The sequence below is a fragment of the Mobula birostris genome, chromosome 20, assembly GCF_030028105.1.
Source record: "Mobula birostris isolate sMobBir1 chromosome 20, sMobBir1.hap1, whole genome shotgun sequence".
Lineage (NCBI taxonomy): Eukaryota > Metazoa > Chordata > Chondrichthyes > Myliobatiformes > Myliobatidae > Mobula > Mobula birostris.
The window spans coordinates 60921923-61060818 of NC_092389.1; the positions used below are offsets into that span (position 1 = coordinate 60921923).

General features: G+C 47.3%; 1 protein-coding gene and 1 pseudogene across 1 annotated transcript; both read right to left on the reverse strand.

The window, feature by feature from the left end:
• Positions 1-2735: 2735 nt before the first annotated feature.
• Positions 2736-79198, reverse strand: LOC140185021 (uncharacterized; annotated as a pseudogene).
• A 47953-nt stretch (positions 79199-127151) lies between these two features.
• Positions 127152-131411, reverse strand: LOC140185022 (probable G-protein coupled receptor 139). The gene is made up of 2 exons (XM_072238248.1): positions 131336-131411; positions 127152-128053 (listed from the first exon to the last, which is right to left on the reverse strand). Exons 1-2 carry the CDS (start codon positions 131409-131411, stop codon positions 127152-127154), a joined length of 978 nt encoding a protein of 325 aa, XP_072094349.1.
• Between the last annotated feature and the right edge of the window lie 7485 nt (positions 131412-138896).

Consider the following 138896-nt stretch of genomic DNA (forward strand, 5'->3'; position numbering starts at 1 on the left):
AAAATCCCGTGTTAATTCCTGGAGAATGTGTTCAGTAATGGCAGTGTCTATCCTCTGTCTCTCCCATCCCCCCCCCCTCTCTTTCTCCCCAGTGAATTTAGTAGCGATTGTGCTCCTGTCCCGGGGAAACTGCGGCCTCTCTACCTGCACCACTCGCTACCTGGTGGCCATGGCAGCGGCGGATCTACTCACCATTGTCACCGAGGTCATTTTGTCTCGAATCAATTGGTATTACTTTCCGTGGAATTTCCTGGACATCACCCCTGTGTGCAGTGTTATCAATTCACTGACGCACGCAGCCACAGACTGTTCTGTCTGGTTCACTGTCACTTTCACCTTTGATCGTTTTGTCGCCATTTGCTGCCAGAAGCTGAAAGCAAAATATTGCACCTGGAAAACTGCGGCTGTGGTTCTGACAACAACCGGCGTACTGTCTTGTCTGAAAAACATTCCACGATATTTCACGTTTGAACACAGCGTGATCATTGACAATGTACCGTGGTTTTGCAGAATCAAGGAAAATTATTTCACTGACCCCGGGTGGGTGGGACATGACTGGCTCGATACGGTTTTAACTCCGCTCCTCCCTTTCGCTGGGATCCTGCTGCTCAACGCTCTGACAGTCAGGCACATTTTAGTGGCCAGTCGGGTCCGTAAGGGGCTGAAGGGTCAGAGCAAGGGGGAGAACCGCAGTGACCCGGAGATGGAGAGCAGGAGGAGGTCTGTGGTTTTACTCTTCACCCTCTCCGGCAGCTTCATTGTCCTGTGGATGGCATACGTTGTAAATGTCATATACTATCAGGTGGCAGAAAGAGGATCTGATTTCAATGATTCTGAATGGATCTTTCACTGCGTCGGAGTTTGGCTGAGTATTTTCAGCTGCTGCACGAATACATTTATTTACACGGTGACTCAGTCGAAATTCAGGGAGCGGCTGATAGGCGCGGTGAAATATCGGGTCACGTCGGTGCTTCAGTTCATGAATAAAGCCGCGTCCTGAGCACAAGCCAGTGCGGCCACAACAGCAGAGATCACGCACTGTTCCCCAGGCGCTACGTAGGCCAACCTACAGTGGTCTACACATCCGTACCCCCTCACCTAACTCTTCAGACTCAGACGCTACTGGTGACACTTCGTGTCTGCTTGCCGAGTCCTCCCCCACCCCCACCCCCGCAACCCGGAGCCCTCTGTCCCGTGTCCAGGCCCCGCTTTCTCTCCTTCAATGTCCTGCTGTAACCCAGGCTGCCCACAACTCACCCACCCCCTCCACCTCACCTGACTCAGGGGGGAAGGGGCCGGGGCTTTCTTCCTCAATCAATGGGGAGTTAGCGAAAGGTAGCATGTACCTCACATCCAGATAATCATCCTCCGATTCAGCTTCCCTCTCATGGGCGCGGCCCGGCCCAGCCTATCCCGCTGTGGGCCCTGCAGTTGCCCTGCGTTTTCGCAGAGTCCTCTTACTAGGTGTAGGCTCCAAGTCGGGCTCTGGGTCAACCTGCACCTCTTGTCCCAGGGGCAGCAGGTGGTTCCGATGAAGAATCTTGACAGGCCCCTTCTCGTTTCACCTGGAAAATCGGTAGGTTTGGCATCTGACTCTCCACCACATAAGGTGTGGCCGCCCAGCAGTTAGCTAACTTGTACTTTCCAGGTAGCCCCAAATTCCTTATGAGGACTCGGTCTCCCGGCAGGAGTTGGGAGAACCTCACTTTCTGATCATACCTCCTCTTATTTCCTCGATTCTGCTTGGCGGCTGCAGCCCCAGCCAATTCATAAGCGCTTTTGAGCTCAGTCCTCATATCACACAAATACTTCAGATAAGGGTTCGGTGGTAAGTCACCTTCATCAGTCCCAAAACAAGGGTCAATGGGCAACCTCGCCTCGCGCTCAAACATCAGATAACATGGCGAGTACCCAGTAGCTTCATTTCGTGTACAGTTGTAACAGTGAACCAGATGCACAATATATTGACTCCACCTGCTCTTCTTGCTGATCTCCATGGTCCCGAGTACGTCCAGCAAGGTCCTATTAAACCCCTCAGGCTGGGGATCGCCCTGCGCGTGATAGAGCGTGGTCCTCGACTTCTCAACTCCAAGCATGCCCAGTGACTCATAGATGAGTCTGCTCTCGAAGTCCCGTCCCTGGTCACTATGTATCCGCCTGGGGAGGCCATAATGAACGAAATACTTCTCCCACAACACTTTTGCCACCGTAGTCGCCCTCTGGTCCTAGGTAGGAAAAGCCTGAGCATATCTGGTGTAGTGGTCAGTGATGACTAAGACATTCGCCGTGTTGCTGGCATCGGGTTCTATGGACAGGAAATCTATACACACCAGGTCCAGGGGCCATGCGCTCTGTAAGTGGGACAAAGGAGCTGCCCGCGTAGGCAGTGTCTTCCGGCGTATGCAGCGAATGCACGACTTGCAGTATTCTTCAACCTCCGACTTCATTCGGGGCCAGTAAAACCGGTCGCTGAGCAATCCATAGGTCTTCTTCACCCCCAGATATTCAGAATCATCATGAAGTGACTGCAACGCAATCCTCCGATACCTCTCAAGTAGAACCAGCTGGCAACGCCGGGTCGGACCTGTCATGACGTGACCCGGGATAAGATCTGGCTCTTCAACTCCAATCGAGGCCACTCTTTCAGTAATGGAGGCACCGAAGCGTGTTTTCTCTTCTCTGTCTGAGCCATGTCTCAATTTTCTACCGCGGACCAAATAGTGCCACTGCCCGGGTCATCCCGCTGAGCAGCCGCCACTTCCCCAGAACTCAATTCCGGCAGCAGTGAGGTCACAGTGAACCTGGGGAATGACGTCATCGGAAGCCGCCCATTGATCCGCTGCTCGATCCGGCCGCTCCTTTTCCTCTGCCTTCACGGTGATGGCAAACTGACACAGGGCCGTCACCCCAGGGGCAGGAACGCTCTCCCCCTCCTCGTCCCTGTCCAGTCCCTCATGTACCTGTCACCCCAGGGGCAGGAACGCTCTCCCCCTCCTCGTCCCTGTCTAGTCCCTCATGTACCTGTCACCCTAGGGGCAGGAACGCTCTCCCCCTCCTCGTCTCTGTCCAGCCCCTCATGTACCCGTCACCCCAGGGGCAGGAACGCTCTCCCCCTCCTCGTCCCTGTCCAGTCCCTCAAGTACCCGTCACCCCAGGGGCAGGAACGCTCTCCCCCTCCTCGTCCCTGTCCAGTCCCTCATGTACCTGTCGGGACAAAGCATCCGCATCAATGTTCCGGCTCCCCGGCCGGTGCTTCAGGCTGAAATCACAGGCAGACAACGCTGCCAACCACCGATGGCCTGTCACATCCAGTTTCCCCGAGGTCAGGATATAAGTTCGGGGGTTGTTGTCCGTCCTCACCTCAAACTTGGCCTCGTACAGTCAGTCACTCAGCTTATCCACCACCGCCCATTTCAACGGCAGGAATTCCGACTTGTGCGTGGGATCGTTTCACTCGTACAGCAACAAACTCCGGCTGACAAACACCACAGGCCTCAACCCGGTGCCCTGATCCTGATACAGGACGCTCCCTAAACCCTCTCGGATGGCATCTGTGTGCAGTACTTACGGCAATCGGGGGTCCGCAAAAGCCAGCACCGGCGCCTGGGTCAGCAGCTCCTTCAGCGACTGAGAAGCTTCCTCACATTTTACATCCCACCTCTGCCCAAACGGCTCCGACGGGTTTAGATATTCTCCACCCTCCTGTCCTTTCCCCGCTCCCTTTCTTCCCCAGGGGAGGGTAACCACATAGAAGCTGATTCAAGGAGTGATTCACTTTGGCGTAACCCGTCAGGAATCTCCGATAATAACCACAGACCCCAGGAACGAGCGCAGGGCGCTGACAGTCTGGGGCCTTGGCCAAGTGGTCACCGCTTCTATCTTAACATGGTCTGTCCCTACTCCATCGGTGAGATTATGTGTCTGACTTAGATAACAGACGTTTTACAGAACTGGCACTTGTCCAGGGAAAGTTTTAACCCTTCATCTTTCAGGCGGCCGAGCAGCTTCAGCAGGTTCGCTTCGTGTTCTTCCAAGGTGGATCCAAATACTATGAAGTCATCCAAATACACCAACACCTCAAGCAAGTTCATATCCCCCACCGTCTTCTCCATGACCCGCTGGAAGTTTGCAGGGGCTCCCGATATGCCCTGGGGCGCCTTTCAAACTGTTAGCATCCCAGGGGACATATAAATGCCGTTTTCTATTTGTCGGCCTCACTCATGGGGATCTGGTAATATCCACACTTCAAATCCAGCACACCAAACCACTTTGCACCACTCAGACAGGCCAGCGCGTCTTCGAGCCTTGGAACCGTATACTGGTCAGGGAAGGTGCGCCTGTTCAGAGTCCTATCGTCCACACACATGCGTACCTTCCCGTTCTTCTTCCAGGCTACGACTATTGGGGACGCATAGGGGCTTTGGGACTCAGTGATGATCCCAGCTTCCTTCAACTTACACAAATGCTGCTATACGTCTTCCACGTCTGCTAGTCGCCGCGATCTCTCTCTGAACGGGGTGTCCTCGGTCACCCGGATACTGTGACGCGTGCTCTTGGAACAACCCACATCAAACTCAACAATGGAAAATACGCCTTCCAATTTCAACATCTTCTCTACCAGCCTCCTTTTCCAACCCGGCGGCACCGGGGAGTCCCCGAAGTTGAATGACTCAGCGGTCAACTTTCCCCGCTTTTCCAATAGTTTCTCCCCGGAGTGCCTCACGGGGGCGCTAAACATTACCGTCACCGGGAACAAATGCGCCAGGGGCATCCCCCGCTTGAAGGTGACCTCCCTCTTCGTAGTGTTCCTGACCATCACTGCCATCCTGCTCGCCTGTACAAGCGAGGGCTTCTGCAATTCGGGCCTCACCAGCACCCCAGCCAGAAACCCCGACACCCCCTTGTGGTTCTCCAGAGCGTCCACTAAGAGGGTTTCTCCCTCAGGCATTCCGGGAAATATGGTGGGTCTCCATCACTCTCGCTACCTCCCCGGGCCATACCACCATTGGTTTCGACTGGGTGAACCACACGGTCCCTCGTTTAAATTTGGTATCCAGCCCAATGCTGCCACGCACTTCCTCAAGATCACCTTGATACACTGGGAGCACGGACAGGGTCCCCAAAAATCTCTCACCCGCCTTCTCCTTACAGGCCCCCGTGAGCCTCCTCACCAGAGGGATGTTGGTCCCCACCAGAATTGAAACGCAGCTCTTCTTAACAGGGAAACCAGCACCTCTATATCAAGACCCTCAGACACTCCCACATCGGCCTCCGAGAACTCCAGTTTCACTGACAAATAACCGTCGTATGGATAATCACCAGCACTGATCCCCGAAATCTCCAGTGCACTGAATGGTGTCAAGGCTAAATGCTTCAGATACCGGTTGTAAAACGAATGGTACAGTAACGTGACCTGCGACCCCGTGTCGAATATGGCTTTAGCGTAAATACTCTCTATCCGCAGCGACACACTGGAGTGTGGTCCCACTAAGCCTTCAGGAATAGGGTCTTTTACTTTCGGGAGTACCTTGGTACATTGCTGGGAACGTGTTCCCCCAGAGACACCAGGCCGTTCCCTCACTGGGTCCCCTCTAGGTTTCCCCAACGACTCTCCCTGCTGAGGTACCCGGGGGCTCACTCTCCTTCTGGCGTGAGACCTGCTGCCAGCAGCCCTCCGCACTGTTCATCCCCTTGGGGAATCTGTAGCCCCCCCCCCCGCCCACAACAGCCCCAACATATGGGGGGGGGGGGTCACACCGACTGATAACAACCGACGTATCTCCGTTCTCAACTCTGCCACAATCTCTTCTACCGCTCCCCGGGGTAGGCTATCTGTGGTCACTTCACCGCAGGAGACACTACTGAGGACTGTACCCTGCTGACTGAGTCCTCCCGTGCTTCCGCCGCGTTCTCCTCTTCCCGTACCTCTCTGATCAGCTTAACAAAAGATGGAGGGGATGCGTCGTACGAGACTGTCAGAGACCCCACGCAATCGGGTCATGGCTATCTGGTCCATTCTTAACCGATCCACCTCAGCCGCCTGAATGACCCCTCTGTGCCGCAAGCAGTTTAGCTGCCTCTCTAGTCGTAAAATAAAAGCAGAAACCTTCTCCCCCTGCTCCTGACGCATGCTTTGAAACCCCACCAGGAGCTCCACTGGGCTTCCAGTCGGATCAAAATCATTGCCCAGTGCTTGTTGATAACTGACAGCTGTCGCTACGGGGTAATGCAACCTGACAGCTCTCTCGTCAACGGCCCGCCCATTCAAACTTTCAACCAATCGCTGTCGCTTTTCATCATCCGAGCACTGCCACTCATCGAACAACTGAGAGGTCCGTTCCGCCCACGTCTCATACTCCTCCTCCCCTTTAGGTGTGGGTGTTATTCCAGAGAATAGGTGGAGCCTGCCATAGCTGCGACTTGGAATCTGATTTTTCCATTTATTCGCCAGAGAAGTAAGGGCGGCTACTACCTCAGAATTCTCACTCTCCACCGGGGTACGTGGACTAATTAGATCTTCCAACTCCGACCACTCTTTCCCCTCACTCCACAGAAATGATAGAAACCCGTCTTTGAAATCTCCGCCTCCAGCTCCCTCAGCGCTGGTCTGCATGAGAACAAGAGCAGCATCCGCCATTTTATCAAGTCTCCGCTCACAATCACAACTTCAACAGAACCTAACAGTGGAATTAACAATTCATCCGGAGTACAAATATCTGCCCCACTGGTTCATTTCTCAGGGTAATTACACAGCATCCAACAGAATCAATCCCGAACGTAGCCCCCACAATTGTAATTCTCGCTTTGCCTAGCGGCTTAATCTAGGGGGTGATAACCCCCTTCCCGGCCAAACTGAAGAACTGTCGTTTGGATGGATGCTGCCCGATGTGTACCCTGTTACAAATTAGTGCCCAGAAATAAGAAACAGAACACACTTTGCGATTAAATGATTAAGCTTCATAACTCTTACTTTGACTGTATGGTTAGTAGAGAAACAAAATTGAATAAAGGGTGCGATCTTATTAAACAGTCTGTGCGCAAAAGTGGAGCTCACTGATAGGCTGATCGGTCCCCATCGGCCTCCTCCGATCGTCACTGCCCTTCGGACCCGCGCTCCGAGTCCACCCTCTCCGGCAGTCTAGCAAATCTCTCCATTCGCGTCTTCTCTCTCCATCTCTCTCTCTGACAAAATCAACGCTCCTAGATTCACGAAACAGAGCAACAAAATCCTGATTGGCTGACATGCATCCCACAGTCGTGTTATCTCCAGCCATAACACGAACATTGCTGCTGCAGAGAAACTGTTACTTCAGCAGTGAACATTACAAAGAAGCCATTACATTAGCAGTGAAACCTCACAGCGTGTTACACATAACAGAAGCATCTGGCTTCACTTGGGCTGTATTCCCTGGAGTTCAGGAGAATGGGGGCTGGGGTCGTGAGGGGAATCTCATTTAAACATTCTGCATGTTAAAAGCTCTGAACAGATTAAATATGCGAAAGTTATTTCCCATGGTAGGTGAATCTAGGACAAGAGAGCACAACTTCAGGATCGAAGGTCATCCATTTAGAAAAGAGATGAGGAGAACTTACTTTAGTCAGAGGGTGGTAAATTTGTGGAATTTGTTGCCACATGCAATTGCGGAGGGCAAGTCATTGGGTGCACTTAAGACAGAGAGAGATGGGTTCTTGATTAGCCAGGGGATCAAAGGGTTTGGGGAGAAGACAGGGGAGTGGGGATGACTGGAGAATTGGATCAGCCCATGACTGAATGGCGGAGCAGCCTCGAAAGGCCGAATAGCCGACCTCTGCTCCTATATCTTATAGTCTTAATTGAGTTGACTGAGTGAATCCTTTCCCACATTCAGAACAGGAGAGTGGCATCCCCCAGTGTGAATTCGCTGATGTATTTTAAACTCAGACAACCGAGTGAATTCCTTCCCACAATCGGAGCAGGTGAACAGTTTCTTCCCAGTGTGAATTCGGTAGTGGCTCACAAGTTTGGATGACTGAATGAATCCCTTCCCACATTCAGAGCAGCTGAAAGGTTTCTCCCCAGTGTGAACTCGCTGATGCACCTTCAGTCGAGATGACCAAGTGAATCCCTTCCCACATTCAGAGCAGGTGAATGGCCATTCCCCAGTGTGAAGTCGCTGATGTTCCTTCAGTTGAGCGGAATGGGTGAATCTCTTCCCACATTCTGAGCAGATGAATGGTTTCTCCCCAGTGTGATCTAACTGGTGTGTCAGTAGTCGAGAACGCCGAGTGAATCCTTTCCCACAGTCTGAGCAGGTGAATGGCCTCTCCAGAGTGTGAACAAACTGATGATCTTTCAGCTGAGCTGCATCGGTGAATCTCTTCCCACATTCTGAGCAGAGGAATGGTTTCACCCCAGAGTGGATTTGCTGGTGTCTCAAGAGCTGAGATGACCGAGCAAATACCTTTCCACATTCAGAGCAAGTGAACGGCTTCTCCCCAGTGTGAACTCGCTGATGCTCCTTCAGTACAGATGACCGAGCAAATACCTTTCCACATTTAGAGCAGGTGAATGGCCTCTCCCCAGTGTGAACTCGCTGGTGTGTCAGTAGGTCAGATGACTGAAGGAAACTCTTCCCACAGTCTGAACAAGTGAATGGTCTCTCCCCAGTGTGAACTAGCTGATGTTGTAGCAGGTGATTTGACTGAATGAATCTTTTCCCACAGTCTGAGCAGGTGAATGGCTTCTCCCCAGTGTGAACTCGCTGGTGGGTCTGTAGGTTGGACGATTGAGCGAATCCCTTCCCACAGTCTGAGCAGGTGAATGGCTTCTCCCCGGTGTGAACTCGCTGGTGTCTCTGTAGTTTGGAGGAGTGAGTGAATCCCTTCCCACAGTCTGAGCAGGTGAACGGCATCTTTTCAGTGTGAACTCGCTGGTGTTCATTCAGTTGATATGATTGAGTGAACCCTTCCCCACATTCAGAGCAGGTGAATGGCTTCTCCCCAGTGTGAACTCGCTGGTGTCACTGTGTTGTGGTTGAGTGTGTGAATGCCTTCCCACCGTCCGAGCAGGTCAATGTCCTCTCACTGGTAAATTTTCTGATATACCTTTAGCATCAATAACAGAATGGCTTCCCACTTGCAGAACAGGTGTAGCATCTCACTATGGTGTGAATTTGCTGATGTATCTTCATTACTGGATGACTGAGTGGTTCCCCTCCCTCACACAGAGCGGGTGAATGGCTTCTCCCCACTGTGAACTCACTGGCGTGTCTGCGGGTAGCCTGTGAGTGAATCTCTTCCCACACTGAGAGAAGGAGAATGATATCTCACTACGATCAATTCTCTGGGAATTCAGAAAGTCAGACGTTTGAATGCCTTGTACAATCAGTGCAGTTGAGAACTGATCTCCAGTGAACAAATGCTGGTGTGTTCTCAGTTCCCGGTTCCAGTGAATTTCACAGAGTAAAAAGAGAAAACTTCATTTCAGAGACAGAATACATTTACCAGCTGGGATGAGATACTTCTTCACCTCCAAGGATCGACAACAGATGTGTTGGCGTTGCAAAGAAAATATTTGGTCACTGCTTAAATATCCAGACAGAGACAGAAAAACTGATGTTTTGTTGTGTTGAAGATTCCTGTACACAAGTGCTCTGCAATTTCAAACCTGTAAAAATATTTGCAAAAGACATCAATGGCTGAAGAACAATATTTCAGGAGAGGTTTTCGTCTGTGGTGAGAACATCAGAACAAAAGAAATAGGAGCAGGAGTTGGCCATCTGGCCCTTAGAGCCTGATCTGCCATTGAATAAGATCATGGCTGATCTGGCCATGGACTCATCTCCACCAACTGCCTTCTCCCCATAACCCTTAATTCCCGAACTATGCAAAAATCTATCCAATCTTGTCTTAAATATATTTACTGAGGAAGCCTCCACTCCGTCATTGGGCAGAGAAATCCACAGATCCACCACCCTCTGGAAAAAGCAGTTCCTCCTCATCTCCATCCCAATTTACCCGAATTTTGAGGCAATGTCTCATCTACCAGTGGAAACAAATTTTTTTGCCTTTATCTTCTCTATTCCTTCCATAATTTTACATGTTTCTGTATGATTTCCTCTGAATGTGAGCTCTGGCGTCACATTTTACCAATTTCAACACAAGTTGGGGGTACTCAACTTGAGATATACCCCAGGATACTGTGGGAAGTGAGGGAGGAAATTGCTGAGCCTCTGGAGATGATCTTTGCATATCAATAGGGAGAGAAAAAGTACCAGAGGGTTCGAAGACATTTTTCCTTTTTCAAAAAAGGGAGTAGAGATCAGCCAGAAAATTACAGACCAGTGGTTCTTACTGCAGTGGAGGGCAAGTTGTTGGAGAAGCTCCTGAGAGGCAGGATTTATGAGCATTTGTAGAAGCATAATCTGCTGTGGGATAGTCAGCATGGCTCTGTCTAGGGCAGATCGTGCCTTATGAACCTGATTGAATTCTTTGAGGATGTAACAAAACACACTGATGAATGTAGAGCATTGGATATAGTGTACATGGCTTTCAGTAAGACTTTTGATAAGATTCCTCATGTGAGGCTCATTCAGAAAGTAATGAGGCAAGGATCCTTGTTTTGTTTTGTGTAGACCTTGCTTTGTGGATCCAGAATTGGCTTGCCCACAAAGCCAACGGTGGCTGTAGATGGCTTGTATACTGCATGGAGGACGGTGACCAGTGGTGTTCTGCAGGGATGTGTTCTGAGACTCCTTCTCTTTGTGATGTTTTAAATGATCTTGATGAGGAAGGAGAAGGGTGCTGATGACACAAAAGTTGAGGGTGTTGTGAAGAGTCTGGACAGTTCTCCAGAGGTTACAGCAGGATGCAGATAGGATGCAGAACTGGCAGATAGAGTTCAATCCAGATTAGTGTGCTGTGGTTTATTTCGGTACATCAAATTTGAAGACAGAACACAATATTATGTTGGGACTATTGGCAATGTGGAGGATCAGCGAGATCTTGTGGTCCATGTCAATTTTACACTCAAAGCTGCAGTGCTGATTGACAATGTTGTTAAGAAGGCCTCCATCAACCATGGAACTGAGTTCAAGATCGGTGAGGTAATGTTACAGCTATATAAGACCTTCTTTAAACTCACTTAGAGTCTTGAGTTCAGTTACCTCATTACAGGAAGGATGTGGATACCATAGAAAGACTGCAGAGGAGATTTACAAGGATGTTGCATGGAATGGAGAACATGCCTTATGAGAATAGGTTGAGTGAACTTTGGAGCGACGGAGGATGAGAGGTGACCTGACAGATGTGTATAAGATGATGAAAAGCATTGATCGTGTGGATAGCCAGAGACTTTTTTCCTAGGGCTGAATTGGTGTAGTTTTAAGGTGTTGGAAGTAGGGTTAAAGGGGATGTCAGAGGTAGGTTTTTCACACAGAGAGTAGTAGGTGCATGGAATGCACTGCCAGCGATGATGGTAGAGGCAGACACCATAAGAGTCTTTTGAGAGACTGTTAGATATGTACATGGAGCTCAGAAAAACACAGTGCGATGCGGTTGGGAAATCCGAGGCAGTTTCTAGAATAGGTTTCTAGAATCTATATTCTAGATTTCTGTTTCTATATGCACTCATCTTCTAATAAGGCACATCAGACATTCTGACTGACCAGCAAATTCTGACTGTATTCCTGCCTGTGTGAGAATGTGCTATTTCTGACTTCAATCAACCGATGACTTGGCTCAATTTGTCTCTGTCCTTTGGTATTATTTCAAGTTCTGGTCGTGTTCCACAACACTACAAAGAGCACTTGTTTCTACATGCATGATCCTGGAGATTTACTAATTACTTGGATTGCCTCCCACCAGCTGATTGACAGTGAGAAACCCATCGATGGCAATGCCAATGAATATAAAGTGGAGGGCAGTGGTTATTCTCATTAGAGTGCAGCACTTTTGTGATGTGAAAGCCACAAGTCACTTGTCATCGAGGCAAAGGTGCTTTATATCGTTATTTACCCAGAGAGAAGTAAATCTGACAGAAGGTTTTATTTCCATACAGCACTAATTGACATTTTCACTGACTGGAAGCTAAATTCTTCAACCGAGATTAACTGGGAACTATATTTTTGTTCCGAGTTCATAATTCTCGGATTTACACAGCTGGAGCTCGGCAGTGTTTGGCAGGTACATCCGCTCGCCCTTCCTTTGACTGTACGGGACAACGCCGGTACGATCGCACATGGCTGCCACTTTACCCAGAAGCCCTCACGAGGAGAAACCTCCCTGTCCGCCATCGAAATACAGGAATGCGCATGTGCGGCAAAACTGGCCCCGCGGCCTATGAGTCGAAAGCTTTCTTGGGCCCGGGTACGGATCGTGGGGCTGAGTGAGAGGGAAGGGACTAGGACTATCGTGGGTTGCAGCACCAGTGTGGCTGGAAATCACAGTAATTGTCCTTCGGTCGCGTTTCAGACACCGGTGATTACTTTTTACCGCCCGGAGCTCGCTCTTACCTGCCACCGATTGCTGCGAGCCTCTCGTCTACACAGCGCATGCGCGATATCCAGCATTGGTCCCGACGTCCACGCATGCGCATTGGTTTAAACGGGAGACAATCTGCAGATGCGGAAATCCAAAGCAACTCACACAAAATGCTGAAGGAACTCGAGGGGGCGGCAGCAACTATGGAGAGAAGTGAACAGTCGGCGTTTCAGACCGAGACCTTTCAAATCTCTTACTATCTCTTCTTTTAGTTAGTCCTGACGAAGGGTCTCGGCCGATCCGTCGACTGCACCTCTTCCTATAGATGCTGCCTGGCCGGCTGCGTTCGCCAGCAACTTTTATGTGTGTTGCCCGTCTTCAGGACTGGAAAGGAAGGGAGGGAGTCAGAATGTGGGGGGAGATGAGGTGGTAGGTGAAACCGGGAGAGGAGAAGGAGTAAAGTCAAGAGCTGTGAAGTTGATTGGTGAAAGAGATAAAGGGCTGGAGAATAATAATAATAATAAATACTTTATTGATCCCGAGTGGGAAATTCTTTCGTTACAGCAGCAGTATTTAAAATCACACTTAGCAGCGTGCAGACTTTACTAAATATAAAGTAGAGAATGATAGTATACACAATAATACTCTACCAATATGCAATAATAATGTATGAAACAATATTGCAGTCTATTGGACTATGATCTGTCACAGAAAGATGTATTGAATTGACTTTATTCCACCATCATCCAGGTTGGAGTGAGCTCGCTGCAATAGGTAGATGACGGTGAAACACCCAGTTTCAGTTCGGCTACCTAAGTCTGGGGAAGACCACCTCTGGCCCCGCCAAACGTGTGAGATTGAGGTGTGAGCTCACCCAAGACCCCCTGTTTGGGTGGAGGCTGCGTGATTTGTTTCCCTGATACAAGTCAATACCATGAAATAACAGACTGGACACCATACACAATTGAACGATTGAGCTTTACAATTCTCAATTTGACAATAGGGTTGGGACAGAAAAAAAGAGAAAGGGCCCAAGTCTAATGTGCACAAGTTGGAGATCACAGTTTCCCCTTCGCTGCTCCTCCTTCGATCACTCCGGGCTCTGTCGGACAGTATCCCATTCAGGGACGGGGCAGGTATAATCTCTCCTTCAGTCGCTCCACGTCGCCACAGAATCCTCTTACTTGGTGCCGGCTCCAGGGCGGGCTCTGGGTCAACCTGCACCTCTTGTCCCAGAGGCAGAAGGTGGTTCCGATGTGGAATCTTGACAGGCCCGTTCCCGTCCTCTGGTTTCACCCTGAAAACTGGTCCGTTTAGCATCTGACTCTCCACTACATCGGGCGTAGCCACCCAGTGTTCAGCCAACTTATGCTTCCCAGGCAGCCCCAAATCCCTTGTGAGGACTCTGTCTCCCGGCAGGAGTTGGGAGAACCTTACGTTTTGATCATAGCTCCTCTTACTTCCTTGATTCTGCCAGTTCATAAGACTTTTAACAGCTCCCTTCTCATATCAGACACATACTTCAGATAAGTCTTCGATGGTCGGTCTTTCTCCTCAGTCCCAAAATAAAGGTCGCTGGGCGACATTGCCTCGCGCCCAAACATGAGATAATTTGGCGAGTACCCGGTAGCTTCTTGTCATCTGCAGTTGTAGCAGTGGAACAGATCTCCAATACGTTGACTCCAATTGTTCTTCTTGCTGATTTCCAAGTTTCCGAGCACGTCTGGTGAGGTCCTGTGAAACATCTCCGGCTGGGGATCACCCAGCGGGTGACAAGGCGTAGTCCACGACTCCTCGACCCCAAGCGGGCTCAGTACATCATGTATTCATGTATGACCCTACTCTCGAAATCCTGTCCCTGACCACTATGTACCCGCCTGGGGAGGTCATAATAAATTAAATATTTCTCCCATAAAACTTTGGCCACCGTGGACGCCCTCTGATCGTTGGTAGGGAAAGCCTGCGCATGTCTGGTGTAGTGATCCGTGATGACTGAGACATTCATCGTGTTTCTGGTATCGGGTTCTATTGACAGGAAATCCATACACACCAGGTCAAGAGGCCTCGCACATTTCTCTGACATTAAATGTACCTTTGAATTAAAATTGGGGGCCGTTTGGACAATCCTGCTTTTTCATGCGGCTGGAGCGGTAGTACTCGGTGACGCGGTCTCCCAGTCTACGTCAGGTCTCACCAGTATACAAGAAGTCACAGCACAGTCATAGTCATAGTCATACTCATACTTTATTGATCCCGGGGGATACGATGAAATAGATACGATAGATAACCCCAACCGACTCACAGTTGAAGTGTCGCCTCACCTGGAAGGACTGTTTGGAGACCTGAATGGCCGTGATGGAGGAGGTGAAGCAGCAGATGTAGCACCTGTTCCACTTGCAAGGATAAGTACCAGAATGGAGATCAGTCGGGAGGGGAGAATGGACAAGGGAGTCACGTGGGGAGCAATCTCTGCGGAAAGTAAAACGTGTTGAGGGGGAGGGAAAGATGTGCTTGGTGCTGGGTTCCTGCCGGAGATGGCGGATGTTGCAGCGAATTATGTGCTGGACACAGACGATGGTCGGGTGGTCGGTGAGGACAAGAGGAATACTCTCTCTATATTCCTGGTGGGGTTGTAGGAGGATGGGGTGAGGGCAGATGTGTGCAAAATGGGAGAGATGCGGTTGAGGGCAGCGTTGACGGTGGAGGAAGGGAAGCCCCTCTCTTTGAGGAAGGAGGACATCGCCTTCGTTCTGTAATGAAAAGCAGCATCCTGAGAGCGGATGCGGCAGAGACAGGGGAATTGAGAGAAAGGGACGGCATTTTTATAAGTAACAACTTGTAAAAGAGATAGAGTCCAGTTCAGTAGGTTTGTAATAGACATCAATGCATAAACTGTCACCAGAGCTAGAGACAGTGAAATCGAAAAGGGGAAGGGAGTAATGGGCAAGGTGAATTTGAGGGCAGGGTGAAATAATTTACAGGCAACATTGAGGAAGTCAACTTGCTTCGTTTTGGTGCAGGAGGCAACACCAGTGCAGTCAGAATCAGGTTTATGATCACCGGCATGTGAATTGACATTTGTTAACTTAACAGAAGTAGTTCAATACAATACACAATCTAGCAGAGTAGTAGTAGTAATAATAATAATAATAATAATAATAATAATGACAGTAACAATTATATGAAATAAACAGTAAGTAAATTACATATATTGAATAGATTAAAAACACGTACAAAAACCAAAATAATGTATATTTTTAAAAAATCCAGGGTAGTATCCAAAGATTCAATGTCCATTCAGGAATTGGTTTGGATCAGAGGGGAAGAAGGTGTTCCTGAATCGCTGTTCTCCCCAATGCTGTACTCCTCCACCACCGCAACGTCTTCTCCCAGAATGTATACAGGACTCGTTGCTGTCCTCTTCCTCCTAAAATCAATCACCTTTTCCCTGGTTTTGGCCACATTCAGGGGCAGGTGATTCCTCCCTCACTATTCCACAAACCTGTCCACCAGTCCTCTGTGCTCCGACTCCTGCCCATCTCTGATACAGCAAATACCACAGAGTCATCAGGGAATTTCTGCAAGTGGCCAGACTCAGAATTGTACTGAAAGTCTGAGGTGTTCAGCGTGAACAGAAACGGGGACAGGACAGTCCCTTGTGGGGCTCCAGTGTCACTCATCTCCACCTCAGGCAGAGAACCACCTAGCGGTACAAACTGGGGTATATCAGTCAGGAAACCAGTAATCCAGGAGATAGTGAATTTGTCTACGCCCATCCTTCGCAGCGTCTTGCGCAGATGACGTGGCTGGATTGAATTGAAAGCACTGGAGAATTTTTTTTTTTTAAATGTGATTCCCAGAATGCCACCACCATCATCCCGGTGGGAGTGAGCTCGCTGCAATAGGTAGATAACGGTGAAATACCCAGTTTCTGTTCGGCTACCTAAGTCTGGGGAAGACCATCTCTGGCCCCACAAACGTGTGAGATTGAGGTGTGAGCTCACCCAAGACCCCCTGTTTGGGTCGATCCTGCGTGATTTGTCAAGTCAAGTCAGTTCACTTTTTATTCTCATTTCAACCATAACTGCTGGAACAGGGCATAGTAAAAATGAGACCACATTTTCCAGGACCATGGTGCTACATGAAACAATACAAAAATTACACAGATCTACGTAAGAAGAAACACAAAAACTACACCAGGCTACAGACCTCTCAAGGACTGCATTAAGTGCACAAAACAGTGCAGGCACTACAGTAAATAATAATAAATAATAAACAGGACAGTGGGTACAGTAGAGGGCGGTAGGCTGGCGTCAGTCCAGGCTCTGGGTATTGAGGAGTCTGATGGCTTGGGGGAAGAAACAGTTACATAGTCTGGTCGTGAGAGCCCGAACACTTCGGTGCCTTTTTCCAGATGGCAGGAGGGAGAAGAGTTTGTATGAGGGGTGCGTGGGGTCCTTCATAATGCTGTTTGCTTTACGGATGCAGCGTGTGGTGTAAATGTCTCTAATGGTGGGAAGAGATCTTCTCAACTGACATCTCTATCCGTTGCAGGGTCTTCCGACCAGAGATGGTGCAATTTCTGAACCAGGCAGTGATGCAGCTGCCCACGATGCTCTCAATACAACCTCTACAAAATGTGGCGAGGATGGATTTTTCTCAGCCTTCGCAGAGAGTAGAGACGGGGGTATTAGGAGTGTGGGTTTATCAGTTAGGTTCCAGAAGGGATGGGGTTTGTGATTGTACTGGCGAGGGTGCATGAGGGATTGTTTGTGATTGTACAGCAGAGAGTACATAGGGATATTGGAATGTAATTGCATAGGACAAAGTACAGAGGCGATTGGGGTGTTGTTGCATGGTAAACAGTGTAGAGCGCATTGAGTGCGTGATTATGTTGCAGAAGGTGCCGAGGGGAATTTGGTTGTCGTTGTATGGGTTAGGGTCCAGAGGATACTGGGGTTGTGATTGATAAGTTTGTGGTCTGAGGTAGAAGGAGTAAATTTTAGGAAACCAAGCACATTTGTGTTTAACATAGTCCCCTCCTATATGTACTCACATAGTCCTGCTGTCGTGCAGCACACGGGTCTCTTCTTTGCACGAGTGGTCCGCAGCAGGGCTGATGGACAGGTTCGTGGCCTAAGGTGCAGCTCTCCTTACATGCACCTGCAGTTCAACTCTATGAGTAAAAATGCAGAAAATTTGAAGTTAATAACGTCTTCTTCTACCATAGGCCACCATCTTATCAATCACCCCTTGTTTTGGAGAGAATGCAGAGAGGATTGCGGGTGTGACTACATTGGAGAGAGGGCAGAGGTGATTAGGAGAGTAATTTAATTGAAGAGCATGCTCAGGTTATTGGGATGTGATAATATTGGAGAGGGTATGGAAGAGATAGGGTGTTGTTGTAATGGAGTGGATGCAGAGGTGTTTGGGATGTGATTGTATTGCACAAAGCGCAAAAGGGGATTGAGCGTGAGATTACGTTGGAGAGGACGCCGAGGGGATTGTGGGTGTGATTGCACTGCAGACGATAAAGAGGGCATTAATGAAGTGGTTCTATGGGAGAGGGTAGAATGGATGGGGATGTGATTGTACTGGAGAAGTTGGAGAAAGAATTGGAATGTGATTGTCCAGGACAAAGTGCAGAGGGTATCGTATCGGGAGTGTCAGTATTGTAGAGAGGTTGTTGAGGGGATTTTGGATGTGATTATATTGGAGGGTGCCGAAGGTATTAAGGTGTGTCTGTATTTCAAAGAATGCAAAGGTGATTGTCTGTGATTGTATTTGAAATAGTGCAGAGGGGATTGTCTGTGATTGTATTTGAGACAGTTCAGAAGGGATTGGCAGTGATTGTATTTGAGAGAGTGCAGAGGGGATTGTCTGTGATTGTATTTGAGACAGTTCAGAAGGGATTGGCAGTGATTGTATTTGAGAGAGTGCAGAGGGGATTGTCTGTGATTGTATTTCAGAGATTTCAGAGGGGACCGGTTGTGATTGCATTTGAGAGGGTGCAGAGGGGATTGAGTGTGATTGTATTTGAGAGAGTTCAGAGGGGATGTGGGATATGATTGTACTGGAGATAGTGCAGGGACGTTTGAGGATGAGTTTGCATTGAAAAGGTTGCAGAGGCGAACTGAGTGGATTAGTAATAGAGACGATGAGAGGGATTTGTGGATCTGGTTGTTCTGGCTATGGTACAGGGTTGATAAACTAGAGCGTGGGGTTATCCACATACTTGCGAAATATAAAGGCGAGGACTATGTTATAATCTGAGAGTTAATTCCAATATTGCCGTTGCAGAGTATCAATATCCTTCTGAGGTGTTTTGTCTCTGTTGTACCGAAAAGCTTAATATAAATCCTCCGGGAAGGGGGAGAGGATGGCAGCGCCACAGCAGCGCGCGCGGCCACTTCGGTGATGATGCCTGTTATCTGACAAGTAGGGGACGGTGCACAATTCTGATTTGATGGAGACAGACGTGAGCGTACGGAGGAACATCTGGAAAACTTCTGAAATGCCCGCTTCGCTGCCGCTGCTACTGTGTGGTAACCGGAATCTCCGGAGCTGAAGGCCCCGAAATCCTCGGCTTTGCGTGTTTCAGCAGCCGGGGTGAGGTCGAAGGCGTCGGCAGAGGATGGCGCTCGGGAGGCTGTATCGGAGAGTCTGGTCGGAAGCTCGGAGTTTTCGGACGGATGGACTCAGTGTCGGCTGTGGTCGGCTGCTTCCAAAGTATCGGCGTTGACGGTGCCTGGAGGTTTATGGCAGGGAGTTTCTCCCTTTTGCCTCCTGCTATCGGGGACGAGGGAGTCGATCGTCTCGGGACTTTGAGACTTTTTTTTTACTGTGCCCGTGGACTTTTTTCATCAAATTATGGTATTGCTTTGCACTGCTGTAACTATATGTTATAATTATGTGGTTCTGTCAGTGTTAGTCTTGGTCTGTCCTGTTTTCTGTGAGATCACTCCAGAGAAACATTGTATCATTTCTTAATGCATGTATGCATTTCTAAATGACAATAAAAGAGGACTGAGTGTTCTCATAATCTAAAAAAAAAATCGTATCGGGTATACTCATTTACAAAGCACATTTCATGGTCGGTGTTGAACAGATCAGGCGGATGAACCGACCTGGAATAGCTGTGAGGACTGGGATGTTACCGCCGTGACAGAAACACGACTGAGCGAAGGGCAGGACCGAGAGATGACTATTCAGCGATATAGGTACTACAGTTGTGTCACTAGGATAGAGGTTCAGCCGAGCGAGTGAGGTGTAATATCAGCATTTAGAAATGACATTTTGGCGATAACGTCCTGTGAGGCCATATGGGCAGAACGTAGAAGCAGGGCACTCAAAGGTACTCTACTATATGCTCCAATAGTCAGCGAGAATGACTACTGGGAGACCATGCGGTGAATCGCTCCATGGAACTATATGAAATACTCCAGTTGTCCCCGTGAACGAAATGTTACCGTCCAGTTTATCGCAACTTCTCCGAATCTTAATCGTTTCGATTTGGGTGACTCTCATTCTACAAAAGTTGCAAGCAGTAAAGTCCCTGCCAGGCCAGACCTTTTGTGTTACCCAGGCCACTTGTCTTGGCAACATCCTGTCAAAACTCTTTCCAGTTTAAACACGTGTCTCTCTCCTTCACACAAACAACCACAAACACAGACATACAAATACACACACGCACACTTCCGCGCCCCCCCCCCCACCGCCACGCACACACACATACAGCACAAACTCCCAGCTTGTCCATATCTTGGCTGCTCCTAATTTCACAGAGCTGCCAGCCACTGGAACAACCCGCGTGGGAAAAGCACCTGGGAGATTCTGCGGTGAATGAGAGTAGCTGGAGGCAGAAATGGCTTGTGCTCAGGACGCGACTTTATTAATTAAATAAAGCACATAAGTGACCGGATATTTCACTGCGCTAATCACCTGCTCCCTGAATTTCGACTGAGTCACCGCGTAAATAAACGTGTTTGTGCAGCAGCTGAAATTCCTCAGCAAATACCCGACGAGGTGAAAGATCCATTCAGAATCAGTAAAATCGAATCCTCTTCCTGGGAGCTGATAATATATGACATTTACAACGTACGTCACCCACAGGAGGATGAAGTTGCCGGAGAGGGTGAAGAGTAAAACCACAGACCTCCTCCTGCTCTCCATCTCCGGGTCACTGCGGTTCTCCCCCTTGCTCTGACCCTTCAGCCCCTTACGGACCCGACTGGCCACTAAAATGTGCCTGACTGTCAGAGCGTTCAACAGCAGAATTATGCCGAAAGGGAGGAATGGAGTTAAAACCGTATCTAGCCGATCGTATCCCACCCACCCTGGGTCAGTGAAGACACGGTCCCTGTATGCACAGAACCACGGTACATTGTCGATGATCTCTCTGGATTCTAACGTGAAGTACCGTGGCACGTTTTTCAGACAGAACACTACGCCGGTTGTTGTCAGAACCACAGCCGCTGTTTTCCCGGTGCAATATTTTGTTTTCAGCTTCTGGCAGCAAATGGCGACAAACCGATCAAAGGTGAAAGTGACGGTGAACCAGACAGAACAGTCTGCGGCTGTGAACCTCAGGACTTCGATAACCGTGCAGACAGGGGTAATATTCAGAAAACTCCACGTTAAGTAATACAGTTTGATTTGAAGACAAATGACCTCGGTGACAATGGTCAGGAGATCGGCCGCTGCCATCGCCACCAAGTAGCGAGTGGTGCAGGTAGAGAGGCCGCACTTTCCCCGGGACAGGATCACAATCGCCGCTGAATTCACTGAAGAGAGAGAGAGAGAGAGACAGACAGACAGATAGACAGAGAGAGAGAGAGAGAGAGAGAGAGAGAGAGAGAGAGAGAGAGAGAGAGAGAGAGAGAGAGAGACAGAGAGAGAGAGAGAGAGAAGACATACGGCATTAGTGAACACGTTCTCCGGGAATTAACACAGGTTCGGGTTTCAGATAAATGTCGGTAGTGCTAGAGTCGCTGAACGGCTTCCGCTCTAAAATCACTGGTCACGCTGTAGTCTTCTTCAGTGTTAGGAATAGACGAGGTGTGCCGAATCATCGGAGATTAAAACCGAGCTACATGAGTACCAACAATTGTTTCTAACCCAATTCCAGTCGCTGATGGGGCCGGTTTCATTGATTTAACAGTGACTGGCCAGGCCTCTGGAAAGTCAGCATCTGAGTTGGCCGAGAAGGGATACAGAGGGGAGCAAAGCTCACAAAATGCTGTCGGACCTCAGCGGGTTAGGCAGCATTCATAAACTTAAACACACTCAGCCTTTCGAGCCGAAACCCTTCTTCAGGGTGAAGTGGTGACTCAGTTTACGACGAGTCTCATAGTGAATGTTGAGACATCTTAGTAACAAAAGGTATATTTAATGGATTAACTCTACAGCTCAGTACAATCGATGACACAGTTCAATCCATTGACCCTATTTCAGTTGATCGGACACAATTATTGACTCTGAGACCCTACAGGGAGACGTTAGTACAGAAGCAGGTGCAGGTTCACACCGATCAACAACTCAGAACTAGTGACACAATGTGAAACTCTCCCAGTAACACGCTCCCGGAGAGCTACCTATCCCTAGCACTGGTACAAATTTGGACAAGATGCTATTAAAATCCTCCCCATCAGGCCTTCCCAGAGCACCGCCTGTCCCAAACACTGATACAACTCTGGGCAAAGTCCCACTGAATTCCACCCCCCCACCCCCACCCCAGGCACACCGTCCCAAAGAGCTACCCTTTCCCGGTACAGGTAAACTCTGGAAAAGGGCAGATTAAAGGTCACGTGTTCACTCTGATCAATAACTCAGAAACAGTCAAACACACGATGTAAAACTCTCCCAGTCACACATTGCCGGAGGGTTGCACGCCGCAGCACTGGTACCACTCCATGCAACGCGTCGTTTCAGGCAAGAACAACGTCGGAGTCGATCCCTTGAGTTACGGTCTTATGGTGTGAGAGCTGAGGTATAAATATAGCTTCATTTAACATTAATGTGAAAAATAAAGATGTTCAATTGACGGGATCGTTATCACTGAAGTATATTGGTCCAATGAGCATCAAGTTGGAAGCTGGTAAAATAATCTCACACATGTTCACCCAAGTTAACACACAGAATACAAAACATAAATTCTCTGGTCACTCACCGAGAACTCCAACGACGGCAATGAACACGTACAATGATCGTTGCACACTCAGGTACCTATCAAACATTGGAGACATTTTCTCTGTCTAGTTATTTGTCCCCTGTACTATAGGCGATCTCTCGGAATAAAATGTTGAGGCAGCACATGTCTGGGGTTTTTAATACCATTTAACGACTCCACAGGGACTGATTTCAACACAGTTAAGAATAAAGATTTTTAAATTATTTACAAACCGATTACAGTATGTCAAACAGGTCCCAGTGTGACAGCTTATGACTAATTTAGCGAATTATTTGTGAAACTACGGACAATGAACATTGTGATGTGACTGATGGCTGTAAATTATGAGTAGCATTCATCCAGCATAGAGGACATTGCTTCAATCACCATTTGACCCAGCTCTCCACTTCATCTTCTGTCGGTACAGCTTTCATCCATCGGTTTATGCGATCATCTGAGTGTTAAACGGTGCTCCAATCTTATGCTGCACCAATTGTGATCGCAGCTCATCTCACTACAACCTTATCTCTCACGTCTGATTACCAGCAACTATCATCAGCTTGTTCGTGTAAGACGTACCAAACTTGTCACTGGGTCAAAAATATGTCAACGTCCATTGAGATACACATATGGTCTCAGAAAATAAAATTCGCTGCCCTCTGTTTGTCTGTCAGCCACATAGAACAGGGAAAGGTAAAGCGCAGGAACAGACCCTCCAGCCCACAGTGTCCGAGCCAACCATGACACCACATTCAATGGAACCGACACAAGATGCGTCGTCCTGCACTCCTTGCAGTCCATGTGTCAACCCTCACAACGGTAATTAGAGTTCTCAGATTTCAGAAGATCTTAGACCATTTGTGATAGTTAACTTGTCCTACAAAGCTCTCTGTACCTTCAGAAGTGTCACATAAATTATATGTGCGTCCAATGCAAATATGTACTTCAAATAAACCAGTAGTCGAACACAACTGATTGAAGTAAAATATGTCGTTGTAGTTTAGGGGACCCTACTGAGAGGGTCTTCAACAAAATGCCTGTTTGTGGTTGTAATAAGACCATAAGCTCAGAAGACCATCCCATAAAGCAGCAAAATTGGGACGCTTAGGCATATAAAATATCCTCTCCACATTCACTCTATCGAAGCCATCTACTATTCGATAAATTTCAATGAGGTACGCCTCATTCCTCTGAATTCCAGTGAATACAGGCCCAGAGCCAACATATGTTTATACTTTATAATTTATGTTTCTGATGTGACCAGCCATTCAATCCTGGTCTCATTTTCCTGAACCCACTTTCAATCTTCTCCAGTTTCACTATCTCCTCCCAAAGATAAAGGCCCAAACTGCTCACAATACTCCAAGTGAGGCTGCACACGTGCTTTATACATTTTCAGTATTTCACCCTTTCGTTTTATACTCTAGTCCTCCTGAAATGAATGCCAATATTGCATTTGCCTTCTCACCACAGACTCGACATTTAAATGAGTTATTATGCAATCCTGCACAAGGACTCTCAAGTCCCCTTGTTCCTCGTTTTTTGTTTTTTGTTTGTCTTCTCTCCATTCATAAACTAGACAACACTTTAATGTCCTCCATCGAAGTGCAAGACCGTTCACATTCCGGCACGGAGGTCCATCTGCCATTTATTTGCCAATTCAATGAACCTGTGTCCTTGGGTAGCCTCTACATTTCCGCAAAACTACCTGCCCCTCCACTTATCTTCATATCGTCGGCAAGCATTGCAACAAAACCATGAATTCCATCATTCAAGTTATGGACAAATAAAATAAAAATGATCGGTCGCAACACAGACCCTTGTGGAACTCCACTACTCACCGGAAGTCAACCAAAAAAGGCTCCCCTCATTCGCACTCTTTACCTCCTACAAATCAGTCACTGCTTTATCCATGCAAAGATATTTCCTGTAATACCACGAGTTCCTGGCTTTATGCGTGGCACCTTGAAAAAGGCATGCTATAATCTAAGAGCACTACCGCTTCTCCATTGTCTACCCTGCTTGCTATTTCTTCATGTGTGTGTGTGTGTGTGTGTGTGTGTGTGTAAGTCTTTATATGTAAGTGTGTGTGCGTCTGTGTGTGTGTGTCTTTGTGTGTGTGTGTAAGTCTTTATATGTATGTGTGTGCGTGCGTGTGTGTGTGTGTGTGTGTGTGTGTGTGTGTGTGCGCGCGCGCGCCCGTCTTTTTCTGTATGATTAGACATATGACAACACTCCTTGTAAAATATTAACATTTTGAATCATATTTAGAGTTTAGGCCACTCTTAATTCCTTATGGAAGATGACTGGAGTAATGCTTACTCTAACACCTGATCCTTCTATTTATGGCCAAAATCGTTGTTAAAATCTCCGCTCTCAGGAAGTACCACAACAGGAATTACAAACAAATGGTACTTACTAAGATAAGGGTAATGGGAAAAAATGTGGTGTTTAGTGCGGTAGTGCTGGCTGAAGAATAGGTGATATTTGGCGGGGGGAGGGGGAATATGATGGGTGTGGCTTTGTTTTTAAGCAGTTCCCGGCATGTTCCAACAATGGAACGGGAATTGCAGGTGTCCCAGGGAACTGCCAGACGGGTTAAAGATAAAACACATACCAGGAATTTTGCAGGTCATAACACCCCCCATCAGAAAGTTTGTTCTGCGGCAACCTAAAGCTACCCCAATAATGCATGCAATATGTTGAATAAAAAACATAGAACGCCAGGTACACCTTCGTCCTCGGAAGAGCTTCTGCAAGCACATTGTTCCTTCCACAAATGTGGCAAGAAGGTGGATCATAACCCTGCAGGAATAAACTCCACCGCATTAACCGCTGATTCGTATTCCTGTTTCTGCAGAGAGAGACCAGAGGTTAATGAGTGCATACGCAATGAGTGGAGAATTGGAAGAAATATAGACATCAAATGATTCAGGGCAAGAATAAGGGCTAACGCCTCCCTCTCTTTTGCGTAGTAGTGTTTCATACAGACCTCAAGTTTCTTATAGAAATAGCACACAGGATGCTCCACCCCTATTAAATCAACTGAGAGGAGCACAAACATCCCTAGCATAAGCAACAAAGGACCGGCTGAAATCAGGAGTTGCTACAGAGGGAGCAAAACTCAACAATGCCTTCTCTATGATGCTGGCAACGACTTCCACCTCAGCCCCGATAAAGCAAATTTGACATGATGTGCAACTTTACCCAGGTAGGTAACTGTAGTCTGCTCAAATTCACACTTGGAGAGCATCAGTATTAATTCCGCACCGTTCACCAACTGAACACCTCTTCCAGCTGGGATTCATTCCAAAAGCCATGACTTTGTTCTGGCAAAAATCACCAGGATTCGGAAAAGCAGAAATCTCATGGCCGCTGTGTTAATGGCACTTGGGTTGCCTAGTCAATACAATCGTCTAGACGAGGACTATGACAGGAGTCAAGCTTAGTTTTTGCATTTACCTTACTTCCTTTCATGGGAGATGGCGCTTAATAGGGTTCACCCAGTGGCGCTTAATGTGGTTTACCCTGTGCAGATGTTACCCACAGCAATATTATGCTGAAGCACATTAGTACAGGATGGAATATCAGGGAAGAGGGCCGAATTCTGATCATTCCCTTTAAGACGCCAGAGCGCTTTTGAGGGTTCAGTTAAGAGAGCTGAGTGACCAAATCAGCCGGTATTTTGGAATTTCGTAATATACCACGAATAATCAGTTCAGAAATGGAAGGAACATTTCTCTCATCACCAGCAGATGGAGACCTCAACACTGGGCTGAGAGGCGGCAGATGGAGCTCCACCGTGCGGCACAGAGCGTTTATAACCAATTTTAAAGTATCAAAAGGTTAATATGACAATGACGGGTCTTACAGTTAAGATTTGGAGTCTTTACTAAGTTGCATTACTGCACCACACGGTACCAATAATGGAGGCAGGACAAGCATTTGGCCTCCTGGAGAAAACACTCTGTGGTTAGCATTCCGATCACACCTAGTATATTATCTTTACCTGATCTGCCTTCAAACTTTCCCTTGCCAGTTTATATGCCCCACTATACTTAAAGCGACACTTGGACAGATAATCTAAAAGGTTAGCAGGAGAAGGTTCGTCACCCAGATATTTCTCTCCCATTCGTTTCAAAGACCCTCTCACAGCGTGACCACACACGAGCTCAAATGGACTGAATCCGAGGGATTCCTGAGCCACAACCCTTTAACTTAGAGTTCCTTTCCCTTAACCTCGCTAATCAAATCGGGTTCACTGCAATAAACTCAACCCAGAATATCAGATCGCCCAGTGAGCTTAACCACGAGCTGCTCGAAAAATATATCTAATCGGCACTCGAAACATAGAAACACAGAAAACCTACAGCACATACAGGCCCTTCGGCCCACAAAGTTGTGCCGAACATGTCCTTACATTAGAAATTACCTAGGGTTACCCATAGCCCTTCATTTTTCTCAGCTCCGTGTACCTGTCCAGGATTTTCTTAAAAGGCCCAATCGTATCAGCCTCCATCACTGTCCCCGCAGCCCATTTCACGCACTAACCACTCTCTGCGTAAAAAGAAAATTCTCCTGACATCTCCTCTGTACCTATTTCTGAGCACCTAAAACTATGCCCTGTTGTGCTAGCCATTTCAGCCCTTGGGGAAAAAAAAGCCTCTGTCTATGCACACGCTCAATGCCTCTCATCATCTTAAACACATCTATCAGGTCACCTCTCATCCTCTTCGCTCCAAGGCTATGACTATGAAAAGGCCAAGTTCAGTCAATCTATTCTCATAAGGCATGCTCCCCAATAGTGAGGTGACCAGAACTGAAAGCAGAACTCCAAGTGGGGTCTGACCAGGGTCCGATATAGTTACAAAAGTACTTCATGGCTCCTCAAACCAATGCCAGGATTGATCAAGGCGAATACAGTGTGTGCTTTCTTAACCACAGAGACAACCTGCGCAGCAGCTTTGAGTGTCCTATGGACTCGGACCCAAATATCTCTCTGATCCTCCACACTGCCAAGAGTTTTACCATTAATCCTATATTCTGCCATCATATGTGACCTTCCAAAATGAACCACCTCACATTTATCTGTGTTGAACTCCATCTGCCACCCCTCAGCCTAGTTTTGCATCCTATCAATGTCCCGTTGTAAACTCTGACAGCCCTCCACACAATCTACAACACCCCCAACCTTAGTGTCATTAGTAAATTTACTAACCCATTCCTCGATTTCTTCATCCAGGTCATTTATAAAAATCACGAAGAGCAGGGATCCCAGAACAGACCCCTGAGACACCCCACTGTTGACCGACCTCCATGCGAATCTGATCCATCGACAAGCAGTCTTTGCCGTCTGTGGGCAAGCCAGTTCTGGATTCACAAGGGAATGTCCCCTTGGATCCCATACCCCCTTATTTTCTCAATAAGCCCTGCATGAGGTACCTTGTTAAATGCCCAGCTGAAATCCGTATTGGCTACATCTACTGCTCTACTTTCAATAAGGCATTTTTTTAAGAAGGCGGAAGCCCTTTTGTCAAGTTTGAAATGATCTTGGTTTAGTCCACATCTGTTTTTGCGCGGCGATTTGGAGGTGCGCTAGGCCTTTCGGAATGTGGCAGTGCGTTGTCGAATATGGGGTGCGTATCGTTGGGTGCACACATATTTGGGGGTGTCGGTGGATTTGCAGTAGTGTCAAATTTCAAAGTTTTTCATTTATAGATACTTTGATAATACATGCACTCTCAGGGAACTTTATTCTTACTAATTTTCTAAAGTGGAGGCAGCTACTTGGTGAATTGTTTGGAATAATTCTTGGTCTGGGATAATGTGATGTGCATGAGAGGGTGAGTGGTTTTGGGGTGTGCACGGACTGAGGGATGTGCACAGAGCTTGTGGTATGTACGCGAATTTGGGTTTTTACACCGACGTATACAGAGACTTGAGGGCTTCTGCCAATTTGGAGGTGTGTCAGATCTCAAGGTTGTTTTCATTTATTGATTCTCCTAGTAAACAATGACATCAAGTCGTTAGAAAGCGAGCAGAAGATATTGAATCCTTACGGGTTGAGTTAAGAATCTACAAGTGTCAGAGGACCAGGACGGATAGTAACAGAGGCACGCAAAAGTTTTGGCAACTCTGGTCAAAATTTCTGTAACTGTGAATATCTAAGTGAGTAAAGGATGACCTGATTTCCAACAGCATAAAGTTAAAATGACATGTTTATTTAATATTTTCAGCAAGATTACTTATTATATTTCGATCATTCACATTTTCAAAATAACAAAAAAAAAAAGGAAATTGGACCCGAAGCAAAAGTTTGGACATCCCGCGTGGTCAGTACTTAGTAACACCCCCTTTGGCAAATATCACAGCTTGTAAACGTTTTTTGTAAGTCAGCTAATAGTCTTTCAATTCTTGTTTGGGAGATTTTCGTCCCTTCTTCCTTGCAAAAGACTTCGAATTCTATGATTTTTAGGTGTATTTGGGATTATTATCCTGTTGTAGAATCCATCCCCTTTTCATCTTCAGCTGTTTTACAGACGGTGTGATATTTGCCTCCAGAATTTTCTGGTATTTAATTGAATGTATTATTCCCTCTACCAGTGAAGTATTCCCCATGCCACTGGCTGCAGCACAAGCCCAAAGCATGATCAATCCATCCGCGTGTTTAACAGTTGGAGAGGTGTTCTTTTCGTGAAATTTGTGCACCCTATTTATCCAAACATACCTTTGCTCATTGCGGCCAAAAAGTTCTATTTTAACTTCATCAGTCCACAGGAGTTGTTTCCAAAATGCATTAGGCTTGTTTAGATGTTTATTTGCAAGCTTCTGACGCTGAATTTTGTGATGAGGACGCAGAAGAGGTTTTCTTCTGATGACTCTTCCATGAAGGTCATAATTATGCAGGTGTCGTTGTACAGCAGAACAGTGCACCACCACTCCAGAGTCTGCTAAATCTTCCTGAAGGTCTTTTGCAGTCAAACGGAGGTTTTGATCTGCCATTCCAGCAATTCTACGAGCAGTTCTCTCGGAAAGTTTTCTTGGTCTTCGATTCCTCAACTTGGTCTCCACCGCCCCTGTTAACTCCCATTTCTTAATTACATTACGAACTGAGGAACGGCTACCTGAAAACGCTTTGCTATCTTCTTTTAGCTTTCTCCTGCTTTGTGGGCATCAATTATTTTAATTTTCAGACTGCCGGGCAGCTGCTTAGAGGAACCCATGGCTGCTGATAGTTGGGACAAGGTTTGAGGAGTCAGGGTATTTGTAAAGCTTTGAAATTTGTATAACTTGGCTTTTCCTAACGATTATTGTGAACAACCGTAGCCCTAACAAGGCAATTAAGGTCTGAGACCTTGTTGAACGTTATCTGAGAGCTCAAATCTCTTGGGGTGCCCAAACCTTTGCATGCCACCTGTCTGATGTAATCAATTGGTAAATAATTTAAACACTTCTATTTTTAAATCTGTTGAAATCTGTCCCTGTGGAGTTGCTAAATGGTATTAAAACCCCAGGCATGTGTGCCTCGACATTTTATTCATAGAGATCGCCTGTACCACAGGAGGACAGATCACTGGACAGAGAGAGTATCTGCTATGTTGTGTTACATAGCTCAAAGAGATCTTGTGACTTTCTTGTGAGAATGATGTAATGGTCTTTTGGAGGTCACCTGATGTAATTTTCCCGCCGATGTGAGGTCACGTGATGACATGTTCACCACGGGTATAAAAGAGAAGACCTCAGATGACGCAGTTAGTTATTATTTTTTTTTAGTTTTCCAGTTAGAACGTCAATGAGATACTCGGCTCAGCTGTGTATTTGCAGTACGACGCAGTGTTTCAGGTCGTCATCTTCCCCCAAGAACACAAATAAATAGGGGAGATAGACAGCAGTTTAGTTTTTTGAGTTTATAAAATATCTTTTTCATGGTTAGTTACTTAGAGATTGGGAGGTTAAACTACATTTGTTACGTGGAACCTGTGCTTGTACATGCTAACCGTTATTAATGTAATCCCGCAAACACGAGGAATTCTGCAGATGCTGGAAATTCAAGCAACACCCAACAAAGTTGCTGGTGAACGCAGCAGGCCAGGCAGCATCTCTAGGAAGAGGTACAGTGGACGTTTCGGGGTGAGACCCTTCATCAGGACTAACTGAAGGAAGAGTTAGTAAGAAATTTGAAAGGGGGAGGGGGAGGGAGAGATCAAAAATGATAAGAGAAGACAGGGGTGGGAGGGATGGAACCAAGAGCAGGACAGGTGATTGGCAAAAGGGATATGAGAGGATCATGGGACAGGAGGCCCAGGGAGAAGGAAAAGGCACGGGGGGGGGGACCCAGAGGATGGGTAAATGGTATAGTCAGAGGGACACAGGGAGAAAAGGGAGAGAGAGAGAAAGAATGTGTGTATATAAATAAATAACGGCTGGGGTACGAGGAGGAGGTGGGGCATTAGTGGAAGTTAGAGAAGTCAATGTTCATGCCATCAGGTTGGAGGCTATCCAGACGGAATATGAGGTGTTGTTCCTCCAACCTGAGTGTGCCTTCATATTTACAGGAGAGGAGGCCGTGGATAGACATATCAGAATGGGAATGGATGTGGAATTAAAATGTGTGGCCACTGGGAGATCCTTAATTAAAATGTGTGACCACTGCGCACAGACATACATGTAGTCACACATCGAGATACACACACTGACATGCAGACAGACACAGATATACACATCAAACAGAGAGAAAGGGCACTGTGCTGCACACTAACACACAGAAACCCGAAAGAAACAACAGCAGGATCAGATACGCAACAACAGATACAAGCATACACAACAAACAGAGTCACACAATAGCAGGCACACATACTCATGCAAAGGCAGACCTAGGCACTGACAGTTATAGTCGCAATCATTATCGGACTCCCACAGGTAGACACAGACGCACACACATGTACACAGACTCTGCAAACAACACAAGAACACACATACACACACACACACACACACACACACACATACACACACACACACACACACACACACACACACACACACACACACACACATATACGCACACGTCTCACATACTTTCACACACAGACATGGACATGCAATCACACAGTCTCAGACTCTGTGGTCATATTCAGACACACACATTGTCACGCACATATTCACAAACACCACTGACAAAAGCATAAACACACGGATAGTCACAGCAACACAAGAACACACACACACACACACACACCCGCGCACAGACGGCCAAACATAAACACGGACGCAGGCACACATAGAGAAACTCAAAAGCACACACACATACAGACGCAAACAAATAGTGACACACACACACCCAAAGACGTATACAGTTTCACATACAACTGGCCACTCACACTGACAAACAAAGACCGACAAAGGCTAGTACACAGACAGCCTACGAAACAGAAATACAGACTGATACTGCCAGACACAGACAGACGAATATACAGACCAATAGAAAAACAAACTGAAACTTGTAAAAACTCACACGAATAAACACCAGACGCGCTGCGCGCCACACACACACACACAAACACACACACACACACACACACACACGCACACACAGACACACACACATATACGCACACATACAGTCAAAGGCATAAACACATAGACACACACCCACGGATGTACACACATCGATAACTGAACTTTCTTCTCCGCCTCTCCAGCTCTCTGTCGTGTTTTATGTCCCTACGGTGTGTTATTATCAATCCACACCCCCAGCTAAGACTGCTGAGTTTGCAAGCCACGGAGTGCAGCTCGGGGTGGGTCCTGGTGAGGTTACAGGGTGTTATGATTCATCCATACTCACCCCCAGCTTTTCTGAGATTGCAAGCCAGGGTGTGCAGCTCGGGATGGGTCCTGGTGAGGTTACAGGGTGTTATGATTCATCCATACTCACCCCCAGCTTTGCTGAGATTGCAAGCCACGGAGTGCAGCTCGGGGTGGGTCCTGGTGAGGCTGATGGTGATAGCGTTTATTCAGTAGAGGAGGTCATGGACTGACGTGCCGGAATGAGAATGGGAAGTAGAATTGAAATGTGTGTGTTGATTTGATTTCCAGCATCTGCAGTTTCTTTTCGTGCTTGCGGTTGCATTCAGATGAGGTGCGATCGGAATTGGTGCAGAATGGTGGAGCGAAGGTGTTTCTCTCAGTCGATCGGCTTTACCGATTCCTCAACTGATGGAGAAAAGTCGCAGCGAGACAAGCAATAGGTGATAATCTGTGTCTGATGGTATTTGAAACAATGTTCCCTTTGCTGGATGAACGCTACTCGCAATTTACAGCCCTGAGTACATCACATTATCCATTGTTTGCCGTTTCACAAATAATTCACTGAATTAGTAATTATCTGTCACTGTGGGGTTGCACGTCTGACGTAATCGGTTTGGGAATAATTTGAAAATCTTTATTTATAAATCTGCTGAAGTCTGTCCCTGTGGAGTCGCTAAACGGTATTAAAACCCCAGGCTTTTGCTGCTTTAGCATTTCATTCCGACAGATCGCCTGCAGAACAGGGTGTCGAATTACTGGGCACAGAAAATGTCTTCAATGTGGCATAGTTATAGGAGTGTGCAAACAATATTGTACGTGTTCATTGCTGTCTTTGGAGTTCCTGGTCAGTGAGTGGATTTCATGTTTGGTATTTATGTGTGTTTACCGGTGTGAACTCCTTATGATCATTTGACAAGCTTCCAACTTGATGACCAAATCCGCCACAGATATCGATCTTGTCAATTTGAAATGCTGATTTTGCATATTTAATGACAAACGAATCAAATAGTCTGTCTCTCCGCCGCAACTGTTCGACTCGGACGTCTTTTTTCCTGTATTTAAAGACACCTTTTCCACAGTAGTCCCAGTGCAGCTCTCTGACTGGTTGGGCTTTGATGGGAATTCGTCCAGATTTATACCCGGCTGGAGAAAGGCACTTCCATCCGAAGATGGGACTGGGAGGGATTTACATTGTGAAGTTCACTATTTCTGAGAAATTGATCAGATTGACCATCTGATCCTGTGTTTTACGTTTCCCTTTGGAGATTATGTCAATCGGATTCCACTGCCCGTTGTTCAATAATTGGGTTTAATCACCTCAGTCAGTGTCCACAGACACCCTGAACTGTTTTCTCCAAGTGCACTGCGCTGTAGAATTGATGTAAATTAATTAATTAATTAGTTCAGTAATGGAGCTATCAGCTTCTGTTTACTAAATTGAGCCGGCTTTCCCTTTGAGATCCATCGTAAATTGGGGCATCATTTCATCCTGAAGAAGCGTCTTGGCCGAAACGGTCAGTGTTTGTTCAATTGCATAGATGTTTCTTGGGCTGCAGAGTTCCCCCAGTAATTTGTGTGTGTTGTTTCCCTCCGGATGCCCCAGGCCCACCTGATGCCGTGTTTCTCGTGGTCTGCTCATTCACGGCTAAATCAGTGTAACCGGTTCCATCAGCGATGGAATCAGAATTCGCACCGATCACTGTCGTTCATGCAGCTCGGTTTTAGCACCGACGGTTAGTCACACAACGTCTTGTTGGCACAGTGAGGAAAACATTTCAAATATATTGTGATCCGTGTCAGATGTTAGATTTGCAGCCGTTTACACATTCTGGCACTTCTGTTCTTTAGCCGAAACCCGGTCCTGTGTTAATTCCCGTAAAGTCTGCTCAGTAATGCCCAGTGCCTGTTCTCTCGTCTCGCTCTCTGTCTCTGTTGGTCTGTCTGTCTGACTCTCTCCCTCTCCCCCCCCCCCTCTCTCTCTCTCTCTAGTGAACTTACTGGCGATTGTGATCCTGTCCCGCCGGAAGTGCGGCCTCTCTACCTGTACCACTCGCTACCTGGTGGCCATGGCAGCGGCCGATCTACTGACTATTATCTTCGAGATCATTTTGTTTCGAATTAAGAAATATTACTTCATGTCCAGTTTTCTAAACATTACCCCCATGTGCAGCGTTATCAATGTACTCAGGTACGCAGCCACGGACTGTTCTGTCTGGTTCACCGTCACTTTCACCTTTGATCGGTTTGTCGCCATTTGCTGCCAGAAGCTGAAAACAAAATATTGCACCGGGAAAACTGCGGCTGTGGTTCTAACAACAACCGGCGTACTGTACTGTCTGAAAAACATTCCCCGCTACTTCCTTTGGCAACCCACAGTGATCATCGACAATGTGTCGTGGTTCTGTAAACTCAGGGACAAAGTTATCACTGACCCCGGGTGGGTAGCACAGGCTTGGGTGGAGAGTGTTTTAACTCCTTTGCTCCCTTTTGTTGCGATCCTGCTGCTCAACGCTCTGACAGTCAGGCACATTTTAGTGGCCAGTCGGGTCCGTAAGGGGCTGAAGGGTCAGAGCAAGGGGGAGAACCGCAGTGACCCGGAGATGGAGAGCAGGAGGAGATCTGTGGTTTTACTTTTCACTCTATCGGGCAGCTTCGTCTTACTGTGGATGACACTGATCGTAAATTTCATATATTATCAGGTCAAAGCAATGGGTTTCAATTTCAATGATTCTGAATGGATATTTCACGATTTCGGCGTTTTGCTGAGGAATTTTAGCTTGTGCACGAACACAGTTATTTACGCAGTGACTCAGTCGAAATTCAGGGAGCAGGTGATCAGCGCGGTGAAATACCCGATCATTTCTGTGCTACAGTTGATTAATAAAGACGCGCCCTGAGCGCAACCCAGATATAGCTTCAATGTATCCCGTCCGGGCTCCAGATCTTCTCATTCACCGTCTCGTCTCCAAGCTATTATTCCGTGGCGGTCGTCTTATTGACCGGGAGCAGCAGTGCTGTGGACCGCGAGAAAATGGAGGGTGATAGGAAAGTGCTTGCAATAGAGAGACGTCTGGGATTGGCTGAGTGGAGCGCTGGAGTGCTTCGTGGGGGCTGGGTAAAGAGAGATTGAGAGATCGTGAAAGATTGTTGCGTGTGTGTGTGTGTGTGTGTGTGTGACAGAGAGAGAGAGAGAATGAATGTGTGTGTGTGTGTGTGAGAGAGAGAGTGTGAGTCTGTGTGTGTGAGTGTGTGCGTGTGAGTGTTTGAGTGTGTGTGTGTGTGTGTGTGTGTGTGTATGCGCGCGCGCGCGCGCGCGTTTCGGTGCGTTTGAGAGAGTGCTGAGAAGGTTTACGAAGATGCTGCCAGGACAAGGTGATCTGTGTTATAGGGAGAAGTTGGCCAGGTATCAAACTCAGCATGCTTGTCACTAAACCCAATCTCATCTTTAACATAGAAACATAGAATTATAGAAAATAGATGCAAGAGTAGGCCATTCGGCCCTTCGCGCCTACACCGCCATTCAGTACGATCATGGCTGATCATCCAACTCAGAACCCTGTACTTGTCTTCTCTCCATACCCCCTGATCCCTTTAGCTACAAGGGCTATGTCTAACTCCCTCTTAAATATAGCCAATGAACTGGCCTCAACTGTTTCCTGTGGCAGAGAATTCCACAGATTCACCACTCTCTGTGTGAAGAAGTTTTTCCTCGTCTCGGTCCTAAGAGGCTTCCCCTTTATCCTCAAACTGTGACCCCTCGTTCTGGACTTCCCCAACATCGGGAACAATCTTCCTGCATCTAGCCTGTCCAATCCCTTTAGAATTTTATACGTTTCAATAAGATCCCCCCTCAGTCTTCTAAATTGCAGAGAGTATAAGCCTAGCCGATCCAATCTTTCATCATATGAAAGTCCTGCCGTCCCAGGAATCAATCTGATGAACCTTCTTTGTACTCCCTCTATGGCAAGAATGTCTTTCCTCAGATTAGGGGACAAAACCTGCACACAATACTTCAGGTGTGGTCTCACTAAGGCCTTGTACAACAGCAGTTGCACCTCCCTGCTCCTGTACCCGAATCCTCTTGCTATGAATGCCAGAATGCTATGAATGAACTCCTTCACAAACCTGCCCCTATACATAACCTGACTTCTAATACCGCAAACCCCAGTCACCAAACCTAAATCTGTCCTCCCACTGTCATAGTCCGGTCCGTGAAGTCCGCGTTCTGGTTCACGGTCCGCTCCGTGGACGCCAGACTCCGGGTCTTCCGGCTGTCCCTTGTTTCAGTTGGGCTTAATCATTGGCACCCGATGCTTGTCTTGGAGATGGGAATATAAGTGGTCCTGGGATTGAGCCTCCAACATGTGTCTGGAACGTCGCCTGCAACCTGCGTCTGGAGCGTCGCCTGCAACCTGCGTCTGGAGCGTCGCCTGCAACCTGCGTCTGGAGCGTCGCCTGCAACCTGCGTCTGGAGCGTCGCCTGCAACCTGCGTCTGGAGCGTCGCCTGCAACATGCGTCTGGAGCGTCGCCTGCAACATGTGTCTGGAGCGTCACCTGCAACCTGTGTCTGGAGCGTCGCCTGCAACCTGCGTCTGGAGCGTCGCCGGCAACCTGTGTCTGGAGCGTCACCTGCAACCTGTGTCTGGAGCGTCGCCTGCAACATGCGTCTGGAGCGCCGCCTGCAACCTGCGTCTGGAGCGTCGCCTGCAACCTTGTCAAGTTCAACCACCGGAGCGAGACCAGAGCCTTGCTGCGTCAAGATAAGGAACTGTCTATCGTTGAGTTGGAACCGTCTCTGTGTCCACCTCTTCGCTAAGTAGGTCAACCCGTTCGCTGCTACCTTAGTGTTGGGAACCGTCTCTGTGTCCACGCCTTCGCTAGGTAGATCTGGCCGTTTGCCGCTACCCAGTGCTAGGAACCGTCTCGTTGGGTTCAAAATTCTGTGTATGAGTCCCGGCCCCACGTCCTGTTCCCAAAGAGGGGTCCCGGCTTTGTGTTCCATGTTCTTGTCTCTCAAGACCAAGGCTTCCTCTTCCCGCGCTCTAGGCCGTGTTCCTATCCTCACCAAGACTAAGTCAAGGCTTCCGGCTTTGTGTTCCGAGGTTCCTGTCTCCCAAGACCACGTCATGTCTTTGCCCAGTTCCTGAGTCCGAGTCCAAATCAAGACCCAGGTTCTGGGTCCTTGTCCAGTCTCTGGCTTGGGTTCAGAACCCAATCCTTGTCATGTCATCACCTTGAGGAAACCAAGCCTCGAGGAATCAAAACCATGAAGAATCCACGCCACGAAGAACCCAAGCCTCAAGGAACCAAAGCCATGTCCAGTCCTATAGCCACGACATGTCCTCGCCTAGTTCCGGGGTCCAAGCGCGAGTCAAGACCCAGGCTCTGGGTCCCTGTCGAGTTTCTGGCTTGTAGTCGAAACCCAGGCTCCTACTTACCAGTTCTTTGTCCTGGTAACGCTTGGCTAGCCAATGTCTTAGCCCAGGTCTGTGTTCTTGTCCCAGCTTCTAGTCTGCATCCAGCTCCTCGTCCCTAACTCTAGTCTCTAGTCCTGTTCTATTCCTAGTACTTCAGTGTCTGTGTCCTGCATTTAGATCCGCACTCAGCGCCTCCTATTTTGACAGAACGAACCAGCCATGCATGGACCCAGCAACGCAGACACTGTCCTCTGACTCTCGTCATCCTGGGTTCCCTCCTGACTGAATACCATCCACTCAACCGGGTAGTCCTTAGTCCTGGAGAGCCGGGTTTGGTCGCCCGGAGGCTCCCATGGGGGTGGGGGGTGGTACTTTCTTGGTCTGGTACGTGATGTCCGAGTTCCTGTTCACGGTCCGGTCCATAGCTGCGGACTCCGGGTCTTCCGCTGTCCCTTGTTGAAGTTGGGCTTATTCGTAGGCACCTAATGCTCGTTTGGGGGCTGAGAATATAAGTGGCCCTGGGTTCGAGTGTGGGTGCTGGTTCGTCTCGTCAGTATCCCGTCCTCGCTTCCGTGGGGTAAGTCAGGCCGGCTTTGCCTTTACCCTGAGGCTGGACTGTTCCCTCCCCTTCCCCATCCTTCTGACGCCTCGCCTGCTACATTCGCCTGGAGCCTCGCCTGCTACCTTCGCCTGGAGCCTCGCTTGCTACCTTCTCCTGGGCCTCGCTTGCTGCATTCGCCTGAAGCCTCGCCTGCTACCTTCGCCTGAAGCCTCGCCTGCTACCTTCGCCTGAAGCCTCGCCTGCTACCTTCGCATGAAGCCTCGCCTGCTACCTTCGCCTGGGGTCTCGCCTGCTACCTTCGCATGAAGCCTCGCCTGCTACCTTCGCCTGGGGTCTCGCCTGCGACCTTCGCCTGAAGCCTCGCCTGCTACCTTCGCCTGGGGTCTCGCCTGCTACCTTCGCCTGGGGTCTCGCCTGCTCCCTTCGCCAGCAAACTTGTCAAGTTCAACTACCGGAGCGAGACCGGAGCCTTGCTGTGGAAGATAAGGAAATGTCTATCGTTGAGTTGGAACTGTCTCTGTGTCCACGCCTTCGCTAGGTAGATCCGGCCGTTTACCGCTACCGAGTTGGCAACTGTCTCTGTGTCCACATCTTCGCTAGGTAGGTCCGGACATTTGCTGCTACCTAGTGTTTCGAACTGTTTCGTCGTGTTCAGCTTTCTGTGTATGAGTCCCGACCTTACGTCCTGTTCCCATGGAGGGGTCCCGCCTTTGTGTTATGCGTTCCTGTCTGCCAAGACCAAGGCTCTCGGCTCTGCGTTCCTGTCTCTCCCTCGACCAAGTCAAGGGTTCATGGTCTCGTCTTTTCCATGTGTCTCGCCCAGCCCTGTGATGGGGTTCCCTCGTTCTGTGCTAAGGTTCCCTCGTCCTGTCCAGGAGTCTCTCGTCCTGCCCACGTCACGCCCAAGAACCTCGTACTGTCCAAACCACGTCCAAGAACGTCGTCCTGTCGAAGCCAGGTCCAAGAACCTCGCCCTGTCCAAGTGAAGGCTTTGCGTTCTCGTCCTGTCCATGTGCGTCATCCTGTGCAGTAGTTCCACGCCCTGTTCTGTAGCCACGTCATGTCCTTGGCATGATCCCAGTCCCGAGTCCTAGTCTAGACCCGGGATCCGGTTCTGAGTCAGGACCCAGGTTCCAAATCCCAACCAAGACCCAGTTTCTGGATTCTTGTCCGGGCTCTGGTTCCGACGTTCCGTGTCACTGGTCCAGGCTCCTTGTTTCTAGTTCCTTGTCCGGTTTCCGCGTTTCTTGTCCATGTCCTATCCCAGGCCCTGCATCCTACTCTCGTTCAGGGACTGTGTCAATGTCCAGCGTCCTTTCTTTCCCACTTCCCTTGCTTGCTTAACACTCCGAGTCCTTTTCCTAGTACTTCTGTGTCTGTGTCTCGCATTTGGGTCCGCTCCCAGCGCCTCCCTTATGTTAGAACAGTCCAGTCCAATATGGACCCAGCAATACAGACACGGTCATTTTACTCTTGCTATCCTGGGTTCCCTCCTGTTGAATGCCCCCCGACCCACCCTCCCGTGTTGTCTTTTGCCCTGGAGAGCCTGTTCGGTACCCAGGAGGCTCCTATATAGTGGGGATACGCCATGGTCCGGTCCCTGAAGTCCACATTCCTGTTCACGGTCCGGTCCATCGACCCTGATTCCAGGTTTTCCGGTTTTCCCTTGTCCTGCTGTTGGCCTTATTGAGGAACAGGATTTCTCATTTTCGGTTGGCTACGTAATAAGCTCCTGGGTTCAGCTTCAGTGGCTGATCTGCTCCCTTCCCTTCCCTTCCTCTTCCTTCTGAAGCCTTGCCTGCAACCTCTTCCTGAATGCCAGCCTGCAACCTTCTGCCTGAAGCCCAGCTTGCAACCTCTGCCTGAAGCCTTGCCTGCACCCTCTGCCTGAAGACTTGTCCCTGAAGAATTGGCTGCAACCTCGCCTGCGTCCTTGCCTGTATCGCTGTCAAGTTCTAGCGCCAAAACAAGACCGCAACTTTGCCGTGACTAGATAAGGAACTGTCTTTCGTTGTTTCGAACCGTCTCTGTATCCACGCCTCAACTGGTAGTTCCGGCCGTTTCCCGCTACCTAGTGTTGGGAATTGACACTGTGGCCACACCTTCGCTAGGTAGGTCCGGCCGTTTGCCGCGACCTTGTGTTGGCACCCGTCTCCGTGTCCACGCGTTCGCGACGTAGGTACAGCCTCTTTCGGCTACCTAGTGTTTGGATCTGTCTCGTCGTGTTCAGATTTCTGTGTATGAGTCCCGGCCCTACGTCCTTTTCCCATGGAACCGTCTCGGCTTTGTTTTCTGCGTTCCTGTCTGCCAAGTCCAAGGCTCTCTATCCTGCGTTTCTGTCTGCCAAGACCAAGGCTCTGTATTCTGCGTTTCTGTCTGCCAAGACCAAGGCTCTGTATTCTGCGTTTCTGTCTGCCAAGACCAAGGCTCTGTATTCTGCGTTTCTGTCTGCCAAGACCAAGGCTCTATGCTCTGCGTTCCTCTTCTCCCTTGACCAAGGCTCTGCGTTCCTGTTCTCCCTCGACCAACTCAGGGGTTCATGTTCTCGTCTTGTCCCTGTGCCTTGTCCAGCCCAGGAGTAGCTCGCCCAGTCCGGTGCTGGGGTTCCCTCGTCCTGTCTAGGTGTCTCTCGTCCTTTCCGAGCCACGTCCAAGAACCTTGTCATGTCCGAGCCACGTCAGAGAGATTCGTTCTGTCCATGTCAAGGCTTTGCGTTTTCGGCCTGTCCATGTGCCTCGTCCTGTGCAGGAGTTCCACCTCCTGTTCTGTAGACACGTCCGTTCCTTGCCAAGATCCTCGTCCCGAGTCCTTGCCTTGACCTGGCTTTCGGTTCCGCGTCAAGACCCAGGTTCTGGGTCCTTGTCCGGCCTCTGGTTCTGGAGTTCCGTGTCACTAGTCTAGGCTCCTTGTTCCTAGTTCCTTGTTCGGGTTCAGTGTTTTTTGTCCATGTCCTAGCGCAGGCCCCTGCATCCTAGTCTCGTCCAGGGCCTGCGTCAATGTCAGCGTCCTTTCTTCCCCACTTCCCTTGCTTTCTTTACACTCCGAGTCCTGATCCTAGTACTTCAGTGTCTGTGTCTGGCATTTCGGTCCGCTCCCACCGCCACCCTTATGACAATCCCATCCCAACCCCCGAATCCTAATCTGCACTGTAACTTCCTACATTACCGCCCCTTATCCTAATATGAAAACTAACTTTCAAACATCCCATTCCATAAATCCTAAACTGAATTCTAAATCCCTTCATCACTGCCCCTAACCTTAATCTGACGATCAACACCTCACATTTCTGAACCTAAACCCTAATCTAATCTGACCTCCAGCACCACTCTTCCCTTTCCATAAACGCTAACCAGACAGCTAGCCCACCACAACCATGTACCCTATCGCCAATCTGACCGTTACCTCCCACATCCCTGATCTTAAGCATAATATGACGTCCATCCCAGCCACATTCCCGTCCCGAAACGGAAATGAGACCTGAAACACTTCACATGCCTGACCATAAATCATAATCTGAAATCTAAATCCACAGATCCCTGTACCTTAAGTCTCCCTAAGAGACATAGATAGTTTAAGGGAATGGGCAAAGAAGTGGCAAATGAAACACAATGTTGGAAAGTGTATGGCCATACACTTCGGTGGAAGAAATAAACGGGCAGACTATTATTTAGATGGGGAGGGAATTGAAAATGAGGAGATACAATGGGACTTTGAGTCCTTGTGCAGGATACCCTAAAGGTTAACCTCGAGGTTGAGTGGGTGCTAAATAAGGCAAATGGAACGTTGGCATTCATTTCTGCAGGCACAGAATATAAGAACAGGGCTGCGATGTTGATGCTCTACAAGGCATTCCTCAGACCACACTTAGAGTATTGTGTGCAGTTTCGGCTCCTTATATTAGAAATGTTATACTGACATTGGAGAGGGTTTGGAGAGGATTCCCGAGAATGATTCCAGGAATGAACGGTTTACCGTATGAGGAACGTCTGGCAGCTCTTGGCCTGTATTCGCTGGAGTTCAGGAGAATGAGGAGGTATCTCATAGAAACATTACAAATTTTAAAAGGCCTGAACAGATTAGATATAACAAAGTTTTTTCCCCCCATAGTAAGGGAGTCCAGAACATGAAGGCACGACTTCAGGGTTGTGGGACGTCCATTTAGAATAGCAATGCGGAGAAATTGCTTTAGCCGGGGGGTGGAAATTGTTGCCTCGAGCGGCAGGACATTGGGTGCATTTAAGGCAGAGATAGATAGGTTTTTATTAGCCAGGGCATCAAAGGGCATGGGAAGAAGGCAGGGGTGTGGGGATGACTGGAAGAATTGCATCATCCATAATTTAATGGGGGAGCCGACTCGATGGGACAAATGCCCTACTTCTGTTCCTATATCTTATGGTCTTACGGTCTCTAAATCCTAATCTGAACTAACTCTCATGCATGGGCCAGAGGAAAGTGGCAGGATTGCGTGATACTGAATCTCGGGTGAAGAGATCAAGAAGGACAAGAGCGATGATTTTCTCACTACCCGCATTATCACAACCAAGCCAAACAGTGACATGTTCTTCATTTTCCTGGTCCACGAAACGCCCGTGAAAATGCTCGTGAGAAGGCAAGAAGGCGAGAGGGATCCTATTAGTTAAGCTGGAGCCAGAGAAAACAAATCACCACTAAACTCTAATTGACAGGGTGCAGTGACACTGAAGCTCCAGTAAACCCTGTCAATTTAAAAAAGGCGATCCCACACACCCAGATGGAAAATGAAGATTACTGTAAATTTAAAATAGGGAAAATTACATCTCACTTTGAGATGAAGTATTACTAGGCTTCTAAGCATTTTTCTATCTAATTCGTTAAATAAAATCAGATTAATAAGTCTGAAACACGTTAAACTAGAGATGACATGGTTTTCATTATCTTTATCCATGGGACTATCACAAGCCTGGCCTGATCAACCCTGCTGGGTCGCCCTGGTGCAGATGTCTACTGATTAAGGACCTGAATTACCCTAAGACTCCACTTTACATTACTGATGACGCGTTCGAATACACACCAGGTTAATTAAGACAAATGTTGTTAGACCAGTTTAATGAAAGGAGTGGGCCAGATTTTTTTTTTTCACAACCCTATCTGCCAGAGCCCCTCATTCCGCCCGAAACTAAACTCCGCAACCCTGTCTCCCCCAGCCTCAGATGTGCATCCCCAACCTTACCATTAACGCTAATACTAACGTCCAAGTGCACACAATCCAAATATCCCGGACGGCAGCCCAACTAAAGTTGGCCACAGCCCCACGATCAAGCTCACTTTATACAAGGTCTCACCCACCCCGCTCTCTCCCCACGTGGAGGCTGCATCTTCATCTCCCAACCTTACCCATAAACTAACACCTACTCCCCTCCTACACACCCACATAAAACCTAACCCACACCACGACACTCATACCCTACAATCCAATATCATCCTCCACTTCAATCACAAGTCGTAATCCTATCACCTCAGCACATTCGTAAACATAAACCTGAAAATTTGTGTGAAGACGAGGAAGATCCCAATAAGACAGTGGTCAAATGTGGGCCAGAGCAAAGTGGCAGGGTTGAGTGACACTGAATATCGAGAGACGAAATCAAGAAGCACAAGAGCGAAGATTTTCCAGCAACACATATAAAAGTTACTGGTGAACGCAGCAGGCCAGGCAGCATCTCGAGGAAGAGGTAGAGTCGACATTTCGGGCCGAGACCATTCGTCAGGACTAACTGAAAGAAGAGCTAGTAAGAGATTTGAAAGGGGGAGGGGGAGGGGGAGATCCGAAATGATAGCAGAAGACAGGAAGAGGAGAGATGGAGCCAACAGCTGGACAGTCGATTGGCAAAATGGATATGAGAGGATCATGGGCAGGAGGCCTGGGGAGAAAGAAAAGGTTTTCCCTCTGCCCACATAAACCCAACATAACTATTACACTGTGGTGAGCAGGTGGGAACAGACAAATGGTTTATGTTTTACTCGACACATGGAACATGGAAGAGTACAGTCAGGAACAGGCCATTCGGCCCACAATGCTGTGCCGAGCCAGCTCGAAAGCAAATCAAAACTCCCAAATACTAATCCTTCCTACAACACCATGTTCATATCCCTCAACTTCCTGACATCCATTTGCCGATCCAAAGCGTCTCTTCAGGACCTCTCATGTAGTTCCTTCTACCACCTTACCAGCCATCCACGAGTCTCTGAATAAAATTATAGGTTTACACACAGAAGACAGAGTGTAGTGTACGAAGCGACTTATTGGAGCCGGAATCCTGTAATTAGAGGTGTTCTGTAGGGATCTGTACTGGGAGCTCTGCTGTTTGTGATGCATATAAATGACCTGGATGAAGATGCAAATGGGTGGGTTGGTAAATATACCGATTATACCAAGATATGTGGAGCTTTGGATTGTGCAGAAGACTGGCAACGAATACAGAATGGTATATATCAGTTGTAGATAAGGGCTGAGCAATGGCAGGTGGGAGTTATCTACGATAAATGCAAGGAGATAACACATTGTTAAAGGCAAGATCCTTATCAGTGTTGCTATTCAAAGAGATCTTGGGATCCAAACCAATATCTCGTTGAAAGTGGCTGTACAGGTTGATGTGGTGGTTACGAAGGCTTCTGGAATTTATGCTTTTGGTAGACTAGAAATTGAGTCCAAAAGTCATGATACTATGCTGCACCTGTATAAAACTCTGGTTATGCCACATCCGGAGTATTGGACAGGTTCTGATCACAATAAGAAGGATGTTACGGTTTTGGAGACGATGCAAAAGACATTTTCCAGGATGCTGCCCTAGTTCAGAGGACATGTGCTATCACGAGAGTTCGGATAAACTTGGGTTGTTTCTTCTGGAGCGTTGGAAGTTGAGGAGATATTTTATGGAGGTTTATAAGATTATGAGAGGCACAGATAGAGTTGACAAAATGTATCCGTTTTCCAGGGTTGAAATGACTAATACCAGAGGGCATGCATTGAAGGTGAGAGGAGGTAGGTTGAAGGAGCATGAGAGGGGCGTACGCGTATTTGGAGATGAGCGCAGATTCGGGGGTGTCAGCAGATCCTGGGTTGTGATGAATATCAAAATTGTACAATTTATACATACGTTGATTATAAATATACTTTGAACTTTTAACTTCGCTCTTGCCATGTGCTTGAAGATGGAGGAGGCCATTTTAAAAGACGGTGCTTGCAGCCTCCATTTCCAGATCACTTTGTTCTGATTCTTGCCCTGGGATAATCTGATGTGGATTTGGGGTATCACCCGATAAGGATGTGTGCGCTCTTGCGGATGCTGATAGATTCGGATTGTGGGAGATATGGAGTGTGCATGGATATATAGGTATCGGCCTGTTTGTGGGTGTCGAAGGATGAGGAGCTTAGAACAGTGATGAAGCTTCTCCAACTCTCTTGGCTCTTGGCTGAAACCAGTTTTAGTGTTGGTCCTGGCGGTGGTCACAACTTCTATTATCGTGTCAGTCGCTTCCACTCGGTTTCACTAGTGAGCTCTGCAAGTTCCTGGTGGAGACAGAGGAATACCGGCGCACACGAATGCTGGAGGATTCTTCATTGCTGTTTCTGTGACTATTCTGTTTGGCCAGTCCGGATTGTTAGCACTGAGCGAAACTCTCAACAAATATTTAGTCGGAAAGCTATTGGAAGTTATTCTAAGGAACCGGCTATATACGTAATTAGAGAGCCAATGACTGATTAGGGATAGTCAATATGGCTTTGTGTGGTACGTCCATGTCTACCCAATCTTACAGAGTCTTTAGAGGTGCTTACTGAGAAATCTGATGGAAGAAAGGCAGTGGATGTGGTCTACAGGTAATTTAGCAAGGCCATTGACAAGCTCCCTTGGTTCAGAGGTTCCGTAGCTCGACATTCAGAATGAGGTAGTAAATTGGATGAGGCAGAGTGTGGAAATAGTTGGTTCCTCTCTGACTGGAAGCCTGTGAGCAGTGGAGAGGCGCAGAGATGTTGTCGTTTGTCATCCATATCAACAAACTGAATGTTAATGTGATACACTGGATACAATTTGTGGATTTCAAACAGATTGTGTTGAATTATAGACAAACAGAAAGGCCATCAAAGTTTGCCAGGGGATTTGGAACAGATGGAAAAATGGGCTGAAACATTGCAGATGAATTTTAATGCAAACTAGTGTGAGATGTTACACTTTGAGTGGACAAATCAGGTGAACATTTGGGCAACGGGGAATACGGTAGGAGAGGGGATTCTGGGAATACAGATTCATAATGACTTGACTGTGGCGTCACAGGTAGACAGGGTGATATAGAGAGCTTCTGGCACATTGACATTGATAAATCGAAGTTCTGAGTACAGACATGGTATGGTATGTCGAAACTGTGTCAGATGTGGCGAGCCTCATTTGTGTAGCCTTTGTTACCTACCTAGAGGGAAATATTAATATGACTGAAAGAGTGCAGAGAGAATTTACAGGAATGTTGCTGGGAATTGAGCGCCTGAGTTGTAGGGAAAGGTTGAGTAGGTTAGGAGTTTTTTTTCCCTGGAGCTTAGGAAAATGATGGGAGATTGTAGACAGATCCGCACGCTCTGACAAACCGACGTGCTCCCCAAACCCGCTGATACCCCAAATTTACTCACTGCCGTAATCCGTGCACAATCTAATATCCACGCGCACCCCCGAATCCGTGTGCAGACTCAAGTACACAAGCACCCGATATCCAAGCGTAATGACAATTCCACGTGCATTCGCAAACCCGCTGACTCTCCGCTCCCAAATCAGCCTATTCACCGAAATAAGTGTGCAACCCCAAATACACACGCACGTACCTGTCCGAACCACATTTTCTTGCAGGTTATACATGGAGAACCCTCGGGGTGAAGCGTTTGTCCTCAGATGCCCTTTCCAGTTCCCCTTTCACCTTAAACCTGTGCCCTGAGGTTTTCGGCTACACGACTCAGGGGAAAAGACCGTGACAGCCAGCTCATTAATTCCCCTTATATAGCTGGTTTATTAGGTAGCTGGCTCTGTCCGTCATCAGTCAAGGCAGCAAACGCATGAACTGGGATTTTATGAAGCTCTAACATCAGAACGGGTCACGCTGTCTCTGACGTGCCTTCTTCAGTGTGAAGCTAAGATGATATGTGGATTAACTTTGGGAGTAAAATCGAGCTGTAGAAATGATCAATGCTGATCCCGATTCCAATTACTGATGGGTCCGGTTTCAATGATTTAACCGTGACTGTATCTGGAAGCAGCCGAGGAGGAACGCAGAGCGCACATCAAATGCTGGAGGAACTCAGCATGTTAGGCAGCATCCATTGAAATGAGCAAACACTCAGCATTCCGCGGCGAGACCCTCTCGAGTACGAAGCTGTGCCCCAGTTTACGGCCGGTCTAAGAGGGAAAGTAGGGACAACTTAGCAACCTGAGACTCAGTGACTACGTTGCTGAAAGAATTCTAACACACGTCAGCAGATCCTTGGTTCACGTAATGGAACACAATTATTGACCAATTGACAGTGGACTCTGACCGTGACATACACCACCGGACACTTGAAACACAAGACCAGAGATTCACTCTGAAAAATACCTCAGAACCAGTGAATTCAATGTAAACCCGTCCCAGTCACAACTTCCTGGGGGCCTGACCTCAGCTTGTGGAAAACTCCAGGCAAATTCCAACTAAAAACATAGAACATCGATATAGAATAGTACAGCACAGTGCAGGCCCCTCGGCCCACAATGTTGTGCCGACCCTCAAACCCTGCCTCCCATATAAGCCCCCAACTTATATTCATCCATATACCTGTTCAGTAGTCTCTTAAACTTCAGTATTGTATCTGCCTCCACCACTGACTGGGCAGTGCATTCCACGCACCAACCACACTCTGAGTATAAAACCTTCCTCCAATATCCCCCTTGAACTTCCCACCCCTTACCTTAAAGCCATGTCCTCTTGTATTGAGCAGTGGTGCCCTGGGGAAGAGGCGCTGGCTATCCACTCTATCTATTCCTCTTATTATCTTGTACAGCTCTATCATGTCTCCTCTCATTCTCCTTCTCTCCAAAGAGTACAGCCTTAGCTCCCTTACTCTCTGATCATAATGCATACTCTCCAAACCAGGCAGCAAACTGGCAATTCTCCTCTGTACCCTTTCCATTGCTTCACCATCCTTCCTACAGTGAGGCGACCAGAAGTGGACACAATACTCCAAGTGTGGCCTAATCAGAGTTTTACAAAGCTGCATCATTACATCGCGACTCTTAAATTCTATCCCTCGACTTATGAAAGCTAACACCCCATAAGCTTTCTTAACTACCCTATCTACCTGTGAGGCAATTTTCAGGCATCTGTGGACATGTACCGCCAGATCACTCTGCTCCTCCACACTACCCAGTATCCTGCCATTTACTTTGTACTCAGCCTTGAAGTTTGTCTTTCCAAAGTGTACCACCTCACAATTCTCCGGGTTGAACTCCATCTGCCACTTCTCAGCACACTTCTGCATCCCAACAATGTCTCTCTGCAACCTTTTCCAATCCTCTACGCTATCTACAACACCACCAACCTTTGTGTCGTCTGCAAACTTGCCAACCCACCCTTCTACCCCAACATCCAGGTCGTTAATAAAAATCACGAAAAGGAGAGGTGCCAGAACAGATCCTTGTAGGACACCACTCGTCATAATCCTTCAAGCTGAATGTACTCCCGCCACCACGACCCTCTGCCTTCTGCAGGCAAGCCAATTCTGAATTAACCTGGACAAACTTCACTGGATCCCCTGCCTTCTGACTTTCTGAATAACCCTACCGTGTGGAACCTTGTCAAATGCCTTACTGAAATCCATATAGATCATATCCACTGCACTACCCTTATCTATATGCCTGGTTACCTCCTCAAAGAACTCTATCAGCCTTATTAGACATTATGTGCCCTTCACAAAGCCATGCTGACTGTCCCTGATCAGACCATGATTCTCTAAATACCCATAGATCCTATCTCTAAGAATCTTTTCCAACAGCTTTCCCACCGCAGACGTAAGGCTCAATGGTCTATAATGACCCGGACTATGCCTACTACCTTTTTTTGAACAAGGGGACAACATTCACCTCCCTCTAATCCTCCGGTACCATTCCCGTGGACAACGAGGACATAAAGATCCTAGCCAGAGGCTCAGCAATCTCTCCCCTCGCCTATGGAGCAGCCTGGGGAATATTCCATCAGGCCCCGGGGACTTATCCGTCCTAATGTATTTTAACAAATCCAACACCTGCTCTCCCTTAATATCAACATGCTCCAGAACATCAACCTCACTCATATTGTCCTCACCATCATCAAGATCCCTCCCATTGGTCAATACCGAAGAGAAGTATTCATTGAGGACCACCGTCACTTCCACAGCCTCCAGGCACATCTTCCCAGCTTTATCACTAATCGGTCCTACCTTCACTCCTGTCATCCTTTTGTTCTTCACATAATTGAAGAATGCTTTGGGGTTTTCCTTTACCCTATTCGCCAAGGCCTTCTCATGCCCCCTTCTTGCTCTTCTCAGCCCCTTCTTAAGCTCCTTTCTTATTTCCCTATATTCCTCAGTAGACCCATCAGATCTTTGCTTCTTAAACCTCATGTATGCTGCCTTCTTCCACCTGGCTAGATTTTCCACCTCACTTGTCACCCATGGTTCCTTCACCCTACCATTCTTTATCTTCCTTACCGGGACAAATTTATCCCTAACATCCTGCAAGCGACCTCTAAGCCTCGACCACGTGTCCATAGTACATTTCCCTGCAAAAACATCATCCCAATTCACACCCGCAAGTTCTAGCCTTATAGCCTCATAATTCGCCCTTCCCCAATTAAAAAGTTTCCTGTCCTCTCTGATTCTATCCTTTTCCATGATAATGCTAAAGGCCAGGGAGCGGTGGTCACTGTCCCCCAGATTCTCACCCACTGAGAGATCTGTGACCTGACCCGGTTCATTACCTAGAACTCGATCTAATATGGCATTCCCCCTCGTCGGCCTGTCCACATACTGTGACAGGGATCCGTCTTGGACACACTTAACAAACTCTGCCCCATCTAAACCCTTGGAACTAATAAGGTGCCAATGAATATTAGTGAAGTTAAAGTCACCCATGATAACAACCCTGTTATTTCTGCGCCTTTTCAAAATCTCCCTCCCAATCCGCTCCTCTGGATCTCCGCTGCTACCAGGGGGCCTATAAAATACCCCCAACAGGGTAACTGCTCCCTTCCTGTTCCTGACTTCCACCCATATTGACTCAAAAGAGGATCCTGCTACATTACCCACCATTTCTGTAGCTGTAATAGTATCCCTGACCAGCAATGCCACCCCTTCTCCCCTTTTTCTGCCCTCTCTATCCCTTTTAAAGCACTGAAATCCAGGAATATTGAGAATCCATTCCTGCCCTGGTGCCAGCCAAGTCTCTGTAATGGCCACTACATCATATTTCCATGTATGTATCCAAGCTCTCAGTTCATCACCTTTGTTCCTGATGCTTCTTGCATTGAGGTACACACATTTCAGCCCTTCTACCTTACTGTCTTTACACCGTTTATTCTGCTTCTCTTTCCTCAAAGCCTCTCTGTATGTTAGATCTAGCTTTACTCCAAGCACTTCGTTCACTGCTCTATCGCTCCGGGCCCCATCCCCGTCGCAAATTAGTTTAAACCGTCCCGAACCATGCTAGCAAACCTACCTGCAAGGATATTGCTCCCCCTCGAGTTCAGGTGCAACCCATCCAATCTGTACTGGCCTCACCTTCCCCAGAAGAGATCCCAATGATCTAAAAATCTGAAACCCTGCTCCCCGCACCAATTTCTCAGCCACGCATTCAACTGCCATCTCCTGCAATTCTTACTATCACTGTCACGTAGCACTGGCAGCAATCCTGAGAACGCCACCCTTGAGGTCCTTTTCTTCAGCCCCGAAACTCACACTTCAGGACCTCATCCCTCTTCCTGCCTATGTCGTTGGTCCCAACATGTATCACGACTTCTGGTTGCTTTCCCTCTCATACCAGGATTTCATGCACCCGGTCAGAGACATCCCGGACCCTGACACCCAGGAGACAACAAACCATGCGGGTGTCCTTCTCACGTCCACAAAATCTGCTGTCTGCTCCCCTGACTATAGAGTCTCCAATGACGACAGCTCTCCTCTTCTCCGTCCCACCCTTCTGCACCACAGGGTCAGACTCAGTGCCGGAGGCCCTGTCACCGTGTCTCACACTTGGTCGGTAGTTACCGCCAACAGTATCCAGGACGGTGAACTCATTATTCAGGGGTGCTCGGCACTACCTGTCTGCTCACCTTCGCTTTCCCCCTTCTGACTGTCACCCAACGACCTGCTTCCGACAGCCTAGGTGTGACTACCTCCCTGTAGCTCTCATCTGTGACTGCCTCATTCTCCCTTATGAATCGAAGGTCATCCAGCTGCTGCTCCAGATTCCTTGCACAGTCTTCCAGATCGCCCAGCCGTATGCACTTCTGGCAGATGTGACTCTGCGGGAGAGGGGAATTCCCCCAAGACTGCCACATCTCACATGAGAGGCACATCACCGTCTCAGGAGACATTTTAAAAACTAACTGCGAGCTAGCTTGTCCTCCGCCTCTTCTCGTCGAAGCCTCTCGAGTCAAAGCCTCAAATCTCCACTCCGTCACTGGCCCACTCATGCACTGGCCTATTCGCTTGAGCTATCCCTCTATGTATCTGTTTGAGCTTTTCAAAATGTTTGGTCACCTGACCTCGACTGCCCAATCAGCTGCTTTTTGCTGAGTCTGAGCTATTCAAATCTTGATTGTCTAATCAACGGGTTTCTGCTGATCAATTCAAATTTTGATTGACTTGATTGCACAGACCAACCGCCAAAACAGCCAGAATCTTTCGAGTCAAAGCCTCAAAGCTCCACTCCTTCACTGGGCCACTCACGCACTGGCCGCTTTCTACATTTGAACATTTGCCACATTTCTTCCGTACGTTTCCCTGAGAACATCTGTTTCCAATTTATGCTTCCAATTTCTTGCCTGATGGCCTCAAATTTCCCCTAACTTGTATTTCCTATCCCTCTCCAAGGCACAAGTAAAGGAGATAGAATTGTGATCACTATCTCCAAAAAGTTATCCCACTGAGAGACCTGACACCTGACCAGGTTCATTTTCCAATTGTAGATCAAGTACAACCTCTCCTCTTGTAGACTTTTCTACATATTGTGTCAAGAAACCTTCCTGAACACACCTGGCAAGCTCCACCCTATGTAAACCCCTCACTCTATGGAGATGCCAATCAATGGTAAATATCCCACCACAACAACCGTATCACCATTACACCTTTGCGGAATCTGTCTCCCTATCTGCTCCTCGATGGCCTGTTACTTTCGGGTGCTCAATAAAAAAACAGTCGACTTATTGACTCCTTCCTATTCCTAACTTTCACCAATTGATATTCTGTAGACAACCCCTCCCTGACATCCTCCTTTTTTGCAGCTGTGACACCATCCCTGATCAACAGTGCCACGCCCCCACCTCTTTTGCCTCCCTACATATCCTTTCTGAAACATCTCAAGCCTGGCACTTGATTTCCTCCCCCTGAACCATCCCAGTCTCTGTAATGGCCTCAACATCATAGCTCCAAGTGCTGATCACGCCCTAAGCTCATCCGTATTATTCATAATACTCCTCGCTTTAAGATAGATACATCTCAAATTTCGATCAGAGCGCGTCTCTTCTCTATCTGAGAAGATAGAGACCCTGAGCCTGAGTCTCCAGAGGGTTCCTGTGCTGTGAAAGACGTCCTGCCTCGTCCTTGTGCCGAAGACGCCGCGCCCCAGTGGCCTCAATGACTACAGACCGGTGGCATTGACCTCCGACATCATGAAGACCCTATAGAGACTTGTTCTGGAGCAGCACCAGCCTATGGTCAGGCCACACTTAGATCCCCTCCAGTTCGCCTACCAGCCCCGACTAGGAGTTGAGGATGCCATCGTCTACCTGCTGAACCGTGTCTACGCCTACCTGGACAAGCCATCGAGCACTGTGAGGGTCATGTTTTTTGTCTTCTCCGGTGTGTTCAACACCATCCGCCCTGCACCATCCCTGGTGTCATGGATTCTTGATTACCTGACTGGCAGACCACAGTACGTGTGCTTGCAACACTGTGTGTCCGACAGAGTGACCAGCAGCACTGGGGCTCCACAGGGGACTGTCTTGTCTGCCTTCCTCTTCACCATCTACACCTCGGACTTCAACTACTGCACAGAGCCTTGCCATCTTCAGAAGTTTTCTGATGACTCTGCCATAGTTGAATGCATCAGCAAGGGAGATGAGGCTGAGTACAGGGCTACGGTAGGAAACATTGTCACATGGTGTGAGCAGAATTATCTGCAGCTTAATGTGAAAAAGACTAAGGAGCTGGTGGTGGACCTGAGGAGGGTTGAGGCACCGGTGACCCCTGTTTCCATCCAGGGAGTCAGTGTGGACATGGTGGAGGATTACAAATACCTGGGGATACGAATGACAATAAAATGGACTGGTCAAAGAACACTAAGGCTGTCTACAAGAAAGGTCAGAGCCGTCTCCATTTCCTGAGGAGGCTGAGGTTCTTTAACATCTGTCGGACGATGCTGAGGATGTTCTACGAGTCTGTGGTGGCCAGTGCTATCATGTTTGCTGTTGTGTTCTGGGGCAGCAGGCTGAGGGTAGCAGACACCAAGAGAATCAACAAACTCATTCGTAAGGCCAGTGATGTGGGGATGGAACTGGACTCTCTGACGATCGTGTCTGAAAAGAGGATGCTGTCCAAGTTGCATGTCATCTAGGACAATGTCTCCCATCCACTACGTAATGTATTGGTTGGGCACAGGAGTACATTCAGCCAGAGACTCATTCCACGGGGATGCAGCACAGAGCGTCATAGGAAGTCATTCCTGCCTGTGGCCATCAAACTTTACAACCTCTCCCTTAGAGGGTCAGACACCCTGAGCCAATAGGCTGGTCCTGGACTTATTTCCATCTGGCATAATTTACATATTATTATTTAATTATTTATGGTTTTATATTGCTACATTTATACTCTATTCTTGGTGGCGCAACTCTAACGAAACCCAGTTTCCCTCAGGATCAACAAATTACGTCTATCTGTCTATCTTTCTCTATTTGTCAACCAACCTCCCTTTCCTCCGTCAGTTCAATTCGGTTGCCAGCATCCCGCCCCCCGGCAATTCTAGTTTAAACTTTCATCAATAGCCTGAGCAAACCTCCCTGCCAGAATATTGGTCCCCTGGAATTCAAGTGCAGCCTGTCTTTTTGTACAGTTCACAAAAGAGGTCCCAATGATCCAAAAATCGGAATCACTGCCCCTTGCCACGCATTTATACTCTACCTCATCCGATTCCTGCACACACTATCACGTGACACGGGCAGTAATCCCGAGATTACTAACTTTGAGGTCCTGCTTCTCAACTTCCTTCCTAACTCCCTGTGGTCTGTTTTCAGGACCTCCTCCCTTTTCCTACCTATATGGTTGGTACCAATATGTACCACGACATCTGGCTGTTGCCTTCCCACTGCAAGATATCGTGGACGCGATCAGAAACTTCACGGACCCTGTCACCTGGGAGGCAAACTACCATCCGCGTTTCTTTCCTACGTCCACAGAATCGCCTGTTTGACCCCCTTACTCTTGCCATCCTCTTCATTTTCCTACCCTTCTGAGCCACAGGGCCAGACTCTGTGCCAGAGGCTCGACCACTGTTGTTTACCCCAGGTAGGACTTTTCCCCCAAAAGTACTCAAACACGACTACTTATTGTTAAGGGGGACAGCCACTGGGGTATTCTCTAGCATTTGGCTCTTTACCTTCCCTCTCCTGACTGTTACCCACTTATCTGTCTCCTCAGGCGCCGGAGTGACTACCTGCCTATAGCTCCGCTCTATCACCTCCTCACTGTCCCTGAACAGACGAAGGTCATCGAGCTACAGCTCCAGTTCCCTGACGCGGTCCCTAAGGAGCTGCAGCTGGGCGGACCTGGTGCAGATATGGCCGTCTGGGAGGCTGGGAGTCTCCAGGACCTCCCACATATGACACCAAGCACAGAAAACCGGCCTCACACACATTCTTTCTGTCTGTATTCTACACAAGTAACCTACCTCGCCTCGACCGTTTATGGCAGAAGCCCCGTTGAGCCAAAACCTTCCTACACTGTCTCCCTCTACTCTGTCGCCCGCTGTATAAAGCTGTCTTCTTTTTAAACTCTTCCCACTGTTGCCGCCGGTTGACGTCCACGCGCGTGCGCAGTCGTGCCCCGTTCAAACCGCTTAACAAATAAAGAGGCAGTTCCAACCCCTCAAGTTCTTGACTGTCCTGATTCTCCTCCAGTGAAGATTTGCCCGAGTTATTCAAGACCTCGCTTGCCTCCTTGGTTAATGAAATACCTATTTTTGTTTAACCTTTACAACTCTCTGTGTGATCCTGTGCTTTGGTACAGAGATACAGCGTGACACTGATAGATTAAGAAATGTATTTATTAGAAGTGATTACAAGTTACTGATACATTGATCTTAGCCCTTGTGGAGAAACGTCCTCTTCCGTCGCAGTCGCGTTCCTGTGGCATCCTTCGCTGCGAAATAGAAGCAATGGATTTAAGTCACGCAGGATGGTCTATGCCAATCATTTCCCCTGGCCAGCGATCACCAACCGAGGTTTGATTCCCGCCGCTCTCTGAAAGGAGTTTGTCGGTTCTCTCCATGACCATGCTGGTTTCCTCTGTGTGCCCGGTTTCCTCCCACGGACCACAGGCTTTTCGATAGAGAAGGGGTTTAAATTAAGCGTGATCTGTGCCACAAGGGTTAGTAAGCTGTGGGCAGGTTACGTTGGTGCTAGAAGCGTGGCGCTTGCCGGCAGGCCCCAGCACAATCCTCCCTGACACCAGTGATACATTTCACTCTCTGTTTGACGTACTTGGGACGAAGATCATCTTTCGTCTTTAAAGGCGCTTCTATTGGAAGGCCTTTTAATGTTGTTAATGTACCTGTCTCTGGTACTTCCACTAGCAGCTCATTACGTTCCGTAATCTCACCACCCTCTGGGTGAAAATGATCTCCCTCCAGTCCCCTTTTAAATCTCTCCCTTTCTCTCAGGAAGCCAGTGCTCCCTTTGGAAGATCCCGTTCCCTGGGATAACACTGCAAGTATCTACGTCATCTAGGGCCCCCGGAATTTAATATGCACCTGCAAGGTCGTCCCTCGGTCCTCTGCTCGCCATGGATTAAAATCCAAAGCTACCTATCATCTTGATATAACACTGGCCCTCGAGAGCCAGCAGCATTCTCCACAATCTCCTGCACTCTTTCCAGCTCAATAAATTGGGGTGGGGGGGGGGGATATCTAATGTGAGTGGAAAGTACTGGCGGGAATGTCAGAGGTAGGATTTTCACACAGAGATTGGTGGGTGCGTGGAACTTCCTGTCAGGGTTGGTGGGAGAAGCAGCTACATTAGCAGCCTCTTGAACAGCACAGGCACCGACCCATCAGTCCATCATCCTCCTGGTCCCTTAGACTGATATTAGATTGATACCATAGATTAATCTTAGAGTAGGGTCTGTTTCTGTGATGTACTTTTCCATGTTCAAACATCATAGCACAGTACAGGTCCTTCGGCCCACTATGTTGTGACAAAATTTTAAGGTCAATCCAATCCTTCTCTCCCACAGAGCCCTGCAGTTTTCTGTCATCCATGTGGCCATCTCTGACATCCCCCGTATATTTCCCTCTGGTCACCGAGAAACTATGCCCCCTCGAATCGTCCATTTCTGTTTCGGAAAACAGTCTCTAACCATCCACTTGATCTGTGCTTCTTATCATCCTGTAAAGCTCTATCAAATCACCTCTCCTTCTTCTTCGCTCCAAAGGGAAAAGGTCGCTCAACGTATCTTCATTAGACACTTTCTCTAATCCAGGCAGCATCCTGGCGAATCTGCTGTGCACACTCTCTAAAGCTTGCACGTCCTTCCTATAACTGAGGCGACCAGAACTGAACAAGATAGTCCCAGTTGTGTCTAACCAGGGTTTTGCAGAACTGCAGCATCACCTCGTGGCTCCTGAGCTCAGCCCCGCGAATAATGAAACCCAGCACAACGTACGCCTTCCTAAACACCCTGTAAACTTGCGTGACGACTTTCAGGGATCTGTGGACGTAGACCCCGAGATCTCTCTGCTCTTCCTCACCGCTGAGAATCCTGCCATTCAGCCTGCGTTGTGTTGCTCTGTTAAACGGCATTTCCCTCTGACCATTTTGTGGGTTTATGGGGAGATCGGATACTGCTGGCTTAAGCCCGGCGTCCGACCTGTCGGTGCGTGACGGTGTGAGGGAGGGATACCATTTTCTACCTTTGTCTCCTCGGAATTACACGGCGGGTGATCACCTCCTGTGACTGCTGCTGTCCTTCTGGCGAAGAACCTGTCTAGTCCTTGCCGACCGTAACTGTGTCTAGTCCCACTGATTTGCACCAGGGCCATAGCCCTCCAGAACCCTCCGACCTGTATATACTGATCCAAACTTAACTGTTGAAATCAAAATTGCATCCAACACTTCTGCTGGCAGCTGGTTCCGCACGCTCACCACCCTCTGAGGGAAGAAGTTCCTCCTCATGTTCCCCCTAAGCATTTCACTTTGACCCTTAATCCTTGACCTCTATTCTTGCGCAACCTCAGTGGGAAAAGCCTGCTTGCATTTACCCAATCTATTTCTCTCATAATTCTGTATACTTCGATCGAATCTCACCTCAGTCGTCCGCGTTCCTGGGAATTAAGTCCGACCCTATTCAACATTTCCCGAAATCCCAGTTCCTCAAGGCCCGGCAACATTGTCGGCCGAAGCGCTTGCACTGCGCTGTAACGGTCTTTCTTCTAACAACCCTGTAAAGTGTCTCTGCACTCAGTTAATCTCGCCTGTAGGTAGTTGACCAGAATTTCAAATAAGGCCTCTTGAACGGTTCTACAACTTCAACATAACGTCCCATCTCCTGCACTCAGTGCTTCGTGTTTTGAAGGTCAATGTGTCGAAAGCTTTCTATACGACGCGATCAACCCGTGAAGCCACTTTCACTGAATTGTAGACCTGTATTCCCAGATACCCTTTGTTCTAATGCACGCCTCAGTAAACGGTGGGAGGACCTCATACATGACCAACCCGCTCTGCATGCTGACCCTGGAAAGGAACACGCCCACAGGAGAAGGCCGCATCCAGCCCTGAGGAATGGTGTCAGGGAGGTGGGAGGGAAGCGCGGGCAGCGGTGGGCGGGGTGGGGGGGGGAGCGGTCAAACTCGCCACATCGCCCTCGCGGTGGAAGGGTCTCCGCGGGATCTCACCTGGTGCTGGCCAGTGGTATCCAGCGATGGCGGCCTCATCTGACGGGGATAAAATGGGAGGGATTCAATAGTCAGATGGGCTGGAGGAAGGGAGGGGAGAGAAAGGGAGTGGCGTGGACCGCATGAGACGCCACTCTTCAGGAGCGTGGAGGGGTCTGCAGGAGAGGGAGGGGAAGGTGTGGCAGTAGGGGCGAGTAGAGGGTAGGAGGCAATGGAGATGAAAGGGCGTGATTGAGCAGAACTGGGTGAGGAGAAGCTGTCAGAGTGTGAGTGCAGGGAGGTCAAAGGTGTGCACGGGGGATGGTTTTGGGTCCGGGGGCTGGGTGGGATGGGCGTGCAGAGCGAATGGAGGGGACCAAGGGGCGACGGGCTCGGAGAATCAAGGAGATGTGGGCAGAAAAGCAGACGGAGAATGGGGGGGTGGTGCTGGTCGGGTGGAGAGGAACTGGACGGTAGGATGTGACGCAGTGATAGAAGGGAGGGGACCGAGGGGCGACGGGCTCGGAGAATCAGGGGAGATAGAGCCAGAGGAGTGGACGGAGAGTGAGGGCGAGTCGGGTGGGGAGGAATTGGACGGGAAGATGTGACGCAATGAGCAAGTGGATGGAGTGTTCGAGAACATGAGGAACGGGATGCGAAGGGTTTGAGGGAGAGGCGAGAGGGTGAGTGCAGAGGAGTGAATTTGTGAATGGGTAGGGTGTTGGACAAAGGGAGCTGTGTAGAGGGATATGAAGCACGTAAGGAGAGGGATTGGAGGGAGCTGTGTAGAGGGATATGGAGCGCGTAAGGAGAGGGATTGGAGGGAGGGGTGCCCAGCGGTCTGAAGGGGCAAGGAGTGACATTCAGTGGGACTGTGGAGAGGGCAGTGGGGCAGAAACCTCTGGGCAGGGAACAGGGAGGAGGTGTGTCCGCTGGCAGGGTTGCAGTAAGTGGTTCGGGAGGGGAAAGGGGAGGGGCCAGGTGCCTACAATTCTCGTAGTAGTCGTAGACGGTCACGTAGGCGTCCTGAAGATTCTCCACCACGAAGACTCGGTGAAGAAGTGCAAGCACTTCGACAGGCAGGAACTTGTGCATCTGTAGGCCGAGCGGTGGGTTGGCGATTCAGTACGAGATCTCCTCCGCACGTCGCCTGCTCCCCCACTGTCCCAGACGCACCTTCCCCCCCTCCCCTGCAACCGTCAGGACCAAGCTGAGACTGATGGGACGGGGTCCTCGCCACTCACCTCTGGAATGTACACCAGCAAGTGCCCGTCCTGTGTCTCTGACCTGCTCACACAAGGATGGCTCGGCTTCTGTAGCAGAGAGAGAGTTATTTATAAAGATGAAAAAGATCAAATATCAGTTGTTGTTTTTTTTTCCTTTAAGTCTGTCTGAGGCGGTCCCAAACCCGGCTGTGAACATAAGAACATATGAAAAAGTAGCAGAAATAGGCTATCTGACCCGGCGAGCCTGCTCCGCCATTCAATATGATCATGGCTGAGCTGGCCATGGATTCATCTCCGCCTACCTGCATTTCCCCCACAACTCTTAATTCCCCCAATATGCAAGCGTCTATTTAAACTTGTCTTAAACATATTTACTGATGTAGCCTCCACTGCGAATTGGGCAGATAATTCCACAGATTCATCACTCTCTGGGAAAAAGAAGTTCCTCCTCATCATCCTAAATCTACACCCCCGAATCTTGAGGCTATGTAGTACTCCAAGTGTGGTCTGACCAGGGTCAGATATAGCTGTAACATTACCTCTCAGCTCTTAAACTCGATCCCACAGTTGATGAATGCCAATGCACCGCATGCCTTCTTACCCACACAGTCAACCTGCGCAGCGACTTTGAGTGTTGTATGGTCTTAGACCCCAAGATCCCTCTGATCGTTCACACTGCCAGCAGTCTTACCAATAATAGTAAATTCTGCCATCATATTTGACCTTCCAAAATGATGGTATCTGGGTTGAACAACATTTATCTGCGTTGAACGCCATCTGCCACCTCTCGGCCCAGTTTTGTATCCCGTCGATGTCCCGCTGTAATCTCTGACAGCCAGTCACACTCTCCACAACACTGACATCCTTTGTGTCATCAGCAAATTTAATAGCCCATCCCTCCACTTCCTCATTTCAAGTAATTTATAAAAATCACGAAGAGAAGGGCTCCCAGAGAAGATCCCTGAAGCACAGCACCGGTCACCGACCTATATGCAAAACATGACCCGTCTACAACCACTCTTTGCCTTTTCTGTGCAAGACAATTCTGGATCCACAAAGCAAGGTCGCCTTGGATCCGCATGATCCTGGGTCCCTTTGGGTGTTGGATGTGCGTCGACATATCGATTTGGGGATGCGTGCACATCTCGGGAGGTGTCGGCAAACCTGGGGTTCGATGACTGAAGGGCTTGCACATGGATTTAGAGGTGCGCACAGATTTGAGAGCGCTGCTAGATGTGGAGCTGCACACAGATTTCGAGCTGTCAGTTAATTTGGGTGCTCCATGTAAGTACATAGGTTTGTTGGTGTACCCACTGATTAGCGGCTGGACACAATTCTACGTGTATTGGTAGATTTGTGGCTGCACTTGGATTTGGGGTGTCCTGAACTTTGAATTTAGCCTTGCATTTTAGGGGACTGCACATGGATTTGGAGATGTGCACTGATTTAGGAAGGGTCGAAGAATATGGGATTGCACACGGAGTTGAGGATGTGTGAGACTTTGGTGTGCCGACAGATTTAGGATGTCATTGAACTTTGAACTGTTTTTCTTACTAATCTTTTAAGGTAGAAGCATTTATTTTGTAACCTGTTTGAAATTTTTCTTCCTCTGGGTACTGATGTGCATATTTTGGAGTCATCGGTTTTAGGTTGCGCACGGAATTGAGGTTCACAATGATTTGGGATCATTCTCTAATTTGCGGGCGCACACGGATTTGGCGGTCCATACTGATTTGGGGATGCGCTCTGATGTAGGCGGATGTTTAGAATACGCCAATCAACATGAATTTAGCGGTGCATGCAGATTTAGTGAAGTTTACGAGTATTTGGGGGTACAGATTAATCTGGTGATACTAGCCGATTTGGAGCGTCTTTGGGTTTGGGGATGCACACGAATCTCGGGATTTGGGGGTTTTGGCAAATTGAAGGCTTCACACACATTTGGTATTGCCGGCAGACTTGGAGATGCGCACCGAGTTCGGGTGTGTCAGATTTGGTGTCGGCGTTTTGTGGTGTCTGTTAACTTGGGGGTGCACACAGATTTGGGTATCTCCGTAAATTTAGGAGTTTATCGGCGAACGTGGTGTGCATATGGAATTTGGAGTGCGAAAGGATTTGGTATAATCCAATGTGTATGTCGGGGTGCCTGCTGATTTGGGGCTGTGACGAATATCAAGGTTCTTTCATTCGTACAAACATTAGCAATAAATGCAATTTGAATTTATGGTTCAGGCAGCCATGATGTGAAGTGTTTGAAGTCACTGTTACTTGGAGAATCTAATTTGAATGTGGGGGTTGCAGAGTTTTAGCGGTGCGCGCAGATTGGGGATGCACAAGATTTGAAAGTGCGTGAAAGCACACACACAGGCACTCTCGCACACAGACACAGAAACACACACACACACACACACACACACACACAGTCACACACACGCACAGACACACACTCAGACACACACACAGACACACACAGATAGACACACACAGACACAACACACACAGTCACACACACAGACACACACACACAGACACAACACACACAGTCACACACACAGACACACACACACAGACACTCGCGCACACAGTCACAGAAACACACACACACACACACACACACACACAGTCACACACACACAGACACACACACACAACACACACAGTCACACACACAGACACACACACACAGACACACACACACACACACACAGTCACACACAGAGACACTCGCGCAGACAGACACACATACACACACATACAGATACTCGCGCGCACACACACACACGCGCGCGCGCGCACACACACACACAGACACACACACACACACACACAAAACACACACAGTCACACACACAGACACACACACAGTCACACACACACACACACACACACACACAGTCACACACACACACACACACACACACACACATAACGGAAGTTTCATCTACCTTTCCAGCTCTCCGCCATGTTCTTTGACATATGTGGGGTGATATGATTAAGAAATTCTCACCCCACCACCACTGGACTGTTGAGTTTTATGGCCATGCGGTAGGGTCAGGGGTAGTTTCGGGACGAGGCCCCAAATGTTCTGACTATGACTAAGTCAGTGAAGTAGTTGGAAGGTTTCATGGATCGGAAAGTGTTTATTCATGTCGCCACACACAGACAGCTTACAAAGGACCCTCTAGGTCGAGTCCACAAAAACACCAACTACATCAAGAGTTTATACCGTTGACGAGAATGGCAATAGTGGGCGATTCAATGCAATTTTACAGACTTTGCTTCAATATTCTGTATTTGATAAATGATTTCCATTTCCCTGAAGTACATATTTACAGTGGAAGCAAATGCTATTGATAAGACACCTCTAAGGTTCTGATGCTGTTACTGGGACAAATTAACTCACACAGCTGGTCTAAAAATTAATTCACTAAATTAATCACAACCTGTCACCGCGGGGATGGCACCTGTCTGATGTAATAGGTTTCTAAATAAGTTAAGGAGTTTTATTATAAAATATGTTGAAGTCTGTCCCTGTGGGGTCGCTAGATGGTGTTTATAAACCCGGGACATGTGGTGCTTCAACATTTCATTCCAATAGACCGCCTGAGGCACAGGGGGACACATTGCTGCGCAGGGGAAATGTCGGCAATGTTGAAACGGTACTACAGTGTGCAGAGAATATTGTACCTGCTCATTGCCTTCACTGGAGGTCCTGGTGAGTGAGCAGAGCAGTTTATGTTTGGTATTTCCGTGTGTTAACCGGTGTGAACCTGTTTATAATCAATCAACAAGCTTCCAACTTGATGATCTTTGCATAGTTATCCGTCAAAGATATTTTTCCTGTCAATTCAACATCCTGATTATTTCATATTTAATGACAAGATGAACGAATCCCCGGTCTCTCCTCTAACTCAGGGGATCGACCTGAATTTTGTTTTTGCCTTTAATATTATCTTGTCCAGATTTGTCCCAGTACCGGGGCGGGCAACTCTCCTGGACGGTGTAACTGGGAGCCTTTTAATGGGACCTTGTCCAGAGTTGTCCCACAGCTGGAGAACGGAGGGTCCTCGTGAAGGGGTGACTGGGATGGGTTTACATTGTGAAGTTCACTTGTACTGAGTTATTATTCAGACAGAACCCCTGGTCCAGTGTTTCACGTTTCCCGGTGGAGTCTGGCACAGATCACCTGGACCAGTGTCCATGCATCTGCTGCCGCGTGTTATCGAATTGAACTGTGCTGTAGAATTAATCCATTAACGGAGCCATTCAGTCTCTGGTTACCAAGTTGTTCCTGAGACCCGTCGTAAATTGGGCGCTGTATCGACCTGAAGATAGGTCTCGCCCCGAAACGATAGATTTTTTTTTGGGTCCGGCCAGTATTTCGCGTGCGTTGCTCCCCTCTGTGTCCCTTCTCGGTCCAATCAGACGCTGAGCTTCAGGAGGCCTGGTCAGTCACGGTTAAATCAGTGAAACTGGCTCCGTCAGTGACTGGAATCGGGATCAGCACCGATCGTTGTTGTTCATACAGCTTATTTTTATCGTCGACAATTGTTCACACATCGTCGTATCTTCATACTGAAAAAGGCAGGTCAGAGACAGTGTGACCCGTGTCCGATGTTAGATTAGCAGTCGTTCACAGACTCTGCCACTCTTGATCTTTAGCTGAAGTCCGATCCCTCTTTAATTCCTGGAGAATGTGTTCAGTAATGCTAGGGTCGGTTCTCCCCCACCCCCACACCTCTCTCTCTCTCTCTCTCTCTCTCTCTCTCTCTCTCTCTCTCTCTCTCTCCAGTCAATTTAATGGCGATTGTGATCCTGTCCCGGGGAAACTGCGGCCTCTCTACCTGCACCACTCGCTACCTGGTGGCCATGGCAGCGGCGGATCTACTGACTATTGTCACCGAGGTCATTTTGTCTCGAATCAATTGGTATTACTTCCCGTGGAATTTTCTGGACATCACCCCTGTCTGCAGTGTTATCAATTCACTGACGTACGCAGCCACAGACTGTTCGGTCTGGTTCACCGTCACTTTCACCTTTGATCGGTTTGTTGCCATTTGCTGCCAGAAGCTGAAAACAAAATATTGCACCGGGAAAAATGCGGCTGTGGTTCTGACAACAACCGGCGTGCTGTTCTGTCTGAAAAACATACCCCGATACTTCACGTTTGAACACAGCGTGATCATCGATAACGTACCATGGTTTTGTAGAACCATAAACAATTATTTCACTGACCCTGGATGGATGGGATATGACTGGCTGGATATGGTTTTAACTCCGTTCCTCCCTTTCGCTGGGATCCTGCTGCTCAACGCTCTGACAGTCAGACACATTTTAGTGGCCAGTCGGGTCCGTAAGGGGCTGAAGGGTCAGAGCAAGGGGGAGAACCGCAGTGACCCGGAGATGGAGAGCAGGAGGAGGTCTGTGGTTTTACTCTTCACCCTCTCCGGCAACTTCATCCTCCTGTGGATGGCATTCGTTGTAAATGTCATATATTATCAGGTCGCAGGAAAAGGATCTGATTTCAGTGATTCCGAATGGATCTTTCACTATGTCGGAGTTTTGCTGAGGAATTTCAGCTGCTGCACGAATACATTTATTTACGCGGTGACTCAGTCGAAATTCAGGGAGCAGCTGATCGGCGCGGTGAAATACCCGGTCACCTCGGTGCTTCAGTTCATGAATAAAGCGGCGTCCTGAGCACTAGCCAGTGCGGGCCGCTGTGTGTCTCCAGCCCAGGCTCTAGTTCCTCTCATTCACCGCCTGATGGCCAAGGTGTTATTTCCCGGCGGGTTTTCCCCGCTACCGGCAGCTCCGGGACATTAGGGTAGTCTGTGTGGTGGAGGGAGGGGGCGTGGACGTGAGGGAGTAAAACACCGTCATGGTGACTCATAAACTCGGTGTCCCGCCATATGCCAATCAATGTACTGCTCCAGAATGCCGCGCAGCATTTGTTCTGTGGATATGTCTATCTATTCCCTTTCCTGCTCAGTACCTCACAGTCTGACGTCCCCAGACAACTGTAGGGCTGGTGTGATACTGGGTGGCCAATCCACTGCCAGTTCTCTAGTCTCCAACTTCCACATGAATAACGGGCTAACGTGAAAATATAGGGCGGGGTTTGGATAAACACTGTTTTTTTTTAAATTGGTGAAAAGCCGCCCCATCTTAATGACCGCCTCTGCTACTAATGACTGACGACAATAGCTGAAAGCAGATTGTAGCTAGGAGATTAGTATCCAAGGATACATATAGTATGGAAAAAACAGGCTGGGAGGCAGAGGTGGTAGCGTAGCTCTGTTTGTTAAAAACAAACAAGCAAACAAACAAAATCAAATCATTAGAAAGAGGTGATATAGGGGCGGACGGTGTTGAATCATTGTGGATAGAGCTGGGGAACTACAAGGTGAAAAGGCCCTGTACGGACCATGCAACCGCAGTGAGGATGTGACCTACAAATTACAACGGGACACAGTGAATGCTTACCGAAAGGGAAATGGTAGAATAGTCATGGGGGATTTAAATATGCGTGTAGATGGGGAAAATCAGGTTAATCCTGGGTTCCATTTCTGGGAATTTCTAGAGTGCCTTCGAGATCGCTTTTTAAGGCAGCTGACGTTTGAACCCATTGGAGCATCTGCTGTCCTGCACTGGGTGTGGGGCAATGAAGCGAAACTGATTGAAAACCTGAAAGCAAAACAACCTTTAGGGCCAAATGAGCAGAATGTTTCTGAGCTCACCTTGAGGTTTGAGAAGGAGAAGCTAAACCAGATGTGCTGGTATTACAGCAGAGTACCGGTAATCACAGAGACAATTACAATCGGCCAGAATTAATCGGAAGGGAACACTGGCAGGGACAACGGCAGAGCAGCAATGGCTGGAATTTCCGGAAGCAATTCGGAAGGCTCGGGATAAATACATCACAAAAGAAGAAGAATTTCGCAGGAATGTCAATGCCAGCATAAAAATCTAAGAGAGGCGATATAATTGAGTAAAAAAAAATTGTGGGAAGTCAGACAATTTGGAAGCTTATGAAAACCAAGAGAAGTGAACCAAAAAGTCATTAAGAACATAAAGATGGAATACTAATTTAAGCTAGACAGTCATATAAAAGAGGACACCAAAGGTTTCTTCAGCTACATGACATGTTAAAGGGAGGAGAGGGCGAATTTCCGGCCGTGGGTAAACGAGAATTAGTAATGGGGGCAAATGAAATGGCGGACTGAATCAGTATTTTAGGAATATGGGGAAAATTGGCAGATGGTGCACAGTGTCGGGAAGTGCATGGAAGAAGAAATGAAAGGGTTAACTATTTTATAAATGGAAGGAAAATGAATTGTAACACGCGCTTCTTCCAGACTTAATCTACGGGGTGATAGTCCCCCAGTACGGCCAAATTCAAGAAATCTCGTTTGGCTGGATGCTGCACGATGTGTACCCTGTTACAAATCAGTACCCCGAAATAACAAACAGTACACAATTTGCGGTTAAACAATTAAGCTGTATAACTATTAATTTGACTACATGGTCAGTAGAGAATATATATATATATAAAATGGAAATAAGGCACCAATCTGATTAAACGGTCCTGTGCGCACGAAGTTGGAGCTCACACAGTTCAGTTGTTCTTCTTCCTCCATCGATCTCCTCCTTTGGGCCTCCGCTCGGAGACGACCCCGTTCGGCGATCCACCACATTTCTCCGTTCGCGTCTTCACTCTTCATCTCTCTCTCTCTCTCCTTTTCGCAAAAGCCCGCAAAAGCAACTGCGTCCAGAATCACAAGACAGGGCAACAAAATCCTGATTTGCTAACATGCATCAACAGTCCGGTTATCTCCGCCCATAACCAAAACATTGCTGCTACAGAGAAACCATTCCTTCAGCAGTGAACATTACAAAAAAACCATTACATAGCAGTGAACCCTTACAGCGCGTTACACTCTGCCCCCACCACTACCAAATTTAGTCATGTCCTCATGACGTTGAGATAGTTCGCCAACCCCTCCTACAAACACGAAGTCCAATCCAGATGCAAAAGGCAGTGTCATAGCTCGCCACAACAGCAGAGATCACACACTGTTCCCCAGGCGCTACGTAGGCCAACCTACGGTGGTCTACACATCCGTACCTCCTCACCTAACTCTTCAGACTCAGACGCTACTGGTGACACTTCGTGTCTGCTTGCCGAGTCCTCCCCCACCCCCACCCCCACAACTCGAAGCCCTCTGTCCCGTGTCCAGGCCCCGCTTCCTCTCCTTCAATGTCCTGCTGTAACCCAGGCTGCCCACAACTCACCCACCCCCTCCACCTCACCTGACTCAGGGGGAAAGGGGCCGGGGCTTTCTTCCTCAATCAATGGGGAGTTAGCGAAAGGTAGCATGTACCTCACATCCAGATAATCATCCTCCGATTCAGCTTCCCTCTCATGGGCGCGGCCCGGCCCAGCCTACCCCGCTGTGGGCCCTGCAGTTGCCCTGCGTTTTCGCAGAGTCCTCTTACTAGGTGTAGGCTCCAAGTCGGGCTCTGGGTCAACCTGCACCTCTTGTCCCAGGGGCAGCAGGTGGTTCCGATGAAGAATCTTGACAGGCCCCTTCTCGTTTCACCTGGAAAATCGGTAGGTTTGGCATCTGACTCTCCACCACATAAGGTGTGGCCGCCCAGCAGTCAGCTAACTTGTACTTTCCAGGTAGCCCCAAATTCCTTATGAGGACTCGGTCTCCCAGCAGGAGTTGGGAGAATCTCACTTTCTGATCATACCTCCTCTTATTTCCTCGATTCTGCTTGGCGGCTGCAGCCCCAGCCAATTCATAAGCGCTTTTGAGCTCAGTCCTCATATCACACAAATACTTCAGATAAGGCTTCGGTGGTAAGTCACCCTCATCAGTCCCAAAACAAGGGTCAATGGGCAAACTCGCCTCGCGCTCAAACATCAGATAACATGGCGAGTACCCAGTAGCTTCATTTCGTGTACAGTTGTAACAGTGAACCAGATCTCAATATGTTGACTCCACCAGCTTTCGCTGATCTCCAGGGTCCCGAGTACGTCTAGCAAGGTCCTATTAAACCCCTCAGGCTGGGGATCGCCCTGCGCGTGATAGAGCGTGGTCCTCGACTTCTCAACTCCAAGCATGCGCAGTGACTCATAGATGAGTCTGCTCTCGAAGTCCCGTCCCTGGTCAGTATGTATCCACCTGGGAAGACCATAATGAACGAAATACTTCTCCCATAACACTTTTGCCACCGTAGTCGCCCTCTGGTCCTTGGTAGGAAAAGCCTGAGCATATCTGATGTAGTGGTCGGTGATGACTAAGACATTCGCCGTGTTGCTGGCATCGGGTTCTATGGACAGGAAATCCACACACAACAGGTCCAGGGGCTCTGTAAGTGTAAGTGGGACAAAGGAGCTGCCCGCGTAGGCAGTGTCTTCCGGCGTATGCAGCGAATGCACGACTTGCAGTATTCTTCAACCTCCGACTTCATTCGGGGCAGGCAAAACCGGTCGCTGAGCAATCCATAGGTCTTCTTCACCCCCAAATGTTCAGAATCATCATGAAGTGACTTCAAAGCAATCCTCCGATACTTCTCGGGCAGAACCAGCTGGCAACGCCGGGTCGGACCGGTCATGACGTGACCCGGGATAAGATCTGGCTCTTCAACTCCAATCGAGGCCACTCTTTCAGTAATGGAGGCACCGAAGCTTGTTTTCTCTTCTCTGTCTGAGCCGTGTCTCAATTTTCTACCGCGGACCAAATAGTGCCAATGCCCGGGCCATCCCGCTCAGCAGCCGCCACTTCCCCAGAACTCAATTCCGGCAGCAGTGAGGTCACAGTGAACCTGGGGAATGACGTCATCGGAAGCCGCCCATTGATCCGCTGCTCGATCCGGCCGCTCCTTTTCCTCTGCCTTCACGGTGATGGCAAACTGACACAGGGCCGTCACCCCAGGGGCAGGAGCGCTCTCCCCCTCCTCGTCTCTGCCCAGTCCCTCATGTACCCGTCACCCCAGGGGCAGGAACGCTCTCCCCCTCCTCGTCCCTGTCCAGTCCCTCATGTACCTGTCACCCCAGGGGCAGGAGCGCTCTCCCCCTCCTCGTCCCTGCCCAGTCCCTCATGTACCCGTCACCCCAGGGGCAGGAACGCTCTTCCCCTCCTCGTCCCTGTCCAGTCCCTCATGTACCTGTCACCCCAGGGGCAGGAACGCTCTCCCCCTCCTCGTCCCTGTCCAGTCCCTCATGTACCTGTCACCCCAGGGGCAGGAGCGCTCTCCCACTCCTCGTCCCTGTCCAGTCCCTCATGTACCTGTCACCCCAGGGGCAGGAGCGCTCTCCCCCTCCTCGTCCCTGTCCAGTCCCTCATGTACCTGTCGGGACAAAGCATCCGCATCAATGTTCCGGCTCCCCGGCCCGGTGCTTCAGGCTGAAATCATCCACCTCTGTCCAAAAGTTTAGATATTCTCCACCCTCCTGTCCCTCCTCCCCTCCCTTTCTTCCCCAGGGGAGGGTAACCACACAGAAGCTGATTCAAGGGGTGACCCACTTTGGCGTGGCCCGTCAGGAATCTCCGATAATAACCACAGAACCCCAGGAACGAGCGCAGGGCGCTCACAGTCTGGGGCCTTGGTCAGGTGGACACCGCTTCTATCTTAGCCGGGTCGGTAGCTACTCCATTTGTGAGATTATGTGTCCGACTTAGATAACAGACAGGGAAAGTTTTAACCCTGCAGCTTTCAGGCAGCCGAGCACCTTCAGTAGCCTCGCTTCGTGTTCTTCCAAGGTGGATCCAAATACTGTGAGGTCATCCAAATTCATGAACACCTCAAGCAAGTTCATATACCCAACCGTCTTCTCCATGACCCGCTGGAAGTTTGCACGGGCTCCCGATATGCCCTGGGGCATCCTTTCGAACTGTTAGCATCCCAGGGGACATATAAATGCCGTCTTCTATTTGTCGGCCTCACTCATGGGGATCTGGTAATATCCACTCCTCAAATCCAGCAAACTGAACCACTTTGCACCACTCAGACAGGCCAGTGCGTCTTCGACCCGCGGGACCGTATACTGGTCAGGCACGGTGCGCCTGTTCAGAGTCCTTTAGTCCACACACATGTTTACCTTCCCGTTCTTCTTCCGGGCCACTACTACTGGGGACGCATAGGGGCTTCGGGACTCAGTGATGATCCCAGCTTCCTTCAACTTACACAAGTGCTGCCGCATGTCTTCCATGTCTGCTAGTCGCCGCGATCTCTCTCTAAACGGGGTGTCCTCGGTCACCCGGATAGTGTGACGAGTGCTCTTGGATCAACCCACATCAAACTCGACAATGGAAAATACACCTTCCAATTTGAACATCTTCTCTACCAGCCTCCTTTTCCAACCCGGCGGCACCGGGGAGTCCCCGAAGTTGAATGACTCAGCGGTCAACTTCCCCCGCTTTTCCAATAGTTTCTCCTCGGCGTGCCTCACGGGGGCGCTAAACATTACCGTCACCGGGAACAAATGCGCCAGAGGCATCCCCCGCTTGAAGGTTACCTCCCTCTTCGTAGTAGTGTTCCTGACGATCACTGCCATCCTGCTCGCCGAGGGCTTCTGCAATTCCGGCCTCACCAGTAGCCCAGCGGGAAATCCCGACACCCCCTTGTGGTTCTCCAGAGCGTCCACTAAGAAGGGTTCGCCCTCAGGCACTCCGGAAAATATGGTGGGTCTCCATCACTTTCGCTATTTCCCCGGGCCGTATCACCATTGGATTCGACTGGGTGAACCACACAGTCCCTCGTTTAAATTTGGTATCCAGCCCAAAGCTGCCACGCACTTCCTCAAAAGCACCTTGAAACACTGGGTGCAGGAAGAGGGTCTCCAAAAAGCTCTCCCTCGCCTTCTCCTTACAGGCCCCCATGAGCCTCCTCACCAGGGGGGAGTTGGTCCCCACCAGAATTGAAACGCAGCCCTTCTCAACAGGGAAACCAGCACGAATGTATCAAGACCCTCAGACACTCCCACATCGGCCTCCGAGAACTCCAGTTTCACTGACAAATAACTGTTGTATGGATTAGCACCAGCACTAAGACCTCAAATCTCCAGTGCACCGAATGGTGTCAAGGGTAAATGCTTCAGATACCGGTTGTAAAACGAATGGTACAGTAACGTGACCTGCGACCCCGTGTCGAGTATGGTTTTAGCGTAGGTACCCTCTGTCAATAGCGACGCACTGGAGTGTGGTCCCACTAAGCCTTCAGGAATAGGGTCTTTTGCTTTCGGGAGTTCCTTGGTACATTGCTGGGAATGTGTTCCCCCAGAGACACCAGGCCGTTCCCTCACTGGGTCCCTTCTTGGTTTCCCCAACGACTCTCACTTCCGAGGTACCCGGGGGCTCACTCTCCTTCTGGCGTGACACCTGCTGCCAGCAGCGCTCCGCACTGTTCATCCCCTTGGGGAATCTGCAGCCTCCCCCCCCCCGCCCACAACAGCCCCAACATATGGGGGGGGGGTCACACCCGCTGATAACAACCGACGTATCTCCACTCTGCCACAATCTCCTCTACCGCTCCCCGGGGTAGGCTATCTGTGGTCACTTCACCGCAGGGGACACCACCGAGGACTGTACCCTGCTGACTGAGTCGTCCCACGCTTCCGCCGCGTTCTCCTCTTCCCGTCCCTCTCTGATCAGTTCAACAAAAGATGGAGGGGACGCGTCTTACGAGACTGTCAGAGACTCCACACAATCAGATCATGGGACACTGCGCCACTGGCTATCTGGTCCATTCTTAACCGATCCACCTCAGCCGCCTGTATGACCCCTCTGTGCCGCAACCAATTTAGCTGCCTCTCTAGCCGTAAAAAAAAAAGCAGAAACCTTCTCCCCCTGCTCCTGACGCATGCTTTGAAACCCCACCAGGACCTCCACTGGGCTTCCAGTCGGATCAAAATCATTGCCCAGTGCTTGTTGATAACTGACAGCTGTCGCTACGGGATAATGTAACCTGACAGCACTCACGTCAGCGGCACGCCCATTCAAACTTTTAACCAATCTCTGTCGCTTTTCATCATCCGAGCACTGCCATCATCTAACAACTGAGAGGTCCGTTCCACCCACGTCTTATACTCCTCCTCCCCTTTAGGGGTGGGCGTAATTCCAGAGAATAGGCGGAGCCCGCCATAGCTGGGACCTGGAATCTGATTTTCCCATTTACTTCCCAGAGATGTAAGGGCGGATACAATCTCAGAATTCTCATTCTTCACCGGGGGACGTGGACTAATTAGACCTTCCAACTCCGACCACTCTTTCCCCTCACTCCTCAGAAATGACAGAACCCTGTCTTTGAAATCTCCGCCGCCAGCTACCTCGGCGCTGGTCTGCATGAGAACAAAAGCTGTATCCGCCATTTTATCAAGTCTCCGCTCACAATCGCAACTTCAACAGAACTTAACAGTGGAATTAACAATTTATCCGGAGTACATATATCTGCCCCACTGGTTCATTTCGCAGGGTAATCACTCAGTATCCAACGGAATCAATCCCGAACGTAGCCCCCACAATTGTAATTCTCGCTTTGCCTGGCGGCTTAATCTAGGGGGTGATAACCCCCTGCCCGGCCAAACTGAAGAAATCTCGTTCGGGTGGATGCTGCTCGACGTGTCCCTTGTTACAAATCAGTGCCCAGAAATAACAAACAGTACACACTTTGCGATTAAACGATTAAGCTTTATAACTCTTACTTTGACTGTATAGTTAGTAGAGAAACAAAATTGAAAAAAGGACCCAATCTTATTAAACAGTCTGTGCGCAAAATTGGAGCTCACTGATAGGCCGATCGGTCCCCATTGGCCTCCTCCGATCGTCACTGCCCTTTGGACCCTCGCTCCGAGTCCACCCTGTCCGGCGGTCCAGCAAATCTCTCCATTCGCGTCTTCTCTCTCCACCTTTGTCTCTGACAAAATCAACTGGTCCCAGATTCACGAGACACAGCAACAAAGTCCTGATTGGCTGACATGCATCCCAGAGTCCTGTTATCGCCAGCCATAACACGAACATTGCTGCTACAGAGAAACCGTTACTTCAGCAGTGAACATTACAAAGAAGCCATTACATTAGCAGTGAAACCTCACAGCACGTTACGCATACGAGAAGCATCTGGCTTCTCTTGGGCTGTATTCCCTGGAGTTCAGGGGAATGGGGATGGAGGGGAATCTCATTGAAATATTCAGAATGTTAAATGCTCTGAACAGATTAGGTATGTGAAGTTATTTCCCATGGTAGGGGAGTCTATGACAAGAGGGCACAATTTCAGGATTGAAGGACATCCATTTAGAAAACAGATGAGGAGAACTTACTTTCCTCAGAGGGTGGTAAATTTGTGGAATTTGTTGCCATATGCAACTGTGGAGGCCAAGTCATTGGGTGCATTTAAGGCAGAGAGAGATAGGTTCTTGATTAGACAGGGGATCAAAGGGTTTGGGGAGAAGGCAGGGGAGTGGGGATGACTGGAAGAATTGGATCAGCCCATGACTGAATGGTGGAGCAAACTCGAAAGGCCGAATGGCCGACTTCTGCTCCTATATCTTATAGTCTTAATTGAGTTGTCTGAGTGAATCCTTTCTCACATTTAGAACAGGTGAGTGGCATCCCCCATTGTGAATTCGCTGATGTATTTTAAACTCAGATGACCGAGTGGATTCCTTCCCACAATCTGAGCAGGTGAACGGTTTCTCCGCAGTGTGAATTCGCTGGTGCCTCACAAGTCCAGATGACTGAGTGAATCCCTTCCCACATTCGGAGCAGATGAACGGTTTCTCCCCAGTGTGAACTCGCTGATGCACCTTCAATTGAAATGTCCGAGTGAATCCCTTCCCACATTCAGAGCAGGTGAATGGCCATTCCCCAGTGTGAAGTCGCTGATGTTCTTTCAGTTGAGCGGAATGGGTGAATCTCTTCCCACATTCTGATCAGGTGAATGGTTTCTCCCCAGTGTGGTCTAACTGGTGTGTCAGTAGTCTAGAACGCCGAGTGAATCCTTTCCCACAGTCTGAGCAGGTGAATGGCCTCTCCACAGTGTGAACAAACTGATGATCTTTCAGCTGAGCTGCATCGGTGAATCCCTTCCCACATTCTGAGCAGAGGAATGGTTTCACTCCAGAGTGGGTTTGCTGGTGTCTCAAGAGCTGAGATGAATCAGTGAATCCTTTCCCACATTTAGAGCAGCTGAGCGGCCTCTCCCCAGTGTGAACCCGCTGATGTCCCTTCAGTTGAAATGACCGTGCAAATCCCTTCCCACATTCAGAGCAAGTGAACGGCTTCTCCCAAGTGTGAACTTGCTGATGCTCCTTCAGTACAGATGACCGAGCAAATACCTTTCCACATTCAGAACGGGTGAATGGCTTCTCCCTAGTGTAAACTCGCTGGTGTGTCAGTAGGTCAGATGACCGAGTGAATCCCTTCTCACAGTCTGAGCAGGTGAATAGTCTCTCCCCAGTGTGCACTAACTGATGTTGTAGGAGGTGATTTGACTGAATGAATCCTTTCCCACAGTCTGAGCAGGTGAATGGCTTCTCCCAGTGTGAACACGCTGGTGTCTCTGTAGTTTGGAGGAGTGAGTGAAGCCGTTCCCACAGTCTGAGCAGGTGAACGACATCTTTTCAGTGTGAACTCGTTGGTATCGCTGTGGCATGGTTGAGTCTGTGAATGCCTTCCCACCGTCCGAGCAGGTCAATGTCCTCTCACTGGTGAATTTTCTGATATACCTTTAGCATCAATAACAGAATGGCTTCCCACTTGCAGAACAGGTGGAGCATCTCACTATGGTGTGAACTTGCTGATGTATCTTCATTACTGGATGACTGAGTGGTTCCCCTCCCTCACACAGAGCGGGTGAATGGCCTCTCCCCACTGTGAACTCACTGGCGTGTCTGCGGGTAGCCTGTGAGTGAATCTCTTCCCACATTGAGAGAAGGAGAATGATACCTCACTACGATCAATTCTCTGGCAATTCAGAAAGTCAGACGTCTGACTCCCTGGTTCAATCAACGCAGTTGAGAACTGATCTCCAGTGAAGAAATGCTGGTGTGTTCTCAGCTCCCGGTTCCAGTGAATTACACAGAGTTAAAACAGAAAACTTCATTTCAGAGACAGAATACATCACCGGCTGGGATGAGATACTTCTTCATCTCCAAGAATCAACAACAGATGTGTTGGTGTTGCAAAGAAAGTATTTGGTTACTCTTTAAATATCTAGACACATAAAAACTGATGTTTTGTTGTGTTTGAGATTCCCATACCCAAGTGTTCTGCAATTTCAAACCTGTAAAAATATTTGCAAAAGACATCAATGGGTGAAAGACAATATTTCAGGAAAGATTTTAGTCTGTGGTGAGAACATAAGAAATAGGAGCAGGGGTGGCCATCTGGCCCGTCAAGCCTGATCTGCCATTGAATAAAATGATGGCTGATCTGGCCATGGACTCATCTCCACCTACCTGCCTTTTCCCCATAACTCTTAATTCCCCGACTATGCCAAATCTATCCAATCTTGTCTTAAATACATTTACTCAGCTCCTTCACTGGGGAGAGAAATCTGCGGATTCACCACCCTCTGGGAAAAGCAGTTCCTCCTGATCTGCATCGTTCCCCCAAATCTTGCGGCAATGTCCTCTAGTTCTAGTCTCATCTACCAGTGGAAACAACTTTCCTGCCTCTATCTTACCTATTCCTTTCATAATTTTACATGTTTCTATATGATCTCTAAATGTGAGCTCTGGCGTCACAATTTTACCAATTTCAACACAAGTTGGGGGTACTCAACATGAGATATACCCCAGGATACTGTGGAAAGTGAGGGAGGAAATTGCTGAGCTTCTGGCGATGATCTTTGCACATCAATAGGGAGAGGAAAAGTACCAGAGGATCAGAAGGCACTGTTCCCTTTTCAAGAAGGGGAGTAGAGATCAGCGAGGAAATTACAGACCAGTGGTTCTTACTTCAGTGGAGGGCAAGTTGTTGGAGAAGCTCCTGAGAGGCAGGATTTATGAGCATTTGCAGAAGCATAATCTGATGTGGGATAGTCAGCATGGCTCTGTCTAGGGCAGATCATGCCTTATGAACCTTATTGAATTCTTTGGGGATGTAACAAAACACACTGATGAAGGTAGAGCATTGGGTGTAGTGTACATGGCTTTCAGTAAGACTTTTGATAAGATTTCCCATGTGACGGTCATTCAGAAAGTAATGAGGCAAGGATCCAAGTAGACCTTGCTTTGTGGATCCAGAACTGGCTTGCCCACAGAAACCAAAAGGTGGTTGTAGATGGTTTGTATCCTGCATGGAGGACGGTGACCAGTGGTGTTCCACAGGGATGTGTTCTGAGACTCCTTCTCTTTGTGATGTTTATAAATGATCTTGATGAGGAAGGAGAAGGGTGCTGATGACACAAAAGTTGAGGGTGTTGTGAAGAGTCTGGACAGTTCTCCAGAGGTTACAGCAGGATGCAGATAGGATGCAGAACTGGCAGATGGAGTTCAACCCAGATAAGTGTGCTGTGGTTTATTTTGGTACATCAAATTTGAAGACAAAACACAACATTATGTTGGGACTATTGGCAATGTGGAGGATCAGCGAGATTTTGTGGTCCATGTCAATTTTACACTCAAAGCTGCAGTGCTGATTGACAATGTTGTTAAGAAGGCCTTCATCAACCATGGAACTGAGTTCAAGATCGGTGAGGTACTGTTACAGCTATATAAGACCTTCTTTAAACCCACAAGGATGTTGCATGGAATGGAGAACATGCCTTATGAGAATAGGTTGACTGAGCATTGGAGCGACGGAGGATAAGTGGTGACCTGACAGATGTGTATAAGATGATGAAAGGCATTGATCATGTGGATAGCCAGAGACTTTTTTTCCTAGGGCTGAACTGGCAAACACGAGGGGCATAGTTTTAAGGTGTTGGAAGTAGGGTCAAAGGGGATGTCAGAGGTAGGTTTTTCACACAGAGAGTAGTAGGTGCATGGAACGCACTGCCAGCGATGATGGTAGAGGCAGATACCATGGAGTCTTTTGAGAGACTGTTAGATATGTACGTGGAGCTCAGGAAAGCAGAGTGCAATGCGGTTGGGAAATCCGAGGCAGTTTCTAGAATAGGTTACATGGATGACACAACACTGTGGGCCGAAGGGCCTGTAATATATTGTAGATTTCTGTTTCTATACGCAATCATCTTCGAACAAGGCCTGGATCAGTCGTTCTGATTGACCATCAAATTCTCTGACTATATTCCTGTCTGTGTGAGAATGCACTTTTTCTGACTTCAATCAACCTAAGACTTGGCTCAATTTGTCTCTGTCCTTTGGTATTATTTCAAGTTCTATTCATGTTCCACAAGACTACAAAGAGCACTTGTTTCTACATGTATGATCCTGGAGATTTACTAATTATTCGGATACCCTCCCACCAGCTGATTGACAGTGCTGAACCCATCGATGGCAATGCCAATGAATATAAAGTGGTGGGTTTTGGCTATTCTCATTGGACTGCGGCACTTTTGTGATGTAAAAGCCTCAAGTCACCTGTCATTGAGGCAAAGGTGTTTCATATCGTTATTTACTCAGAGAGAACTAAATCTGACGGAAGGTTTTAATTCCATACAGCTCTAACTGCCATTCTCACTGACTGGAAGGTAAACTCTTCAACCGAGATTAACTGGGAAGTATATTTTTGTTCCGAGTTACTAATCCTCGGATTTACATAGCTGAAACACGGCAGTGTTCAGGAGATACATTCGCACCCATTTTCTTCGACTGCACGGGAACAACGCTTGGTACTGTCATCAATGGCTGCCTCATTACCCAGAAGGCTCCACGAACCAGAAACCTGTCTGTCAGCCACCGAACAATAAAGCGATGCGCATGCGCCGCAGAAACGGCGGCGGCCCACCGCTCATTAGCCGAAAGCCTGGCGGCACTGGGTACGGATCGTGGAGCTGAGAAGGAGGGAACGGACCGGGGCTGTCCTGGGGTGCAGGACCAGTGCGCCAGCAGCTCACAGTAATAGCCCGTCAATCACGTTTCAGACGCCACTGATTAATTCCGCACCGGTAACCCCGCCTACCTGCGGCCGATCTTTGTGAGCCTCTCCTCCACTGAGCCGATGCGCGATATTTGGGATGACCTCATACCTCTGCGCATGCGCGTATGAGCAAACAGAAGTTAATCTGCAGATGCCGAAATCCCAAACAACAGACGGAAAATGCTGGAGGAAAGTCAGGGAGGCAGACAGCAACTATGGAGAGAAGTGAACAGTCGGCGTTTCAGACCCAGACCCTTCTTCAGCACTGGAAAGGAAGGGAGGGAGTCAGAATATGGGACAGGTGAGGTGATAGGGTAAACCGGGAGAGGGGAGGAGTGAAGTAAAGAGCTGGGAAGTTGGTTGTTGAGAGATAAAGGGCTGGAGAATATTAATAATAGTAGTAATAATAATAATAATAATGAATACTCTATTGATTCCGAGTGGGAAATTCATTCGTTTCAGCAGCAACATCTAAAAGCACAGCAAGCAGCGGGCAGACTTTACTGAAAATAAAGTGAAGAATAATAATGTACACAATAACACTGTATGAGTGTGCAATAATAATGTTTGAAACAACAATGCAGAGACTATTGAACTATGATGTGTGTTCACCTGTCGCAGAAGATTTTTGTTACCATCCTTGTGAGGGCGGAGCTGAGTGAGTTTGTTCAAAAGGGGTCGGGGGCTTTGCTGCCTATTCAGTAGGTCATGGAGAGGATGTTCCGGATTGTCCATAATCGATAACAGTTTGATCAGTGACATCCACTCCACCACTCACTCGAAAGAGTCCGGGTTGTGGCCAAGGATGGATCCAACCTTTCTGATGAGTTTATTATTCTTTCGCAGCGTAAAGCAGCAAAGAAGACTGCACTCGCTACAACAGACTGGTAAACGATCTGCGACATCCTGCCTCACGTGTTCAAGGATCTCGGCTTCCTTAGAAAGTAGAGTCTGCTCATCCCCTTCTTTTAAACAGTCTTGGTGTTGGTTTTCCAGTCGTGTCTCTTGCCGAGGCGAACACCCAGGTATTTGTCCTCCTTCATCCATCGCAACTTCTTCTCCCAGAATGTATACAGGATTCATCACAGTCCTCTTCCTCCTAAAATCTATCACCATTTCCCTGGTTTTGACCACGTTCAGGAGCAGTTGATTCTTCCCTTACTATTCCACAATCCTGTTAAACCAGCCCTCTGTACCCCGAGTCCTGCCCATCTCTGATGCACCCAACTACGGCAGAGTCATCAGGGAACATATTTAAGTGGCCAGACTCAGAGTTGCACTGGAAGTCTGAGGTGTACCGTGTGAACAGAAACGGAGACAGGGCAATCCCTTGTGGGGCTCCAGTGTCACTCACCTCCACCTCAGGCACAGAACCACCCAGCGGTGCCAACTGGGGTCTAGCTGTCAGGAAGGCAGTAATCCGGGAGACAGTGAATTTGTCTACGCCCACCCTTGTTCAGACAACGTGGCTGGATTGTATTGAAGGCATTAAAGAAATCAAAAAGAGTGATTCTCACAATGCCACCAGCATCGTCCCGGTGGGAGTGGGCTCTCTGCAACAGGGAGATGATGGTATCATCCGCTCCCTCATGAGGTTGGTAGGGAAACTGTAGAGGGTCCGAGGTAAGTCTGGACCGGCCTCTGCATCACCTTCATCACATGAGATGTGAGGGCAATTGGTCTGTAGTGATTGTCCTCATTAAGTTCAGATAATTACCATACTGGGTAAAGGACCAAGGCAGTAATTATTCCATATCTTTTCCTGACTTGGTCTCAGATTGTAAGGGTGCACCAAAATACCAGACAGCAGGCTCATACAGGCTTTCAGCACCCTGAGGATGATACTGTCGGTGTCAGCAGATGTAGTTAGTCCTGCTGTCTCCTACCCTGACCTACATTCACTGTCCGTCTCCCGGATGGCCTCATCTGCACGGGGTACACCGAGATACAGCTCCTTAGAGACCGTGTTATGGATCTGGAGCTGCGGTTCGATGACCTACAGCTTATTGGAGAGAGTGAACAGGGGATGGAGCGGAGCCACAGGGAGTCAGTCACCCCGAGGCTGCAGGAGTTAGATAAGAGGGTGACGGTCAGGAGAGCGAAGGGAAGAGCTCTGGTATTGGAGGTGTCCCCTGTGGCCATAACCCTCAGTAATATTTTTCTCGTTATGAATACGATTGAGGGGATGACCTGACAGGACGAACATGGCGATCGGGTCTCTGGCACCGAGCCTGGTTCCGTGGTGCAGAAGAGGAAGAGGAAGATGCGAAATGCGGTTGTCAATAGGGGATCCCATAGTGAGGGGAACAGACAGGAGGTTCTGGCAGCCTCATAGAGATACCCGCATGGTGTGTTCCAACCCAGGTGCCAGGGTACAGGATGTCTCGGATCGGGTGCAGAGTATTCTGAAGGGAGAGGGTGAACAGCCAGAAGTCTTGGTACATGTTGGTACCAATGACACAGGTAGGAAAAGGGAAGAGGTCCTGAAGAGAGAATTCAGGGAGTTAGGTAGGAAGCTCAAATGCAGGACCTCTGGGGTAGTAATCTCAGGATTGCTGTCTGTGCCACGTGCTGGCGAGCGCAAGAATAGCATGATCAGCCGTATTAATGTGTGGCTGAGAGACTGGTGTAGGGGGCAGGGCTTCAGATTCCCGGATCATTGGCGCCTCTTCCGGGGGAGAACCGACCTGTACGAAAAGAACGGGTTACACCTGAACCCAAAGACGTCCAATGTCGTTGCGGGCACATTTAATAGGCTGTTAGAGAAGGTTCAAACTAATTTTGCTGGCGTGTGGGAACCGAGTGATAGGGTTGTGGAAGGGGAAAGCAGAAATAAATCGAAGATAGCGTGCAACACATATAATCGAAAGAACGGGCAGGAGATGAGGCATAACCACAGGGTAGATGAGTTGAAGGGCAATAATGACATGGTGCAGTTAAAACAGAAAGCAACAAATACTGGACTGAAAGTGTAATATTTGTCTAGCCCCCTGGTAAGCCTCGGGGTCGCTCAGCTCGCTGTCGTCTAGGGAAACAGCCCTCGGCCCCGCCAAACTGGGTAATTAGTTTGTGTGGATGCCGTGTGATTTACGCCACCCCGCCCAAATAACAGACAATACACCAGATACGATTAAATGAAACAGGAAATCTGCAGATGCTGGAAATTCAAGCAACACACATCAAAGTTGCTGGTGAACGCAGCATCTCTCGGAAGACTTACAGTCGACGTTTCAGGCATAAACCTTTCTTCAGGGCTAACTGAAGGAAGAGTTAGTAAGGTATTTGAAAGTGGGATGGGGAGGGGGAGATACAAAATGATAGGAGAAGACAGGAGGGGGAGGGATGGAGCCAAGAGCTGGACAGGTGATTGGAAAAAGGGATATGAGAGGATCATGCGACAGGAGGTCCGGGAAGAAAGACAAGGGCGGGGGGGACCCAGAGGATGGGCAAGATGTATAGTCAGAGGGACAGAGGGAGAAAATGGAGAGTGAGAGAAAGAATGTCTGTATAAAAATAAATAACGGATGGGGTACGAGGGGGAGGTGGGGCATTAGCGGAAGTTAGAGAAGTCAATGTTCATGCCATCAGGTTGGAGTCTACCCAGACGGAATATAAGGTGTTGTTCCTCCAACCTGAGTGTGGCTTCATCTTTACAGTAGTGGATAGACATGTCTGAATGGGAATGGGATGTGGAATTAAAATGTGTGGCCACTGGGAGACCCTGCTTTCTCTGGCGAACAGAGCGAAGGTGTTCAGCAAAGCGGTCTCCCAGTCTGCGTCGGGTCTCGCCAATATATCGGGAGCACCGGACGCAGTATATCACCCCAGCCGACTCACAGGTGAAATGTCGACACAGTAACCCATCCAGATACACGCAGTGACATTTCTCCCCAAACAGTGGACCTTCCGCCCGTCCACGGGCGCTACATAGGCCGACCTATCTGAGAACTTCCTAATCCTTCGAGACCTCCGTACCCCTTCATCTGAACCCTAAATGTTCAGACACTACTAGGGATACCTCGGGTCTGCTTGCTAACTCCTCCCTCAGTCATGTCACCACTACAACTCGGAGCCCCCTGTCTCGTGTCCGGGGCCCCGCTTCCTTTCCTTCTTGGTCCTGCTGTAACCGAGACTGCCCACAGTTACCGCTGCCCACTACACCTGACTCAGTGGGAGAACGGCTAAACGTCGCTTTCTCAATCACGGGGAAGTTAGCGAAAGGCAGCATGTCCCACATGTGCAGCACATCATCCTTCGGATCCGTCTTCTTTCCTCATTCCCACGATCGGTAGCTGCTGTTTGAGTTTCTCCAAACTGAAGCATTTATCCGGGGCTACCCCTTCAGCCTCCTGCAGTCGAGACGTCAGCTTCTTCTGGGACTCCTCCGACTCTCGCCACAGCCTCAACAGTTCTGACTCACGCTTCTTGGCCATCTCAATCTGGGATGCAGTTACCCCACCAGCTCCTTCCTCCCTGACCTGAAAAGCAGCAGTTAAAGGATGTTCAGCCTCCAGTTTTTTTTTTCTTCCTGATGACTTCTTCCAGGTCAGCTTTCAGTTTTCCACCTCATTTAAACTGTCTATAGTCATCTCCTGGTTCCTTTCAAGCGTCCGCCTCCCTTTTCCGAGATCTGTCCTCCATTTCTTCACTTCCTCGGGAGTGTTGTCAAACTCCCATCTCTGGGCTCTGGGTTTTCTGTTGGCCTTAGTCAGACCACTTCCTTGATCTTCTCCAACTAGTAAGTCTTTTCAGAATCGATGTCTTGAGTTTCCGCTGATCCCTTCGAAGGTGGGTCATTGTTTCGTCTCGCTGGATCAGTACATGACGGCAGTGTCGGCTCGGAATTCCACTTCTCCTTCTCCAATTTGATGAGCGTGAATTCCATGTCTGCAATGGTGTTCCCACAAGAGCGGCACGCAGTCTCCGGTCTGCATTTCTGAGCGCTCAGTTCAACGGTGCAAATCCCCTCTCTCCCCTGTGTCTCATTCCGATTGACGGCCTGGGTTTCCATCCCCAGGTCCACCACCGTCTACTCCAACACCAGGAAGTTCAACTGGTATGTCGAGTCATTTTTTCTCAGATTGCACCAAACTCCGCCGGCCAAAACCTCCTCTACATGTGACACTTCGCTTCTGTCGCCGGGCTCAGCCACTTGCCTCGCCTCATAGTCCCCCTAGGCGAATCCAAGCTCTAGGTGGTCATCCACGTACGTCAATACTCCACACACCTTCACTTCCCCCATAGTCTTCCTCATGCCCCGCGGGAACGTTGCAGGGGCTCCGGATATGCCCTTTGGCATCTCTTCGGGTCGGAAGAATCCTAGGGACTAATAACAGCCATCTTCTCCTCATCAGCCGCACTCCTCGGAATCTGACAACATCCATTCCTCAGATCCAGCACACTAACCACGTCCCATAATCGGCGTACATGCTGCCGAAATCTTCCACGCCGCTAAGGTCCAGTTGCTGCGACCTCTCTCTCACTGAGGTGTCTTCAGCGGTCAACTCTGCTCCCTCGTGGTAGTTCGGAGCGTCTACTAAGAGGGTCTCACCCTCAGCTACTTTCCCCAAGCCGTACAACCGCTGGGTCTCGTTTAAATTCGGTACTGGCTCAAGCCTGCTACACACATCCTCAGAAACAACTCGACACGCTGGGTGCCCAGACAATGCCCCCATGAACTCCAGGGTCATTAACCAATCATCGACTTCTGGATAACTACTGCCACTAGTACCCAAAGTCTCCAGTGCCCTTGTGGTTGTCAAGGGTAAATGCTTCAGACACCGGTTCTAAAACGAACTGTACAACAACTTGATCTGCGCCCCGGGGTCGAGGATAACTTTAGCATCGCTTCCATTTGTCCGTAACGACACCCTGGGGCGTGGTCCCTCTAAGCCTTCAGGAATAAGGCCTTTTTCTTTCGAAGTTCATTGGTACATTGCGGGGAACGTGCTCCCACAGAGACCCCAAGCCGTTTCCCCACTGGGCCTCCACTAAGTTTAGCGACCCCTCTCTGATCAGCTGAACAACTGAGGGAGGGGATGATCCCCTGAAATGACCCCCCTGGCACCGCACGCAATTTAGTTGCACTCCTAGCCGGAGAAAACACACTGAAACCCTTCCCCCCTCGTTCAAATAACTGTCTGTTGTCACTACGGTGTAATTAAACCTGATAGTTCTAACACCGTCAACAGCCCGCCTACACAAACTTTCAACCAATCCCTGTCACTCTCCCTCATCCGAGCACTGTCAATCATCTAACAACTGAGAGATCCGCTCCGCCCACGTCTCGCACGCCTCCGCCCCTCTTGGGGTGGACACCATCCCAAACGCCAGGCGGAGCCTGCCATAGCCAGAACATAGATTCGCAGACCCTACCTCCGAATCAGACCACTCTTTCCTCTCTCTCCCAACAGCATGGGTAGCCCCATGTTCTGCCCTCAACTCGTCAACGCTAGTCTGAACTCGAACAAAGACCTCGCCCATCTCGCATGCAGCAATAACCAGCAAATAACCCAAAAAGACACACATTACTGATTTAAACAGGGCAACCAGACAAAACACCACTGAATCCAATCCCGGACAAAAGCCTCTAAATGTAACCCTCCTGGCAAGCCTCAGGGTCGCTCTGCTCGCTGTCGTCTGGGGAAACAGCCCTCGCCCCCGCCAAACTGGGTAATTAGTTTGTGTGGATGTTGTGTGATCTACCCCACCCCGCCCAAATAACAGACAATACACCAGAAACGATTAAATGAATTACAGTTTATAGATATTACAGGAACTATATAATTAATAGAGAATAAAATACAAAAGGAAAATAAAAGGCGCCACATTTATCAAAGTTCTGTCTCTTCGTACACAAACAGTCGGAGCTCCGGACCCTCCTTCTTCACCCTGCGATCCCCTCGGACCACCTCGACCTGCCGCCTGGGACCAACTGGAATTTTACCTTATTCCTGACCGCACCAGTTTCTTTCCAGAGACAAAAGGCGAGCGGAATGGTGTTTTCGTTGGCCCCAAGGTACTGTTGTTTGTGCACATGGGTGACGGCAGGAAAGAGGCCTCTTTCCGAACTCCAGGCGCTCTTCATGTAGGATCCCATCTCATTTTGTGACAATGACATTGGTGACAGTGTGCACCATCATCTCTGGATTTTCACTCATCCCCTTGACAATATCATGCAGTTGCACCTAAACACCCTGGACTGTAGCACCACTGAGGCAACACAACATCCTTGTCTGTCTTTTGCTGTCGCAGTATCTCCTGCCTGTCGCCACAAACTACTGAGTCACTTGTCACTACCACACTGCCTGACTTTTCCTTTCCCTGTCACAGGGGAATCACCAGGGTTCCTTCTTCTCGTTTTGAATTTAAAGAAATACATAGAATCAGGTACTGGTAAAAGTTTCCAAAAAGTGTTCGTGGACTCATGCTGCCTGTCCTAGAACCTCCTTGAAAAACTGCCACGCTCTAGAAGATCACGGCGATCAGGCCCACAGGCCAAGTGTTGCATGGTGTAAATAGAAGGTGACCGCACCGGATTCCTTCCAGAGTCCAAAGGCGAGCTGGATGGTGCAGGCACTGGCTGTAAGATACTGTTCGTTGTGTACATGGGTGACATCTATATGTGGAATGCAGAAAAAAAATAATAAATTTTAACCATAGGGCATATAGAAATATGAGAGCTATAGTCAAGTGGAAATTCTGATTGCCAAAGGCAGGTTGAGAAGGATATTGCTGATAATGCTAAGATTGATCCCAAGAGATTTTGTCAATACTTTAGTCGTAAAAGACAGATTAAGTGGGAAGTTAAGTGTATTTGGAATAACAGTGGGGTATTAAATTATGCAGAGAAGGACATAGCGGATACTTTTAACTCTTATTTTGCTAAAGTGTTCACCTGTAAAGACGTGAGCAATATGCCAGAAAGTGTAGAGAAAAATAAAGTTGTTTATAGTGGCTCAGAGATCTTAGAATGTGAAACAGCTGAGAGTTACTAAATCTCAGTGTCAAACAACATATATCCAAGGGTACTTAAATTAGTCTAACACAAACACCTAACAAGAATTATTCAAAATTCTGTGAATTTGTTAAAATGCTGAAGGACTTGAAAAGGGCTAACATTTTATCGGTATGTCAGAAGGGTGACCGCACTGAACCTTGTAACTATGGACCAGTAAGCTTAACGTGCATTGTGGGTAAGATAAGAGAAAGACTAAAAAAGAACAAGTTGTAAAATAATCTGATAACAACAAACATGCAACTAGTGGGAGTACAGGATAGTTGTCAAGTTGACTGCCAGTGACTAGTGATGATCCGCAGGGGTCGGTGTTGGGACCAATTCTTTTTATGCCGTTTATAAGCGATTTATATGATGAAATAGATGGCTTTATTGTCAAGTTTGCAGATGATACAAAGTTTGACGGACGGGTAGGTTGCGTTCAGTAAAGAGTTATGATGCAGAAGGACTTAGACAGATTAGAAGAATGGGCAGGAAACTGGTAAATGAAATATAATGTTGGAAAATGTACGGTTATGCACTTTGGAAGTTGAAATAAAGGTGCGAACTATTTTCTAAACGGGGCGAAAACCCAAACATTAGAGATGCAAAAGGACTTTAGAATCCTTGTGCAGAACACATTAAAGGTTAACTTGCAGGTTGAGTCGGTGGAGAGTGAGGCAAGTGCAATGTTAGCATTCATTTCAAGAGGTCTAGAATACAAGAGCAGGGAATTTATGTGGAACTTGTTACCACATGCAGCTGTGGATGCCAGTTCGCTGGGTATTTTTAAGACAGAGATTGTCAGGTTCTTGATTGGACATGGCATCAAATGTTATCAGGAGAACGCCGGGAAATGTGGTTGAAGAGGAGAAAACTATCAGCCAGATTGAATGACATGATGGGCCAAATGGCCTACTACTGCTATGTCATATGGTTTTATGGCCTTATGTCAGCAGGAAGTCAGCATGGGTTCAAAAAGGGTAAATCACGTTTTATTAATATGTTGTAGGTCTATGAAGAGGCAACTAAAATTTATGATAACAATAAAGAGGTAAAAAAAAATACTGAGAGCTAAAGAAGTAAAGAGGTAAAGCTGTACTTGGACTTTCAGAAGGCTTTTGGCAAGGTGCCCCATAAGAGGTTAATAATGAAATTACAGGATGTACAGATTCAGAGTATGGTATGCGAATATCTGGAGAATTGGCTCAAAAACAGAAAGTAATGAGGTACGGTGAGAGGATAATTTTCACAGCAGAAAAGTGTTAAAAGTAGGGTTCCACAAGAATAAGTTTGGCGGCCGCTTCCGTTTATAATTTACATTAATGATTTGTATAAGCACAGAACCAACTAAAGTAGTTAAGTTTGCATTTGACATAATATTAGAGAGATGGGCTGATGAAATACAGGCAGCAGAATCAACACAGGTCAATCAGAACAAAATTCTGTTGTGGGCTGATGAATGGCAGACGAAATTCAATGTAAATAAATGCAAAATATTGCATACAGGATGTAGAAATATTAGATATAAATATACAATGGGGGTCTTGAGTGCATTGTATGAGAAGGATTTGCGTCTCCTGGAAGACATCTCTAGCAACATCTAGGCAAGGCACTGAAGCAATTAGGAAGTCCAATAAAATGTTGGGCTATATAATGTGCTCAGAAGACACATTCTCCTTAAGCTGTATAATGCACTTGCGAGGCCACGCCTTGAGTACTGTGTGCAATCTTGATCTCCATATTCTGTGAGGGATGTGAAGGCTCTGGAAAGATTTCACAGAAAGGCGACTAGGCTCATTGTCGGACTGCAGGCTGTGAGCTGTGCAGTAAAATTGAGAAAACTGAATCTATTTGGCCTAAGTCGACATAGAATGAGAGGATATGCGATTAATGTCTTCGGAATCATTAAAGGTAGAGGTAAGGTAGATACCAGCTGCTACTTCAAAATTAATCCATCAACAAGGAAACAGGACTACACGTATAGACTGGTTAAAGGGAGATTTCAGACTAACATCAGGAAGCAGTTCTTTACAGAGTGACTTGAAAAGCACAGAATGAACCCCACACTCACACATTACGAGAGACTGACCGGTACAGAATTGCCCCACACTCTCATACTGTATCAGAAACTGACAGGTACAGAATGAACCCCACACCCTCACACTGTAACAGAGACTAGCAGATACAGGAGCAACATCACAATCCTGCAATCTAAGCACCTGTCTCTCGCTGACGTTCACTCTCTTCGCTCTCTCTCATCTGACGTTTTATCTCACGCTTGTCTTTCGGTCGTTTATTCCAGCCATACCGCTTCTATTCATCTCCCAGTCTGAGTACTGTTTTTAACACTTAACCGAGCTGCGCATTATGTTGCCAGCTGAAATATTTCTTCTCAATTTCTTTTGATATTTCACACAATTGAGATGCTCATTAAAGATCAGTAACACCACACACAAAATGCTAGAGGAACTCAGAAGAGTTCCCTGCGTTGCTTTGGATTTCCGCCATCTGCAGATTTTGTTGTGTTCGTACATCAGCAACGCGCTCATTTGACCGCTGCCATCCTGATCTCGATTTCTCTTTTGTATCTTTGTCCAAACCTATGTTTGTGTTTTTTGAATTGTATTGACTTTATTACTTACATCCTTCATATTTTATGTTATGTCTCGGTCTAAAGATGCAATGTGCATTTTATAGTAATTTATAATAAATAGAATGTAAAATAGGACAGTCACTATAACATAGAAATAGAATTGTGTGTGTGTGTGTGTGTGTGTGTGTGAGAGAGAGAGAGACAGAGAGAGACAGAGACAGAGAGACAGACAGAGAGAGAGAGACAGAGACAGAGACAGAGAGACAGACAGAGACAGAGATAGAGAGAGAGACAGAGACAGAGAGAGACAGAGACAGAGAGACAGACAGAGAGAGAGAGACAGAGACAGAGAGAGAGAGACAGACAGAGACAGAGATAGAGACAGAGACAGAGACAGAGAGAGAGACAGACAGAGAGACAGAAAGAGAGAGAGAGAGACAGAGACAGAGACAGAGACAGAAAGAGAGAGAGAGAGAGAGAGACAGAGAGAGAGAGACAGAGAGAGAGACAGAGACAGAGAGAGAGAGACAGAGAGAGAGACAGAGAGAGAGAGAGAGAGAGAGAGAGAGAGACAGAGAGAGAGAGACAGAGAGAGAGAGAGACAGAGAGAGAGAGAGAGAGAGAGAGAGAGACAGAGACAGAGAGAGAGAGAGAGAGAGAGAAGAAGCTGAAGGACTGAAGGACAGATCAAAATGGGAATTTGCAGGGACAGAGGTCGGGATCGGTCAGTGAGGCTGCTCTCCGTTCAGAGATGAATAATTAGCCTAACAAAAAAAGATGAAATATCTAAATGTAGCTGATCGGTGACAAAGTTCAGTCTTTGAAAGTAAATCTACCGGTTTATTTCCACCAGAGACGCTGCTGAGATAACGCCAACGAATTTTAATGTATTTGTCTCCAATCGACCCAATATTTACAATAGAGACAAAGGTATTGAATTAAAGTGTTTGTTCAAACAACTGTAACAAAGAAAGTTTGTGAGGTGTATAACCGTGTCTCCGGAGACAGATCCTCTGTATAAATCAGGGCCGCTTGGAATGCATCAGCAGTCTGCAGGAGCTGTGTATTCAGGAGCAACAGCAATCACAGATTCGCACTGAAATGGTGTATCCAGTCATCTGGCGGATAGAAGACGTTTACTATCCTTTTATTTCTGCCTTTGGAATTCTCGGTAAGCCGCAGTGTCAGATGTCGTGGGTGGATGTTGAAGTGTAATCCCTATGATGTGATTGATTCTGCCGCTGGTTTAAACTCTCACATTACAGTGCCGAAGTTCAGCAATTCAATAATGGAGTGAAAACACCGGGACTATAAATCCTAGGATTTGGATTAAAAAAAAACCGCTGCAGGTATTCAGCGAATCGAACTATTTCTGCGGGACTGAGCGGGCCAGGCAGCGGTTTGTCATCAACAAAGGGATGTTCGTGTCTCCATGCTTTTGGTCTTGTAGGAGCTGCACTGCATTGCAAAGATTGTGTTAATCAGGGTGATTAAAGTAAAATAAAGTAAAGTAAGGGCATCCGTTAGTCTTGCAAGATTCACTCTCCAGGGCACAGGCCTGGGCAAGGTTGTATGGAAGACCAGCAGTTGCCTATGCCGCAAGCCTCCCCTCTCCACGACACCAATGCTGCCCAAGGGAAGGATATTAGGATGGCCCCGTTGTCGTCGCAGAGCAATATGTGATTAAGTGCCTTGCTCAAGGACGCGGCTGGGGCTCGAACTCACGACCTTCAGTCCAATGCCTTAACCACTTGGCCGCGTGCCCACGAGGGTGATTACATCAATTTATTGTCTGCATTTTTATGTGAGCGGCTTTCAGAGTTAGGTGCAACAATAAAGTATTGACAGGTAGTAACACTTTAGCAAATGCGAGGAGTTCTGCGTTGTAAAACGAAACTGTTGTGGGTGTTTAATAAATATCTACGATATGACTGGATGCGAAGCAGAAAGAATTCGTTGCTGAGCCAATTAATAAGATGTGGCGCTTCATAGTTATCAATACAGTGAAATGAATTTTGTTATATCTGCATCTGACACTGTTTCTGACATCTGACTACGACACTGAGTTTGAATTCCTCTCCCCGCTTCCCTGTGACGGATTCAGTGGGAGGCGTTATGTCTGTCTGTGAGGTTGTGTCAGACTGCGCTGTATCTATTGGAATCAGTCAATATTCAGTTGTAAAGTCACTGAGGTTACAAATGCCGGAATAGGAAACAGACTCGGGGAATGCTGGAAACACTGAGCCCCAAACAGCTTGGTAGCGAAACCAGTGAGCAAGCGTGTCAGGGCTCTCTCTCAGAACAGTTCTGAGGAGAGATACTTCAGCTGCTGTCCAACATATTTTGTTTTCCCTACATGAGTGTTTCCTGCATTTCCTCTTTTTGTTCGGTCGTTCGGCTGTTCTGTCGCTGACAGGGATGGACATGGAATTTGTTGCTTGTCTAATGGAAGAATCCCGCCATTGGCGCACGGATTTATTAATTTTATCTAGACAAGAAGCGGAAGGCGCCGGTAGAAATGTTCCGTCCAGGATTGAACCTGAGGAGGTAGTTATTCAGTTTTAGCTTCCCGCTGCCATTTCACATTTCAGTCATCAGCAAGGAATCCGTATTCAGATCATATTGATTTTATTTTACTGTGTAAATTCCTTCTCTGTCTCTGCCAGCTCTGGGCCCTCTCTCGACCCTCCCACCGCTAAATGCAGCAATGAAGTGGAAATATTATATGATCCCCTCAAACTGCCGCATTGGTTTCTGCTCAGCATTTTCTCAACTTGATGTTCCCGTCTCTCTTCCAGCGAACCTGGTGGCGATTGTGATCCTCTCCCGGGGAAAGTGCGGTCTCTCTAAATGTGTCACTCGCTACCTGGTGGGAATGGCAGCGGCCGATCTCCTGGTCGTTATCTCGCATCCGCTGCTGAACTGGACTGCTCTGATTTATTTTCCCCGATCGATCCTGTTCATCACTCCTGTGTGCAGACTCGATGAATGGTTGATTTCTGCGAGCACGGCGGCCTCAGTCTGGCTGACTGTCGCTTTCACCGTCGATCGATTTGTGGCGATTTGCTGTGAGAAACTGAAAACAAAATATTGCACCGAGAGAACGGCGGCTGTGGTTATCGGGACAGTGAGTGTGCTGGCCGGTTGGGAGACTGTCCCCTGGGGCTTTGCATACGGACCTGGACAAATAATTGATTGTGTTCCCAGGGGTTGTGTTCCTACACCGAGCTTCACAAACTCTGCCTCATGGGCGGCATTTGAAATGGTTCACCTAATTTTAACCCCTTGTGTCCCATTCTTTCTGATGTTGCTGTTCAATATCCTGACGGTCAGGCGGATTCTAGCGGTCAGTCGAGCCCGCAGGGGGCTCCGGGGACAAAAGAGTGGAGAGAATGACAAGGACCGGGAGATGGAGAACCGACGCAAATCCATTGTTTTGCTCTTCAGCATAACCGGTAGTTTCATATCGTTGTGGAGAACAGGGGTGGTATTTTCCATCTATCAACGGATTTCAATGTCTTTTTTCGGTTCTGTCACGGATCCCCGTTACATCACGGGACAGACAGCGGAAATGCTGCAGGTTCTCAGTCCCTGCACCAACACGTGTATTTACGCCCTGACTCAGAGCAAATTCCGAGAGGAAATGAAGAATGCGGCGAAATACCCATTGAATTGGATTTTGAAACTCATTAAACATTAGAAATAAATGTTGTAAAATATGACAAGTCAGCTGCCTTCATGCTCCCTATTCTATCCCCCGACTTGTGGGTAAATGGAAACAATGTGATGAACAGAGTAACAAAACAAACACGAGAGAATCTGCATTCGCTCGAAATACAAAACAACACACACAAAATCAGATCCTGATGAAGGGTCTCGCCACGAAACGTCGACTGTTTACTCTTTTCCTCACACAGAAAGTTGGAGGAAATCAGCAGGCCAGGCAGCATTTATGGAAAAGAATAAACTGTCAGCGCTTCGCGTCAAGATCCTTCACCAGAGTCTTGTCAACTGTTTACTCTTTCCCTGTTTTGTGCGAAGGAGAGAGCGAATGAGACATCGCGAGGAAAGGGCGCGCACGACAGCACCGTGAGGGAGAGGGCATCAGGGAGACGACGCTAGAGTGACCGTGAGGGAGAGCGCGCCACGGAGACGACGCTAGAGTGACCGTGAGGGAGAGGGCCCGAGGGAGATGTCGTGAGAGTGAGCGCGAGGGAATGGGCGTTTGGTAGAGGCAGAGAAAATAGAATGAGAGAGAGAGCGAGAGAGAGAGAGAGAGAGACAGAGAGAGGGAGAGGGAGAGGAAGAGGGTGAGGAAGAGGGAGATAGACAGACAGATAGATAAATAGATAGATAGATAGATAGATAGATAGATAGAAAACAGTCTGTGTGGCATTGCCGGATCTGTGGTTCCACTCTATCACTGAGATCGGCTGGTTTAGTGGATGATAAGTATTATTTTGAATTATGTACAGCTACTACTGTAGACATTAGTTTTTTTTTTGTTCTGTATTAAAATACTATGAGTTCTAACAAATTGCCTGGTTTAAACACGCGTGCAGTCTCCTTTGTTTGCGAATGCATAAGTAAATTGCCTGAGCTGAATCAAAGAAGAATACAATAAATGATTTTTAAAATAATGTTCATTACAAACAGGCGATGAGAAAGCACCTAAATACATGGGATGGAAAGGTATGAATCAGATGTAGCAAACATTTTAGCGGGGGACACAGACAGGAGTATCTGTGGAAATGAGTGAGACTGCAGGGTGGTGCGTTACCCTCATCAGACCATGACCAAGGATGTCTCTGAGACAGTTCGGGCCATTCTGAAAGGGCAGGGTGAGCAGTCGGAGGTTGTGATTCTTATTAGAACTAATAACAGAGAGACAATGTTTTGCAAAGAGAATTAAGGGAGTTGGGCAGAAAGTTAGGAAATAGGAACTCTTGCGTGGTGATTACAGGATTCCTTCAGATGCCACATGCTTGCGATATAAGATATACTAAGTTGGTACACTTAAATATGTGGCTAATTATCTGGTGCGGGAGGGAGAGCATCAGGAAATAAGATCATTGGTCCCTCTTCCAGGATAAGCGGGACTGGTGTCAGGAGGATGGGTTACAGTGAAGGGGATGTAATATTCTCACAGGGAAGCTTACAGGAGACACGATGATGATTTTTATCATGTGGCATATGGAGGGGGTGTTGGGATCCAGAGCTACAGGTCAGTAAGTTGCAATGAGCGGAAGGTAGAGATGAGGTCGAGAAACCCTAACAGGAAGTCAAGATACGGCCAGGCTGATGAGCACAGTGGCACCGAAGGGCAGGAGTGCGTTTATTTCAGAGCAGGGTGTACAACAGTGAAAGCGGATGTACTGAGAGCCTGGATTAGTACATGTCACCGTGATTCATCCATTACAGAGATCTGGTCGAGAGAAGAGCAGCACTGGTATCGAAACATTCCAGGATTCATGTGATTCAGACAGTGCAGAGGGAGGTAAATGAGGGTGGGGAGCTATGTTGCTGATCAGGCACAATGTCACAAGGTTGAGGTTATCCCGAAGGCTCATCCAGTCAGACAATGCAGGTAGAACTGAGGAATAAGAAAGATGCAATCACTGTGATGGGATTATAGTGCCGGCCTCCCGATAGACAGTAAGAGAGAGGGACAGATATGTCAGCAGGTTATGGGCTGATGTGAAAACAACAGAGTAGCTGTAGTTGGTAAATAGTCTCCCCAGAATGACTGAGACTTCCTCATTGCCTGATACTTGGATGGGGCATTATTTGTTCGTTGTGCTCAGGAACGTTTCCGGAGAGAGTATGTAGATGATCCACCAGGTAGGGGGACATACTTGACATAGTATTGGTCAATGAGCCTAGCGAAATGTCTGGAATTCCACTGGGAAAGATCTAAGGATTATAATTCCGAAGAGTTTCAGCTGGTTATTGATTAAGGATGAGACTGGACCTGAAGGTGGATGAATGTAAGTTTGTGGAAGAATTGGGCAGGTGTCATAGAGAGTAGTCTGGGAGCTGATGTTACTGGTTGTTACTGCATGGAGCTGATGTTAGCTGTTGTCTGACATGTGAGAGTCACGTACAGCACAGCCGGTCAGAATGTATTAGTTCCCTATCCCTGTGAGGAGGGTAGAGAGGGACAGGGATGGTCAGGAACTTAGAGTGATGAGGAATATTGTATTTGTTTAAAACTGTAAGAGGAGTCATGTGCAAGGACGAGGATGATGAAATTGGACAGGGTCTTGGAGGAACATACAGGGAGCAAGAAAGAAGTCACACAGTGAATCAGGAGAGTGAAGAGTGACCAGGAAATGTCCTCATTCAGGAGGATCAATGGGAATCCCAAGGCATCTTATGCATACACAGAAAGAACAGTTGAGTGGGAAGAGGACAGGACCACTCAGGGACAAAGGTGGGAGTTTACACCCGGAGGCAGAGTTAGCATGTGAGGTAGTAAATGAACACTGGTGTTCACTCAGTGTACAAGGAGGAAACCGTGACGAGAAAGGCGGTATACTGATATTCTCCAGCGTGTTCATACTAAGGAGGAGTTGCTGTTGGGTCTCTCAAACAACTCAGATGGGTAAATCATTTGGGGGATTTAGTCCTTTGGGGGGGCACAGACCACATGCAGTTAAATATGATGTTTAAACTGCCAGCACCGTACTGTAAGAACAGAGATCTTAACAACATCTAACCCGTACTGCAAGGGAACGGAATGGTCTGTCTCTGGTATAAGCATATCCTGCACATGTGACTGCTCAAAAATAGTCAATATTTGACTACAGGGACAGTGAACTTTACAATATCTAGACCTTCACTACCAGGACACAAAACAATAAAACTCACAGCACTGTGCAGTGAGCACACGGTCCTGTACACACCCAGCACTGTACTCCACCGTTAAACACTAGAACAACCACAGCACTTCAAGGACAGAGAACTGTACAACCCTGATCATGAACACTATCCATCCCCTCAATCCCACCGGGCATCTCTCAGGCTGGAACAGAGAGTTGACAAAGGAGAGCCTTGAATGCTGTGTGCTCCAATTTGCAAGATCTATAGTGGAGAATAGCCTGACTGGTCTGGTTTAGAAACACCGATGGCCTTGAATGCAATAACAATTGAACCAGCCCATCACAGGTAAAGCCATCCTCACCACTGAACACATCTACAAGGAGCGCTGTCACAGGAAGCAGCATCCATCAGCAAGGACCCATCATCCAGGCGATGCTCTCTTCTCCATGCCGCCATCAAGAAGGAGTTACAGGAGCCTTAGGCCCCGCAGCACCAGGTTCAGGAATAGCTATTACCCCTCAACGATCAGGCCTTTGAAGCAGAGGGGATAATGTCACTCAGCACAACAATGAACTCACATTCAGTGAATCCGCTACTCATGTGTTTGATAGTTACTGTTTGTTTTATTATTTTTCGTTTACTTACACAATTTATTCGTTTTGTTGTCTTTTCTGCATTGGTGTTTTACCAGTCTTTGAAGTGTGCAGATTTCATTGATTCCCTTGTGTTTGTTTTTATTTACTGTGCATGCCCACAACAACATGTTTATGACTTCACAGGAAGTATCTTGTGATGATAGATGAAGTAAGATAGGATTTCTCTCTTTGGCAGGAAGCAGGATGAGAGGGGACTTGATGGAGGGATACAAAATAATGTGAGGCAGTAAATGAATGGCGATCCAGAGAATGTTTCCGAAAGGGAAAGTCGATAAAACAAGGAGGCACAATTTTAAGGTGATTGGACAGAAGTGTATGCGGGGGTGGCGGGTGGATGTTTGAGGATAACTTTTAAACACAGAAAATGAACCGAGTTTACTGCTCGGGGTGGTGGTAAAGGCAGATGCATTGATCAAACTTAATAAACCTTGTACTGGGCATGACTATTACAACTGATGAATTTCGGTAGGGACCATTTTGATAACAGTCATCCTCAAAGAAGGACACAATCTTGGAGGATTTTGCTAAACTAAGGGCAAATTAATGATCACCTACCGCTTCGTACTTCCTGCTCACCGTCCAGCACCTTCTTCTCCAGACCTCTCATTTATTTTTTCCAGTCTTGTTAAAGTGCCTCTGCACAAAATGTTGACAGCTGACTATTCTCCCTAGATGCTAAGTTCTTCCAGCGTTTTGCGTGTGTGTTGCAAGCTTATGAGAAGTACGTTAGGTAGGAGCTGGGGAGAGCAGAGACCGGGAGCAGCTGTAAGTCACACCTGACCTGTGAGAGTTATTAACAGCTGATTGGTTCAAATTTCAAATGGTTTATATGAGCGCTCTAAAAACATTGTATGATCAGGGATGTTGTAAATGCAGTCAAAAAGGAAAAGGAATGACGAGGAAAATTTAAGTGCCCTTGATGGATACGCAGCAATATTCATTTTTTTTTAAACCACCTTCAGTGCTGAAAGATTGCAAGGGACAAGGAATGATTTTGCCTAGAAAGCCTGGAGATAGGGTGGCCATTTCCTAATTTCCAAAAATAAGGACATTGCATACGTAGTCATAGGTTACCATACCTTCCACCACATTCTTATCCTGACATCCACATAGAGTGTGTTTCAAAAAAAATTATTACTTTTATAAAATTTAAGCGCATTGCAAAAACAACAAATGCAAACAGCTGATCACTTTAGTTATTTTATTAAGTAAAATATTGTAACATGATACTTCTTTTGCCTATATAAATCCAACAAACACCTAGCTACTTCATTATTAATCAGTGATTTTCTTCCAGAGCCCATTTCTCTTATGCAATGTGTTACATGCTCAAGGAGATCTGTGTGTTTTTTTTATTGTGAGAATGATGTAATGGTTTTTTGGAGGTCACCTGATGGGATTTTCCCGCTGATGTGAGATCACATGATGACATGTGCACCATGGGTATATAAGGGTCGACCCAGATGACGCAGTTGGTTTTTAGTTTGTAGATTTCCAGGTAGAACGTGCTGTTTCTCCGTTTCTGTTGCGTGTTTGTTTTTGTGACGCAGATCCATTTTTAAAACGGTTGTGCGTTCTGTTGTAAGATAACATATTATTGGACTGGAAATTTTTGCTAGATGTGTTGATTTACCCAATTTCAACAGTAGAAGGGAGAGTGAAGAATTTATCGAGGTACAGGACCGAAGGATCGAGAGGAGTCGGCATCGTTTGGCAGTTTAATAAATGATCCACCTTAGTGAGTCTCCGTTGGAGGAGTAGCGACCTGCACCCGGGATAACTCTTGCCAAAAAGAGCAAAGAGTTCATGCAAAGGTGTGATCTCTCTCTAAAGGAATTTAAGGTCAGTCAATTTAAGCTGTTTATTTTCAGCATCGTGAATCCTGTGCACAGAACCAGCAGGAAAGTCGCGTCTGTGAAGAAATCCTTCTCCAGAGAAGTCTCTCCCAATTGAACGTATAAATTTGTTGGACTTTCGAATTTATCGCTTTAAGAACTATATTTGACTTTATTGCTTTAAGAACTGTTTTCGCACTTAACGCTTTAAGAACCAGTGCAGAATGACGAGTTGGTGAACGGCTGCATAGTGGTTAACTTCCGGTTAAAGTTTTCGTTTGTTTTTTTTTTAACCTTATCGTTTATCCGTGTTTAAGAAATGTTTGGTTGTTTTTATATAACCTGTCTCGATTGATATTCATCGTTGCCGGTTACGTAACATAAACTGTTGGGATGTCCGGGATGTTCCGATTTTGCGTTTAAGTGCTGGTAATTGCCATTTTGGTTTGGAAAAGGGGGTAATAATGAGAAAGTGGAGATCGCCTGCAATTCCTGCTAGTGAGAAATGGGAAGATAATCATCAGGTTGTTGTTCCTAAAATTTACCGAAATGAGATTTTAACTATGGCTCAGGGTATTCCTTTGGGTGGTCATTTAGGTGTAAAGAAAGCTATGAACAAAGTTTCTAAACATTTGTATTGGCTTAGTTTAAGGCAAGATGTGGCGACATTTTGTAGAACGTGTCATACGTGTCAAATTGTGGATAAACCTAATCAAGTTACTCCAGTGGCCCCACTGCAACCAATTCCAGTATTTGGTGAGCCGTTCTCAAAAATCATTGCAGACTATGTAGGTCCTTTGTCAAAAACTAAAACGGGACATCAATATTTATTAACTATTATGTGCACAGCGTCTAGGTTTCCAGAGGCTGTACGTCTTAGAGTTACAAAGTACACATGGACTAAGCTGTTAACTATCCTGTGCTATCACCAGTGGGATCATAAGTTAATCTGCCACCTGCCTTCAGGAGTTTCGGCCCGCTTCTGATCAAGACTCCCTCGAGGTGGTGGGCCAGCAGTGCTAAAGCACCACCTCCCACTGGTGAGCTTAAACACTTGGCATCTGCCTCTATCAGAGTTGTTGGTCACTTCCATCCAACAGATAGTCTGCTCTTCAGGTGTCTATGCAACTACTGAAGAGTTTGCAAGATATGTCTGACTACCTGCCGCTCTGGACATACTTGGTCCACACCCATGCCGATCCTTTCTCTGCTGCCTCAGCTACAGCCCTGCTGGTTGATTTGATCTCTCTTCTAGTGAAGCCAAGGTCACGCAGCCACTTCTGGAGAGTGAACACAATAAACCCACGGCAGCCTACTTCAAATGGATAGCATGAGACCTTCCACCCTCTGTCTCTGCGCTCTGATCTCAACTCTGCATACTTAGTTAACTTGCGCTCATGGGCTTCATCGATGTTGTCTTCCCAGGGGACTGTGAGTTCACCAATAACCGCTTCTCTACTGGTGTCAGACCATACGATTATATCTGGACACAATGCTGTGAAAGCTATTTGCTCCGGGAAACTGCCTTTCCCGTCCAAGTCAGCCTTGACACACCAATCATTGGCTGAGGAAAGTATGCTTGATCATGAGCCTGTGCTGTACACCCTTGACTTGGAGCCTTCTTTCACAAATGATATGCGATGTTCTGTGCAGCATGGGGCATGAGATAAGTTGTGCTGCAGTTCTCTCTGCTCAACCGCTTCTGTTACAACTTTGAGAACGTTGTTATGTCTCCACGTGTACATGCCGCTGGAAAGATTGACTCTGCATGCGCTCAAGATATGTTGAAGTGTTCCCTTCTCGCCACAAGCAGCACACCTGTCTGTCTTACCTTCATACCAGGTGCTGAGGTTGGCAGGTGTTGGGAGCAGATCGTACGCTGCTCTGCATAGAAAAGAGATGCGGAGCGGTTCCATCTGCCGCAGATCATTCCAAGATAGGTGTCGTTGTTCAATACTTTCCCACCGGGTCCAAGCCCCTTGTTTGGCCAGGCCAGCTGTTTTAGTTAACCTCTTCTCCTCTTCTAGCTCTCGTATTTCTTGTATTACAAGCTCACGGCGCTCCTTACCTGTAGAAGATGACCACCACTTGTGGGTTGTCCATCCAAGTCCCTGGCAGCCTAGCTGGATAGCCCCAACCGTCTCCTTGTGCTTCAATCTGGACTCTGCCTCATCAACTGCTACACGGGCTGACCACTTCCTGCCTGATCTCACATCCGGCTGGGTGTTCTTGATGACAGGGTCTTTTGAGTCTCGAAGCATCAAGAATGATCTTACCTTGACTACCTTGACCTCGTCAACAAGGGATTGCACTGGGATGGTAAGCTTTGTCTGGCTACTGCGGATTGCAACATTGGTGAGGCTGCTCGGTACTCCAAGCCAATTCTTCACTGCGCGAACAACTTCAGTGATCGGCACGGGCATCATGGGACATAAACCGTGACCGTCCCGGGCTGCGGAGCCACGGTCTGTCCTGAGCTCACAGTAATTCTCCCTCAGTCGCGGTTCGGACACCGGTACCGATGATACTCCCGTCCGGAGTCCCGCTCCGACCTGTTGCCGATTTTCCAACAACCTTTGTCCACTAAGCGCATGCGCGACGATACGGAACCAGCTGCAATCCTTACGCATGCGCATTTGATCATAAACAAGAGAGCGTCTGCAATGCTCGGAATCCAAAGCAACTCATACAGAACACTGGAGGAACTTAGCAGCTCAGGCAGCATCTACGGAAAAGAATAAATAGACGGCGTTTCGGACCGAGACCTTTCTTCAGTACTGAAAAGGAAGGGGGAAGATGCCAGAATAAAAAAAGGTGGGGGAGGGGCTAGCTGGAAGGTGATAGGTGAAGCCAGGTGGGTGGGAAATATCAAGGGCTGAAGACAGACTCTGTGATGAGAGGAGAGTGGAAAGAGGAGGTGACTCAGAGGATAGTAATATGCAGATGAGAAGAAGTATAAGCTGAGAGTGGGGAAGAGGTGAAATGGAAATTTATCTACAAGAAGGGGAAATCTGGGGGCTACCCGGATGGAATATAAGGTGTTGCATTGTCAATAGGAAACGGCCCTGCTTCAGCTCCAGGCTGAGCTCAGTATTATTCGGAGTTACTGTACTGGCACTGGACAGAACCCAGTCACTAACCTCCAGGTCACATTGTCGGGTATACATGGTACACACTAGCACTGAGACCTCCCGCAATAGAGGAAGGGTCCTTGTCTGGCACCAGCTGGTTCTGAGACATCTCTGCCCATCAGTACCAGGATCAGACTGGTTCCCCCAAATGCCAACAGCCACTGTCAGTGTATCCATCACCAGGGCCACACATAATGCTCTCTGGTTTAACTCGCCCAGCCCCAGGACCCTGGTCTCCAGCTGGCACCAGCTCATTTGGCCACACCCCCACGATCCCGATGGCTTGTGAAAGGAAGAGCAAGATCTAATAAAGGCAAGTGTTCAACCTGGTTAATGAAGGCGTGGGCCAGATCAAAGTGGCAGGGTTCCGTGATGCTGAATCTCTCGTGACGAGATCAAGAAGCACAAGGGGGATGAATCTCCCATTGCCTGCATGCTGTCATCCTAACCCTAACCCTAAGAACGTCGTGGCTTACTAGTGTGATTGAGTTTTCTTCACAAGGTGAAGAGCGAGATTGATGAAGGTCGGGCAGTGGATGTTGCCTACATGGACTTTAGTGAGGTGTTTGACAAAGTCCCTCATGAGAGGCTAATCCAAAATATTAAGATACATGGCGTCCGCAGCGAATTGTCTGGATTCAGAGCTGGCCTCCGCATAGCAGACAGAGAGCATTGGTTGAAGGCACTTACTCGGACTGGGGGTTTGTAAATAGTGGAGTTCCGCAGGGATCTGTGCTGCGATCTCTGTTGTTTGTGATGTTTATAAATTCCCTGGATGAAATGTAGATGGGCCGGTTATAAATCTGCCGATCAGAATCTGGTTTAATATCACCGGCATATGTCGTGAAGTTTGTCAACTTGGCTTCGACAGTACAATGCAATGCATGATAATATAGAAAATATGTAAATAAATACATGAATTGATTACAGTAGGTAGATATGCGTACAATGAAGAGTTAAAATTTAAAAAAGTGCTAAAAGGGAAACAATATTTTATGAAGTGAGGTCGTTTTCAAGGGTTCAATGTCCATTTAGAAATCGGATGTCCGAGGGGAAGAAGATGTTTCTGAATCTCTGAGTGTGTGCCTTTAGGCTTCTGTACTTCCTTTCTGGCGGTAACAATGAGAAGAGGGCAGGCACTGGGTGATGGTTGTCCTTAATGATGGACGCCGCCTTTCTGGGGCACCGCACCGTGAAGGTGTCTTGGATACTACAGAGGCGAGGACCCACGATAGAGCCGGCTAATGTCATAACCTTCTGTAGCTTCTTTCCATCCTGTGCATACCCACCCCTCTACTGGACAGTGACCGAGATGATACATCTGTGCAAGTTCTCGAGTGCTTTGGGTGACAAACCAAATTTCCTTCAGTTCCTAATGCGATGTAGCCGCTGTCTTTCTTTCTTTACAGGTTCATCGATGTAATGTGACCAAGTTAGATCATCAGAGATCTTGACCCCCAGGATCTTTACTCTCTTCCTCTCATTCCTTTGTAAATTTGTTCCGTGTTCCCTCGTCACAGCTTTCCGGAAATCCACAATCAGCTGTTCGGATATACTGACGTGGAGTGCAAGGTTTTTGCTGCGACACCACTCAGTAGGCTGTGATGTCTCGCTCCTGTATGCCCTACCAACAATGGTTGTATCATGAGCAACTTATAGATGGTATTTGAGATGTATCTAACCAGACAGTCATGAGTACAGAGAGAACAGAGCATTGGGCTAAGCACACAACCTGGAGGTACGCCAGTGTTTATCGTCAGGTAGTAGACAATATTATTCCAATCCGCATAGATTGCTGTCTTACGGTTAGGAAATCGAGTATCCAAATGCAGAGAGCGGTACAGAGGCCCAGGTTCTGTAGCTTATCAGTCAGGACTGCGGAAAAGATGGTGTTAAAAGCTGAGCTCAGGTAAATGAATAGCATCACGACATAGATGTTTGTACTTTCCAGGGGAACGTGGGCCATGTGAAGACCCGGTTGTTGGATAATTAACACCACTGTTAGTGTAATTTATTTTCCCAGTTCCTACACCCAATCAGCGTGAAAACCCCCACCAATAAAACAATTCTCTCTCTCCCCATCTCTCTCTCCCTCTCTCTCTCCCTCTCCCTCCCTCCCCCCTTTCTCTCAATGTCTCTCTCTCTCTCGATGCCTCTGTCTCTGTTTCTCTCTCTCTCTCTCTCTCTCTCTCTCTCTCTCTCTCTCTCTCTCTTTCTCTCTCTCTCCCCCCCCTCTCTCCCCCCCCCCACATCCCTCCCACCCTCTCTCCCTCTCCCCACTCTCTCCTGTCCTTCTCCCTCGGAATCCTGGATTGTGCTTCTGTCCCCGCTGGTGATCCCAGGTCGGAGAAGACACCAAACACCGGAATCTGCCCATTCTCCATGGCCCAGTTCCCTGCATCGTTGGAATGTGGGAAGAAACCGGAGCAACAGGAGGAAACCCACATGGTCACGGGAACAATGTACTAACTCTTTACAGACAGCGGCAGGAATAGAACTCCGATCGGTGATCGCTGTCGCTGTAAAGCGATTGCACTGACAGGTAGGCTGCCGTGCTGCTCAGCGACCATAAATGTTTACACAACAGCGGAACATCAGATTTCCCTGGAGACTCTTTACACCGCTTTTTGCAGGGATCGCTCTTTACGCGACTCTCTTGTTCACTCGTCACTCTTCGCTGATCTCCTACCTGGTACTTATCTCTGTAAGTAAGACAAGTGCTATACATGTCCCTCTATCTCCTTCCCCGCCACCATTCACGGCGCAAAACATTCTGTCCAGGTGAGTCGACACACTTCACTTGTGAGTCTATCGGGCTCATCCGCTGTATCCGGGCGCAGCCTCCTTTACGACGGTGAGGCCGACGGAGATAGAGAAATCACTGCGTAGAGCACTTTCTCTCCATCCGCCTTAAAGAGAGGGATTTCACCGTGCCCACCCACTTCAATTGGACTGCCCATTTTCATTCTGACACGTCGACCCAGAACCTCCGGTGCTGCTGTGGCGAGGCCACGCTCAGGTTGGAGGTGCAGCACTTCATATTCTGTCTGGGTAGCCTCCAAGCTGGCGGCATGAACAACGAATTCTTAAACTTCTGGTAGTCGCTCCACCACCCCCACCGTCACTTTTCCTTTTAAATTCTCTTTGCCCTCCGGAGCAGGAGATTGCATGACTTTTTCTGAGTTTTATATCTCGACGTTCTGTGCTGGTACGGGTGGGAGATACATTCGGGTTTCTATGAGATAGAGATTGGGAACCCACAACGCCGTATTTGTAACACTTTATTATTTATTTTTATGATTATTGTTACTTTCGATGAGATAGGTACTGGGGTGTGTAAGTCACTCTCTGCAGTTGACAGAAGCTTTATGGATTTGAGATAGAAATTGCAGTTATACTGCATATTGGATGCAATAAGCAATTAATAATTTCGAACAATAAGCAAATATATGAGGTTTTAAGCTTACAGTCGCTAACGAAGAAGTTCTGTGTTTTATACACGTGATTAATAGACACGCTGTTGATTTGAAATGACTTGGTAGAGCTACTCAAGACGTGACAACGGTAACATTTCTAGGCATGTGGGTGCATAATAAGCTGACATAAAAGCGCCATATCAGAAAAAAAAGATAAATATATAGGAACCTTAGATATTCTCAGTTATCTAAATGGGTATTCTGGTATGATACATGAAAATCATTGTTGATGCTTTTCATTTGTTTAATTAGATCTGTTCCTGATTATGGCTGTGTGGCTCATGGATCAGCGTCATCTTCAAGTTTAAAATGTTTGGATGTGATGCAAGCGCAGGCTGTAAGCTTGTGTTGTGGTGCAGTCAGGTCGTCCCCGGTTTCCACTTTACTGGTTGAATTGAGCCAAGTATAATTGCGGAGATTGCAGTCGATGCTAACAAACTGAATTAATTTGACGGGACAAAGAAATTATTATTCTGTTGAAGCTGTGTCCGAGGACGGTTGGCAACATCACACGAAGAGGTTTTTTTTGGGTTTAGGTGGCTGAGATTTTATCACGCTGGCAAGATGGGATTGCTGGATGACGCAATATGCCCCAATGACATGTTCTCTGAAACCCCATCTTCTTCTGCCTATAACTATTTGATTTGAGGTCACACAGTTTAATAAATCTAAGGATTCTGTTATGTCTGAGTTCATCAGTATATTTCGGTAAACTATTATGATAGATGAACCATTGTTTCAGAAGAATTTGTTGTCATAATTTTAGGCCTACACTGGGAGGAGGAAATTTGTCTGTGTAAAGTTGTAATTTATTCAGATGTCTTTTCGGAACTGATGAGTTTATTCTAGCGGTCGGTCAGATTTACTGTTGGAAACTCGTTGGCCCACTTCATAGGGGTCTTGTGGGTCTTCTTATGGGTGTCACCCTGCACGGAGAGCTTGAGTTTGAAAACCTGTTACAATGCCAGATGTGGATAAAGACCTTTCACCTGGCAAAGCAGAAGCTAAGAGGTTGATGGGATTATGAGTTATAGAGAGTATGGTGGGATAATGCGCATAAAAGGAGAGACAGTTACAGAATGCATTACTGTAAGTTTTCTGGAGGAATGAAGTAAAACAAGAAGGGGAAGAATTATGTTGAATAAAGAAGCAGTGACGGTTTTATTTTTTTTTTAATTCTCTACACCACATTCCAGTCCAGTTAGTGGCGGGAATGTAACTTTAATTTGATCAGTCAAACGCCTATTAAACAAACACCGCCCCATTTCGACACGTTAGCAAATCATTCAAGTGGAAGGCGGAGAGCAGTGTGGTTGACATTGGATATGGCAACCAGCATTCGACTAGATTCCCGCCGGTTTGTGGGCTGTGAGTTTAATGGGCTGCAAAGGGAATAGATGGACGTACGCACAGACCAATGGCTGGGCAGCTATCCGGTGTATGTCTTTGACTGACATCTGGCAGGTCCAATGCGCTACTGAGACTCCAGGTTGGCGCTTTGCCGCTCACAAAACACACACTATTCTAATGTCCCGGAGCTGCCGGTCGATGGGACAATCCGCCCGGGAATAACACCTGGGTGACCAGACGGTGAATGTGAGGAGCCGGAGCCCGGACTGGAGACACTGCGGCCGTCTCTGGCTTACGCTCAGGACGAGGCTTTATTAATCAACTGATGCACCGAGGTGACCGGATATACAACCGCGCTGATCATCTGCTCCCTGAATTTCACCTGAGTCACCGCGTAAATAAATGTGTTCGTGCAGCAGCTAAAATTCTTCAGCAAAACACCGACGTAGTAAAAGATCCATTGAGAATCATTGAAATCGTATCCTGAGACTTGATAACATATGACATTTACAACGTTCGTCATCCACAGGAGGATGAAGCTGCCGGAGAGGGTGAAGAGTAAAACCACAGACCTCCTCCTGCTCTCCATCTCTGGGTCACTGATGTTCTCCCCCTTGCTCTGACCCTTCAGCCCCTTACGGACCTGACTGGCCACTAAAATGTGCCTGACTGTCAGAGCGTTGAGAAGCAGGATCCCAGCGAAAGGGAGCAACGGAGTTAAAACCGTATCGAGACAGTCATATCCAATCCACCCGGGGTCAGTTAAAACATTGTCCATGAGATCACAGAACCAGGATATACTGTCGATGATCAGAGCGGGTTTCCGGGTGAAGTATCGGGGAATGTTTTTCAGACAGGACAGTACGCCGGTTGTTGTTAGAACCACAGCCGCAGTTTTCCCGGTGCAATATTTTGTTTTCAGCTTCTGGCAGCAAACCGATCAAAGGTGAAAGCGACGGTGAACCAGACAGAACAGTCTGTGGCTGTGGACATCAGTACATCGATAACACTGCAGACAGGTGAGATGCTCAGAAATGTCCACGTGAAGTAATACTCATTGATTCAAGACAAAATGGCCTGGGTGACAATGGTCAGAAGATCGGCCGCTGCCATGGCCACCAGGTAGCGAGTGGTGCAGGTAGAGAGGCCGCACTTTCCCCGGGACAGGATCACAATCGTCAGTAAATTCTCTGGAGAGAGGGAAAAAAAAAACAGTCACCGGACATTACCTAACACACTCTCCAGGACTTAATACCGGAACGAGTTCCAGCTGAAGATCAGGAGCGATAGAGTCTGTGAACTACTGCTAATCGAACATCAGACACGGGTCATACTGTCTCTGACCTGCCTTCTTCAGTGTGGGGATAAGGCGATGTGTGGACAGTCGTCGGCGATAAATACGAGCTGCATGAACAACAAAAATCGGTGCAGATCCTGTTCCCAGTCAGTGATGGGACCGGTTTCACTGATTTAACCGTGACTGACCAGGCCTCTGGAAACTCAGCATCTGATGTTTCCAGGAAGAGATACAGGGGGGAGAAACACATTTAAAACACTGAAGGAAAAACTTACTAAATAAAGGTTGAGCAGCTCCATTAATGGATTAAATCTACATCGCAGTTCAATTCATAACACTCGTCGGCAGATCCCTGGACACTGGTTCAGATCATCAGAAAAATTTATTGATCAAAAGGCCGTGAGATACGTCTGTGACAGACTCCACAGGGAGACGTGACGCATAGGACAAGGGACTCTCTTTGATTCATAACTCCGAAACAGTGAACCTTGCAATGTAAACCCATCCGAGCCACACGTTCCTGGAGAGCTGCCTGTCCTCAGCACTGGGACTAATCTGGACAAGGTGTCATTAAAGGCGAGAAGAACGTTTGAGTCAATCCCATGAGTTAGAGGAGAGACAGAGGTCTAGTCTCCTTTGTCACTGAATATGAAAAACCGTGAAGATGACTTGACAGGATCGATATCTCTGACCGATATTCGTACAGTGATCATGAAATTGGAACCTTTGTATAATGACCATAGATAGTTTTATACCGGTTAACGCACAAAAATACCAAACATGAATTGTTCTGCTCACTCACCAGGAACTCCAATAACAGCAATGAGCACGTACAATATTTTGGCAACATTCACATAGCTATCCAACATTGCAGATATTTTCTCTGTCCAGTGATATGTTTCCCTTTGCTACGGGCGCTTTCTCGATTGAAATGTTGAAGCAACACATGCCTGGGGTTTTTTAAATACCGTTTAGCAACTCCACAGGGACATAATTCAATAGATTTTAAAAGAAAGCATTTTAAATTATGTGCATACCGATTACATCAGACTTGTAAAATCCCCACAGTGACGGATTGTGATAAAATTATTGAATTAGTATGAACACCATTTGTGGGAGTTAATTTGTCCCAACACAAGTGACTGAATCGTCCGAGTAGGCTTATCAATTATATGTGCTTCCACTGTAAATATGTACTTCAAAGGAACCATTTATCAGACACAGAATACTGTATTAAAGTAAATTATGTCATTGTAGCTTGTGAAATTGTATTGAATCCACGTACTGTTACCATTCCCCTCAAGAGTATAAAATCTTGATGCAGTTTGTGTTTGGGAGCTCTACCGAGAGGGTCTCCTAAAATGTATGTTTCTGGTGATGAATAGACGTTTTCATATCCATGAAGCACTCCAACGACTTCAGTGACTCAGTCACAGTCAGAATATTAGAGGGCTCGTCCGGGACCCACCCCTAACCGTAACACATGGCCGTCAAACTCACCAGTCTAGTGTCGGGGAGCATGTTTTAACCATGTCACCCTGTATGTGTCAGAGAACATGGCTGAGAGCTGGAAAGGCCGAAAAGAAAGTGTGTGTGTGTGTGTGTGTGTGTGTCCGTATCTGTATCTGTGTCTGTCTTTGTCTGTGTTTGTCTGTCAGTGCGTGTCAGAGTGTTTCTATGTGTGGGAAGGCAGACTGTCTCTGCCTGACCCTGCCGGACTATACACGTGTCCATCTCCAATTCACTTTATCCTCCTTGATTCAGTCCCCTCCCATCCGTCTCCGCAAACTGCACAGTCCAAAGGACTTCACAAAATGGCTGCCTGAACAATACAAAAAACAAGAAGCGAAGTCATAATTCAAATTACATTTATTATTAATGTTGTACAAATGAAATGACTTTTAGACTTGTCACAGCTCCAAATCAGCAGGCACCCCAATAGGCGCATTAGATTATCCCAGAGCAAGAATCATTTCAAACAATTCATACAATGGTTGTCTCCACTTAAAAATAGCAAGAACAGAGGTCAAAGTTCATATTAAAGTATGGATCAACGAAGAAGTCTTGAGATTCAACTCACCTCCAAATCCACCTGCTCCCCCAAGTTAGTGTTCACCCCCAAATCCGTCAGCACACTCAACTCTGTGCAAATCAGTGTGCACCCACAATTCTGTGCTCACCAGTAAACCCTCGTAGAACCTTCAAGTCAGTGTCCACCCCAAAGCACCCGACACCCCAAACTCCATGTGCGCTCACACATTCGCTGACATCCCCGTCAATCAGACCCCACAGATCCGCATGCACCCCCATATTCACCATGCAACAGACCCCACCAGATCCGCATGCACCCCCATATTCACCAGCAAACCCCGAAATGTGCGAGCATTCCCAAATCCGTTCACTCTCATTTATCTGATGAAACGATAACATATATCATCCCTTCCTGGACACGTCTGCCTTGTCATTCCCTATCAATATTAGCAGAATATGACCCCCAGAAAAATCTTTTTCGCAATCTTCACCACTTTGCTCACCACGGCCTGCGCCGTTTTATACTTAATAAGGTTACTGAGACACTGATACTTCTTCAATTCCGTAAACGCCTTATCTCTCTCCCTGATTGCCTCCGCTCACTCCTCAGTCCACCATAGTACAGCCTTTCTCCTATTAATTCTGTTTGTAATGGGAATCACTTACAACGCATTTTGTGAATAACGTGATATAATCATTTATTGTAAAAATACACATTTTCCTCAACATCCTGTAGCAGTTCCAGAACTACTGTGAGCATTAAATGTCATACCCATTCAGACACACAAGTTGAAAAACTATTCTTCAATTAACTAACTACCAGCATTCCGCAAACAGCCCCACAATGAACTATGTGCGTTAAAATCTTCGCACCACACAACTGGTAGTGAGCGAGAACAAAATGTAGTTTCTCACAAATCAATAAAAAGTTATCCACTGGCGTTGTAAAAAATAACATACCTGTTTAATGAAATATTTCTACAACAAATCCCACATACGGTTCATTACATTCACAACACCGCACCCTGCATATTTCCTTATAAAACCGTTAGTTCTGCCCCTCTACCGAATAACAAATCACACCAAACGACAATGTAGTCCTGCACAAAAAAATTCCTTCCTTCCTTCCTTCCACCCTAACTCCTAGTGGGGTCGTTGGGGCGCCGTCATGACAAGCTTTGCACCAGCCTGTTCCTTCTGTCGCGGTCTACCTCTCCCTCTTTTCCCCCTCCACAGTTCCTTGTAGAGCGGTCTTTGCAAGGCCACTGGATCTTGTTACGTGGCCGTACCATCTCAGCTTTCTTTTCATCACCATTGTGATAAAGTCTTCATGGGGGCAAAGGTGGTGCTGGATGGTCTTGCGGATCTGCTCGTTAGCGATGTGGCCAAGTATGAGATGCCCAAGATGCTGCGATAGCATCTCATTTCTAATGCCTGTATCTTCCTCTGTCGCTCTGCTGTGAGGGCCCATGTCTCACATGCGTACAGGAAGATGGAAAATACCAATGCACGCAGGAGTCTGATCTAGTACTTCATGGTGATGTTGCTGTCTCTCCGTATTGTCTTGAGTCTGGATAGTGCAGTCATTGTCTATGCGATTCTTGCCAGGATTTCTGGTCTTGATCCTTCATCACTGATGATTGCCCCCCTGGTATTTGAACTGCTGCACTGTCTGAAGTGCAGGACTGAGGTGCCTGTTGTGATGGCACCGGGGGCATTTGCCATGAGCTTGGTTTTCACGGCACTTATGACCATTCCAAACTTTGTGCAGGTTCTATCAAGATGGCTGACCAGGTTGGCCAGTTCGTCCTCCTTTCCTGCAAGTCCATCAATGTCATCAGCAAATCTTAGGTTTGTGATGTTCCTCTCTCCAATGCTGACAGTGCCCACATGATCTTCAAGGGCAACAATCATGATCCATTCCAGGAAGACATTGAAGAGAGTGTGGGAGGAGAGGCAGCCCTGACAGACTCCTACAGAGCTATGGAACCACTCCCCGATGGTGCTCTGAGCGAGTACTGCACTGGTTGTCTTGGCGTAAAGCTGATGGGTAGTATGAATCAGCTTCTGGCCAGGTTGAATTTCTTCATGGTGGCCCATAAGGCGTCATGCCAGACTCTGTTAAACACCTTCTTGAAGTCTCTGAGGACGTGGTAGAAACCTCTCCGGTGCTGAAGATGCTTCTCACAGAGGGTGCGGAGGTTGAAAATCTGCTCAACGGTACTTCTGCCCTTACGGAAGCCAACTCCTTCCTCGGCAATGATTTCTTCTGCCTGAGGTCACAGTGTGTTCAAGATGATTCTGAGCAGCATCTTGCTTACATGGTTGATCAAACTGATGGTACGGTAATTCTGGCAAAGTTGGAGATTGCCTTTCTTGGGAAGCACAATGATCAGCGACTGAGTCCCAGGTGTCGGCCCTTCATTCACCTGTCTGACAGATCTTATTGCAGATGGTGGTAAGCATGTCTATCGTGGCCTTTCCTCCGTGATTCAACAGTTGAACAGGGATGTTGTCAACTCCTTCTGACTTCCCGCACTTCAGTGATCGTATTGCGGCTTCAACGTCTTCACGTATGATTGGATAGTCATCCTCATGGAAGATTCCTGTACATTCAGCACGCTAGGATCTCTTTTGCTCTGGTAGTTGTACAGTTCTAAACAGCACTCTGTCCACCTTTCCAATATTTCCACTTCTTCTGTGAGACTTCTGCCATTTTTGTCTTGGATGGTGTTTACTTTGGCCTGTTTTCCTTTTGTGAGATCTTTCACCAGTTGGAATGCCTTCTTTGTGTTGTTGTTGGAGAGGCTGTCTTCAATGTCCACACATTGTTCGGCTATCCATCTGAGCTTTGCTTCCTTCATTTCCCTCCTGACTTCCTTGTTGATTTACCTCTATTTTGTTTTCCCTCTGCTGCGCTTTTATCTTTCTTTAATTTCCTTCCTGTGTCACACATATCGAGTATCTTGTTAGTGACCCACGAGTTAGACCTGCGGCGGCTATTCCCCAGAATCATGCTTGCTGTTTCCGTCATCACGTTAAAGGCATTTGTGGTGGTCTCCAGGTCTTCCTCAAGGTGGAGTATTGGTGCAAATCCCCCCCGAACCCCCGCCAATTGCTGCATGAAATTCTTCAGAGATTCTTTCAGTTTTTCAGGGTCGAATCTCAGCCAGCTGTTTTGTTTTTTTTTATTATTTTGCTTGTTGATTCTCCTCAAGTTCACTCTGATGTTCATCATGAGAAGGTGATGGTCACTGCCCATATCTGCTCCTGAGAATGTTCTGGTCTTCGGTCTGTTCACAGCAGATCTGTGCCGTCTTTGCACCAGGATGTAATCAATCTGGTGATGTTGACCACTGGGTGCATGCCAGGTTCATCTTCGGGATGCTTTGTGCTCTCCAAGTGTGTTCGACAGCACCATGTTGTTATAACTGGCAAATTACAGCAGGCCCCGTCCCCTCTCATTGGAGGTGTCATTGCATGAGGCACGGATGATATCTCCCTTATCATCTTGTGCGTCTCTGCTCACCTTGGCATTCCAGTCACCCTGACTGGTCAAAATATCTATTTTATCCAGCTTGTCCATGACATCTTGTAATTTCTTATAGAATTCTTCAATGTGTTCTTCATCGTAGTCTGTTGTTGGGACGTAGACTTGTGCCACTGTGATGTTGAATGGCTTTACTCGCAGGCGGATGCTCATGAGCCTGCTTGACTCTGGTTGGCATCCTAGGACAGCGTTCTTGATGGATTTGTTGACTAGGAACCCGACAACATTTTCATGTCTGTTCTCTTCTCCGCTATAACAGAGTACATGTACTTCCTCAGTACGCGCTTCTCCAGCTTTCTTCCATCTGGCTTCACAGAGCCCGAGGAGGGGTATCAATTCGTCACATGCGTGAGTTACCTGAGTTTCTCTGTTTGGTTCAGCGTTCTTACATTTCACGTGGCGATTGTGATGTTTTCTCTTCCACGGATGTTCTCTCTGCCACAGATCTTCTGTGTCGAATCACCAGTAGCACATTTATCGCGTCCGCCCAGCTGTGAGACGGATAGCGCCGTCACTGGTCACCCGGGCTGCGACCGATCCGGTATGACGTTACTTTTTGGAGTGCTCACCATCCTGCTGTGTGTCTTGGGCATCTGAAACCTGGCGGAACCCATCCCTCTCCAGGTTTGACCACAGCCGATTTCCTCCAGCTGGGTAGTTCGCCTTGGTCGTGAACTTGTGGCCGTTGTAGTTCATCTAAGAACCTTTCCGTCCCGGCCGGTGACTTCATTATGGAACTTATTCGTCTAGTGGTGCCGTGTTAACACCACCCCCTCACGTGGCTTAGTCAACCAGCTGAAGCGGTTTACCGGGATATGGCGCTTGGACCCAACACGTGAGAGAATTAGGAGATGGATGAGGACCAGTGATGCCCGCCCACCCTGTCTGGTCGGGAGCAGCATGCCAGGCATCAAAGGTACTACATCTATCCAGACCCCTCGATACCTTAACTGTGAAAATAATCAGGTTTCCTGAATATACAAAACATCGTGGAATTCTGACAAATCAGAAACAAACATCTTAATGTGTTGACGATAAGAAATTCAGGCTTCCCGCAACCCACTGAAATATTTTTAATCCCATTATGTACCTTCACAAGGTAGACTAGGATATGGACACCTCACCCATCAGAACTTCATCTACAGCTTCCCACTGAACACCGGTTACACCGAGATACCTTTCTGCAGCTTTCACAATAATTTTAATTTCCTCAGTAGCACGAGTTGTCTGATCGGTACAATTCATCACATCTGCTATAAACATCACAAACCTCATTGTGTCTACCAGTAAAGTATCTTTACTGAGAGAACTGTGATGGCGACATATATCCACTGATTTCCAGTCTATTCTCTGACTGGCAACAGTTTATCAACTCTACCAGTCAGAGACAGGTTTAAATTTTTACAAGGTCTCAGCTTAAAGCACACACAATTGTAGTTTAACTTGTTGAACTGCAGCTGCCAATATTTTCATAAGGCAACATAGATACTATTTTCTCATTTCCACCTCTCTCCATGACTGACCTTCACATTAACTAATCATCTCATTTGACCGACAGGCTCCTCTGCCAGTGACAGCAGGGGACAGTGAACTTCGATTGCCCGGGTCGAAATCTGCCCCACACTCAGACCTTCCTCTTCTGCTCTATCATCATGGCGGAGTTCAGCGATGCTGCTGTCGGTGGTCTCCGGCCTCGGCATCCATGAGGATGGGCGTGGCTTTCCGTCGACACCTCCGATTATCTGTTCCGACGATGTTTGTCAGACCTCCCTCAGTCTCTACCGATGCAGAGAAGTTTTCCACAAATTCTGTAAACTCTCATTATCCAGGCAATATCTTTGACATCTTTGAAATCTCGCATCTATTCCTACACTCCAGGGAATAAAGTCTTAACCTATTCAACCTTTCTCTACAACTCAGGTGCTCATGTCCCAGCAGGCGCATTGTAAACCTTCCCTGCGCTATTTCGATTTGTTTTTGATAATTTATCCTGAATGCAGGCAATCCTAAACTGCACAGAATTTTCCAAATGCCTCAAAAATGTCTTACTTGACATTAACATAACATCCCATCCTCTGTACTAAATACTTTGATTTATGAAGGCCAATGTGCCAAAAAACTCCCTTTGTGATCCTGTCTAACCGTGATCCAACTTTCAAGTCATTATGAATCTCTGTTGCCAGATCCCTCTGTTCTACCTCACGCCTCGGGGGCCCTGCATCTCATTGTGTCTTCATGCACCACCAAATGAGAGCGCACCTTCAAAATGTTGATAACCCCCAATCAAATTAGGTAATTCCATAATAATAATGATTATAAAAAGTTCACAAGATGGCTGCCTGAACAATTAAAAAAAATCAGGAACATGGTTCAAATTCCAAATTGGATTTATTAGTAAAGTAGCTGGAAATGAAACAAAGTTCAGATTCCGCCCCAATCGAACCGGAGAGAAGCCTCAAATACGCCGGCTCTCCCAATGACTGACACCCACACATCACCTGACAGCCCAAGCTCCGTCTTCACCCCCGCATCTGCCGGTTCTCTCTTGAATTTCCGCACATCCCCAAGGCTTGTCGAATCGATAAACACCCCCCCCCACACACACACACACATCAGATTGTCGCAGCCACCGTGCGCTCACCCAAACCCGCTGACACAATTTACCTGCACATTACATCCCAGATTCGTCACATCCCCGAGTCCACTTACTCCTCAAATCCGTGCGCACCCGAAATCCGTGAGCACATCCAAGTCCCCAGACAAGCTCAAATTCACAAATCCTCAAGTCCAGACACCGGAAGCACCCCCAGAACTGAGGGCACCAGCTAATCTGTGTGCATCCCAAACATGAGAATGCGCCCATATGCACATTAGATTATCCCAGAGCAAATATCATTCCAAACTGTTGCCAGAGTAGGTGGCTCGACATGAAAAAAAAAACAGCAAGAACAACGACCAAATTCCAAAGAGCATTTATTATTAATGTATTAATAAATGAAAGTACATTGACATTCAGCACCCCAAATCGACGACCTCATATCCGTGTGCACCCCAAGTGCGCAGAAATTAAAGCTAAATCAGTACATACCCCTATATCTCTGTGCACTCCCAATTCCATGTACCCCGTAATCTGTGTGCACCCACAAACCTGTTGACATGGCCACATGCAGATTAGAATATCCCAGAGCAAGAATCATTTCAAACAGTTCCCAAAATAGCTCCCAGTAATTAAGAAAGTTCAAAACTCAAAATAAATTAATTATTAAATTATCGGTGTCTGTCTGTACCTGTGTGCGTTTATATCCATCTGCGTGACAGTGGGATTCCGTGTGTGTGTGTGTGTGTGTGTGTGTGTGTGCGTGTGTGTGTGTGTGTGTGTGTATGTGTGTGTGTGTGTGTGTGTGTGTGTCAGACACCATCTAGCAGTTAGCGCCCGGTGTTTGTCGCGTCGGCGTGTTGCTGAGAACACCTGGCTAGTGTGGACGAAACCCTTCAGGACACCAGAAAGATGTGCGTACACTGGTTCGTGAACTGTATGTAACGCGCTGGAAGGTTTCACTGCTAACGCAATGATTTCTCTGTAGCAGCAATGTTTGGGTTATGACTAGAGATAATGAGCTTTGGGATGTTAGTCAGCCAATGAGAGGCATGCAGCTCTTTCTTGTGGGTCTGAGAACAAGGAGTTCGCAGTCCTTTGCCGGGGAGAGATGAGGAGAGCAGAAGCTTATGGAGAGAGTTGGTAGACGGCCGGAGGGAGTGGACTTGGAGCGAGAGTCCGAAGGTCAGCGACGATCGGCGGAAGTCGATGGTGGACGGACAGCTTCTCAGTGAGCTCCAGCGCGTTGTACTGTTTCATGAGAATGGGCCTGTTTTTGTTTCTTTTCTAACGATATAGTCAAATTAAGAATTATAAAGCTCAGTCATTTAATCGCATATGTGTACTGTTCGTTGCTTCGCGGTACTGATTTGTGATATCACATAGAATCCACTTAAACGAAATTTCTTACGTTTGGTCTGGCGGGGCCCATTAATCCGCTAGCCGAACCGAGAGTTACATGTATAACATTGCATTGTTTGTAAGGCATACAGCAAATCTTAATTCTGAAGAGCAGAGAGCTCGGACAGTCTCTACTCAATACATTTGAGGAGGGTGAACAAGAAACAAAAAAGTGAATTCATGAGGATGTTCTGATGGCTCTGGGCCTGAACTGGTTAAGTTTAGAAAGATGGGGGAGAAATCACAATGGAAACCATAGAATATTGATTGACAGCACACAGAGCACGGCTGAGACCTGGAGTCGCAGAACCGGAGGTTTCATTGTAATTGTGTGTGTGTGTCTGTGTGTTTTATGTTTTCAGGAATTCTGGTTGTTTTCACGAGATTTAATGCTCATAATAAACTTTAGTTTGAAGTTTCTTTTATTTTTATGCAGCGTTATATTGTTAGTGGTCGTGATAGGTCAGTTCGTAGAGGACTGGTGTTTACAGTTTTATAAGGAAAAGGGCGGGTTACTGAGCTGTGAATAGGAAAGAAAAGTAGAAGGCATTTGCAGTAGAAATACTTCATTGAACAGGTGGGGGTTTTGAAGTGGCTGATTTTCACAGTTTGTGCAAAATGGCCGTTGCAACGCCTATTCTGAAACCCGGAAGCTCCCCGTCTGATTAGTCTAGTTACAGGTCTATATCATTAATGTCTCATTCATGTGAACTTATGGACCGTCAGGTAATGGAGCGTTTGAACTATATTTCGGAAGAGAGAGGTGATAAATTGTTTTATCAAAGTGGGTTTCGGAAGTGTAGAATGACGGATTCACTTTTAGGTTTGGAAGATGATATTAGGAAAGAATATTTAAATAAAGATAATTTAATAGCAGTATACCTTGATATCGAAAAGGCGAGTGATATTCATGGACGGAAGGACTTTTGATTAAACTATGGAAATAAGGATGGAGGTGGAGATTGCATCACTTTTTCTGAGTTTTATATTTCGACTGCCTGTGCTGGTACGGGTGGGAGCTACATTCGGGTTTCTATGAGACAGAGATTAGAAAATCACAAGGCAGTATTTGTAACCCTTAATTATTTAATTTCATGATTAATTATATTTCCTCTGAGATAGGCATTGGCGTGCGTAAGTCACTACATGCGGATGATGGATCTTCATGGATTAGAGGTAGAAATTGCAACTGTGCTGTATATTGGATGCAATTAGCAATAAATAGTTTTTAAACAATAGGCAAATATATCAGGATTTAAGATTTCAGTAGCTACCACCATTTTCCACGAGGAAGGAAGGTGACCTAACCGCCAAATGCGATTCAGAATGTTAATAATATCTCTAGGGAGTTGTCAGTCACATGTCTGATCATACAATAACATATATCATTCTTTCAAGGGGACGTCTGACCTGCATGAACAATAAACACAGAATAATCTGCAGATGCTGGGATCAAAGCAACACTCACAACACGCTGGAGGAACTCAGCAGGTCGGGCAGCATCCATGGAATAGATCGGTCGGGCGAAGGTGTCCGGCCCGAAACGTCAACCGATCTTTTCCACGGATGCTGCCCGACGTGCTGAGTTCCTCCGGCATGTTGTGAGTGTTACATGAATAATAACCTTCTTTAGTTCAGAGAAATAAAACGCTTCATCTGTAATACTATCATTGCTACGGCTGATTTCCAACACCTCAGGCTGATCACTGAGAACCTGATTCCTATAGTGTATAACCTCGTCATTTTTATTATCTTGATGATCATTCGCTGCAAATGACGCAGCCAGTAACTGAACATTCCCTATTTTAGTGACAATCCTTTTACCCTCACTAATATTATGATCCCTACGTCTCCCCCATTTTCTTAATCATTCCCCAAACATCTCCTAGTTTAATATACCATCCAATATTATCACAATATGACCTCCAGTAAACCCTTTTCACAATCTTCTCCATTTTCCTCACCACGGCCTGTGCCATTTTATATTTAATACGATCACTCGGAGACTGATACTTCTTAACGTTCATAAACACGTTACTTCCCTAATTGCATCTGCGCGCTTCTCAGTCCACCATGGCACAGCCTTTCTCATATTAATTCTGTTTGTAACGGGAAGTGATTTCCATTAGTTTGCTGAATAACGTGACAAAACCTTTCATTGCAAAAATACGCAACTTCCTCAACATTCTGTAGCAGTTCCAGAATTACTATGAACATTAAATCTCGTGCCTTTCTATTTTTCGAAGCTCCGTATACCTCTCCAGGAGACTCTTAAAAGATCCTATGTCATAGTTCGGTCCGTGAAGTCTGTGTTCGGTTTCACGGTGCAGTCCATGGTTCTTTGTTCCGGGGTTTCTGGTTTTCCCCAGTTTCTGTGATGGGCATATGTTTCTTGTTTTGGGGCTGAGACACAAATACCTCTGCAAACCAGGGATTCCCTGCTGGACTGTCCTGTTCCCCTCCCTGTCTTCCCCCCACCCCCCTCGCCCGACTCTCTGCCTGGATACCTCGCCTGACTCTCTGCCTATATCCCTCGCCTGACTCTTTGCCTGCTCACCTAGCCTGCATACCCCGCCTATATACCCCGCCAGTATCGCTGAAGTCTTACCGCCGGAGCAAGACCTTGTTAGGTCAAAATAACGAACTGTTTTTCGTTGTGTGAAATTCTTTCTCTGTGTCCACGCCTTCGCTAGGTAGGTCCGGCCGTTTGTCTCTACTAGTGTTAGGATCTGTCTCTGTGTCCACGCCTTCGCTAGGTGGGTCCGGCCGTTTGCCGCCACCTTGTGTTATGAGTCCCGGCCCTACGTCCTGTTCCCAAGGAGGGGTCCCGGCTCTGTGTTCGGAGCTCCTGTCTCTTCTACTCCAAGGCTCCGTGCTCCTGAAGGACCTCGTCCAGTCCATGCCTAGTCCAGTCGTATCCGAGTTCTGTCCATGTGCCTTTTCCTGTTCTTGCGTCTCGTCCTACCCAGGAGTTCCTCACCCAAGCCATGTCCAGTCCTGCAGCCTCAAGACCCAAGACCCCAGCCTGCAGGCTCAAGACCCAAGACCCCAGCCTGCAGGCCTCAAGACCAAGACCCCATTTCCAAGACCACAGCCGGCAGCCAATCTCAAGATTCAAGTCCCCAGCCGGAAGCCAAGCTCAAGATCCAAAACCCCAGCCAGCAGCCAACCTCAAGACCAAGACCCCAGTCTGTCTCCAAGTTCAAGATCCAAGACCCCAGCATGTCTCCAAGATCCAAGACCCCAGCATGTCTGCAAGCTCGATCCAAGACCCCAGCATGTCTCCAGGCTCGATCCGAGACCTCAACCTGTCTCCAAGTTCAAGATTCAAGACCCCAGCATAACTCCAAGCTCGATCCAAGACCCCAGCATATCTCCAAGCTCAAGATCCGAGACCCTAGCCTGTCTTCAAGCCTCAAGACCAAGATCCCAAGCCTGTCTCCAAGCCTTAAGACTCAAGGCCCCAGCTTCCAGTCCTGCAGTCATGTCATGTCCATGCCTGGTTCTGCGGCCCGAGTCCGAAGCAAGACCCCGGTTCTGGAGCCTTGTCCAGTCTCTGGCTCAGGGTCCAAGCCCTAGTCTGCGTTCTTGTCCCTGCTCCTTGTCTGCATCCTGTCACGTCCCTGCTCTAGTAAAGTCCTGTTCATTGTATTTCAGTGTCTGTGTTTTGAATTTGGGTTCGTTCCCAACGCCTCTTTGTGACATTTTATTATATCCGCCTCCACCACTATTGTCGGCAGTCCCTTCCATGCACTCAGTCCTTGTGCAGGCTACTCTAAGAGTTAACCGCCAGGTTGAGTCAGTGGTGAAGAAGGCCAATGCAATGTTGACATTCATTTCCAGAGGTATAGAATATAAGAGCAGGTATGTGATGTTGAGGCTCTATAAGGCAGTTGTGGGACTACACTTGGAGTACTGTGTGCAGTTTTGGGCTCCGTATTTTTGAAACGATATAATGATATTGGAGAGTGTTCAGAGTGGATTCACGAGAATGGCAGACCTGATGTGAAGAAGAGTAGGTAATGGCAGTGATCGAGCCGAGGCTTACACACTATATAGAGCACTGTGCAAAAGTCTTAGGCACATATTCGTAGCTGAGGTGCCTAAGACATTTTCAGATTTTCATCGTAATTGTTTTCGATCTTGTATCCTAGGAGTACAGTGTACAGATCTGGTCACCAATCTACTGAAATGATATCAATAATCTTGAAAGGTTACATTTGTAATCATATTCTTAGGACTTATGCGCCTGAGTTAGAGGGAAAGAGCCAATAGTTTTAGCCTCACTCAAACAGAGGAGGTTCCCCCTCATGTCGGCTGGGACTAGAACAAGGGGTCATAGTTTAAGGGTGAAAGGTGAAACGTTCCAAGGGACATTGAAAGAGAAATTCTTCACTCAGAAGGTAGTGTGAGTGTGGAATAAGATCCCGTGAAGTGGTGAATGCAGGTTCAATTGCAACATTTAGGAGAATCTTGGGTAGTTACAGGGGACGAACGTTTATTGGATACCATGGTCCGGGTGCAGGTCGATGCAGACTACACCTGACAACAGGTCGCCACAGTATGGAAGAGCCAGGGGGTCCATTCCGCTTGAATAGAAATAATAAAATAGCCCTTTTCCGGTACCTTGCCTGTGGCTAGTCAAGTCCCAAGTAATCACATCATTTACCTCTCTCAATAATCTGCAGTATATCCCGCAAGGCTCTGGAGAAATGTCCACCTTACTGTTCTTTAGGAATAGAAACACTGGCTACTTAGTTGTTCTGTAGTTAAAGACATTTAAAACACAATTTGAATAGGAAAGGTTTTCTCATAAATCCTTACAGCAGGGAAATGCCCTTGAGCCGCCATGCCCTTGTGAGTGAGATGTACAATGACAAACGCAGGAAGATGGGGCCATTTTGATGGGGACCATGTCGGCATGAATGGGGTGAGCCGAAGGGCCAGCGTTAATGTCGTGTCCCAAACGTTCCCTCTATTCCTATCAATCGATGCTGCCTGACCTGTTGAGTTACTTGCACTGCTGCATACAATTCTTGTTAACATCTTTTGTGCTGGAATATTGAAAAGGAATTCAGCAGGATTGTTGGGGTTTTGCGTCATGTGACGATATTGTTCAGTTTTCATCTACATACAAGTCAAGGGATCCAAATTCATAACTCCCTCAAAGTGGCTGCACGGAGCGATAGGTTGGCGAATGCGGCCTAGCGTCTGCTTACCTCCGGTAGTCGAGGTGAAGAGTTCCGGTGTCAGGTAGCTACGTTGCATATTTATAAATGTCTAGTTTACCTCTAGCTGCAGTATTGCATTCTATAATAGGGAAAATGTGGAGGTGTTGGAAGGTGAGTAAAAGTGGTTTACCAGGAAGCCGCCTGGATAAGGCAAGACTGGACAATTTATGGATATTTCTTCCTGAGCACCAGAGGCTGAGGGAGGCCTGACAGAAATTAATGGTAATATGATATGACACGATATTTCCTCGGACCTTGAGAGAGACTAGTGTAGCAATTGCAGGGGCCCTGGTAGAAATATTTAGCCACGGATATGGTGCCAGAGGACTGGAGGGCAGCTCAGGTCGTTCCGTTGTTTAAAAAAGGCTCCCAAAGTAAACCAGTTAATTACAGGCCGCTGAGCCTGACATCAGTAGTAGGTAAACTATTGGAAGGTGTTCTGAGAGATCGGATATACAAGTATTTGGACAGCCAAGGGCTGATTAAGGATAGTCAGCATGGTAGTGCGTGGTAGATCGTGTTTAATGAATCTTGCAGAGTTCTTCGAGGAGGTTACCAAGAAAGTAGACAAAGGAAATACTGTGGATGATGTTCACATGGACTTTACTAAGGCCTTTGACAGGGTCCCACATGGGAGGTTAGTTCAGAAGGTTCAGACACTAGGTATCCTTGGAGAGGTTGTAAACTGGATTCGAAATTGGCTGTGTGGGAGAAGACAGAAAGTGATAGTGGATGATTGCTTATCAGACTGGAGGTTTCTGACTATTGGGGTGCCTAAAGTATCTGTGCTAGGACCATTGGTGTTTCTTGTGTATATCAGTGATCTGGATAATAATGTGATAAATTGGATCAGCAAGTTTGCTGATGACACTAAGATTGGAGACGTTGTGGACAGCGAGGAAGGCTTCCAATGCTGGAAGAGGAATCTGGACCGGAAAAATGTGCCAAAAATGGCAGATGGAATGTAATGCAAACAAGTTGAGGTGCTGCATTTTGGAAGGACAAATCAAGGTAGGACATACACAGTAAATGGTAGGGCACCGAGGTTGCGGTGGAACAAAGGGATATGGGAGTTCAGATACATAATTCCCTGAAAGTGGCGTCACAGGTAGACACGGTTGTAAATAAAGCTTTTGGCATCCTTGCATTCACAAATCAAAGTATTGAGTACAGGCGTTGGGATGTTATGGGGAAGTTGCATAAGACATTGGTGAGGCCAAATTTGTAGTATTGCGCACAGTTCTGGTCACCTAACTACAGGAAGGACATCGGTAAGACTGAAGGAGTGCAGAGAAGATTCACTACGATGTCGCCGGGTCTTCAGGAGTTGAGTTACAGAGAAAGATTGAACAGGATAGGACTTTTCTCCTTGGAGATTAGAAGAATGACGGGAGAATTGATAGAGGTTTACAAAATTATGAGGGATATGGACAGAGTAAATGGGAATAAGCTCTTTTCACTTAGATGAGGAGAGATGAATACGAGAGGACATGGCTTTAGGGTGAAAGGGGAAAGGTTTAGGGGGAATATTGGGGGGAACTTCTTCACTCAGAGAGTGGTGGGAGTGTGAAACGAGCTGCCATCTGACGTGGTAAAAGCGGGCTCACTCTTACGTTTTATGAATAAATTGTATGAGTACATGAATGGGAGTGGTCTGGAAGGTTATGGACTGGATGCAGGTCATTGGGACTAGCGGAATAATGTTTCAGTACAGACTAGATTGGCCGAATGGCCTGTTTTCTATGCTGTGGTGTTCTGGAGTTCTATGGTTCTATGAGAGTCACAGACAGAGTGGACAGCCAGTGCTTTTTCCCTGAGGTTGCAACGTATGAAAACAGAGGCAATGTATTTCATGTGAAAGAGGGAACACTGCCTCTTTTGATTCTTTTTTTCGGCAGAATTTATTTTGTGATTTAGTGGAATTTTGTATCTTTTCCCCACATTCCTGCGGTAAAAACACGAACAACTTACATCAGACAGTGATGTTAATCCTGACGCAGAATGTTTAAATGTGTGGGGAATGGAGCGATGCGCACCTGGTGATGCAGAAGGGATTGGTTTAGAAAGGCACGAAGTTACCAGTTCAATTAGTTCAGAACTGCACAGTGAGCAGAGGCGCCTTTACCCCTGCTGTACTGATCTATGATCGTGAGACCACACCTGGAGTACTGTGTGTAACTTTGGACAGCCGCCTCGGGAAGGACGTGATTAACCTACAAAGGTGCAGTGAGGATTCACGAATTTTCTTGCCGGGACTGGAGGACTTGGGTCAGAAAGGGCCTCGATCGTGACTCTGGAATGATCACGATACTAACGGTGACGCCACATTGATTCTCCCCTCTGCCTCCAAAGGCCTCACTGTCACGAAGCAATTGCAGGCTAAAGTAAAGGGGGAAAAAAACCACAATGAACACCTATTTTGAATGAGAACTACAACTCCCGTAAGGCACTGCACAGAATGGCCGCACGATTTTTCCGGAACTACAACTCGCGGCTGGCACCGCGCTCAGTCGTAGGAACCTGAAGGGCGGCGTGGCCATCTAGAAATTGTAGTCTAATGTTCTCGGCTCCTCAGCCGCTCTCTGTTTCAACACTATGACAACGCAGAGAGGGACTGATTATGTGGCAGAGGTAGCTCTGACCCACCTCCGTCCTCTGCTGTCACTGGCTGATGTGCCTGTCGGTCAAGTGTGAACTTAAACGATGATTAGTTAATCTGAACGTCAGTCATGGAGAAAGGGAAAAGTGAAAATTCTATTTACGTTGCTTTCTGAAAACAGAGGCAGCTGCAGTTCCACAGGGTAAAGTACTGTTGGGTGGGTCCTATGCAGAGGCCTTGCAAAAGTTAAACTGAATGTTTATAAAGTGGTACCAGACATAGAACAGTCTGTGACGTCAGAGTGTATATGTTGTCATCACAGTTCAATCCCGAAAGATACTTTACTGATGGATAAATTTGTGATTTTTATAACGGACGTGGTGAATGGTACTGCTCGGACATCTAGTCGTAATGATGAAACTCAAATTATTGTGAAAGCAGAGCAAAAGTTCTTCTTTGTAGTGCTGGATTATTTTGTCATTAGGTGTGATAAGTTAGTTGGCAGTGATGTTGCCATTTTTAGGAAGGGACGTGGAATCGAGTTGTGAATTGAATGAAATGTATGTCACAGCTGTAGCAGAAATATTTGATTCAACAGGAATGAAAGTGGTTTAATGTTTTATGTGATGAGCGTCTGCCAGGGCTGAATGTTGAGAGGATGATGTGGGTTTTTGTAATGAAACGTTCTGTCACATTATTCATCAAACAGCGTTGAAAGTGATTGCTGTGAAAAAGAGCATTTATTGGAGAAAGGTTGTAGCATGGTGGACTGAGAAGTATGCAGAGGCATTTGGGGAGAAAAATAAGTTGTTTAGGAAAGTTAAGAAGTATCAGTCTTCTGATAAGAAGCATATCGGGTAAAATGAAATGAAATGCAGGCTTGATTATAAACATTGGGGGTTAATAGCTTTCATTTAAAATCTTTCAATGGGAGTGAATTTAATTTAATTCACGGTACTGTGTTTAATTAAGTATAATCTATAGGGTTTTACGGGTTAATAGAGCGTTAGATAGAAGAGGCAGTGAGGGTATTAATTCCCAATTGTCTGCAACACACTCCGTTCCAGATGGTAGCGAAATTTACCTTAAAGTTGGAGTTTCGACCGTCATTTACCCAAACACCGCCTTTTTTCACGTTAGCCAATCATTGAAGGGGACTGCAGAGACTGGTGTGATTGACATTGGAACAGCAAACCAGCATCAGACGTCTTGGGTGAACAGACTGTGAGGCTCCTGGGCGGGAGTATAAATTCATGAACAAATCAACAGACCAATCGGTGGCTCGCAATCCGGAGTTGTTCTTTGATTGACATCTGGCGGGTCCAATGATGTACTGAGACTCCAAGAATTTGCCTGGCCACCCCGACCACACACACTATGCTAATATTTCGGATCTGTCCGTCGTTGGGACAATCAGCCCGGGAACAAACAGCTGGGAGATCAGGCGGTGAATGTGAGGAGCTGGCGTCTGGACTGGAGAAATTGCGGCCGCTTTCGGCTTGTGCTCAGGACGCGGCTTTATTAATGAACTGAAGCACCGAGGTGACCGGATATTTCACCGCTCTGATTATCTGCTCCCTGAATTTCGACTGAGTCACCGCGTAAATAAATGTGTTCGTGCAGCAGCTAAAATTCTTCAGCAAAACACCGACGTAGTAAAAGATCCATTCAGAATCATTGAAATCGTATCCAGATACTTGATAATAAATGACATTTACAACGTATGTCATCCACAGGAGGATGAAGCTGCCGGAGAGGGTGAAGAGTAAAACCACAGACCTCCTCCTGCTCTCCATCTCCGGGTCACTGCGGTTCTCCCCCTTGCTCTGACCCTTCAGCCCCTTACGGACCCGACTGGCCACTAAAATGTGCCTGACTGTCAGAGCGTTGAGCAGCAGGATCCCAGCGAAAGGGAGGGACGGAGTTAAAACCGTGTGGAGCCAGTCATATACTACCCACCCCAGGTCAGTGAGATAATTGTTCACGGGTTTACAGAACCACGGTACATTGTCGATGATCACCCAGGGTTCCCGTGTGAAGTATCGGGGTATGTTTTTCAGACAGAACAGCACGCCGGTTGTTGTTAGAACCACAGCCGCAGTTTTCCCGGTGCAATATTTTGTTTTCAGCTTCTGGCAGCAAATGGTGACAAACCGATCAAAGGTGAAAGTGACGGTGAACCAGACAGAACAGTCTGTGGCTGTGAACGTCAGTACATCGATAACACTGCACACAGGGGTGATGCTCAGAAAACTCCTCCGGAAGTAAAAAGTTCTGATTCGATATAAAATTACATTGGTGACAACGGCCAGTAAGTCAGACCCTGCCATGGCCACCAGGTAGCGAGTAGTGCAGACAGAGAGGCCGCACTTTCCCCGGGACAGGATCACAATCGCCGCTAAATTCACTGGAGGGAGGGAGGGAGGGGGAGAGATGGAGGGAGAGAGAGTGGGGAGAGATAGATAGAGACCGAGAGAGGGGTGAGAGAGCGAGAGAGAGAGAGGCAGAGAGAGAGAGAGAGAGAGGGAGAGAGAGAGAAGGAGAGAAAGAGAGAGAGAGAGAGGGAGAGAGAGAGAGGGAGAGAAAGAGAGGGAGAGAAAGAGAGAGAGAGACAGAAAAAGAGAGAGACAGAGAGAGAGGGGAGAGCGAGAGAGAGACAGAGAGAGGGAGGGAGAGAGAGGGAGAGAGAACAGACACTGGGCATTACTGAACACATTCTCCGGGAATTAACACGAGGTCGGGTTTCAGCTAAAGATCAGGAGTGCTGGAGTCTTTGAACGGCTGCTAATGTAAATCAGACACTGGTCACACTGTCTCTGACCTGCTTTCCTCAGTGTGGGGATAAGACGATGAGTGAGCAATCCTAGGCGATAAAAACGAGCTGTATGAACAACAACGATCATTCCGATTCCGGTCGTTAACGGGGCCAGTTTCACTGATTTACCCCTGATTGGCCAGGCCTCTGGAAACTCAGCATCTGATGCGGCCACGAATGCATACAAGAGCAGCGCACATCAAATACTGGAGGGACTCAGCTGGTGAAGCTGCATCCGTGGAATTTTACAAACCGTCCTTTCGGGCCGAGATCCTTATTGAGCACGAAGCAGTGCACGGATTTATATTAAAAAAAATATAACAATTACAGCACGGAAACAGGCCATCCAGGCCCTCCTAGTCCATGCCGAACTCTTACTCTCACCTAGTCCCACAGACCTGCACTCAACCCAAAACCCTCCATTCATTTCCTGTCCATATATCTATCCAATTTAACTTTAAATAACAACATCGAACCTGCCTCAACCACTTCTGCTGGAAGCTTGTTCCACACAGCTGCCACTCTCTGGTAAAGAAGTTTTTCCTCATGTTACCCCTAAAGGCTTGGCCTTTAACTCTGAACTCATGTCCTCTTGTTTGAATCTCCCCCATTCTCAATGGAAAAAGCTTATCCACGCCAACTCTATCTATCTCCCTCAAAATTTTAAATACCTCTATCCAGTCCCCCCTCAACCTTCCACGATCCAAAGAATAAAGACTCAACTTGTCCAACCTTTCTCTGTAACTTCGGTGATGAAACCCATGTAACATAAAAGTAAATCTTATTTGTACTCTCTGAATTTTGTTGACTTCTTTCCTATAATTCGGTGACCAGAACTGTACACAATTCTCCAAATCTGGCCTGACCAATGCCTTGTACAGTTTCAACTCCTGTACTCAATGCTCTGTTTTATAAAGGCCAGCATACCAGAAGCTTTCTTCACCGCCCTATCCACATGAGATTCCACCTTCAGGAAACTATGCACCATTATTCCTAGATACCTCTGTTCTACTGCATTCTTCAATGCCCTACCATTTACCATGTATGCCTATTTTGATTAGTCCTACCAAAATGTAGCACCTCACATTTACCAGCATTAAACTCCATCTGCTATCTTTCAGCCCACTCTTCTAACTGGCCTAAATCTCTCTGCATGCTTTGAAAACCTACTTCCTTATGCAGAACTCCACCTATCTTAGTATCTTCTGCATACTTACTCATCCAATTTACCACCCCATCATCCAGATCATTAATGTATATGACAAACAGCATTGGACCCTGCACAGATCCCTGAGACACATCACTAGTCACCGGCCTCCAATCTGACAAACAGTAATCGAACACACTCTCTGGTGTCTCCCATCCAGCCACTGCTGAATCCATTTTACTCCTTCAATATTAATACCTAACGATTGAACCTTCCTAACTAACCTTCCGTGTGGAGCCTTGTCAAAGACCTTACTGAAATACATATAGACAACTTCCACCGCTTTACCCTCGTCAACTTACGACGGGTCTCAGAGGGAAAACAGGAACAACGTAGCAACCTGAGGCTGAGTGGCTCCGTTAATGGATTAATTCTACAGATCAGTTCAATAACACACGTTGGCAGATTGGTTCAGCTGAACTGACCCAATTTTTGACCAACAGGCAGTGGGATCCGACTGTGACAGTCTCCACAGGCAGACCTGAAACACAGGACCAGGGATTCTCTCTAAACACTAACTCAGAAACAGAGAACTTTACAATGTAAACCCCACCCAGTCAACTTTTCCTGGAAAGCTGCCTGTCCCCAGTACTGGGACAGACCTGGACAAAGTCCAATTAAAACGCGTGCAGTCACACCTTCGCGGAGAGCTGCATCCCTGACATTCAACAAGCCGTCGTTTCGGACCGAGACCCTCCGTCAGGACGAAACGATGCCCCGATTTACGACGCGTCTCAGAGGGAAAGCAGGAACAAGTTAGTAACCTAAGGCTGAGTTGTTCCTTTGATAGATTAAATCTACAGCGCAGTTCAATTCGATAATACACAGCAAAAGATCCGCGGGCACTGGTGCAGGTGATCAGACCCAGATTATTGACCAACAGTCAGTAGGATCCGACTGAGAGACTTCAGAGGAAGACATAAAACCACAGGACCTGGGGTTCTGTCTGATCAATAACTCAGAAACGGTGAACTTCGCAATGTAAACTCCTCCCAGTCACACCTTCCCAGAGAGATGCCTCTCCCCAACGCCGGGAAAAATCACGACAACTTCCCATTAAAACCTGCCAATCACACTTTCCCGGAGAGCCGCCTGCCCCCACCACTGGGGCAACTCTGGACAAATTCCCATCAACACCCTCCCAATCACACTTTCCCGGAGAGCCGCCTGCCCCCACCATTGGGACAACTCTGGACAAATTCCCATCAACACCCTCCCAGTCACACCTTCCCGGAGAGCCACCTGCCCCCACCATCGGGACAACTCTGGACAAATTCCCATCAACACCCTCCCAATCACACCTTCCCGGAGAGCCGCCTGCCCCCACCATTGGGACAACTCTGTAGAGAGTCCCATTTAATTCCTCCCAGTCACAGCCTCCCGGAGAGCTGCTCGTCCACAGCACTGGAGCAACGCAGGACAAGGTCTCATTCACGGCAATAACGACATTAGAGTCGATCCCATGAGTTAAGGGAGAGACAGAAGTTTAGTTCCGCTTGTTATTAAATATGAAAAGATCAGAGTGTTGAACTGACTGGATCGATATCTCTGACGGATATTTTTTTCTTAATGATCATCAAGATAGAAACTTGTCAAATGATCATAAATAGCTTAACACCGGTTAACACACAGAAACAGCAAAAATATTAATTCTTCTGCTCACCCACCGGGAACTCCAATGACGGCAATCAACAAGTACAATATTTTCTCCACACTTTTGTACCTATCCAACATTGCAGACATTTCTCTGTCCAGTGATTTGTCCCTCTGTGCTCCAGGCGATCTCTCGGAAGGAAATTTTGAGGCAGCACCTGCCTGGGGTTTTAATACCATTTAGCGGCTCCACGGGGACTGACATCAACAGATTTAAAAATAAAGGTTTTTAAATTATTCACAATCCGATTACATCAGACAGGTGTAATCCCCGCGGTGTCAGATTGTGATGAAATTAATGATTTAATATTTAGAACATTTGTGGGAGATAGCTTTTCTGAAAAATGTTGACTGAACCTTCCGAGCTGTTTCATCAAATACATGTGCTTCCATTGTAAATATGTACTTCAAAGGAACTATTTGTCGGACACAGAATATTGAAGTAAATTTTGTCATTGTAACTTGTGAAATTGTATTGAATCACTTACTGTTATCATTCTCCTCAATAGTAGAAACTCTTGATGTAGTTTGTGTTTGCGACTCTACCGAGAAGGACCAAAAAAAATGTCAGTTTTTGATGATAAATAAACACTTCCATATCCAAGAACCCCAAAAGACCTCTCAGTAACTCAGTCACAGGCAGAATATTTGGGAACTTGTCCAGGTCCATTTCTCATTCCAACGAATGGCCATCAAATTCAGTGGTCTAGTGAGGGTGGTTAGTATGTTCTAACATATCATCCCGTATGTGTCAAAGAACACGGAGAAGAGCGAGACAGACGGTGAAGAAATTATAGTTGTCTGTTTCTGCCCGTGTGTCTGCGGGTTTGTCTGTCTGTGTGTGTTCGTGTGTGACAGTGTGTTTTCCTGTCCGTTCGTGGGTAGACCCACTGTCTCTGCCTGACCGTGCCTGACTGAACATTTGTCCGTATACCTCGAATTTTGACTATCCCCCTTGGTTCAGTCCCTTCCAATCTCTATCCGCAAACTTCACATGCTCTGAAACTCTCATTTCAAACAGTTCACAAGATGGCTGCCTGAACCATAGAAAATTAAGAACAGAGGTAAAAATGGAAATTGCATGTATTATTAAAGTATGTACAAATGGAACAATCTTGAGATTCGCCACATCTCCGTACCCTGAGAACCCTGAAACACATGCACACCTCAAATTCATCAGCCTGCTCCAAAACTACCGATTCTGCAAAATCCGTGTGCACCCTCGAATCGGCAGACTTTGCCAAAGCTCTGCATACACCCAGATCCACACGCATATGCAAATACATGTGCGCACCCAACTCAGAATGTGCCCCACATCTTCTGACACCCCCAAATCCGCCTGTTCCGCAATATGCGCTGGCTAACAGCCACTTCTGTGCACATCACCAAATCTCTGTGCACCCCATGTTCTTTACAACACCCCTAAATCAGTGCATATTCTCAAACCCGTCTGCATCCTCATATCCGTGAGAAACCCAAACCTACTGGACTCCCAAATGCACATTAAATGATCCCAGAGAAATATCATTTCAAACAGTTCATAAAATGGCAATTGCTATATATTAAAAAAAAACAAGGATCGAGGTCAAATATCATATTGTTTTAATTATTAAAGTCTGTATAAACAGAACAATCTTGCGATTGGGCACACCTACAAATCCACCGGCTTCCCCGAGTCACTGTTTACCTCCGAATCTGCAAGCACATCCAACTCTGCACATATCTGTAACTCAGTGTTCACTCAGAGATCTGTGCTCGCCGACAAGCCCGCATTCAGCCCTCAAATCAGTGTGCACCCCCAAGAAACGGACACACTATATCCCAGGGTACTCACACATTTGCTGACATGCCCGTTAATCTGCGTTCATCTGCAAATCGGCATGCGCCGCCAAACCGGTATGCATCCCCAAATTCACCGACAAAGCCGGAATTCTGCGCACATTCCCAAGTCCGTGCACAACCCATATCTGTGCATACACCTACTCAGTAAATTATTCCAGAGCAGGAATCATTTCAAACACTTCACAAAAGAGCGGCTTCCACCTTTAAATGCCCGAACAGATGTCCACATGCGTATTCACCCGCATATTCCCTCAAATTAGCGCACTTCTACACATCGGTATGCGTCGCGAAATCTGTGTGCACCCCAATTCCGTGCACACGTTAACCACCACCCACATGCACGTCAGACTATCACAGAGGAGCAATCATTTCAAGTAGTCCCACCTTTATAATTTAAGATGTATTTATTACTAAAGCATCTATAAATGAAAGAACTTTTAGATTCGCCATACCTCCACACCCAGAGAACCCTGAGATACGTGCACACCCCAAATCCACGAACTACCAAAATTGTCTGTGCAACCCCAAATCCGTTGACATTCCCAAACTTGTGCACCTCCCCAAACCCATCTTCACCCCCGTTTCAATGGGTGCCCCCAAATCTACCGACACCTCCATATTCACTGACAAATCCCCATTACTTCACACAGCAGCAATTCCCTGTGCACGTCCATATTCGCCAAAACCCCCTTAAATCAGCGCACTCTTCAAATCTGCCTGCACCCCAAAATGCTTGTGCACCCCGAACCTGCCGGCACACTCACATGCACATTAGATTATCTCAGAGCAAGAATCATTTCGCGCAGTTCACAAAATATCTGCCTCCACGCCAAAAAATAGTAAGAACCGAGGCCAAGGTCCAAGTTGCATTTAATATTAAAGTCTGTATCAATGAAACAACGTTGAGATTCGGCACATCTCCAAATCCACCGGGATTCCCAAATCTGAGCGTATCTCAAATGTGTGTGCACTGTGTAGGGTTCCTGGAGTGCCCCTATTAACTGTTTGAAGAGAGAGAGAGAGTTATTTATCACCGATGATTGTTTTGAAGAGAGAGAGAGAGAGAAGATTAACGGTTGGACTGCCACGTTAGGACACGGGAGGTAACGTTGGATTTCTACTTTGGAGATAGCACCGAGCAGCTGGAAAGTTGCTATGGTGACCGACAGCACATTATTGATGTGACTTTCAAGGACTTGTTGCCTGCTTGCATTTCTTCACAGACAAAGGAAGGGGGGACTCTTTGAATTACAGGTGATGCTCAGCACGGTGAGATAAATAGGAGGTCAGATGATATAGATCTCAGACACATGATCTGGACACTGAATGAGCATTGCTGTGCCCGCAGAGAAAGTGGGTTTTGGAGGATCGATCAGGCGAATCGACCTAATTGCTCTTCCAGTGAAGGAGAAGGGGTTGACTGGTGGAGAGTTGTCTATGTGTCCATCCTTGCCGGGGTGATAGCTCCACCACAGAAAACCGGTCCCCCCTTTGTTACAGTCACAGTCGGTGACTTGTGAAGGATTTCGGCGGACGACGAGAAGATCGACGGCATCAGCTCACCTGAAGATTCAACTCTCCCCCCCTCCCTCTCTCTCTCTCTCTCCCCTCCCCCACCCCACGCTACTGAACTAAATACCATGAACTGAACTGAACTTTACTCATCATCGTTAGACTGTAACTTTTTACCCCTAGACATAAAGAAACTTGGTTTTTCATACATATATTTCCACACTTTCTGATTGATGTACTTATATATATATAATTGCTAACCTGTTTGATTTATGCACATTTATATTACTGTGTTGCGTAGTTATTAATAAATATTATTAGTTTATAGCAATCCTAGACTCCAAAGTGTTTTCCATCTTTTCTGGTTCTTTATTCCCGTCACGGGGTTCGTCACAGCATCCGCAGATCTGTGGGCACTCCAAAACCCGCTTGCAATCCCTAACTCAGTGGTCTCCTCGAAATCCATGCACACCCCCAACACTGCCGACACCCCCAAATCCACCAACGTTCCCAGATCCCTGCGCACCGCAAACCTGCTGACAACTCCACATACACATTAGATTATCCTAGAACAAGAATCATCTGAAACAATTCACAAAGTAGATTTTCCACCTTAAATCAAATAGCAAGTTCAAAGTTCAAAATACATCAGTTATTAAAATATCTGTGAATGAAACAACCTTGAGATTCATCACACCCACAGTTCCACGGACACCCCAAATCCGTGTGCATCCCCAAGCTCGCGGACACATCCAAACTTGTGTGCAACCCCAAATCATTGTGCACTCCCAAATCCCTGTGCACCCTCCCAACGTTCATGCATCCTCAAATCAGTGTGCACCCCCATATTTACTGAGACACTCTGAAATCTGCGCACATCCGCACATCAATTTGCACTCCAAACCCGCTGACATCCCCACATGCACATCGGTTTATTCCAGAGCAAAAATCATTTCAAACAGTTCAGAAGATAGCTGCCCCATCTTAAAACGTTCAAAGTTCAAAATGTATTAATTATTAAAGTATATCTGAATGTTTGCATCTCTGTGTGTTTATATGTGTTCACCTATGTGTCTGTCCGTCTTGTTGTGTGTCTGTGTGTGTTTGGGTCAGAGACCAGCTGGAGGACAGCGCCCGGTCTTTGTCGTGACGGCTTGACGACTGGGAACACGTGGCTAGTGTGGAAGAATCCCTTCAGGACACCAGAGAGACGTGTGTACACTGGCTCAGGGAACTATACAGCACTGCATTGTTTGTAACGAATACAACAATATCGTAGGCTTACTTCTGAAGAGCGGAGAGCTCGGACAGTCTCTACTAAATACATTTGGGGAGGATGAAGAACGCATGAAAGAGTGAACCCATGAGGAGAGTTTGATGGCTCTGGGCCTGTGCTGCTCAGTTTAGAAAAATAAGGGAGACATTATATTCAAAACTATCGAATATGGAAAGCACACAGAGCAAAGTGGGGACCTGGGAAGGCAAATGTGATACTGCAGGTGTGTGTGTGTGTGTGTGTGTGTGTGTGTGTGTGTGTGTGTGTGTGTGTGTGTGTGTGCGTGCGCGCGCGCGTGTGTGTGTGTGTGTGTGTGTGTGTGTGTGTGTGTATTTGGGAATCTATGTGTGTATGTTACTCTATATCTGGTATGTATTTTGGTCTCTGTCTCTATATATTTGTCTGCCTATGTGTGTAAGTGCGTGTGAATGGGTTTTGTTACTTTTGTCTCTGCCTGCTCTTGCCCGATCTGACGTGTCCGTGTACCTCAAACTCATTTTATCACCTTTTGTTCAGTCCCTTCACATCTCCCTCCATGAACTTCACACGCTCTCGAACTGCTGGACAACTTTAAAATCCCTGCCCTGATCGCCTTATTTTGATCAAGGATGCCCAGCACCTATACACTTCTATACCCCACCAAAACATTTTAAATCATCCTACTTCCTTCACAGACAACAGAGCCAACCAGTTTCCTCATCTACAAATTATCTGGCGTGACAGAGCACTATAAAAATGAATCTGACCGTGTTCCGCTATTTAGTCCGTACCAAATTGTTATTTTCCCAAGTTTCATGACCTCACCTCGAAAATGGCCCTCAACACCCATCCCATCTGTGTCGGTATCCAAACCCCTCTTCCATGCAATCATAGCCACATCATCCACTTCCGCTGGCACTTTTCTTCTTTCACTCTTAAACAGAGAACTCTAGTCCCAGCCTCACCCAACCTCAGCGGAAAAATCTTGCCTGCATTTACCTTGTCTATATCAGTCATAATTTGCATACCTCTATGAAATTTCAAATCATTTGCTTAAGTTCCAGGGATTAATGTCCAAACCTATTTAACTATTCCTTACAACTCCGAACTCAAATCCCGGCAAACATATTGTAAATATTCACGGCATCCTTTCAGTTTTATTGATATTTTTCCTGCATGCGGGTGACAAATGCTGCACACAATACTCCAGATTAGGACTCATAAACGTTTTATACAACTTAAACATATATTCCCATCTCTTGTACTCAATATTTTGATTTATGAAGGCCAATGTGCCTACATCTTTCTGTACGATTCTCTCTAGCGGTGACGCCACTTTCAGTGAATTATGAATCTGTGTTTCCTGATTCCTCTGTTCTACCGACTCCTCCGGGCCCTACTGCTCACCGTGTCTTCATGCACCCCCATGCTGGGCGCTCCCCGGCCCGCAGAAACTTTTACATTCCAATCAGATTATTCCAGAGTAGGATGCATTTCGAACAGTTCGCAAAATAGCTGTCTACACCTTACAAAATAGCAGGAACAAAGTTCAATGTTTTAAGTGTATTTATTATTAAAGTATCTACAAATGAAACAACCTTGATATACGTCAAAAAATCCCCGAAATCCACCGACACCTCCAAAATCCATGTGCAGCCCTAAATCCGCGGCACACCCAAATCTGTGTGCACCGCCATATCTGTCGGCACACCACAAATCTGTATGTACCCACGAATCTGCGTACACGCCAGGTCAGTGTACAGCCCATATTTGCCGACATGCCCCAAAAATCGAGGCAAATCTACACAAATAAGCTACCCTTAGCTTCTGATTTGCTTCGATAAAGGTCGATATCCACAGCTGAACATTGAACAGCTTTTGTCGCTGAACGGTCAAACCGCTCGTCCACCTCAACACTCAATGTGCAGGGACCCGGACAATGTCAATCTGGAAACCAATACCTCGTATGCGAAATAAAGTTTGATGAGTTTCTGACATTAAATCTGACCTACTGATGGAATGACTTGTTTTAAGGCACATCAAAACCAAAAAAAAGCTGAACAAATTACAACCTTACGTGGACAAGTGTGCCTACAATGATAGCAACTAATTCTGCTGAAAATGCTGCTAAATGTTTGGTACGTTGTTTCCTTATTGTCACCTATAATTCGTGCACAAAAGCAGCCACATCAGCATCCCAGTTAACACCCTTAGATTTTATTAAATCCAGTAACCTAAAATCAGGAAAATGCATTGGAATAAACAAGTTGGGTTTACCGAGAAAGCTGCCGTGGGGCAGCCTGAATAATCCAACTAACCCATATTCCAAGCATGATACCCAAGATTGAAAACACTGTTATTGTGATGTTCCGAACAGCCCAGCAACACACCTTCATCAGGATGATGATTCCTCCGCCGCCTGAAGTTCAATCTGACAGCTGCAACCTCCACAATTGAAAAGGTGCTTCCGATTTCAACCAGTCAATCCGAAACAGCGGGCCATCTCACTGCACCACAACACAAGTTTAAAGTCTGTGCCTTTATCACATCCAGATATTTTAAAATGGAAGAGGAAGCTGATCCATAAACCAGGCAGCCATTATCAAGAACAGATTTGATTGCACAAATCTAAATGGTCAATAAATATTTTCATGCAGCACCCCAGAAAAATCCACGAAGACACAAGTATATTTAATGCTCCTTTACATTTATCGATAATATTAGTGATACACTGCTTCTACGGCAGCTTATTTTCCATCCACGTGGCAAGAAATCCTACCACCAACACTTCTTCAGGAGTTTGAGCCACCGAGTTCAATTCCAGTGCCGGTCTATTAATGCTATTTGTAAAACACATACATTGTGATTTAGCAACTGAAAGCTGCAATGATCATCCATTTACCTGCTGTTTTCACTTAGAACCTCATCCCGGTATTACTGAATCTCTTCACTCAATTTATCTTGAT

What these genes read in the sequence shown, in the direction of transcription:
- LOC140185022 (XM_072238248.1), bottom strand. Translation starts at nt 131,411, where the DNA reads ATGTCTGCAATGTTGGATAGGTACAAAAGTGTGGAGAAAATATTGTAC. An exon ending in TGCCGTCATTGGAGTTCCCG is followed by an intron (nt 128,054 to 131,335) that starts GTGGGTGAGCAG and finishes CCCTCCCTCCAG; the next exon opens with TGAATTTAGCGGCGATTGTG.